The sequence below is a fragment of the Theropithecus gelada genome, chromosome 13 (assembly GCF_003255815.1).
Source record: "Theropithecus gelada isolate Dixy chromosome 13, Tgel_1.0, whole genome shotgun sequence".
Classification (NCBI taxonomy): domain Eukaryota; kingdom Metazoa; phylum Chordata; class Mammalia; order Primates; family Cercopithecidae; genus Theropithecus; species Theropithecus gelada.
The window spans coordinates 76536376-76658271 of record NC_037681.1 but is presented as its reverse complement, the minus strand read 5'-3'; the positions used below and the strand labels follow the sequence as shown (position 1 = coordinate 76658271).

Here is a 121896-nt window from a genome sequence, read left to right as displayed (position 1 = left end):
GTACATGTATGTTATTTATATAGTCTTTTTTTTTTTTTTTTTTTTTTTTTTTTTTTTTTTTTTTTTTTTTTTGAGACGGAGTCTTTCTCTGTAGCCCGGGCTGGAGTGCAGCGGCCGGATCTCAGCTCACTGCAAGCTCCGCCTCCCGGGTTTACGCCATTCTCCTGCCTCAGCCTCCTGAGTAGCTGGGACTACAGGCGCCCGCCACCTCGCCCGGCTAGTTTTTTGTATTTTTAGTAGAGACGGGGTTTCACGGTGTTAGCCAGGATGGTCTCGATCTCCTGACCTCGTGATCCGCCCGTCTCGGCCTCCCAAAGTGCTGGGATTACAGGCTTGAGCCACCGCGCCCGGCCTATATAGTCTTTTGTATAATTTATATATTTAATTTTAAGGTAAATGTTAAAATTTTAAGCTGTATATAAAAATATTACAAACATTAAGACTAATGAAAAACTGAAAAATTTTTGTATAATGTCTAATAAACAAAGAGTTGTTACTTTTTAAAATTCTACAAATAGATTCCATAGAAAAATAGGCTAAACACTGAAAAAGATAATCCTTCACAATTACAGATATACAAATAAATATATGAAAAGGCATTCAACCTTGTGACTAATAGAAATCAGAGCAACCATGTATATGAGTGAGTATGAGTGATGAGTATGAGTGAAAATGACTCTTGCCATTTTCAACTGTGAGAATATCTTAAAAAGAAGAGTATGGAATGAATGATCACTCATACTCAGGAGGAGGGATTATCCATGGGTGCAGTATTTCTGGGGAACAATTTGGTGAGAGAGCTAACCTCCTGCCTTGGCCTCCCAAAGTGCCGAAATTACAAACGTGAGCCACCATGCCTGGCGTCCACTTTAAAAATGTATATATTTATATGGATAAATAGAAAGATATTAAAGGATGTATTTCAGAATGTTCACACTTGTTACCTTTGGATGGTGAGATTTGAGATGATTTTAACTTATATCTTTTGGCTTGTCATCATCTTCGGCATAATCACGTATAAAGAATAACTTTTATGATGTTAAATGTAGTACTTAGGAAAATAATATTGTGTGTAAAAAGCACCAGAAAATACAACTTTTTAAAACTTCACACTTGTCTTTATGGTGAATCTGGCACTTTTCAAAGGGAAGACCTTCAGGCTCAAGAAGGATTGTGGAATTTCAGAATAACTACAAAACATAACGAAAGTTACCAATGAAATGATTTTTAAATGCCGTAGCATCATATGGCCACAGATTGAATATAAAGGAGCCAAGAAGTCATAAAAATTAAAATTCACTATCAGGGAAACAATTAGAAACTCTGCAGAAATTTAGCAAATTAAGAAAAAGTTATCTAGAGTTCAATGATAGCATGTATTAAATATGAGCACCCTAAATATAGAATGAGGAATAATTCTAAGTTATAAACTGGTTATGCCTCGTGCTTCCATAATGGGAGTCTGATGTATCCCTTGATAAGACACTGTTAATAGTGTAATGAGAAGAAAAACAGAAGGAACCTAAGAGGCTAGGGAGATTAGTAATAAGACCTATGGACTTTCACTACCAGTTTATTGTTTGGAATTTAGCCTAGATCAACAATGACTTAGAATTATAGCCTGCACTTCATTCCCAGCAGTTGCATGGCCCCCTGCTCAGAGAAAAAATATTCAATCCAAAGAGCTACCTACCAAGGTGGTTCTTCTACCAGTACCCCACAAACACTGTAGAAATAAAAAGGTCAATCCTGATTTTGCCCATTCTCTAAATAACTACACATATGCGAAAAGAGGAAATAAGGACATGAAAAGTTTGGTGTGGGTAGCATAAATTCCAAGCAATACAATCATCCAGTTTTAACTTTTCACACAAGTGTTGGTAACTTTTCATAAAACCATTCAATGAAAATGAAACAATTTTCATTCTAAACCACGCTGTAATTAGAAGACAAGCCTGGTCAGTTCAAATTCCTTTTTTAGATGTCATTTCAAATTTGATGCCCTATTATAAAATGTCCAAGATTTATATTGCATTTAAAGCATGGTATAAACTCCCCAATCATTAACTCCCAATAAGTATTCCCACTCACATATTTTATATTTTCATAGCAAACATTTTCCCAATGGAATTAAAAGTTTTTTTAATCAGATAATGAACAATCATACTGCAACTTGCTAAAAAACATTCCTTAAAGTAAAAACCCAATTAGTTGAGTCCATTTGACTCATGCTGGTTTTTTATTCAGAGACTGAATTTATGTGGTTGACACCTGTTCTTTCCTACAGATATGACTTTGAATGGTGATTGAATAATGCAAAGTACATATGGCTAGAATCCCAAAATCTGACAAATTGAGATTATTGCTTATAGAAATTTAAATTCCAGCTGAGAGCATCTCACAGTTCCCAAGGGCCATCACAAACTGTTATTTATCCATGACTAACTAACGCAAAATTAGAAGGTAGGGGGTAAGGGGGCAGGGATGGGAGGTTATTGGAGGGATAAATCTGTCAGCTATTTAGGGTACATATAACATTCAGAAGCCATTCTTTCAGCTATAAAATGATTTGGTAAATTTCTAACAGAAGACTTTTTTTTCTGGTTATTTACGAAATACAAAGACCTAAAAAAGTATCATAGAATAACATTATAGAGTGCCCTCAAAAATTCACTGGTTTCAAACCAATATCCTACCAAACTTCTCAGGAAAACTGTATAATCAGAAAAGAAAAGCAAAAAAAGACAAAATCAACTAAACCTACTTAAGAGAAAGATGTTACTAAAACTAAGTAGATTTTGCCTGACCGCAAATGTTGACTTTTTATTTTTTTCCAAAAATCAGACCTCAAATTTGAAATGTAAAAATGAACTATGCTTGGAGTATGGAGTGCTCTTTAAAAATAAAGTATTGCTGGGAGAAATTGGGAGTGGGGAGTTTAACAGTCTTGAAAAGGCCTGTAACAAACAACTAAACCCCTTCCAGGCTTCTAGAAAGCATTCTGAAGACCAGGGACCAGCCTGAAAATTAAATCACCACACAAGGATTCAATTAAATATACCCTTGGTTCTGTAGAATAACATGACTCCATTTGGGCAATATAAATATTTTGATGGCTAGGCAAAAAATGGGATGAGCTGTTCTTCGGGTACTCATGGATGGCTTTAGAATAAATGAGATTCTTACTCTGGTTATGTCTATCACAAGCCCTCCTCACACTGAGTATTCCAGTGACAAAATCAGTCTTACGCTGTTTGTGTGACAACAGGTATCTGGGTCATATAAAAAACTACTCAAGGGGATTTTTATTGAACGTTTTGTGTTTCTTTTTTCCCATTACCGTAGGTAATTTGGCCCCATTTCTTTCATTTTATTTTCCCTGTACCCTTCCTTTCTTAAAAAGTTCATTTCTTGGTAATCATTCAAATCTACTAACGCGATTCTGATTATGGACAACCAGTGGATTTTGGGGTTGTCTGATGCCCTCTTGGGTAGAAAACAAAACCCCTCTGGTATAAAAAAGTAATCTAAAATGTGCCAATGTAATAAGTTGTCTTTCATATATGCCAATAATGCCACAGATGGCTCACTCTTAAAGAGAAGTATGCCTGGAGTCCCTTTTCCTGTGTGGTCCTGGATACGCCCTGAGTCAGCCATGGCCTCTAATAGTTCCCTCTGACCAGAGGCACTTGACTTTAGGTCCATTCTCTGTGAAGTTAAGTTTCTTCAGGTATCAAACAGACAACGCTGACCATTTTAACAGTGTATATTGACCATTTGAATAATATTGTACACAGCAAAGTTAAACACATTCTTAATAGGCAGGCTCAGAGTCTCAGTCTACAGGCCTCAGCTTCCTTGCCTGTATAATGCAGATAGTAGAAGGCCCCACCTCATAGCATTGCTGTGATTAACTGATGCCTAGTGAACAGTGAGCCTCAAAAATTGTGGGCTCTTCCCAGATAACAAAGCTATGCAACAATAAAATAAATTAGTTGTAGGAATTTCTTCCTTTGTTGGTTTTCAAGAATATTCTCTACTGATTAGCACCTGTTGAAAACTTAAATATGTTTCTCTCTTCAGCAGTCTACATCTGTTTTCTTAATAAAGTTCAAAGTAGAAGCATTAAATAATTACATAAGATTCTCTATCCAGGCATTGTCTGTTATAAAGAAATCAGGGCAGACCTAGATATTTATGGGTTTGAAGCATATGCAATTTGGAGGCCCTCTTTACAAAAAAGAATAAGAGATTAGAAATACAAAATTAGGTACAAGGCCTTAGAAATTAGAAATACAGAATTAGGTACATACAAGTAAGGGGCCCTGAAGTTTCATTAACTTCATGGTAAATCTACCCCAAAAGCAGTTTTCACATTAGAAGCATCATCTATTAGTTGCATTTTTTTAATGCTTATAACTTGAAAAAAAGATAATTTGTATTGAAAGGTAGGCAACATAGAACCTGCAGCACAGGTAGGCTGCTTTGCATAATATTGTGAAAGTGGAATCGTTGTTAATCAAATAATTTTACATGTATAAAAGAGCCAAAGAAATTCTACAGCCAGTATCTTTTATAATGTCAAAAATTCTTCCATGAAATGAGTTGTCTACTTTCAACAATTAGATTTCTATGACTTGTTTTGTTTATTCCTGTGACTATAATCTACTTTTGAGTTCTCTCAATTAGTCACTATGAGACAGAACTTCATGGAAACTTATTTAATCTCATATGCATCATAATTCTTAAATAAAAGACATTAGCCTTGATCATAAAAAGATACTTGATTTTGGAAGAAACATTTTTTATCACCTAATTTTTTTAATAATGGTCTTGGAAAATAAAAGTGGCATACATTAAGAGAGACATTTACATCTTCTTCAGAAGCGGTCCATAAACTCTGATTCTGAGCTTATTTATTTCAGGTCAGCATCCTCCATTCTCATGCAGTTAGAAAAATGATTAAAATTAACAAATGACAAGAAACTAATACAAACTATTGTGTATGATGGTAGACCTATCATTTGTCATTATAGTCAACCTGTAGTTCCATACCTAATTCTGAATATTTCATGACATACCAACCTTAAATATTTCATAAATCAAACAATTTCTGGACTTGACAACAACCACTGTCTTTACTCCATCAATTTTTATTCACTCTTCAACCTGATACAGTCTTGTTTCCACTCCCAGTCCTCCATACACACAAACTGTTCTCTTCAAGGTCAACAGTGACCACTGTTTCTAAATCTAGTCTACACTTTTCAACTGAAAAAAAAAAAATCTCCCTGAAACCCACAATATCACCCTTTCCTGGATGTTCAACTTCATCCTCCACTATTCCCCTTACCTTGCGCCTACATTTAAACAAAACCCAATACAGCACCTATACAGAACCATGCAGGCCAGCTTGCCTAGTTTAACAAACAAGGGCCTTCATGACCAACCCCAGTTTACTTCTCTGGCCTTATTCTTGTTTTCCCTTCTTCAATCTCTCTCCTCCTTTCATGATGAACTGCTTATGGATCTCCTGAAGGGTCTCTGCATCTTCATGAAGTCCCTTCCTCCCTTGGCCTTGTTGATGGTTAATATTGAGAGTCAACTTGATTGGATTGAAGGATGCAAAATACTGTCCCTGGGTGTGTTGGTGAGGGCGTTGCCAGAGGAGACTGACATTTGAGTTAGTGGACTAGGAGAGGCAGAGCCACACTCAATCAGCTGCCAGCACCATCTGATCAGCTGCCGTCATGGCTAGGATAAAAGCAGGCAGAGGAATGTGGAAGGATTATACTGGCTAAGTCTTCTGGTCTCCATCTTTCTACCATGCTAGATGCTTCCTGCCCTCAAACATTGGACTCCATGTTCCTCAGGTTTTGGACTCTTGGACCTACACCAGTGGTTTGCCAGGGGCTCTTGGGCCTTCAGCCACAGACTGAAGGCTGCACTGTCAGCTTCCATACTTTTGAGGTTTTGAGACTCAAACTGGCTTGCTTGCTCCTCAGCTTGCAGAAGGCCTATTGTGGAACTTCACCTTGTGATCGTGTGAGTCAGTGCTTCTTAATAAACTCCCTTTCATGTATACGTCAATCCTATTAGTCCTGTCCCTCTAGAGAAGTCTGACTAATACGCCTGGATAACTTGTCCCCAGGACTCCTCTTAGACGTTCCTCCTTATGGGAAGCAAGCATTCCCTGGACTCCCAACGTTGAGTTGATTGCCTCTTCCTTGCATTCTCTGTTTGCCCCATCAAATTGAGTTATAATTGCCTGCTCAGATGTTTGATAACTCCTCCAGACTGTAATATCATTAAGAACAAGGTGGTAAACCCTGTGTTTTCCAAATATCTGTAGGAAACTAAAGGCCCAAAAAATTTTTAAAAAACAATCGTAAGTATAAGTAAATAACACAAATCCACACACACAAATCATCCAGATGATTTTACACAGAAATTTGACTAAGTTTTAATTTCCTTTTTTTTTTTTTTTTTTTTTTTTTTTTGAGACAGAGCCTGGCTCTGTCGCCCAGGCTGGAGTGCAGTGGCGCGATCTCGGCTCACTGCAAGCTCCACCTCCCAGGTTCACGCCGTTCTCCTGCCTCAGCCTCCCGAGTAGCTGGGACTACAGGCACCCGCCACCATGCCCGGCTAACTTTTTTGTATTTTTTTATAGTAGAGATGGGGTTTCACCATGTTAGCCAGGATGGTGTCAATCTCCTGACCTCGTGATCCGCCCGCCTCAGCCTCCCAAAGTACTGAGATTACAGGCCTGAGCCACCGCACCCGGCCCTAAGTTTTAATTCCTACTCATAAAATTCAATTACAACAACCAAAATATATTTAACAATTTCAAATAAAATGCATTAGCAGTTAGCCAGCACATAATCACCTAATTAATTCTGATTATCAAATTAAAAAGTATCTCTGCATAGCAGTAAAACCAATAGTTTAATCTACATGACTGCCCATAAATAGTTTGACTATTAGGTTTTCTTTTTCACAGAATTTACTGACTTAATAAGCTACTTGAAGGTCATACAGTCATTGGCTTTATAATGATTTTATAATTTAGGAACAGCCTATTAATCAGTTTCAAATCTATAATTCAGAGCTTTCTCATGTAAACCTTATTTCCACAAATTGGAGGCTAGTCAGACTTAATGCATTACTGCTTACAAATAATATTGGAAATACGAGTTCATTTTAGTTTGCAAAGGACTTTTGCATATGGGTGTGTCTTAAACATTCTATGTGTTTTAAAATCTCACCATTGTCCGAATGAAATGGGGACTCAAAAGAATAAGGCACATTTGGAAATATGCACTTTAAGAAATCTAACTGGAAAGACTAGGCCGGGCATGGTGGCCCATGCCTACAATCCCAGCCCTTTGGGAGGCCAAGGTGGGCGAATCACCTGAGGTCAGGAGTTCAAGACCAGCCTGGCCAACATGGTGAAACCCCATCTCTACTAAAAATTCAAATATAAGCCAGGCATGGTGGCAGGCGCCTGTAGTCCCAGCTACTTGGGAGGCTGAGGCAGGAGAATCACTTGAACCGGGGAGGCGGAGGTTGCAGTGAGCCAAGATTGTGCCACTGCACTCCAGCCTGGGCAACAAGAGTGAAACTCCATCTCAAAAAAATTTTAAAAATCTAACTGGAAAGACCAAAACATATACAAACTGATGCTATCACACTTCCAAGATCCATTAAGCAAGCAGTCTCTTCAGGTTTTTCAATATTTCAAAGAAAATGGTAGCAAACTGGAGTCACAAAAGGAAGATGATAAACATTTGTTAAAGTTAATTAACAAAGGAATGGGATAAAGGAAGCAGTTTTCTTGACAATATCTTCATGTTGTGCATTCTGTGAGATTCTTCAATGAAACCACAGCTTCTTAGACAAACCTAACTAGTCACTCAATAATTCATCAAATAAATTTTTGTTGAGAACCTATTTCATGGCAATGACACAGAAGTAGACAGGACAGAAACAGCCCTTGCATTCACGGAGTTTAGATTTAGATGTAATGAATATCTGACAGCAGCTTATTACTGCAAAAATCAAACAATCTCTTCACTCTTAGTCCAATAATGTGCCTTTATCATTTTATTCTGTTACTATAAACAATTCCTCAGGGCTGGATAACTATCTTTCAAATGCATATTATGTGTCTTTTTTTTTTTTTTTTTTTTTTTTTTTTGAGACAGGGTGTCACTCTCTCACTCAGGCTAGAGTACAGTGTTGTAATCATGGCTCACTGCAGCCTTGACATCCGGGGCTCAAGCAATCCTCTTGCTTCAGCCTCCCTAGTCGCTGGGACTATAGATACACACCATCATGCTGGGCTATTTTTTTTTTTTTATAGAGACAGAATCTCACTATGTTACCCAGGCTGATCTCAAACTCCTGAGTTCAAGTAATCCTCCCACTTCAGCCTCCCAAAGTGCTCAGAGTACATTTGTGAGCCACCGCACCCAGCCTATGTGTCTTAAAGCCAGTATTTTAGACCCATTTTCAATTAGGAGAATAAACAGTCCTCAGTGCTCAGGAGACTTCAACGGCTTTTCTCTCCTTCTCTTTCATTCCCAACTCTTTTTCTTCTCTGGTTCTTCCTCTAGTCTACTGGCTAATAACACCATCATCCACCTGTTCTCCTGAGAAAGAAACCCAGGAGTCATCTGAACTTTCTTCCTCTAACTAGCATCATGTCCTGAACAGCCTGCTTCCTTAACATACCCCAGCTCTGATATCTTCTCTCCATCCATTATCTGAAAATTTCAGATAGGTTTCCAACTGCCTCTAACCTCACACCTCTTCTCAAGAATTCACCCACCACTCCCTCTACCAGCAATGTAATATTTATAACATTTAAGACTGAGTTATCAGTCCCCTTTCTAAACTCTTTAATGGTGCCCATCAACCACAGACAAAGTCCAAGCCATTCCTCAGGACCCACTAGTTCACGCTTTCCTGGATTTTCAACTTCATCTTCCACTATCCCCTCTACCTTGCACCTATATTGAAACAAAACCCAAGTGTTCATGGTTGCCATAAGAATGTTCCGATGTCTTTGTGCTTTTGCACATGCTGTTTCCTCTCTCTAAAACATGCAACCCTAGAGGGTTTGTGTGGTAAAACCCTATCTTCCTGTGAAATTGGTTTCTGAATGTGTTTGAAAGAAGACTAAGTGAGAGAAACTCCGCATCGAGCATCACTTGCTCTACTAGCCTTTGACTCCTCAAATAGAATTAAGCATTGTCCATCTCCCCTTCCATATTAGGATGGGCCAGAGACTGGGCCTTCTTCGTATCCCTCACACTCAGATGAGGGCCTGGAGCAATGCAGGTGCTCAAAAAGCCCTCAAGTATGAAGGGAGGGATGAATATTATATGAGATAAGAAGCAAGAAAATGGGATTCCTGACCCAGCTCCGCTATTACATGTGAGAGTGGGTATGTGTCTGCCTGTCTGCCTGTGTTTCAGAAATTCTATACAATGGAGGAGTGGTATTAAAGCCTTCAGATCTGAAGTCGAATCATAAAAAGAACACTAATGGCTTAGGAGGTCAAAGACTTAAAGATCTAGTGCCTGTTTAATGTCGCTGGGCCTTCGATAAATATGAGAACATTGGAATAAGAGGGGTCTGAAAAATGATCCTCAGGCTGAAATATAGGAGACAGAAAACCAGCACCTTTTACACAACTATGCAATGTTTTATTTCACTTAAACTAATTCTTAACTTCTTCAACTCTAGTTTCAAGGTTAATTTTAGAGAAAGAAGTAAGAAAAAAGGAACAAAGGTAAGCCTTATTTTCCATGACCCAGTTGTTACTTATGCCATGTAGGTGCAATGATGTTGGTTTAAGAAACCTGGCATTTAGGCCAGGTGCGTTGGCTCACGCCTGTAATCCCAACACTTTGGGAGCCTGAGGCAGGTGGATCACAAGGTCAGGAGGTTGAGACCAGCCTGTCCAACATAGTGAAACCCCTACTATTTTTTAGTCTCTACTAAAAAAATATAAAAATTAGCCGGGCATGGTGGCATCCGCCTGTAATCCCAGCTACTTGGGAGGCTGAGGCAGGAGAATTGCTTGAACCCAGGAGGTGGATGTTGCAGTGAGCCAAGGTTGAGCCACTACACTCCAGCCTGGATGACAGAGCAAGACACCATAAAAAAACAACAACAAAAAAAAAAACAAACAAAAACAAACAAACAAACAAAAAACCAGAAATCTGGCATTCCTCAACAGCTAGTAGAAAAATTAATGAGGGGATAAAAGATGTTAGGAAGGAAAGACACATAGAAGATGCTATGAAAAGGAGGAAGATATAGTGATTAGGCACGGCAAATAAGAGCCAGCATATAGCCAGAACAGCAAAACTTCTCAAAGATAATCTCAACAGAAGTCTGAAATTCACAAATATTCAAAAGATCTTCACTCTGTGATAAAAGTTCAAAATCCTATTTTTTATCACCAACTAATAGGTCACCTTGCAGATTCAAGTATAATTTGATAGAGATAGTTAAACCATGTTTTCCATTATAATTCAGACATATATGAGTTTGAATTGAACCAGTGGGGTGGGCCTGCTGCAAAGTTATTTGCATTAAGAAACTTGGAAACCTCTTAGGGAAAACCCACGCTTGATCCAATAACAGACACAGCTGTTGGGAAGGAGGAAAAGAAGGTAGCACCATGAACTGAGTGCAACCCAGGTTTGTTCCCCTGGCCAAAGCATCACACACTGGTTCTTAAGGAAAGGTGCTTATGAGCCGCTAGGTTCAAGAAGGTGTTTCTGCTATTGACTGTGTAAACAGTGACATCTAGTACAATGCCACTTTGGTGCCTATGTGACTTTGTACACAGAAATACATACATAGAATAAGTATGGAGAGAGAGAGGAGAAACCCAAAGGAAACACACAGAAACTCTGCAAAGAAATACAACAATGTTAACAGTGGTTAATAGTATTAAGCCATTTTTATTATGGATGATTTTAATTTACATCTTTACACTTTTGTATGTTTTATAAAATGTCTACATTGAACATCTGTTACTTTTATAATCAGGAAAAAACAAATATTGCTAATGAGTCAATAGGAAAAAGAAAGCTACAGAATATTTAGAAACATAAGTTCATTTTTAAATGTTGGCAAACCGTGGAAAATAAACTTTTAATCAAGGTGGTCATTTTTAAGTCTATTGTTATACTTGCTTAATATACTTCAGAAGAAAAAGAAGTACTATTTTGTCTAAAATATAGCTTATTCAAACATTATTTTTAATTTGGTAGTTATTAGTTATGAATTAGCTCTAGCCCAGGATTTCTGGAAGTGTTTGAAAGAAGACTAAGTGATAGAAATTTACCATATATGTATAGTATAAATTCATTTTTTTCACTGATTAGATAATTCCTTGGAGAGAAAAGAACTCCTTAATATAGCATAAATTTATATTCAACTAAGTCTTCACAACACACAGATGAGAAAAATACAGTTATTCATACAATTTTCCAGATATTTAAACCAGCTATCTGGAATTTTAAGACTCAGATTAAGTTTTATTTATGAATCTGAGTGTGACCAACTGAACCATAAGCTATTTTATATCACACGTGTGGTATGTAATATGGTCTCTCCTAGCTAAACATTCAATTTAAAAAAAAATGAAGAGGATGAGGACAAAGATGACATCATGAACTATCTTTATGATTTATTTTAATAAACATTTGTGGAGTATCCACCAAGCGCCAGGTCATGTGCTTTTGCTCAGCAATACAAAGATAAGACTATCAATTTCAGCTCCCAGACAGGTGAGGCATGGGCATTAGTATGGGCTGGGGCCAATGTCCTGGAAGTTTGCAGCAGGGGCAGACATAAGGGTCACTAGCCCAAGGTCTGCAGAGCAGAGCATTGAGCAACAATAATGTCAAAGGTCATCTCTAGGAGAGATGCCAGAATTAAAGCCAGGCTGGCCAAGTGAATTGTCTTACAGAGGGGGTATAAGCTGAGAAGAAGACTCCTAGTAGGAAGCAATGGGACAGAAATCAAACAGACAACAGGATTCATAGTAGAGGGTCAGGTGGAGAAATTTCCCAAGCAAAGCGCATTCTGCATGAAGCTTTGTCGAGCATATACTGCAATATGGGCTGCTAAGGAAGTAGACAAATATAGTCACTGCCTTCCAAAAGATCACAGCCTAGCAGAAGAGAGAGATAACACCCATTTCATTCATGTCTACTCCACCCAACAGCTCCCTAAGGGCTGGAAACATGCCTCAGTCAAATGTGAGTTGGATAGATGGATGATGATAAGGAAGATTAATTATGTCAAGTAAACAAAAGAGGCTGTAAATAAAGAGAGAGGGCAGGGAAGTGGGGAAGTGGAATGCTCCAAAAATGAGGAATTAAGACTTGTGGTCCTACTCTTGGTTCTGCCACTTACTAGAGTTAACTTGGATAAGTCGTCTAAGCTTTAAATTTCATGAGGGAGTTGGAGAAAATGGCTGCTAAGATCCCCTTTTTGTTCTTTTTTCTTTTTACCATAAAATGAAATTCACCAATTTTAAAATCTGATTGAAAAGTCCTTTCTGATCCCAGCATTTTTCCAACTGAATTGAACAAATTGAAGTGTTTTATAAATCTTGGCCCTTTTAAAAATTAACTATAATTGAAGCATCTACTTGAACAGAGTTCTTTACAAAACACACACACACACACACACACACACACACACTTAAATCCAAGCAATTTCCTTGCAGTATCTCTCTGTGGATATATAAACTTTTAACCTCTTACCTTGAATAGAGTTTCTACATTTGCCCTATTTAGTCAACAATAAAAGTCAAATATGCCATTTCTTATAAATTATCTGCTAGCAGCATATTATAAATTTCAAGCAGGAAGGTTTGTGGGTTATTTTTCAAGTCTTTCCACATTCTACAGTGAGACAGAAGTTAGAAGTTAATGCTAGTTTATCAAAATAATTTATGCTTTAAAGTTCCTTGAAGAGCAGACAGAAAATAATAACATCCATTCCATTTTTAGGCTTTGGTCTCAGCAGTTCCACTGGTATAGGATATGACATATTAAAAGGAAAAAAATCATAAATCAGTCTTACTAATGCTATATATTTTTTTAATTCTAAATATCAGCAAACACAAAATATCTATGATTTTGTTTAAACCATTGTTCTCTAAAAATTAATTTAAATATTTTCAAAGATATTTTAAAATCTGTTTTGTTATCTGAAATCAGCATCAAGATATAAGATTAACTATTCACAAAAAGACAGATGAAGAGCATTTCTGTGCTTCTCACCCACTAACTGAAGGAAAAAATAATTCAAGTAAGGTAAAATAAAGTTGGAAAGTAGAACAAAGAAAATTCTAAAAATCAACAAAATACTATGAAAAGGTTCCAAATTGGCAAAAGTGGAGTGATGATCCAGTTCTTTAAATTACATATTGAAATAAAATTACTTATTTTCATGGATATTATTTTTAATTTCATGCTCCATAATACAATCATCCTGAAACCCCATCAGCCTTGATTGGCCAAATGAAGTTTCCGGAATATCTAAGTTTGAAAAGAGAGAGAGAGGAACTTGTAGCTGAAAATAACAATTAAAAAAAAAAAAAGTTTCACATCTGTGTTCGCATCTGAAGTTGCTCTGTAAGATCTGATAACTTGTTAGAAAGCAATCTTTTTTGCAAGGCGTGGATTTACATCATACATTTTTATCTCTCCAAGGAAAATCTAATTACTGGTTCCAATCATTTCTGATTGATTTGCTTTTTATTCTTCCAAGGTATTCTCTGCTTTATGATGAAATCAAGGCTTCAATAAAATCCCAAAAATTTTAGAACAATTTACAAGCTCCAGATGACTGAAAGTTTTCTCATGTCCGTTTGGCATTCAGAAAGAGAGTTTCACCAAATATATTCTGAAGAAGAATACATCTGGCACTCACTAAAACAAAGAACTCACCAGTGACATACTTGAGGCAAATTAATGTTGCATAAATGCAAATTTGCCAATATTCTTTAAGGCCAAAGCTGCACTCCAACCTCCATGTATTTCAATGAGTTCTCTTCTAATGCACAGGCCACCAGTCACATGAGTGAATGTTGGGGGCATATTTTAGCAATCAATTTAATAACTACACATTATCTTCTATGTACAAATTTAAAATTGCTTATGTGTAATGTGGATTTTTTAAAGAAAAGACTTAGCATCTGTTGAAGGCTCACTTAAGTTCATCGCTTCTCTTGGCCTGATGCAAACTCCAAATCATTGACAAAAAGACAACATAGAAACAAAGAATTTTAGCCCTAAAAAAAAAATTAAAAACCATCTCTTTCAAAGACTTGTTTCAGTCATATACAGTATATCAGAATTTCAAAGACTTGTTTCAGTCATATGCAGTATATCAGAAATCCAAATGTGTATTCATCATGAGAATATTTTCATGGATAATAATGGTAAATTCTGCTATTCAAAAATACTGAATTTTTATACATCAATAAGAAAGCAGTCCAAGAAAATAAATAATTTTTTTTTTTTTTTTTTTTAGGCGGAGTTTCGCTCTTGTTTGCCCAGGCTGGAGTGCAATGGCATGATCACGGCTCACCACAACCTCCGCCTCCCAGGTTCAAGCGATTCTCCTGCCTCAGCCTCCCTAGTAGCTGGGATTATAGGCATGTGCCACCACGCCCAGCCAATTTTGTATTTTTAGTGGAGATGGGGTTTCTCCATGTTGGTCAGCCTGGTCTCGAGCTCCCAACCTCAGGTGATCCACCCGCCTCCGCCTCCCAAAGTGCTGGGATTACAGGCGTGAGCCACCGCGCCCGGTGAAAATAAATGATTTAATCAACATTATTCTTGCAAGAGTCCATTACAGGGCTATCAGCAGTCAATGATCCATTTTTATCAATTCAGTAAGAATACAGTGTTTTTAAATGAATTCTTTCTGTAAGAAGGAGAGGGTTTTTTCCATCAATTCTAGTTCCAGCCTTGGCTTCTTCTTCAGCAGTTTCCTAGGAGAATACACTTTTACAAATCAAGTGGACCCAAATGTTGCCTGGTTTGGATACATGGCCAGAAACTGCAGGCTAATTCTGTGATTCATATCTTGGTCTCTAGCATGCCAGAGATGCCCAATGTGGGTCCCTGTTGAATACGGTTATTCTACACCTTGATTAAGCACTCTTAAGACTCAGCCACACTGAGTGTGTGTGATTCAGACACACACTCCAAAGGATACAGAGACACAGAGCATAGTGCTCAGTGTGTGATCATCAACATCTGTGAATCTCTTCTAAAATTATGAATTTTTGTCACCAAATACATCTTCAAATCTTTCTCTCTCTCTCTCTCTCTTTTATTTTTTATTATTATTTATTTATTTATTTATTTTTGAGACGGAGTCTTGCTCTGTCACCCAGGCTGGAGTGCAGTAGCGCAATCTCGGCTCACTGCAACGTCCTGAGTAGCTGGAATTACAGGCGCACACCACCATGCCCAGCTAATTTTTGTATTTTTAGTAGAGACGGGGTTTCGCCATGTTGACCAGGCTGGTTTCGAACTCCTGGCCTTAAGTGAACCACCTGCCTCAGCCTCCCAAAATGCTGGGATTACAGGCGTGAACCACCGTGCCCAGCCCAAATCTTTAAAATCTCAGATTCCTCTGAGCTCAGAGCAATTTAGGAAGGTGAATTTGCTGCAATCTCCACTTGCATTCTGCTCAATCCATGCATCCAGTTTGAATCCATAAAGTTGGACTCCATTAAATAAATCATCCAGCAGGGTGCGGTGGCTCACTCTTATAATCCCAGCACTTTGGGATGCCGAGGCAGATGGATCACAAGGTCAGGAGATCGAGACCATCCTGACCAATATGGTGAAACCCTGTCTCTACTAAAAACACAAAAATTAGCCGGGCGTGGTGGTGTGCACCTGTATTCCCAGCTACTCAGGAGGCTGAGGCAGGAGAATTGCTTGAGCCTGGGAGACGGAGGTTGCAGTGAGCCAAGATCACGCCACTGCACTCCAGCCTGAGTGACAGAGCGAGACTCCAACTCAAAAAAAAAAAAAAATTCATCAAAATTTAAAATGTTTGCTCTCAAGAGACAGCATTAACAAATTGGAAAGACAAGACAAACACCAGAAAGAATGTTCAAAAAATATAAATCTGAAGAGGACTTGCAGGAAGACTATTTTTAAAAACTCTTACAACTAATAAGGCCAAAAAATAAAGAAATGAACAAAAATTTGAAAGAAAATATATTGATGGACAATAAGCACATGAAAAGCAAAATTCAACATCAGAGACATCTGGACATCAGAGAAATGTAAAATAAAACCACAATGAAATACCATTTATACACCCACCACATTGGCTAACATTGTAAATTACTGACAATACCAGGAGTTGGCAAGGATTTCGGGCAAATTGAATCTCACATATTGCTGGTAAGAACATAAAATAACACACTCACTTTATAAAACAGTTTGACACTTTCTTATAATGTTAAACTTACTCCTACCATATGACTTAGCAATTTCACTCCTAAGCGTTTATCTAAAAGAAAACATATCCCATCAAAGACTTATATGTGAATGTCCGTAACAGATTTATTCATAAACAATCCAAGTATCTATTAAGATGTAAACAAACAAATCAGAGTACATACACACAATGGAATACTACTCAGCAATAAAAAGGAATGTGCTTCTTATACACCTGATAACAAGGATGCATCTCAAACATGCTGAGTGAAGGAAGTCAGACCCAAAAGAGTATGTACTCTATGATTCCATTCATATGAACTCCCACTGCAAAAAGGCTGCAGGAGAACAAGGTTGTAAACAAGGAGACCAATTAGGAGGATGTTGCAATAATACAGGTGGAAAATGGTGGTAGTTTAGACTAGAGTGGTTGCAAAAGAGGTGATGAGAAGTGGTTCCATTCTGGATATATTTTGAAGGTGAAGCCAACAGAATTTTCTGAAGGATAACATGCAGGATATCTCAGAAAAAGAGAAAACAAGGATGACTCCATGGTCCTGAATATGAGCAAAAGCAATGATGAAATTGCTTTAACTGAGATGGTGAAGGTGGGTGGAGTAGGTTGGGGGATGATAATAGCAGTTGCGTTCAGTTTGAAACATCCATTAGATGCCCAAATGAAGATAGCAAGTTGGCAGTTGGATATATAGGAACAGTTCCAGGCTGGAGATATAAATTTGAGAGTTTTCACCCCATTTTTCTGGAAAAGTGGCTGAGAACAGGTAGAAAGGGTTTAAGAGAAACAGGAAAAACCATGTGCACAGATCTACTTACTGTACAAAAAGCAAAGATTCATTTAAAAAAATCTGGAGGTCATTAATGACTTGGGGAAAACACTTACTAGAATTTTCATAGTAAAAATATTCGATACCATTACCAAAACCCTGTATACTCAAGTAATGTTTACGGAGGGTTGTACACCTCCCCTCTGATCTCGTCCAACACTGTGTGGCTTGCTACCAAACTGGCAACATCTAGCTAACTCACACTGGATACCCTAGAGATAAAGAAAGCAGCTTCCACTTGATAACCTCCCTCTCCTGCAGTCTCTACCACCCTCCCACCTTTGGTCAGCAGGAAAGGAAAGGAGCTGTTCCTCTCCTCCTAAGCTCTGCCTCCTGCTCAAGGACAGAGTCAAAGTCTTTAACCCCTTCAGTTTGTAAGTTGTCTCATTCATTAAATTCTATTTGGCCATTTGCTTCCTAGAAGACAGACGCCTTAGAAGCAAGCTATTACTGTGACTTTAGAGTTGGAGCCTTCAGAGGTAACTGCAATTTGTGTGGTATGATTTGGTAAAGACAGAAAAAAAGACTTTTCTCTCCAGATTCCTGAAATTCCACTGAGTATGAAAGGTGAAAGTGAAATGCCCAACTTTGAAAAAGCAGTATTGAGATTTCACTAAGTCAACAAGTGAAGAAAAGAGAAGCTATAGATGAAAAAAGAAAGCCATACAAAGGGAGACTTTTTATTATATATTGACAAATTATAGTCATATATATTAAGAGGGTACAAGGTGTTATGATTTTTTAATACAATGTGGAATAATTAAACCAAGCTAATTAACATATCCATCACTTCAAATATTTGACATTTTTTGTGATAAGAACATTTGAAATTTACTCTCTTAGTGATAATGAAATATACAGTACTCAATTATTGGCTTTATTAACAACGCCGTGCAATTGATCTAAAAAAAAAAATCAAACTTATCCTGTCTTTTTTTTTGAGATGGAGTCTCACTCTGTCACCCAGAGGGACGATCTCAGCTCACTGCAACCTCTGCTTCGCAGGGTTCAAGCGATCATCCTACCTCATCCTCCTGAGTAGCTGGAATTACAGGCACGCGCCTAATTTTTGTATTTTTAGTAGAGATGGGGTTTCGCCATGTTGGCCAGGCTGGTCTTAAACTCCTGACCTCAGGTGATCTGCCCACCTTGGCCACCCAAAGTGCTGGGATTACAGGCGTGAGCCACCGCACCCAGCCCTTACTCTTCCTATCTAATTGAGGCTTACATTCTGTTATCTCTCCATTCCCTGCAACCCTAGCCTCTGGTAATCACCATTCTACTCTCTGCTTCTATGAGTTCAATTGTTTTAAGTTACATTCAGATACTTGAGAACATGTGGTATTTGTGTTCCTGTATTTGGCTTATTTCACTGGGCATAATGTTCTCCACTTCCATTCATGTTGTCACAAATGACAGAATTTCTTTTTTAAGGCTAAATAGTATTCCATTGTGTGTGTGTGCGTGTGTATACACACGCACACACACACAATGGAATACTATTCTCTTTTAAATTTTGTATGCCTAATAATTTGTGGTTAAAGGACAAGATAATAACTATTTTTGAGTACCCCACTGTGGAGACACGATTTCCTTTGATCCTTGCGGCAAAGTGTAAGGTAAGTGGCATCATGGTAGAACTGAAGATCAAAGAGACTGTCTAACTTGCTTAGGGCTACATAGCCAAGTGGTGAAGCTAAACTCAGTCTAGGCATACTTAATAGTACACTGACATTAAATGTCTAGAAGTAAATACCAAAAACAAACTGCAAGTCTTCTCTATTTACCATACAGAGTATTCAAGTGAACTGCCATTTTTGCCTGGCTTGAAAGATACTTTTCAAAAGAATGGGCTCATATACACACAGGCACACTCACACACACACAATGGAATACTATTTAGCCTTAAAAAGGCATATATATGTGTGTGTGTGTGTATAGATAATATATATAGATAATATACACACACACACACACATATGAGACACATTTTCTTTATCCATTTATCCCTTAATGGACACTTAGGTTGATTCCATATCTTGGTAATTGTGAATAGCGCTGCAATAAACATGAAAGTACAGACATCTCCTCAACATACTGATTTCAAATCTTCCTAGTAAATACCCAGAAATGAAATTGCTGGATCATATGATAATTCTACTTTCAGATTTTTGAGAAACCTCCATACAATTTTCCATCATGTGTGTACTAATTTGTGTTCCACCGACAGCGTACAAGCGTTCCCTTTTCTCCATTCTCGCCAACACTTGTTATCATAAAGGGAGGTTTGAGAGACCGTAAAACAAACCCCACCTCACAGTTTTGTTAGTGCAAGTTCTATTTGGCCTATACCCAACACTTAGCACACAGTAGGTGGCAAACATTTGTTGAATGGATGAATTCTCATTTTTCTCCATTTGTGGAAGCAGACACCTCAAAAAAAAAATCTGAAAGAAAAGGTAAGGAAACAGTTCTATGAATGGGGTTAATTTACTCTCCTAGCATTCACTTATTGGGAAAAAAAATTAACAGCAATTTCTAGAGACCCTCTGGTCTCTGAGGGAGACCCTCCTTGGAGAACAAGAAAACGCACTAGAGAGTGGGAGCATCCCCAGGCTGAAGCACACCCAGGACATCACATGTCAACGTGTCCTCTCTGGCCTGGGGTCCCCGCGAGTCTGGGAAACGAGGGGCTGGCAAAGGAGGGCAGGCTGGGGCGGCAGAGAAGGCCCCTGGCGCAGGGGGCGCAGACCTCGCTGCGCTGCGCGCTCTACCGCCGGGCTCGCAGCGCTTCGCTCAGCGCTTGCGCCTCCCTCAGCTCTGTCCTCCGCCCCCCTTCGCCCTCCCCCTTTCCCTCCCTTTCTCCTCCTCCTCCTGCTGCCGCGGCCGCTGCCAGACTTCGCCAGATCAGACCCACGGGGCTGCCCTCCCCTGCGCACTCCCCTCGCTGCCCGGGCCCGGAGCGCAGCGCGGCCGCGCAGGTAGGAGCCCCTGACGTGGTGTCGCCCCGAGCGAGCCCAGTGCTCACGGGGCCGCGCGCGGGAGAGTGAGTGAGGTGGGGTGACCTGAGGGGTGCTGAGTACTCGAGAACTGCCCTGGACTGTGCAGGGTGTCTCGGGCAGAGAGGGAGGTGGAGGTGTGCAGCCTCGGAATGCGATCTGTCAGCAAGTGCGAGCACTCGGGTGACATCTGTTGGGATGGGCATGTGTGTGCGCGCCCACAACCAGCCGGCAGGGCTTTGCCCATAAACGTGGTTTTGAAAGTTTAGGGGACCAGTGTGCGAGATTTAAGCCGCACCTGGATTCCACAGGAGCTGATCAGAAGCTGAGACGGTGAGCACCTCCAGGGGACCGCCGCGTTAGCTTGCTGTTAAGAAAGGGGATCTCATCTCCCTCCTGCGCCAGGCCGCCCGCCAGAAACTGGTACCTCGGGTGGCGGTGCGATCCCTGGTTCCGGTCCTAGGCAGCCTGATACCGAAGGTAGCATGTCGGGGACCCAGAGACTAATAAGACAAAAGAGAAGCACTCGCTTTGGGCTGCCCCTCCACACAACCTGGGACTTTTAAACAAAGCTGTGCGCAGAGAAAGGCGTGGAAATGCCACTTTGAGAGGTTGTGCTGGGGGATGTGAGAAGCTCTGAGAGATGTGAGAAGGTCTAGTGTTCTACTGGAACTGGGAGATCGCTCTCTGAATTTTGTATTGTTATTTTGTTTAAAAAATGAAAAGCCTGAGGCCAAGGCAATTCATATTGGCTCGCAGGTATTTTTGCTGATCTGTGCGAGGAACTTTGCTAGCTCAAGGTGAGCATACTGGGAAAGCCTTAACGTTCTAGAGAATAGAGTTTTGCAGCCCCACCTCCATCCCCGGGGGTGTGGGATTGGGGGGCAGGAAATGCACCGTCCCCTTTGAAATGTAGTGTTTTTTCCTTTCGACCCCCTCTTTCTGCAGCCTGGTTTGTAGGTGCAATATAAAATGCACGCTGAATGTCTTTTGTATGTAAACAGCGTAGCAGGATGGAGTAACGTGAAATGCAATTCTGCAGCAGTTTTTACGTCTTTGCTGCCTTGTTCGTTGGCTACCGAGAAGGTTCAGGAGGGGGAGGGGAGATGAGAAAGCAGATTGGAAGTTGAGTATGGTGGAGCCTCAGCCTCTCCCACCCTCCCTTCCTCGCTTGTGTTCACTGCTAAAGTTTTGTTACTTTCCCCGCAGCAGATACTAAACATCAGTTTGTCCTGTATTTTCTTTGAGATTCACAATGTTGAAAGCCCTTTTCCTAACTATGCTGACTCTGGCGCTCGTCAAGTCACAGGACACCGAAGAAACCATCACGTACACGGTAAGGGGTGATGGAATTTGAAATAAGTACGGTTCAGCGGGATTCTGTGACCAAAAAAAAAAAGATTTTACACACCCCTGCCAGTGTATTTGGCCTATACTGTGCGGAGGGTGATAAATTAAACAACACTTTATTCATGCTTCATATCTAAGATTCGTTGTAAATTGCCCCCTTGATCCTTTCAAAAGTTCACTGGGCTCACCACCTAAGATAGGGACCAACATGTAATCATTTGTGCAAGGCTAAAAATGGGATCCGTTTAAAAACTAAAACCAAAGAAAGTTACATATTTCCAAAACATTCAACAAATTAATGGGTGTAAGGAACTGGAAAACCTGGATTCCTACCACATGCAGATAAAACCAATACGTGCAGAATAAGACTCAAGTCAAGTAAGAACATTAAACACCATAAAGACACATGGCCTCCTTTGTGTACATGACAGACATTCTCATGTAAGTGGCCTTTATTGAATTTATAAAGGCTGTATATTCATTCTTTTTTGTATAACTGTAATTCTAATAAATAAAAGCAGACACACTTTATGTGTTACCAGGATGCATATTGGCTAAAGTGGTTTTCAAACATAATGTGTGCAACTCTGTTTTGCATTTTCTAATTAGCATCTCTGATATTTCCAAGTAATATTTGATTAGTTAATTGCATAGGTGTAACCAATGTTTAATAAAATATTAAAAAGATCATCTGACCCCTCCCACTGCTACAAACAGCTGTGGTGAGAACAGAGAAGGACAGTACTGACTTCACTTCTGGTGAGTTTGTTTGCACCTCTGTTTTGTGTTTTCTTGTCTTTAATCAGTGTGAGGCAAATGACATTTGTCCTGGATAGGAATATGAAAAACACATTTTTCTACTGCTCCCAGTTTAAAATTAAGTAATCCTACTGGAAAGAATGTGAAAAATTTCTGAAAAGAAAACTCTTAAAAATGAACTAATGTCAATTACTGATAATAAACATTATCTCACTTTTTGGTACCACATTATCCCTAGAATGTTAGTATTCATCTGGCAAATGTTCCTTTCTGTTGTTCAGATCCACTATAAATAAAATAGCTTAATACAAATATTTTGTTAACTTCATGTTAAATGCAGTTGCTTCCTCTGCTGAAGATAAATAAAGCAAGAAAAATGAAGGCATGTGCTGTTTATCTTAAAATGAAAATGTTTTGTTATTCAGACTAAACTTACTGCCTTCTCATGGAGCTAAAATTAAATTCACTACCCACTTTTATAATAATCTCATAAAAGATTTTACTTCTTTTCCAATTGCTTATCTTCTGTGCCCTTCCCGTTGCTAATCACCTAAATCTTACTCATTTTTCCCAGAGAAGGTTCCCTGTGGCTTAAACATGGTAGTTTTAAGACCACTAACTAAGGTTCATTATTATTGTAACAAATTTTCCAGATATGTTACCCTTTTGTGCTAAGATTGGGCCTATTCTCCTTTAAATTTTATATGCCTAATAAGTCATGGTTAAAGGACAAGATAATAACTATTTTTGAGTACCCCGCTGTGGAGACACGATCTCCTTTGATCCTTGCGGCAATGTGTAAGGTAAGTGGCATCTCTTCCTTCTACTAGTGGTAGAACTGAAGATCTGAGAGACTGTCTAACTTGCTTAGGGCTACATAGCCAAGTGGTGAAACTAAACTCAGTCTAGGCATACTTAATAGTACACTGACATTAAATGTCTAGAAGTAAATACTAAACAAACTGCAAGTCTTCTCTATTTACCATACAAATTATTCAAGTGAATTGCCATTTTTGCCTGGCTTGAAAGATACTCTTCAGAAGAATGGGCTCCACAAAATAGCCTCAAGTCCTCTTCCATATTAAAGATGGTGTCCATTCAGCTATTTACTCAACAAGTATCTGCATGAGCAATTCTCAACACTATTAAAATAATTTATTTGTTTACTAAGAAAATTCAGCCCCCTCTTGGAGAATTTACCCTGGGAAGACAGTGTTGAAAACTACAAAGTTCCTAAGCAAGTACAAATGATACTGTTATACAGATTATACAAATTGCCAAGGAAATAGAAAAGCAAGGAGGTGATTAATGTTGGTGCCGGCATATTAGAGGAGACAGAACTCTGTGCTGGTTCTTGAAGGAAGTGATGACCTCGGTTGGATTGATCTAGAAAGGCTAAAGAGGCACCTGAGTCAGAGAGTGGCATAATCAAAAGCTAGAGCCGAAAGCACCTGAGACCAATCCAGGTGGGGATAAGGTCAGATCAGCTGGAAGTGGGTAGTGGAAAGAACCCAGAGATGGTGATGATGAGAGACCTGGAGGTCACCGTGAGGTCTCAGAGAGAGGAGCAACATAACCAAGAGCACAAGAAAGACCATCATGGGGTCTGTATGCAGCATGTAGAGATACGGGGCCTTGCCTACTCACGGGCCAGCAGAAGACTTACATCTACATGGTAGATGTAGAAATGGACACAAAGTCAGCAGAGATGGAAGGAAAATAAGTGGAGATTCAGCACTGATGTTAAAATGGAATCCTGGGTTTCAAGAAAGGTGCTGGTACCTTGAACACTGTTTGGGAAACAAGAAAAAAATTATTCTGAGAGACAAAGTGAATTTAGTTCTCACTCCAGTAAGTTCCAGACATCAGTAAAATATCTAAATGGATCTCTGGACTTCCATTCAGCTATTTCCTTGTCAAGCATCCATTGTATACATAAGCAGCTCTCAGTTATATTAAAAGAATTTAAGTTTATTTGTTTGTTTACTCCACTTTTGCTCAGTCCTTCCTTAGGCTTCTTCCTCACAGTGACTTTCCCAAGTGAGCGTCTGATCAGATTGCTTTCTGAGCTTAAAAATTCTTCAGAGGCCTCTTATTGCCTATACCTACATTTCTCAAGAAGTAGTTCCTAGACAACCTGTATGGGAATCACCTGGGATACTTGCTAAGCATTTGGATTCCAGGCCCCCTACCCAGACCTACAGAATCAAATCCTTTGGGTGGGCCCAGGAATCTTCATTTTAACAAGCACCCTGAGTGATCCTTGGACACAATAAAGCTTGAGATTCATTGACCTTCAGGGTAGAATTCAGGCTTCCATTCCTAAAGAAAGGCTTTCTTGATCTGGCTCTGCCTACCTCTGTAACCTCGTCCTCCACCTACCCAGAACTCCTTGCAGCTCCTTCCCTTTTCAACAATTTTATGCCTTTGTCACAATAGCCTGTCTTCCTAGAATTCCCACATTCATCTGGAAAAATCCTGCTCATCTGTAAAGCCTGATTCACTGTCACCTCCTCTGTCAAGCCTTCCCTTCTGCCCTGCCATGCTCACCCATGCCCCGGAGCAGAGTCCATCACTCCTTCCCGTGTACACTTGTAGAAGGCACCTGCCACCTTGCTGCAACTTGTCTACCTATCTGTCTCCTCTTCTGGTCTTTGAGCTGGTTGAGGACAGGGACAAAGTCTGCATCATCTTTGCATCCCCAGGCCCTAAAACTGCCTGGTTTCAGAAGGTGCTCCATAGCCTGTTTGTTCAGTGGGTGAACTAGAGAGGAGACTGAAGCTGGGAACTGCTAGGAGGAACACATTTGTTCCCTAGGAACTGAAGCTAGGGAACAGGCCAGGGTGTGAGATGGAGGTAAGAATGGTAAAGAAAGCTAGGTGCTTGCATGCTGCAAGAGGATTTAGAGAGAGAGAGAGGAGCCCAGCACTGGTGGGGGCGGGGGTGGGGCGGGGGAGAGGGCGAGGAAAGAGAGAGAATTTGGTCTTTTTTTTTTTTTCACATTTACAAGGTGGGAAAAAGGCAAATTAATAAAGAGCAGTCAGAGAAGTTGGAGAAGATTAGTCTCAAAACAGAAAAGAAGATGGTACTGGGCAACTGTATCAAAAACAACAGAAGAGTTTAGGCAGCTGATGATTGAGAATGGACCCTTGAAGTTGTCCAATGCACAGAGTTGTCTTTTAAAAAAAAGCGATAGAATGTTAAACCACCCATCTCATCATATATCTAGGACTTTAGCGCAAGGATTGTTGCCGTAAGAATGAAGCTTTTAGAGTGATTTCTTAGGGAATGGACACACCAATTAACTGTCTCCTGGCCCCACCTTTGATGTTTTCTTTGCAGCAATGCACTGACGGATATGAGTGGGATCCTGTGAGACAGCAATGCAAAGGTGAGCCAGCTTCAAAACTTCCCATGTGATCATTGCCTTCTGTCTCCATCTCTTGTGTCACTCTTCCTATCCTGTCTGTGTTATACCAAAAAGGCATGAGCATTATATTTACATGTTCGATTTTTCCCTCTTAGAAGATTCCTGACTTATTTTATTACTGACCACAGATATTGATGAATGTGACATTGTCCCAGACGCTTGTAAAGGTGGAATGAAATGCGTCAACCACTATGGAGGATACCTCTGCCTTCCGAAAACAGCCCAGATTATTGTCAATAATGAACAGCCTCAGCAGGAAACACCACCAGCAGAAGGAACCTCAGGGGCAACCACCGGGGTTGTAGCTGCCAGCAGCATGGCAACCAGTGGAGTGTTGCCCGGGGGTGGTTTTGTGGCCAGTGCTGCTGCAGTCGCAGGCCCTGAAGTGCAGGCTGGCCGAAATAACTTTGTCATCCGGCGGAACCCAGCTGACCCTCAGCGCATTCCCTCCAACCCTTCCCACCGTATCCAATGTGCAGCAGGCTACGAGCAAAGCGAACACAACGTGTGCCAAGGTAGGAATAACTTATTTTCCTAACCATCGAAAGCTTTTGCCCAAGTGCACCTCGTGGTGAGGATGATAATAATTCACATTTTTTAAAATTTATTATTATTATTATTATACTTTAAGTTCTAGGGTACATGTGCATAACGTGCAGGTTTGTTACATATGTATACTTGTGCCATGTTGGTGTGCTGCACCCATCAACTCGTCAGCACCCATCAACTCATCATTTACATCAGGTATAACTCCCAATGCAATCCCTCCCCACTCCCCCCTCCAATAATTCACATTTATTAAGGACTTCCCGCATGCCAGACATCATGCTAAGTGCTTTGTCTGCATTATCATATTTAATCATCACGATATTCCTAAAGGGTAGTTGCTGTAGATGTCATCGTTTTACAAACGGGAAACTGTGGCTTAGAAAGTTCATCAGTGGTTCCCAACCCTAGCTGCCCATACTTAGAGTTACTTGGGAACCTTTAAAACTTCTCGATGGCCAAGCTACACCCCAGCCCAGTTAAATCACAGCCTCTGAGGGTGGGTTCCAGGCATTGGCTTTTTTTTCAGTTCCTCATGTGCGGCCAAGTTTGAGAACCAGACGTCACACAGGTGCTAAGTGCAGAGCTGACCTTCCAACCCAGGAAGGCAGGTGCCAAAGTCATAGCTGGCAAAAGTTGCTGTCAGGTTATTCATTGGGAATTTGAAATTATGCTGTCAAGCTACTCCACAGATGTACCCCTTTGGTTTCTCAAGTTTCTTTTCATCGAACTTGCCACAGACTTACTTTCCTCATTCAGGAATAAAGAAATGGGGCTCCTGCTTCTCATTACCTTGGAGAGACTCTCCCCCACTCACATTTATATCTCTTTTAAAGCTCTCATTTGACCACATTTCACTTATATCACTTGCACCATGGCATCATCTGCCTAGGTTTTTCTGTTTATTTTCACAGAGCATACACATCACTGTGTATTCCAGAAACAGCTGTAAGCTCATACTAGCAAAGTGATAAGAATCTGGGGCTTTGAAGACATGTAGGATATTAGCTAACTGAACTGTGCTAAGAGATTGTTACCCTTTCCTTCTTAGCAAACCATTTCAGAGCAGCCTGGTGTGGAGATTGTGTTCCTGAAATGGGGCCATAGGAGCCTCCAGACAGAGGCTGACTAGGTAGACCCCATAGTGCAGAACTCCATGTCACCACCACATACGTGTATGGCACACGTGAGCCAATGGAAAGGGTCCAGGAGTTCTCACTTTCTAACTGGTCATATGTGAGGAAGAGAGCACCTTCCTCCCTTAACACCGAGGGTTTCAATAGAGACCACTGAGCTGCTACATTAAATGAAAGATGCATTTTCTTGTGCCCTGGGTTGGGGTTGTTGCGCCTTATTCACCTGTGTTTAGTTTTATCTTCTGTATAAAAGATACTCGAATTTAAATGGCTTTAAAATGAAGCAAGGGGCTGGGCATGGTGGCTCACACCTGTAATCCCAGCACGTTGGGAGGTTGAAGCGGGCTGTTCACCTGAGGTCAGGAGTTCGAGATCAGCCTGGCCAACATGGCAAAACCCCATCTCTACTAAAAATACAAAAATTCTCTATGAATGGTGGCACATGCCTGTAGTCTCAGCTACTGGAGAGGCTGAAGCAGGAGAATCGCTTGAACCTGGGAGGTGGAGGTTGCAGTGAGCCGAGATCATGCCACTGCACTCCCGCCTGGACAACAGAGTGAGACTCTGTCTCAAAAAACAAAAAAAATGAAGTAAGGAAACTTGTCATGCTCTAACTTATTTATTTCATATTTTGTTTGTAAGTTTTAAGTACCCCACATCAAGACCTAACCCATGTTGTGATGGTGTCACTTTTCAGAGGGTGCATGGTATTAGCATCTGTTTTGTGTTACTGTCATGAGTCAGAATTCCAGTATTGATGATGAATGCTTCAGCATCTGCTTGATATTCTGATATTGAATTTAAGGATTATGTCAAGGAGATAAAACGATGAGGTTATTCTTATACATGTATTTGGGTTAATACTGATAAAAAAAAATCTTGAGTTTATTTAAGATACACCAGCTTTTAATTGTGTTATTTAGTTATATAACTAGACTGGAAAGTTTGGTGGTATTTTTCCCAAAATCAAAAAATTTTGCTGAAAAATTCTTAAGTATCAACTTTTATATACTGAATTATTTTGAATACTTTAGATGTATATTTTAATGGTACTTGGGAGAAAAAAAAAACAGATAAATGAATGAGTCATTTCCCAAAGTAGTTTGTAGACCGTCATTGATATTTATGGTTGAATTCAAGAACAATGCCCAGAACTAAATGAAGAGGTCCTAGAATAAAATATATTCAAGACTTACAACATGCATTGGTTATGGCAGACACTGTACTGTGATTAATGAGAATAAAATCCTATTTAACTTTTCTCAAAAATATTTAGACTACCTAACCAAGTTACGTTTCACATAGTAAAACATTTATAGTTCTTACTTCTTTGGGCATTTTTTTTAGTTATAAGCAGACTATTAAGTGCCTTGCTTATGGAATATGCTAAATACATACCTGTTGACTGTGCGCACACAGGTTATTTCCAACCCAAATTGTTCTGTGTAATGCAGCCAGTTTCTAAAATTTGGGATTGGTGTCTATACCATTGAAAGCAGGGTTAAAAGTTTTTTGGAAGGCCTAAGGCTTAAGTTGGATTTCTTCCCACCTCACAATTTTGCAAAGTGCCCATAAATGTGGATTTACTTAATTGTTGATAAAAGGGGGTTATTTCATATGATAACAACAGGATAATCTGTCTAGGGAATTTGACTAACATAAGTCGAGTCACACTTGTGCCCGTTTCTTATTGAGCTAATCAAACATGCAGTCCAGCTTCTTCTAATTGCCTGCAGATGTATGACATTCTCATTCCAGGCCAGCAGCACAAAATAATGTTTTATAACCAATGTGGAAGTATGGGGACCTCTGTTTAGAATAATAATGTGCTCCAAGGACCTATATTATTGACATCATCATGGAGTTTGAGGAGTCTTCTGTTTTAATAAAGATCTCCACTCCCTTTTAAATGTTGCATATTTATGCCCAGTAATCCAGACACATTTCCTATGGTCCACTGGATAGAATAAATGAATCTTACAGATGAGTCTTATTTGCATAAAAATTATTTCTGTTTTCTGTGTATATTTTTCAGCAGGTATAGTTTATCATTATATAACCTAAAACTGAGGACATTTTAAATGTAAGAACTGAAATCTGTACTGTGCTTCAGTCTTCAAATCAATTGTGCCTTTGAATGCACTATACCAGTCACAGATGGCTTCTAACTAATTTAAATAATACCACTAGATATTTTAAATGTACACTATTTTATAAATATATATTTTAAATAGCTGTCCATTTAACTGTTGAGTGAAAACATGCTATTTTTACTCCTCGTCATGTATTTTTTGGGGGGTTTTCAGTTCTGTGCAAAAACAAGGAGTTCGAAATGCAACGTAACATTCAAAGATCAGGTCATAGTGAGCAGGTGTTTTTCAGGTTTTTTGCTAAATGAGGATCATGCTGTGGGAGCCAGTAACACTGAGAGTTTCCCATGACTGACATTATTCTTGGCATCTATAAAATGAAGATCATTTCAGTGTTACATACCTGGAGCCACGTATAGATAGAGTTTTCGAAATTAATTGTTTCCATGAGAGACCATCTGCCTCAAAGACAACAGATACTCATCTACACCAAAAAGAAGTTGAATGAATGGGGAATATATTATAACCTGTTGATGGCTTGCCTTTAGTTTTCTACACCTTTACTGCATAGTCTCTATACAATCTTTCTCTTTTTTTTGAGACAGAGTCTCACACTGTTACCCAGGCTGGAGTGCAGTGGTGCTATCTTGGCTCACTGCAACTTCCGCCTTCTGGGTTTAAGCAATTCTTGTGCCTCAGTCTCCCGAGTAGCTGTGACTACAGGTGTGTACCATCACACCCTGTTAATTTTTATATTTTTAATAGAGACAGGGTTTCACCATGTTGGCCAGGCTAGTCTCCAGCTCCTGACCTCAGGTGATCTACCCACCTCAGCCTCCCAAAGTGCTGGGGTTACAGGCCTGAGCCACTGTGTCTGGTAATAGTCTCTATTTAATCTTTCTAAAGGAGATGGAGTTAGAAATTACTAGACAACGTTGAGAAAGGATTTTTTTAAATCATATATAACTTTCTAAGACTTCCATTCCTGTATTTAAAAAAAAGGAAAAAAAAAAGTCATTTGGGAACTGACAAGAAAGAGAAAGCATTGATTGCCCTAATTGAAGAAACTTGTTTGTTTAATTGAACTTTAAAAAAATTAAAACACCGGGCATTTTGCATAGCTGGTAATTAAGCCACTACTAAACTCTGTTAGGACTTACAGGCATGACTACTAACTTGGTAAAGAAACTGTGCCATCAAGAAGTGAACTCAGTACGAATGCCCAATAAAGTTGATTGTAAAACCAAATCGAGTACAGTACCTGACTTATATTGTATAAAGTATCACTGAGAAATATGAAAAAAACATACCCTAGGGTTTCCACCATCTCTGTCTACCAGGACTTTCCGGTTTCAAAACCAAAAGCTCCATGTTCCTGGAAATGCCTTCGTCCCAGGCAAATAGGATGGTTGAGCCCCTAGCATACCCACATAGCCAAATCGCCTGCACCTCACAGACAAGAGTGAAGAAGTCCTAACATTAGAGCCATTTTTTCAGGTTGAGGCATTGCTTGTCCAGTGAGACTATTTTTACAATTTGTTTTGTACTTTCAAAAGACAAACTGCATTGATTTTTAAGTAGTTGGACAGAGTCTTTCTTTGCAGTTGTCGGGATCCCATTTGCCAGTTTGCCAATGAGCAGGTTTCTACATTGTTTTAGATGTTTTAAGTGTAGGATAACTGGACATTAGAACCTGCACACTTAGTTATGTGTCAATTGTGTCATACCATGGGAAAGTTAGCAATCTTTTCACATTCCCACATGGAAAAAATTTCACCACACAGCCAAATTAAATACTATGTTTCACCTATAAATTTTTCAGTTTGCTGAAATGTTTTTTTTCTCAACTTTCAGCTATATTTTCAATCATTTTATTTTATCATTATTACATGTGATACAGGACTGATTAGAACACTAAAAATATTTGCCTCCTGTAAAGTCTAAAGGAACAAATTACAGTGTACCGAGGGTTAAAATTTAAAATTTAAAAACCTCTATAGTCTTAGGGATCATCCATTATATTCTACACATTTCTTTATAAACATAAGGGTAACTAAACTACTCTTTTGAAAAGGAAAGAAGTTATTATCTGTACATCTACATTTGCAAAGAGGAACTTGAAGTAACATATACAGCTTCTCAGATGCTAGGGATATCTTTCTTTGACTTCTTTCATTTTAAACTTAAATGATCTCATATCCAGAAGAGAATTAAAAAATCATAATGTAACCAAGTGGCTTAGATACCTGACATTGTCATTACCAAACAGCTTTCAAACACTGCCCCTTTTGTTGATTCTCATTAATGTCATTAGGGTTGCTGGCTGCATGGGTTAGTTTTGTGAGGAAATGCCTAATTATTCTTCCATATAATTATACAGCCCAGTGAAGACCTGTGATCTCAGAAAATAGATATGTTGCAAAAGGAAGACTATAATTGAGTAAATCATGATGTTAACCTTAAAAAAAGTATGTCAAGCAGTAAGAAAAATGGGCATTTAGCCTGCTTACAGTTCTTCATTGTTTTTGGTTGTTAATTACCTCAAGTACCTGAAAATTCTCTAAAGTTATATAAATGGATAAGAGTTGAGTTTACAGGGGAGACTTAATTATTTTTCAAATAAGCCGATGCAGTGTATAGAAGTGATTGATTTATTCCTAAAAAAAAAAAAAAATCTAGCATTGTTTCATAATTTACTTTTCAATATACTGCAGCCATTGAATTTCTAGTCAATTTATGTCATTTTACTATGCATTCGTGAACAGTATTTATAAGTATCTGATTCATACACAGTCAGAAACTGTCCTTAAAATTCCTTCATAAAAATTGAATGACAACCGTTTGAGGTGGAAGGATACAAGAGGTCAGTATGATCACTCTCCTGCAGCAAGACTGTGCTACGCACCTCCCTAATTCAATGGTTCTCAAAGTGTAGTCCCTAGACCAGATGCATCAAGCATCATCGGGTAACTTATTAGAAATGCAAATTTCCCAGGTCCCATCCCAGATCGACTGAATCAGAAACTCTGGGGCCAGGCCCAGCAATCTGGTTCTGGGATTATATTGTCTTAACAATATATTATATAACATATGTTGTTATGATAAGACAATTAAATATATTGTTATAACAATATAACTACATATAGTTATATAACATATAACTATATATGGTTTTAACAATCCCATAATATTGATGCCTCCTCAAGTCTGAGAACCAATGCCTTAACTTAATCTTAACTTCTGCTATATTAATCAGAGGGCAGGGTCAGAATACTTCACATGGAATATGGGAAGCAGTGAAAAAAAACATCAAAAATATACATTCTGCCTCTAGGGTAACTTAGTATTTCTGTTTTACTTTTCTCACTCTTATTACTGTCATCGTCAGTACTCTGATTCCTAAACATGGGTGGCCATGAGTCCTGATTAAGACTGTATCCCCGAACCAAGGATATGATGTATGCAATCTAAAGGAAAAGGGGACATATTAACAAGAAAACAGGATACACATCTCTATAAAACCTACAAATATGCAATCATATAACTATTCTTAAATTGTCAGTAGGTGAGACTCTTAATTTTTGTTCTGGCTATGGCAATGACTGGTGCTAAGTGATACCTGTATCTTTTATAAGGCTCCTCCTTAAGTTCACGGCACAAACTTGCGAGATGAGGCAATGCTGTTTGGCGGTTCAGTTTGTGTAGAACCACAAAAGAGAAGGAGATTGACTCTGACTTTGACTGTAAAGCATCCTTCAGTCACCAAAGTGATATGAGATCCTTTCAATATCAGATGCACAGCTAACCATCTCTTTCCATTTAGACTCTGTGAATACCAGATATTTGAAGACTATTCACATAAGCATCTTCTTTCAATTTAAACTTTATCAGAAATTTACTTCCTATCAAAGACGAGGAGATTCTTTTTAAGACTAGTTAACACTTAATCTGTGGAATGAATTTCCTCCTCCCTATTGAAGCAAGAAGAAGTAGATTAGAGTAGAATTGCAAGCCCGGGTAACTTCAGGAAAGTGCACTGGTACTGGCTCATTATTTATTTCTCCAGCAGGAAGTCTCAAGCTATATTCCCTGAAATCAACAAGTTGCCCCGTTTTGTAAGGATTGCCTTTTCATGTGTTGAATTGCTGGCACAATTTTATTCTTTGAAACCAAAGAATAAACAAAAATTTTCCCAATGTGTTAGATTTTGCACAAATGTACAAATAAGTAATTCACACTGCATCTGAAATTCATTAGCATGTTGCTTTTTCCAGGAGGTAATTGCAAATTGCACACTCAAAATAAAACTGATCAAGAAAACTGCATTTCAAATATTGGCAAAAGAAAATGCTGTCATTGCAGAAATTTTTTTTTTTTTTTTTTTTTTTTTTTTTTTGAGACGGAGTCTCGCGCTGTGTCACCCAGGCTGGAGTGCAGTGGCGCGATCTCGGCTCACTGCAAGCTCCGCCTCCCAGGTTCACGCCATTCTCCTGCCTCAGCCTCCGAGTAGCTGGGACTACAGGCGCCCGCCACCACGCCCGGCTAGTTTTTTGTATTTTTAGTAGAGACGAGGTTTCACCATGTTAGCCAGGATGGTCTCGATCTCCTGACCTCGTGATCCACCCGCCTCGGCCTCCCAAAGTGCTGGGATTACAGGCTTGAGCCACCGCGCCCGGCTCATTGCAGAAATTTAAAAAGAATTGCAGGTTTGTAGTTTAAACTGAAATGATTTGTAAACATTTAATAAAAATGAAGTGAATAAATGACATGAAAGGAAGGCCGAATGCCAAGCTATTAGCATAACTACAGTTTAAAAGAAGAAACAGTTAATCAATGCATATAAACGTATACTAAATAGACTAAAAAGCTTGAGATTTGCACTAAGTCAAATTTTAAAACTTCAACTACCTTTCAAATGATTGCACATCTATCCCAGTCCAAGGTAACTAGGCAGTATTGCAAGTGAAATTGATAAAATGGAACACAAAACCATTCCATTCCATTAGAGTTCAGTGAATTCAGTCAAGTTTGAGAACCACTTTCTGTTGTAGCTTAATAGAGTCAAAGTAGAAGGAAGGAATGCTCATAGTCCTTAGGGAATTTGTCATAACTGTCCCATGAGTTATCAAATAACAATAAAAGAAACAAACAACAGTTCAATAAAGTAAAATGGGACATCACTAGAAGTACATGATGAATTGCCAAAAGAAGATGTAAAACTAGTATGTGACACAGGTAGCACCACAAGTTACTAAAATACATATTTGGACAGAAGAAAACGTGTTCTCAGAAATGTGGTTAAGGACAAAAGTCCGTTTCCTCCCTGGAATGGGGCATTTGGGAGAGAATGATGAGGAGACATTGGGAAATTTGACAAGGAAATTAACATCCAAACATCAGAAGAAGTAATCATACCGTAGCTGCACAGAACAAAAGAGAAGCATTGTATCATGTCCACATTCCATCTGTCCTAGAATGATTTCCCAGGAGAGGTCCCCAGAAACAGTGTGCTTCTGACTGGAATGCTAGCAAGATAAGGTGGGGAAGAAAACCAAGTCAGAAAGAACAATCAGTGAACCACTCTGCAGAGCAAACATCTATGACTGATTCCATCTTCAGTAACTCCACCAAAATGCTGATGAGTTCATCTTGCTCTGTCTAAACATATTCCAGAACTGCATTCTGTTTTACTTATTATTGAGTAAGCAATCAGTAGATGTTGTTCGTATAAATGAATAGATTTTAATCATAGGAGAACTCAGACTTAAACCATCCTTGAAAATAAGTTATCGAGTACCATGTGTGTATAAGGTATATTTCCCAGCTATAAATGTTATACAGTATTAGTGTGGTCCATGAGTAATTTTCGAAAGAGACTGTTCTGTCCCTTTAACACGGAGGTCTCAGATACCTTGTCTCCGTTTTAAGCTTATGCTACTTGAAAGAAGGATTCATAAAACCTATTCTTTATATCCTGGATTACTAGGTTTTCCATAAATATTAGTGACTAAACAGGTTGATGTTATTCCTAGAGCAAGACTAGTAATTGGGAACACTAGAATTATTTTTTATTTCCCAATAAGCCATTTAAGCAAGGAATGCATTTCTGTATCAAATATATCCTTCCTCAGAAATCTCATGGTGAATAAAATGAAAATACACTTTGTTTGGGAAAGTGTTAATATTTATGATACTTGAGGTCAGATAATCATAAGGCTGAAAAATAGTTTTGTTTTTATAATTTTATTTTTAATTGAAAAATATATATGGGGTGCAATGTGATGTTTTGATATATGTATACACCATGGGATGATTAAATCAAGCTAATTAACATAACCATTACTTCACTTGTTTTTTGCAGTGTGAATATTTAAAATCTACTTGCTTAGCAGTTTTGAAATATACACATTATTATTAACTATAGTCACCATGCTGTGCAACAGATTTACAAATCTTCCTGTTTCACTGAAACTTTGTACCCTTTGACTAACATCTCCCCATCTCCCTCCATTCCCACCCTCAGCCTCTGGTAACCACATTTTTCCCTCTACTTCTATGAGTTTGAGTTTTTCAGATTTCACATTTAAGTGAGATCATGCTGTATTTGTCTTTCTGTAAGGCTAGAAAACATTGATGTGAGCTCTCTGATACTGTGAAGAAACCCAAGGCTTTTGATGAACTTCTGTAAAATAACATGAAGGAAGAAGGACTCTGAGCAATCCATCTTATCTTGGACATTTGCCTGGCTAGAAATTATCCTTCTCAAATCTGTTTTTAGAATCCAAGAAAGTCACTTAGTTGGGTACAGGTGATTTAAAAGAAGAGTTTTCTGATCTTGTCGCAAAGTAGAGAAGCTCGAGGGAGCTAGATAAGTGAGAAGGAAAAGTCATAGTTCTCAGGAACCCAGGAAGAAAGAACAGAGTTTACTGAGAGCCCATTGAGAACTGATAACTAGCTGAGACTTGAACTGTTGGTGAAATAAGAGTGAAGTAGGGAAGGGAATCCAAGACAGCCATAAAAATTGCATGTGCTTTTACATGTGCCTAGTTAAAATGAGAATCATGACAGGAGCTGGAACTGCATATAGTTAAATCGTTGTGGGGAAAGTGGTGAAATAAGTTTTCACTCTGAACAGCTTTGTGTGTTGTGAGGAATCTAATCCTATTCCCTTGAGTGAAGCCACAGAACACAATCCAAAGTGGGAAACAACTCTTGGGGTCCAACTCACTGCCCACCTTGCAGACCAAGTCTGTCACAACCCGGGTTACGGAAGAATTTTTACTCAATGATGACGTTAGATTTCCCTTGTGAAATATTTTGCAGCAAAGCCCTCCTCTTGTACATACATTCACACCAGCATCCCATTAAATGAACATCTATACTATTTTCTGAAAACTTATGTATCCCAGTATTTTCTAATATACCAAAATTACAAAGGGCAGTATAAGTCTGTTTTTCAGAGTTTGCTGTTGAATCCTCAGAACTGTATTTTTACAATTTGTAAATGTGTGATATCAAAAGATCCCACTTCTAACAAAGAAAAGAATATCCCAAGAGAAATAACTAAAAGACACTTTAGAAACCTGCCTATGCAGGCTAAATACCCCTTTTCTTGCCTAGTTTATTCTAGCTATTTATGCAACACACGTGCACACATACAGATACCTATTCAAGTACATGCCTATACACATGCATCTGTACAAACATGTGCACACACCATTATTTTCAGTAGGAAGGTACCATGTACCAAAATGAAACTGATCAAAGTTGATGATGCTTCTGAAATAACTGAATGCAGAGAGAGGTTTCCTCTCATTTTTCTGGTAACATTAACACTGGAAACTGCTTTCTGAATACATGTGTCTACCTATCACAAGAGAACAGGACACCTTCAACACTTCCTACACTTTTTGCTGAACAGAGAATTGTGTTCGATGGATTAAATAGAAAGGGTTGACAAAAAAGAAGTGAAGATGCTGAGGTATAACCTCTGAGGCTTTGTCATCATATACTTCTGCAGCATGATGATCACTTCATTACTAATCTTTCTCAGAGATGAGCCTGGATTTCATCCTGACCCATTATTTTATATTGAACAACTTAATTTTTGGCAAAATTGACATTTTTAATGAACTGTCGTTTAAGATGGATTCAAAAATGACTTATCTGGGACTGACACTGAATCTCCAAGCTTTTTCATTCTTCAGACTTTGGTAAATTGTATAGTCAGGAAGTAGTCTGGAATACAACTCCACTCAACAAGCAAGGCAGAAAATTCCAGTCATTCATGATGAATTCAACTTTGCAGTAAAAGCTGTGGGCACCTTTTGTTAAAACAGTTCATGACCTGGAATATCAGAAGAATCTTAATCCAGGGAGGGAGCCAGAGAAAAAGTCCTCCCATACAAGCTGGTGAGAATGACGGGTTTTGGCCGGGCATGGTGGCTCACGCTTGTAATCCCAGCACTTAGGGAGGCTGAGGCAGGCAGATCACTTGAGGTCAGGAGTTTAAGACCAGTCTGGCCAACATGGTGAAACCCCGTCCCTACTAAAAATACAAAAATTAGCCGGGGGTGATGGCACATGCCTGTAATCCCACCTACTCAGGAGGCTGAGGCAGGAGAATCGTTTGAACCCGGGAAGCAGAGGTTGCAGTGAGCCAAGATCGCACACTGCACTCCAGCCTGGGCAACAAGAGCAAAACTCTGTCACACACACACGAAAAAGAATTATTGGAAAATCTGTTTATAGTTTCCAAGTCAGAAACAGGCAGACTTTATACATTACCAAAAGTATTATGAACTTATTATGAAATTTTCTTAGTAAAATACATGGTTTCTGGTTTCAGATTAAGAGAAAAGTTTATAGTGACGAGAAAAGCAGGCAGATCTTAATAAAGAAGATTACAGTAAATACTTAATTAAAATGTGAATGGTATTTTGCATTTTCTCCATAGCTTAAAAAAATTGAGTAAAAGTCCTGAGAAGTAGATAAAACTAACTGCAAGCAACAGACCTGTTTATTTTTCAGTGTAAATCTTGACAGGCTAAGAAGACAGGAAAAGAAGAATCAGTGCAGATTCAAATTCATACCAAGCCTTTGCAATTGGAGATCCTAAATTTTGTAATTATTCTAATAGGTAACATATTATTGTTATGGCAAAGCTGTTGCTCAGCAGAAAAAAAAAATGCCACTATCCCTTAGAAGAGAAGACATAATTTCTCTGTCACAGTTAGGTGAACCTCTGTATTTAGTCAAGGTACTCCAGGAAAAAGACCCAATAGGATACATGGAGAGAAAAAGAGGAAGAGAGATTTATTGTGAGAATTTCTTATGTGATTATGGAAGCCGAAAGTCTCATCATCTGCCGTCTACAAGCTGGAAAACAAGGAAAGCCAGTGGTGTAATTTGCTCTAAGTCTAAAGGGCTAAAAAGGGGGTGGGAGATGGGACCTGCTAATGTAAGTCCCAGAGTCCAAAAATCTGAGAACCAGGAGTAGCTCCAGTGCTCCTTTCTTAAGGGCAGGAGAAGATGGATGTCCCCTCTCAAGAAGAGAAAAAGAAAATTAATCCTTCCTCTGACTCTTTGTTCTATTTGGGCTTTCAATGGACTGGATTACATCTACCCACTTTGGTGAGGGCCATCTGCTTTACTCAGTCTGTCAATTCAAATGCTATATATTCTGGAAACACCATCACAGACACACCCAGAAATAATATTTTAACAGCTATCTGGGCATCCCTTAGCCCAGTCAGGTTGACACATAAAATTAACCATCACAAATTCTTAACCACAAAGATCACAACCAGGTAACAGCAATTGCTGAAAATTCATGACTTGGTGTTGCTTGCCCTTTGGTCAATTTAAAAAATATATACTGCATGTTATGATGATGAAAAACTCAAGCTATTGATGGTACTTCCTGGATCTTCTGCGAATCTCAAGTAACAGTGATACCCTCTAGCACCACCTACCACCACCCACACAGCACTCAGGTATGAAAATCAGTCTTCTAAGGAAAAAGCAAAAATTCAGGGAGTACCTGCTAGCGTAGGGGCCAGGACTATATTCAAACATACATTTGTGGAGAAAAGGCAAAAACGGAGCAAACAACTGAGCCATACTTTTATCTTCCAGGAGCCTCCTCTTACCCTGAAAGATAGGACCACCTGTAAGAGGAATGACAGGTGGAAAAAAAGATGTGGAATGGAACTGGGAGGGAGATTAAAAGAGAGCAAGACAAGGGAGTAGAGGACAATGAGCAGTCACAAGACTATACCAATCAAAAGTAGATTCTCCTAAAGTATCTCATAAGATATTGTAATTACCAGCTGTCCACTTATATATGTGTATATGTATACATATATATGTATAAATGCATATATATTTGTATGAATGCATATGTTCCTCAAAAGACTGATGAAGGAAAGTAGAAAAGGTGACACCTAATAAAATCAATTTTGCTGTTTTTATAAAATTGGCTAAAGAAGTCTTTAAATTTGGGATTCAATTGTTTAATATTTTTTTAGAATCTCCTATATGCTATGCATTATAGATCAGTGCTTCTCAAACGTTAATGAACATATCAGTTCCCTGGGGATCCTGTTAAAATGAAAATTCTGATTCTGGGTAGGTCTGGGTTAAGGCATGACATTATACATTTCTAACAAGCTCCCTGGTTTTGTTGATGTATGTAGAACCTGTCTTCCAGTAGCTGACAATATCCTTCCTACCAAGAAACTGATATGTCTAATGATTCTTCATCCTCCACTTTCTGCAGCACCAAAATGGGGTATAAATTGGATATTGTCAAATTTGCATGTGGTTACTTTTCAAAAATACATTTTTCTCCTTTGGTTAGATACTCAGTTTCTCCAATACAAATTACATTGTAACAGCTATAGCTATAATTCACAGATATTTCCCTCTCTTACTAATTAATAGAATTTTCTCCAGTAGTGGAATGTTTTTATGCTTGAATGCTCAAGAGATTTCCAGAAAGTAGTCTTTGGCAGCAAAGAGTGGTGGAACCCCCATGAAACTAAGCAAGAGACAAAAGTTCCCATTTGGGTCTTCATTTAATAAAGCTGACTTTATTAAATGAGTTCATCTTGCTGGATCTCAGTTTTCTCAGCTATTAAAATTAAGAGTTGTCCTTTCAGCTCTTACTTGAAATTATTTACAAAGAACAAGAGAAAGAGACAGAGAGAAAATGAGTGCACCTTGTCTAGGCGGTAAGCCTTGTGAATGTATGGTAATGATATGGTTCTTGATTGACATATGCCTGGCATTTAAGCTGTTTCCATTGATAGGAGTTCATCTTTGCCTTTTGGATGGCATTTTTATCAGGAAGACATACTGAGGCAAGTTAAAATCCACCTTGGGAAGAATGCAGGTGCATTCTGTGATTATAATAGCATTAATGACTCAGAAGCAAAAAGCCAGCCGGTTCTAATCACCTGAAGCTTTACTGACAAAACAGTTCACACCTACTATTAGTTTTTTGCTAAAAGTCTGGACCAAATCACTGAAGCTTTAAAAGCTAGATCACTGCAGTGTTTTCCCCAGGCACTGACATGGGTAATTACGGTATTGTGGTTCATGCCACAGCCCCAGACTTAATTACGGTATTGTGGTTCATGCCACAGCCCCAGACTTCTTTTTCTTTCTTTCTTTCTTTTTCTTTTTGAAATGGAGTCTGGCTCTGTCGCCCAGGCTGGAGTGCAGTGGCCAGATCTCAGCTCACTGCAAGCTCCGCCTCCCGGGTTTACGCCATTCTCCTGCCTCAGCCTCCCGAGTAGCTGGGACTACAGGGGCCCGCCACCTCGCCCGGCTAGTTTTTTGTATTTTTTAGTAGAGACGGGGTTTCACCGTGTTAGCCAGGATGGTCTCGATCCTCTGACCTTGTGATCCGCCCGTCTCAGCCTCCCAAAGTGCTGGGATTACAGGCTTGAGCCACCACGCCCGGCCAGTCTTCATTTTAATCCTAGGTTGGAAAGGCGTTATTTTCATTTTGGTGCACAGTAAATAAACTTTTTGCATAAATTAATATAAACCCATTTAAAATGAAAAGGTGCCAGCAAATGTGACCAGCCCTTTATTATGTTCTTGATTCTTGAATTAAGGTTTCCCATCTTCATTGGAGACAAGAGTGCTTTTCAGCAAAGAACTATCTGTTTAAAGTCTATGAATTAGTTCTTTTCACCTTTTGGAATTTCTTTCAGCCTCCAACTCAAACCATGCTCACAACCAAAGCAATGACTCTTGCCTGAGTTTATGTATTATTTTCCATCACATATGAACCATAAGGAAGTCTATATGCTAGTTAATCTGTTGCTGCATAACAAATTACTCCAATGCTTAGTGACTTAAAACAACAAACATTTATTACCTCACCTTTTCTCTGGGTCAGGAATCAAGTTGTGGCTTAGCTGCGTCCTCTGACTTTGGGTCTCTGACAAGGCTGCAGCTCATTCAAAGCTTGACTGGAAAGGATCCACTCCCTTGCTCAAATACTAGTGGTTGCTGGCAGGATTGACTTCCTGCCTCCGTTTCTCATAAATTCTTCCACCTTCAATTCCTTGCCACGTACACTTCTCCATAGAGCATCTCACAACATGGAAGCTTTCTTAGCAAGTGAGGGAGCAAGAGAAGGTTCCGGCAAGAGAGAGGATGCTAATAAGACCAAAGTCAGAGTCTTTAGTAACCTAATCATAGAAGTGACAGCCCATCAATTTTGCAGTATACTGTTCGTTGGAAACAAGCCCCTGGTGTGAATGCCAAGATGCTGGCATCATTGAGAGCCATGTCAGAAGCTGCCTACCACAATCTAGAATTAAAATTCTCCCTGAGTTGACTCCAACCATTTAGAGTTAAACCTAGAATTTTAAATGATTTCAAAACGCAGAATAGGAATTCAGAGCAAAATATGCCCCCTCCCCAGCAGTGCAAGAGGCTGTGTGACTCAGGCAGATAGGCAGCCTAATGGGTGTGGTCAGTAGCACAGGCAAAGAAGAACCTGGCTGTTTCTAGAAGCTACTTTGGAGTAAACGTAGCCTTTTCTTCACTGACCTGAGTCTTATAAAATGCTATCAATCCTCCCCAAAAATACTCATAAATGATTCCATCTCCTTTGATTTTAAAACTTGTTTAAAATCTTTTACTCCACTCTACAAGTAATATTGATGGAACAAAAACTTTAAGGGCAAGCATAAAAACTCTCTTTATGGCTGATTAACATGTACTCACATGCTTCTTACATAAAAGACATTTAATAAACACTGCTCTTGCTTTATGTTACCTTTTGTCCTAGACATTCCGATATTTGTGTTTGTTAGGAAATCATGGATATCATGTTCTTCATCTCTCCCCTACAAATCCCTGTTCTGTTCTGCTCACATTTTTCTTCCCACAGTCTATTCAAAAACCTGCTCCTAGAATCATCACCTTTATGTTTAAATATGTTTACATCGTTTCTTTTGCCTCAAAAGTCTACTAGGAGACACGCACTGAAGATATCCTAAGATTACAACAAATAGGTTGTGTAAGAGTTAAAACTTCAGAAGCAACGAAATCCAACATGAATTTTCTTGGGGTCCCAAGGAATAGGTATCTCAATAAGAGGCAGGATAGTGGCTTATTTTTCAACAAAGGGGCACTAATGAAGTAGGATAGCACTCTGAGGAAAAGAGGAAAGATATATGACTAAAAATCAGTGAAGGTAGAAACCAATTTAACAATAATACCAGGACCTATAATATGAGATGGAGACATGAAGGGACAGCTGCCAGCCACATCCACTCTCCCCATGAAGAATACTCTAGTAGCCAGATTGTCAATTAAGCAGAGAGAAAAAAATGGAGAAAAGGCTAATGCAGCTATTAGAAAGTATAACTTAAATCCAAAGGAAAGTTTTTGGTTTTTTTGGTAAAGAACATAGAAATAGACCAAACATTCTTAAATTGCTTTTTAAAGTGCATAACACAGCTCTGTATGGAGCACAGTACATTTTCTCCTTAGTTTACTGTCCCCCAGATTAGTTTCCAGGTTTCTCCAGGAGTTTTTCATGCCAATAATAAAAACCACTGTGAGCCAGTTGCGGTGCCTCGCAGCCAGGTAGAGGCCAACCCGGAGCATCCCGGGAAGGCTGGTCTAGTCCACGAAGAAGGCAGTGGGGGTGCTCGTGGGGGCAGTCAGATCTGATTCCCTTTACGGTGAAGCCCAGAGGGAAAAAAAGCATTCTGCTCATAAGATTTCCTCATATTCAGCCATCCATTTGCTAATATATTCTCTTGACATAAGTAGCACCACTAAATTCCTCTGTCCTCATCACTAACTCTAAAATGACAGTTTAAGGATTATCCTTTCTGCCACTTACCATGAAACTCAGCTCCAAGCCAGTTTGTTGTAGGTTTCTGAACTTAACCACATAGCTCACAACTGAGTGGCTAATCAATCATTCTATGACTGAATCCATCTGGAACAAATTTCAAGAAGTGGCCATGTAGGTTTCTTTAGAGGGGGGAAAAAACTAAACTGAAACCAGAGTTGATTTTTTCAAAAGTTCAGAAGAAAAAAAAATTACAAAACTTAGCAATGACGTTCCCCCCAGAAGTTGTTCATGCTCTCTGAATAAGACTTATTCTGTCCTGCCCCATTCTGCATTGCACTTAATCCTTCAGAGAGGTGACCTGTGAATGTGTTGCAGCAGAGTCCACTTTTCTGAGAATGAGCTCATGGTCATTCCTTGCGTAGAAGGGAAGAGGGATATGGTGTGGCCAGGTGGTCACCATAACCTCACGTTGCTCTTAAATTCCCAAACACACAGGGCTCAACTGAGAGATTATGGAACCAAAAGAGCCTGTTTCTGGTCATTTCTTGCTAGATTACTGGGTTTTGCCCCATAGGCATTAAAGGATAATTTAAATAATGCAGCCAGGTAGATTTAAGTACTAGATGGTTTTCAGAACTCCATCTTTCCTTTCCTTGCTAGACCCAAATTGTTAATGCAAGTTTAGGATATATTTCTCCATATATACCCTTAAGTCTGCACCATTCATGCATTTGTTTAATTTTTAGTGATTTATTCACCAGTTCATGCATCAATGCATTCAATTAACATGTGTTCAAACTGTACAAGAAGCCTAGGCACACCACCTTTCTTGCAAGGACTTTCCAGTGTGTCTGAAGATGTAACATAAGGTCAGACTTTTAAAAATTAAATGATACAAATAATTCAGCTCAATGATTCAAGTCAACAGAACCTAGTTAAGAGCCTCCGTCCCCACATCATCAATGGTAAGTGGTGATTACTGAAAAATTCTGGAGAAGTCAGAGGAGGGATTGGTGCTGCCACCAGGTAGCCAGTTTAGGACTTTTCTGAGAGAATGGATGTGATCTAGTTCATGAAGGATGAACCAGAGGTGAACAAACCTGAGAAGAACAGGACAGGCTTGGTGGGTGGACACCCTAGATGCAGCATAATGTTGACAGTATTGTCCTTGTGTATCAAACTCTCCTTTTATGCCTCTTACTAGCATAGTTACCGTATGTACAGTACTTGAAAGTAATGCAGTTGTTTTTTGAGAAACTCACTCCCTTTTCCATAAATCAGACTGATGTAAGCTCTCACACCACTGTTCCCCACCCCAGTCCCAGTGTCACTGTTTGGGTTGAGGCAAGGCGGGTACTGCGGGTGCAGCAGGAAACAAGATTGGAAAATTCCATTGGAAGACAGTTTAGGTAGGACCCAGAATTCTTGGTTAAGCCATTTAAATTTATTACTGTCACAACTAGTGACAGATTTTGAGCAAAGAGTGACATAATGAAAACCCTATCTCCTGACAGATGTAGGATGAGAAGGAAAAAAATACATATACACATATGGTTAAATGTGTTAAGTCATCCTAATGGGACTGAGGTGGGGAGCATTGGTGGTGAGGGCCTATGTCAATCTGATTTATGGAAAAGCGAGTGAGTTTTTAAAGAAAGAATTGCATTACTTTCAAGTACTGTACAAAAAGTACGCTAGTAAGAGGCAAAAAAAGAGAGTGTGATACATAAGGACTATTTTCTGGATCATAATAATTAGTTTAAAATTATTTCTAATAGATAATTCATCATTTTGCCACAGAGCAGCTTCTCCTGTGTGAAACAGTGATTCTAAACAAGTTTAACTCTAAGAGTGAACAGTTTGTTTCTAATATTCTTGAGCAATATATTTATTCATAGGTATTACAAAGATAAGCATCAATTACAAGTTAACAAGTTGATGTAATTTCACCTCCCACACTTCATGAAATAACCAATTTGGAGTTAAATAGGCCCTTCAATGATCTACTGAACAATCAGCCTTTCTGCCTCTGCCCACATTCATTAAACTGTAGAATGTTCATTAATCGTAATGTATGACTGAAGGAATATGGAGCAAGTCTCCAACTATAAACTATGTCTAAACAGGCTGTTAACAGCAGTTACTCATATTTTAGCATGTATAAGGCAGTCACCCTGCAAAATACAATGAATTCAACGTAAGCAGAGTCATTGTAACAAGGTTTTTGCAATATTGGAAATTATGGCAGGAGGCAATTATCCATAGGCCCATTCTACCCCACAACCCCCCTACCATCCATTCTGCAAATAAGCATGAACTAAAAAGTAATCTGATTGCAGACAGAGGAAAGCAACAAGTTTTCCTGATATATCTAGGGGAAACATTTTCCAGTTAAAAGTTATTTTTATTTAAAAGTAAGAATTTAAAAAGGGTACAGAAAGAGGTTTGGGAGTAGGAGTGAGGCTGGACTGCCAAGCTAATAAAGCAAGAATTTAAGAACATAAGAATAGATAGTTTCGTTTATGGATTGATCCAAAAGAATTTTAACTGGATTTAGATCTCACTTTTTTCTTGGGAGACCCCACAGCTAGTTTGCAAAGGTAAAACACCTGGTTTATCCATTTATTGACCTATTTAAGTTTCCATTCTGAAACACTTCATTAACAATAGTCATACCTGTACTTTTCCTTCTCAGTGGTGGGGGTCTGCTGGAGATGATTTGTTTGTTATCTGGAATTTACTTTTTTTTATTTTCTAACAGATTTAGGAATAATAAGATCGGGGAAAAGTTAATATTGCTTTGTTAGTTACAGTTTGGGAGATAGCACAAAACCCAGTCTAGGTATCCTGTAGCTGAATCCCTACACATCATTTCAAAGTGTGAGACTATTCAATAAGCCTGAATTAAGTAACTAGTATGTGCAACACATAGGGGGTGCTGAGAATACAAAGATAACAGCTTATGGGGCCTACCCTCAAAGAGCTCTCAGTCTTTGAGGAAGCAGACAGTAATTACAATGTGACATTTTAAGTCCCATTTTAGTGACTTCCTAGAGTCGGTGACACCAGGCTTCAGTCTTGGGAAGTTGTGGCAATTAGACTTTAGAGAAGTGGGGAAAGGAGAAAGAATGTTCCTGGCAGAGGGAGCAGCATTTGCTAAGGTCATGAGAAGATGGGAAAAGGGAAGAGCAAGTTGTTCTGCATAACTTCAGTGTGCAGTACATGACGATCAACAAGAGTCAAATCATGAAGGGCCTTGCCAGTCATGTTTTAAAGTTTGGGTTTGATCCTCAAGATGGCAGGGAGTGATGTAATCAGCTGCCCTTTATACAAAATGAAAGATGCCCTGTATCAGTCTGAAACTTGTGTATGCAAATCCACATGAAATCTGCCCTTTTTGCTCACAAAGGAATTAAATGCATCATTTACTTTTAAAATGTATTTCTGAGTTCTCATTTGTTAACCTGTCTGGATAATTTTATTGTAACTAATTACAACTGGTTTTATTCTCTTTTTATAATAGTTCTGCAGTGGCAAAATAAATATGCATTTCATTCAAGAAATAGCACAGGTCTGTCTGTATGCTTAAATTTTTATCAAACATAAGGAGTAGGGAAAACATTTTAGCTCAAGGAAAAGCTACAGAAGTCAAACCAGCCTTAAAAATTGAGTCAACATTTAGTGCATCGTTTTGGGCCATTTCTGGTTTTTCTCCACAAAGAATATGACTGCAACTCTTAAAGGATTTTTACTGTTTGAGGTTTGCTCCATTTTAGAGTTTGTGATACCACTTATTGGAAGACTGGTTTGAAAACAAAATTGTAATTCAACCTTTGCAGAAGTTGCAAGAAAGTTTTACACATTCACGTGTTTTGTCAGAACATCTCCTAATCTTGTAAGACAAAATGTTGTAACGATGATATAATTGTGTAAATACTATGGAAGCGTCAAGTGTTATTTATCTTAACTGTTTGCCAGTTTATAACATAAACATGCTAGAATTTATACATCCAGCCTAATGGATAGCTCAATTGCCACCTTCAACAAGTTGAGGCTATAAAAATTATATAGGCCACAGATATGTGCCTGGGGTTATCCAGCTGTTAGTTTCCCAGCGGAGAATGCCAGACTTTGCTGGTCAGAGCAAAACTCATTTAGGACGCTGAGCCAGCCAGACAAGGTGCTTCATCCTTAAAGGGGCTTTAATTGAGGATGAGGTGGGGAGCAGCCATTGCCCCAAGTCAGTAGAGATTCCAGAGATAGTGAGTTTGCTGCAATTCTCTTTCTTAAAAAAGATAATTTGTGGACACAGCTGTCCCAAAGGTCACCTGAACAAGCTACTTTCTGTGGTGACCTGGAGTTGAGCTGGACCCCCAAGGGGAGTCTTTACTGGTAAAATAGAGAATATAGAGGGAGGCTTACAGACAAAGGCAGACAAGTGGCAAGAATCTGTTGCACATGGCAGTAGGTGGCCTGGCAGATGTAGAGGGCCATGTAAGAAGGCACTGATGAGATGGAGTCCAAGGAAAAGACAGTTTTATGTATGGAACCTCCTGTTATGTGGCACTGAAGGTTCAGACCAATTATACAGGACCGTCTGCATTTTGTTAACACTTGTGTGCACAGTCACAGGCAGGTCTTGGAGCCCTGGGAGCCTGGCAGCAGCCCAGCATCACCAGAAAGGTGAAGATGGCAGGGACAGCCCTGCCAATCCTGCAAGGAGTGCACTGGAGAGCCTCAGCACTGGGCCAGGGAAGCAGCCCAAGAAGCAGTGTCCAGGGCCTACAGACCAGTAGGAGGCAGTCCTCACACCACTTTAGAGATAGCAGCAATCAGAGTTCTCAAGTTGGAAGAATGGTCTCCAGGGCAAATACAAAATTCGGTATTTAAGTAGGAAGGGGTCAGAAATGTAGGATGATGATTGATAGGCTAGGATGACAACAGAGAAGGAGTCAGCCTAGCCACGTGATTCATCACCCTATTACCATAAGCATGGTGCTTTTCCTTGGGCCTTAATTTCTTTCATTTTTCCTGTTTGTTAATACTCTCTCTTACAAGAGTAACAAGAAACAGTCATGTATGCACATATAATTTACCTTCAGCTATAATGAAGGCATTTGAAGAAGGTCATTTTATGTTCAAAGAAACTAAAATTAACTTTCCAAAAGAATACTTTTCTAATATGCCATGGTTTTACTATATTACTAGCACAGCATTTAAAAAACAAATATTGGCCCAAAATTAAACTCTCCTATCTGATATGACTGAATGAATGTTTCATTAAATACAAGTGGTGTAGATCACCATTCTGCTTAGTGAAGATTCTCCCAACCTGCTCATTTGAAAAGTCAGGCATACAACATTTTCATCTTAAAGTCTAACTCTAAGCTTTGTCCTTAAGAACAAATGACCAGAAATCCTTGTCCTGGCTTTATATGCATTTAACTCTATGACATTTGAAAATATTCCCTGTTTTTTCATAGTTCCGATTGATAATTTTATTACTGTCCTGAAAGAGGGTGACCACAATGTCCTTAACATTCTCAAAAAAATAAATAAATAAAAGTTGCTGCTGAAATTTACATTTTTCATATCTTTCTCATAGCTAGAAATTGTTCACACAATAGTTCTCTCTCAGAGTTACATGTAGGTTCTAATGAGAGCTCTAGTTAATGTTATGTGTGCTAGGTAGTCTTTATAAATATTAATACTTTGTTGCCATGAAGCTGTCCTGTAGCCATCAACAGTCCTTTCCTCTGACAGGACTGATTTTATGAATCAAATATTATGAAATGCAGAAGATGCTAGATTTGTTTTATTTTGACAGATTTTTTTTTTGTTTGAATGTTTGCAATTTTCCTAGTGAGAAATAACTTTTAGCAAGAAAGGCTGTGTTTGCCTGTTCTTGTATCCATTCATCTGGAATATGCCAAAGGAAGGGAAGGTCATACTATGATGCTCCTGCTGATTGGGTGTTAGTCATAAAGACCATATTGAAAACATGACACTAAGCAACAAAACAAAGGTGGGATATTTAATAATGTGAAAGTATATAGAAAATTATATTAAAATCCCCAACTTCCTGCAGTTTTCTTGCTTCCTTCCATCTGTGTATAGCAGAAGTACCACCCTGATTCCACTACCAGTTTAAATCTTCACACTGTTAAGTATAATTTATTGAACACTTACTGTGGACCAGGTACATCCATTTTGAGTGTGTATTGTTTCAATTAGTCCTCACAGTATCATTATGAACTGAACATTCCCCTGCTTGATAGATGTGGAGTGAGATGTGGAAGAGTAGAAAAGTTAAATAACTTTCCCAGGACACATAACTAAAACGTGATGTTGCTTGGATTTGAACTGAGACCTATTTGACTCTAAAACCTGTGATCTTACCCACTCTTCTGTCTCAAGCATATTTCTGTCAGTGAGTTGTATAAGAAAAAGAGTAATTCCGTGATTCTCAGACTTTCTATAATGATCAACAAGTCCTCCCTTGAACTCTAATTCTTGGTATAATAAATTATATATAAACATTAATTCTTGGTATAAGGCGGCTAGTAAAAAGCTAGCATAAGCAACTACAGAAAGATACAATCTCGAATAAAATAACTTAGAACTTAAAAATACTAGCTGTTAGAGAATAATATGATTCCTCTAATTCTGAAAATCATGAAAAGAGATTCGTAATTGAAGGTCACTGACAGGGTACCTCCTTACACCTATCTGGCAGCCTCAACAGTCATCCACAATAACCGCATATGTGCCTGAAGTCAAAGGTTTTCACTTAAAAGTTTCTCTAAACAAATTGTTACATTTCTAGGGGAAAAATAATCCTAGGCTAATTTTAAAATTAACAATCTGAATTGCTCAATTTTTCCATTTTCTTTCAAATTGAAAACTTGGAATATGATAGACTCCATGGATGTGCTCCATACAGTAACCATTTTAAGTATATATAACAGATCTAAGAACGTAGAGTTTGGTTTTTTCATCTGTTTATTCATGCCAAGAAATTATCTCTAAGATTGACTTAGTTTGGCATCAACCTTTAACACACCGACTGCATAACTGGCTTGGGTCCACCTGCCTTTGTACTCTGCAGACACACGAACCATGTATAGGGCATGTTTCTCCACCAGATTTTTTTTCAGAATTTGCACTGCCAAACAGACATTAAGCTACTCTAAATTCTTGACAAGTATGTAACTTTATAGGTACACAGTAGTGTATTTAAACATTGAAGAGAACTTTCTATTCATCCCACTCTGCTAATAGAGCCATTTAATCCTATCCAGAAAGATGAGTCCATTTTCAGACTCTCCTTTGATCCTACAGATTAGAGGGAGAGAAAAGTCACCACTGAAAATGAAAAAGGAGGGAAAAAGAAATGGAGATCCATGACCATGGCCCCAAGAAAGCAACAGCATATTACTCAGGTTTCCCAGGATCCAAGTTAGAGAGGAGAGAAGAGATTAGAGCTAGAAAACAAATACTTTTAAAAACAGCATTTTGGAATTTATCAAAGTAGGCTTTAATTTCAGATTCATAAAACTGAAACAGATCTCAGAGAATGTGTTTTCTGAGAAACTTATTTCTGTCCCCAGTGGAAATGTAAAGTAAAATGCCCCAGACTCATTTTAAAGTCCAAAGTCTATTTTATATGCTAGCTTTGAGAAGCCTTTAGAATTGCAACACTGACAGGGTCAGAAGTTTTTTTGAACAGATTTTCTTTTGTCCCTTATGGCCTTTAGGCACTCCTTGAGCTAATATTCAGGAGTTATTTGAATGCTGTTGCTTCACAACACTGAAAGTGTTCTAACATAGAGTGAGGAAAATCCCACAGCCTATGTCAACATAATTTATCAACAAATTAAGTCCAAGAATGCATGATAATTTATGGATAACTTGGAGGAAATGGTAACTGTGGTATCAATTTGGAACAAAACCAAGAAGTCAAATCTCACTTGGTTTAATGTTATCTGATGGATTTGGGCACAAGTTTAACATTTTGATCACCGAATAATCTTATGCCTTAACATGATGAAGACTGAGTCTGCCTTCCTGAAAAATCCTTAATACAGGACAAGGAATAATGAGTCTAAAATTTTGTAACTGTTTTCCTGCTCAAGGAAGAGGGAAGGAATAAATAACCACTTACAATGAAACCTTTTCTTGCTACACTTTATCATGAGGCAAGTTTTTCAGATGTTGGGAGATAGATTGTAAAGGTGTAAAAGTTAACTTCACAGCTATACAAAGCTGTAAGTATGTGCACCATGTGTCAAATGAGAGAAAGTATAGACATTCAATGTTGTTGAATCCTCACAATTTTCTGTATTAGAGTGGATGCAGCATCTGTTTTTCAATTTTCAATCATCAACATTATCAAGCTTAGAGAAAAGTTAACCGTACAGTACAATTTAAATGGAACACCCACCATTCAGATTCAAAAATTATTAAAACTCTGTCATATTTGCATGTAGCATGTTAACACTGTTTTTAAACACAGATGACTAGCCAAATCCCCCACCTCCTGCTGGGATCCACATTGAATCGTTTGTGTATTTCCAGTGATAGGAAGCTCATTATCTCCTATCAAAACATACATCAAAACAAATAATAACCACATTTTCTCTTACACTGAGCAAAAATCTGCCTTTCATGCATTTCTAGCAATTTATTCTATTTCTGCTTTTTGGAAATACATGGTCAAGATCTTTTCCTCTTCCCAGGGAGAAGAGCAGAAAAAATAACTCTTGAGTACTAGGCTTAGTACCTGAGTGACAAAATAATCTGTACAACAACCCCCCGTGACACAAATTTACCTATATAACAAACTTGCACATGTACCCCCGAACCTAAAATGAAAATTAAGATAAAAACATCTTTTCCTCCTTCCCTAGGCTCCCTTTCATAACACTGAAGACTATCTCAGATGTAGATCTCATCTGCATCTTCTTCTCTCCTAAACTGAGTACAAAGAAAAAGATAAGGATGATGTGAGGAGGTAGGGTGGGGCTATGGGCCTTCTTATGGGCTGGCATTTTTTTCCACAAATTTTGATCTGTAGTATTTTCATTTTCATTCAGTTTCAGATTTCTCAAATTTCAATTTTGCTATCTTTAAACCATGGGTTGTTGTGAAATATGTCCAATTTTCCAAAAGAAGGGCTTTTTCTGGTTTTGTTGTTGTTGTTGTTTCTATCTTATTTGCATTGTAATTGGAGAACATAATCTGTATACTGCAAATCTTTGAAATTTATTTAGACTTACTTTAATGCCAGCATATAGCCATTTTCTTTTAATGTTCCCTCAATACTTAAAAAGGCTATGTATTCTGTACTGTGCTCTATACGTGTCAATTAGTTCAAAGGCTTTAATCACATTTTCTATTCATTTCTGAAAACGTGCTTATTCTTTCAATTACTAGGAGAAGTGTGTTAAAATCTTACTGTAACTGTGCTTGTCAATTTTTCCTTTTAGTTTCATTCATTTTTTTATTTGTCTCTACTGAGGCTATATTATTAAGTGCATTTAAATTTAGAATTTCTACATATTCCTAGTAAACTGAAACTTTTATCATTAAGTAGTATTTTTTTATTCTCTAATAATCTTTTTTTTCCTTAAAGTCAACCTCTTCTAATATTGGAAAGCCAACTTTCTTTTGGTTAGTGTTTGCATAAATATTTTCCATCTTTTTCCTTTTAATCTCTGTGTCCTTGTATTTAAATTATGTCTCTTGAAACAGTATATTTGGGTTTTGTTTTTTAATCAATTTGACAATTTTTGGTTTTTAGTGAGGGCATTTAGTCCATTTACATTTACTATAACCAGTGATATGTTTAGGTTTAAAACTACCTACCATTCTATTTGCTTTACATTTGTCCTGCACATTTTAGTTTCCTTTTCTTTTCTTTCTTGCCTTCTTTCTAAATTGATGGAGTATTTTGTATTATTCCATTTTCCCCTCTGTTAGCTTTGTAGTTTTGTTTTTTTTTTTTTTTTTTTTACCATTCCTTCATTGTTTTTCCTAGGGATCATTTGAACATGCATCCATGACTTATCAAAATATAAGATAAATTAGTACTTTTAACTCTTCCTGCGTGATTCAAGGACCTTAAAATATTTAAACTCTATTCCTCTTCCTGCCAAACTATATATGCTATTATTCTCATGTATTTTAATTCTAAATATTTTGTAAATCCCAAAATACTTTACTATTATTGCTTTAGGCAGTCAGTATTTATTTAGATTTATCCACATCTTTATTCTTTTCATTGCTTTTCATTGTGCTGGAATTTTGAATCAAAAGGAGAACAGAAAAAAGAATTTAGTGCAAATAAGGGCCGGGGGAATATGGAGAAACACTGCGCAGAAAGATCATAAGTAAGATATAATGAAATGGGCAGGAAAATACACACAAGAAAGTAACATTCTCTGAAGGCAAGAGGCACAAAGATATTCTTTATTGAAAAGCTTTAGGCAGTTAATGAGTTGGAAAAGTATTGCCAAGTTACACTCACCAGATTTAGTAGTATGCCTCAATTTAGTGGGCACAAAAGCTGCTTATTGTTGAATGAACAACAAGCATAATGTAATTGGTTTCATACAATTAGGAGGTCAGCAAGCCATGCTTGTTATAATTGGCACTGCCATAGCCAGGGGCTTATGCGACCTTAAGTGATGATTTGCCTGAAGGAATAAGCCAGGAATGTGTGTGCTTTGGGCTCCAGAGACTTGACTAATCTGGCTGCAAGGCCTCAGGGAGGGAGGCCAAGAATCAAATCACAGTGCTCAGGCAGGGTTTGGTAGACTCAGTTGAATGTAGTCAGTCTCCATTCAGTTCATCACTCACCAGTGTTTGATCCGGAGCCGGGGAAGTGGGAGATAGAGGAGAGGAGAGATGAAGTGGCCAGGAACCAGGAAAACACAACTGAAATGTCAGTGCAGAGGCATCCCATAATAGGATGGGATCTTAATTCCTCCCAAGGCCATCCACTTTGAAACAGGCCTCCAGCCTGTATGGAATGGGCTTAAACCTTCACACAAAGGGTCTTTAATTCCTAGTACTGAGCCACTGTGGAGCAAAGACTGATGGTGCTGTTTGTTTCAAAATATAGGTTTACCTCCACAAGCTAGCAGATTGATGATAGGTTGTTAATATCCCAAATATCAGGGTTATCTTTTCCCAAACATTTTCTAAATTAATAATTAAGTTTAAGAAGGCCTGTAATCCCAGAACTTTGGGAGGCCAAAACGGGTGGATCACAAGGTCAGGTGTTCGAGACCAGCCTGGCCAACAGAGTGAAACTCCGTCTCTACTAAAAATACAAAAAATTAGCCAGGCATGGTGGTGGGTGCCTGTAATCCCAGCTACTCAGGAGGCTGAGGCAGGAGAATTGCTGGAACCTGGGAGGCGGAGGTTTCAGTGAGCCGAGATCGCGCCACTAAATGCCAGCCCAGGCGACCGTGCGAGGCTCCATCTCAAAAAAGAAAAAAAGTTTAAGAAGGAAAAAAAGAGAGTTTAACTGGGTATGACATATTCACAAAAATGCCAGAAAATACTCCTAACAATTAACAATCATTTATCAGTAGACAATGTAGTTTCCTTGAGATTCTGAAAGCATAAGGTTCACGTTGCCAGTGAGCAAAAACAGCTGAAGAATGAGAAGTAAAGCCTTTATTTCTTTGCTCTTCTTCTGTTTCAGCCTATGACCCATTGGTTCATCTGGTTTGAGTGTAGTACAGATGAGTCACAGATTGGTCGTTCACATGTATTAGTTGGTTTTCTTCCCCATGTTCATGAACTATATGCCTAACCTCATCCAATCATCTGGCAAATAAACACTATTGTCCACAGAGGAAGCTATGTGGGGGGGTCCATTTGCAATGCAAATCCATCATCATTGCTAGAAAAGCAATTCGAAGTAGCATGATTTTTTTCCTACGAGAACAGCATATTGTAAAGTTCTGATAGAACATAATGCAATGCCAAGGACTTCTAGGACACTTGATTCGCCACACTCTAAAACAAAGAAATGAACTATCAGGGAGGCTGATAATTTGTTGATTTTGGTGATATTTTTGTTTATCATTTAAAGCACACCAAATTATCAACAATCTGTTTTGCCAGAACTGATAAGAATCTAGAACTATAAATCTACTGCTGGCCATCGATTAAGACAGTTCTCTCTTGTTACTTAATATTAGTATTTATTTTCTTCACTAGAACTGCTTAGCTTGAGTGAATTCTAGCTGATAATTTCAGAAGGGTGAAAAGCTAACTAGAACTGGGCATTTGGCCCAGATAAATCTGATTCCAGTACTATGAAAGAAACAGCAAGGGAACTAGAAAGTGTTTGACAAAAAATTGTTGATAATTGGCTAAAAACTGGGGAGGGAAACAGAAAACTTGGAGAGCTATGAATGTTATTCTAAGTAGAAGAAAGACACAAGGGAGGAATCAAGGTGCTGTGACATTAACAACCCTACCTTTAAGGCTAAAAGAAATTAAAAACACCTATGATTTCACTTAAAACTAGTCTCCAGAACTCTTAGGAAACAAGTCTTCCTCAAGACCTAAATTGCAGAAACAAAATGGAAATCTTGGGTTTGAATCTCTGCTCTGTGTGACCCTGGGCAAGTTCCCTCAACAGAGTCTACATTTCAGTGACATCCTTCTTCCTCATCTGTAAATTGTGGATGAAGTAACCACCTCTTCCACAAGGCTGTTATTAGGACTAAATCAGAAGCTTTGTAATTCTGCTTTCCCAATCAAATAACAGATCTTTTTATATTGCTAAGAATTTACCTATTTTTATACCAATTAATTTTAGAATGTTACCAAGTTTGTATATGAAGCTGTATAAAATATTATACACTTTCTTCTAAATCAGATTTCAGTCTACATAATTTATTTTATTAATTACTTAGGTTATCATTATCAATAGCAATTATTGGATGAGTAAAACAGTAGTAAACTGCAGTGCCCTCAGCTCTTGCTGAAGTAGTTCTTACCTTCCAGGATTATATTGAAAAACAAAATACTCCAAATACCTCTAAGACCTTCACTCAATGAGTCCCTTTTATTTAAAAAGTTCACAGAGTAAGTAAAAAGAGTACTTTGGTAGGAACTAGTTTATCACCCTGTCCCTAGAAAGGATTGGGAGCAATCATTTTGAGCAGGTGGGTATCTAAATGATTAAGAATGTTGGGAGGAAGGAGGTCAACGGTAAAGAAGCTCCTCCTTCTAACAAACATGAATCCTTGACCGTGACCTTTTTTCTACTTTACTCCATTTAGGAGATTAAATCAGTTTAATTGAAGAAGCTAGGTATAATAAGGTTTTAAATCCACACAGATCAAGAAGTATCACCGACTTGAATATAACCACTATCTTTTCTTTAACCACAAGAGTTCACAGGATAGCACCATTAAATAATATTTGCAAAGCATGCACCGTGTCCCACACAGAACTAGTAAAGATACGGTTATTTTACTACAGGAATTTACAGTCTGGAAACAAAAAAAAAGTATGTTGTGAAGAATCTGAATACTTTTAAAAATCTGTGTGTTATTGTTAAGGATAGACTGTCTATTTCAGAGATGGAGAAATAAAGAGAAAAAAATGGATGCCATGATCCTAGATCACATAGGGAGTGACAGATTCAAAATAATTTCAGTCTTCTTTGTCCTATTACTAGTGCATTCTCATCTCTAGTCTACAGTGGCTTATTCAAAAGTAGTTCTAAATTATTTCTTAAACCAGAAGCAGCACAAATTATAAAAGTCTAAATGGTCCTCAACACCATTCAAGGTGCAGATAATTTTTGCCCATGAAAACATGCTGAAGGGACTCCATGTCGTGGTAAGTTATCAAATTATGGAAAGAACATTGCAGAGATTAAAATGTTGCATAAGAGAGAGAAAGCAGCATGAGTCAGGGGTTTGGGAAATATGAGTCAGACTGAAGGGAAGGAGCCAAAAACATAGAGAATGAGGGCCTAACCAGGGACTTAATGGACACCACAGAGATGTGGACATAGTTGCCTCCATTAACTTTGAGAGAAAATCAAATGTGCGGTTCCCTAGACTTGGGGGTCAGTGTGACAAAGAGGCTAGAAGTGAGAGCTGAGCAAAGATTAGCCTGCGTTATTTAAAGCAACTAATGGTGCCAAAGTCAGCAAGAGAGGGACCTACAATAGTATAAATCACTAGGAGGGAGTGCGTGGGCACATTTTTGAAAAATGAGGGCATCACCAAATATTGCCATTAGCTATTCTTAATGTATTAGAATGATGAAATGTGTTGTGATATTTTAGGAAGCACATTCTATTATTTTGTTCTTTGGTAATGTTAACATTAGGCTCTGTCTACATAGTTCAGAGAGACTCCTTATGTTGTTCAATCCAGACTCTCTAATCTTGCCTTTAAGGCCTTGAATTTTGCTCATGACAGAGCTAGCATTTCATGATCCTCTTCAACCAGGCACTGTACCAGGCTCCTCACACAGAGCCCCTGCAGCTGTGCTGGCTCCATCTGTCTGCCATTCTTCTCATGGAAACCAGTTTTGTCTTATCAGCATTTTCTAATGTGAGCCGCTTTCTGCCTAGAAACAGCTTCCTTTTCCTGGCAACCCATGTATCTCGTGTTCTTCAAAATGCAGTGGAGAATCCACCTCTTCTGGCAAATCTGCTTTATACCTCATAGCTTCTGCACTCCTGAAGTCAACTGCTCAACATTATTTTTCTTTTACTGACATCTTACTGATTTTGCTGTGTTTCTCAGATATTACCTGTTACTCTGCTTTATACATTTTTAGCTCCATTAGGTAAAACACTGATCCTACTTTTCCTGAAACTTTAGGTACCAATTCTCAGCAAACGGTAATAACTCATTTATCCATTTATTGAACAAATATTTACTGAAAATCCACCATGTTTCATGCATGATCCTAGGCACTGGGAATATGGGGGGGGCAAATAAGACAGATCCCCCACCCCCACCCAAAGAGCTTGGGTCCAGGGCCCAGGAAATTTATTAACTGACTGCCTGAAAAACCAAGTGAGCTTAACTGTCAAGGATAAATTATAGTCATGCAAAAACAACAAAAGATTTCTCCCCATAGTAATTTGTCTTAGATTATCAGGAAAATCATGGCTGACCTGAGTAGTTTCCCTTATAAATAAAGCATTGCTTTTGCTAATGCAGACATTCTCCCATACAAATGTAGGAAACTGATTTTTCTTACACACCATCGAGATACCTACAAAAGGCTGTGTTTGCACTATGGGAAGTCAGGAGCAAGTAGAGGGCAGTGGACTGTCATCAACGCTCCTGGGACAGCCAGCTTTTCCAGAGCATCTGCACAGGGATGGGTATTCTGCTTTGAGTTTCTGACATCATTGTCCATTTTAGTAATTTTTGTATCATAGTGAGCTTTCTGGTATTTATGACAAATGGAAATGCACAGAAGTAGAAAAGCCAAACATAGTAGAATTTAACAATGTATAATAATTTTATATGACTTTGTATAGATGTGTAAATAAGTAATTCCAGGATCTCAAAGTACAATTTTCAAAATAAAATTGTGTTATTTAAATAAACTAATAAATTGACATTAATATCATTGAAAATAGGTCAAAGAAATTGAGTCTGTTTATAGCCTTTAGCATTAGATAAACCGCCAACAGCAAGAGAGAGGATAAATATTCTAAACCACAGTCAGAGAAGCCATAAATGGAAATGTAGTTAGTAGCTGCTTCCTGGTCACAAAGGTCACTTTTTTGACGATTTTATGAGTCCCGGTAAGTAAAATGTGTAATCACCAGTCAGTCCTAGGTGAGGCAAGTCTTGTTGCAGCTTTGTTTGGGTTTTGATGGAGAAAGGGAAGGAAAGTAGTGGCATTGAGCACAGTGGTATTTTATTTGTTTTTGTTGTTGTTGTTTTTATTAAATTAATTTAACTCACCTAATATTTTTATTAAATAACCCACTCAGAAGGTAAACAGACCTCATTCTTAAGAAGGAGTAGCACAGGTTTTTGTGTTTAAAATCTATTTAATGATATATTAATTCCACTGGAAATGTTAGCCTATTTATGAGACACTAAGAAATGAGCGACAAGAAAGTAGGAAGGAAGTCATAGGGCATCAGTTGTAGGAATGCAGCGGGGTGGAGGCAGTTTACAGAGAGATGTCAAAAAGAAAAACCTCAGTCACTGCTGAGGCCTCCCTTAGAAAATGCAGCAGCCAGCCCAGGGCCTTGATCTTCTGCCAGAGGAAACTTGCCACATCTGAATCTAACATTGCCATATCTCTCAGGACTGTTATCACTGCAAATGCTGGCAAATGTTCTTGACATAAAACAATAGAAATTCTGCTGTCATTTCTGCATTAACGAGTCATAAAGCTCTGAAGAAACCCCAGTAGAAAGGTTTTCATCAAGTGCATCTGAGAAAATAATAAAAGACACAAGGAACAGCAGATAATTTCAAAGCAAGATTGTTGCACCATCGCATAGTACCTAAAAAGGACAGTTTGTAATCACTGACTTGAAAATAATACTAGTAGTAATTATAATAAATTTCAAAACAAAGTAACAAAAACCTTAGCCAAAACTTTAAAACCAAGTTCAAAGAATTACGTAAGTGGATGCTTTATAGATTATTATTCAATAAATAGCCATACATCACTCAAGTATTTTTCATCTCCCCTCCCTCTTTCTTATGGAAAGAATCTCTCTTATCATTTCCACACCCAGCTAAGTGAAGCCGATTTCTGAGGACAACCCTTTTACAATCTCAACTTCATGTATTATTATACTGCATAGTGTAAATGCGGCAATCCTCCTTGAAAATACAGAAAAGTGAAAGGCAAACCAACCTCAGGGGCTACTCTCTGAGATTCTTAGAGGGAAGACAGAAATTGGGTCAATTTTTTATTATTGATTCTTTCCCTACTTTTTCTTCCAAAATATACTACCCTGGGTCTGCCACAGTGATTATCTAAGACCCCTGAAATCTGCCTCAGGGATCTTAGATCATCACTGTGGTAGACCCAGGGTAGTATTTTGGTTTTTATGCAAAAATTGTCATCTAGGAATCACAAGTTTTATGACATTTTTTAATGAAGCTTAGAGTGGTTGTTGAAGAATGATGAAATTATATGATCCTTTCTTGTGTGCTACTTAACTTCATGATATAGGAGAGCTGAATGAATATAAAGGTGATACAGATAAGGTAAAATTAGATTTTACTTATAAATGACTGAAAATATGAATGTACACACACAATTTTATATCACCATTTGATCCCAAAGAAATTTTTTGTAACTGGTTTATTATGCTATCACTGGGCATTTTTTACTTTTCTAGAACTGTAACCTGCATACTCCGTAAGGCACATTTAGCAAATTATTCCCAGAAGTGCACTGCTTTGAGAAAATATGGATTTTTAAACTACACAGGCTAGAGAAACACGATCAAATTGAATCCTCTGCATTCTGAAATTTGCAAATAAAAATGTATACGTACATGTTACCCTGCTGTTTATAAAAACAAACAACTACAGGGAACGTATAATATTAAAGGTTGATTACACTGTTATTGCTTAGATTTTTAGAAATTTGTCAATGAAAATTATCTCAAATACAATATATTGGATGGAAAAAGCAAGTATCATACAATCTATTTAAATGTTTTAACATACAAAACAATATCATATGTTCTAATGGATGCATCCCTGTCTAATGAAAGTACAAAAACATCTCAGGGAAGGATTCCTTCCTACTGAGACAGTGGTAGGTGACGGGTCAAGGGATGAGGATGGTGTGAGGCTTTAGCTGTATCTGAAATGCTTCTTAACAAAACAGAGTGAGCCAAGACCAACATGGCAAAATGTTAGCATTTGTTAAATCTGAGCAGTACTCATTGGTATTTGCAAAATTATTTTCTGAACACTTGAAATAATTTATAATTTTAAACATTTCCAACGTAAGAACATTATAAGCTTTTAAGAATAAAATAAAAATTTAGCTTAAGAAGTGGCAAAATGGAGGCAATATCAACATCTTCACAACTGACAATTCTTTCTGTGTTGCGTGTCTCTGACAGACATAGACGAGTGCACTGCAGGGACGCACAACTGTAGAGCAGACCAAGTGTGCATCAATTTACGGGGATCCTTTGCATGTCAGTGCCCTCCTGGATATCAGAAGCGAGGGGAGCAGTGCGTAGGTAAGTACCACAGTGCAGTGAGCACGGTCCTGTCTTGAGTACCTTAACTGTTTCAACCTCAAGCATTCCAATGAAAGCATTCATATTTCTTTGGAGAGTGGTAGCCAATAACTCTTTATTCTTTCACAGACTACGAATCCATTTTCCACAATAACAAGAAACAACCTTAAATGTTGAGCCTATTCTGGATAACAAACTGTTGGCTAAATGTTAGACGGAGCAAGAGCAGAAATTTGGGGTATGAATGGGAACATAAAAACGGCCACAAAAAAATTTAAATTTGCTGTTTTGGGGGCCATTGTGCTAGCACACTGGTACTGTGGGCTTCATTCACCATCCACTGCTGCAGAGCATAGCATAGCACAGCACATAAAGCAAATGGTGGAGTTGCATTCCAAGCACTAACCCCAGTTCACTTTGAGACCTTGAGTAAGTTACTTAAATCCTGTGTCTCACTATGTTCACTTGTACTGTGGACATAGTACTGGTCCCTACCTCCAGAGCTCATGTAGGGAATGCTTAGAACAGTCCCTGTCCCTGTTCTAAGTCAACAGATGGGTATTAAAGGCTCTTTATGCTGCAAGCCTTTGTAGGATACCAGGAGTACAAAGCCAACTTCACCATGTGCCTGTGTTGGAGGGCCTAAGAGCATGAGCTCCCTGACAGCAAGACCAGGTCAGCTTGTGTCACTGTGGTCTCCCCAGTCCCTGAAGCATGCCCACCATGTGATGGAGGCTCTATGCATGTGTTTTGAGTGAATGGAAGAACAAAGTGTGAGGAAGCCAACTGGCAGATAGTGAAGTAAAATACAGTACTCTGGGTTCAATCATGAGGCCCAGCACTAGGCATGAAACTCTAACCGACTGTCCATTTATTTACATACCCCCTCTTATCACAGACCAGTGATATTTCCTCTTAGGAACAGAGAGTGAGGATGTGGGGACAGACAACCAGCGTCAGTTTTTGCCTGAGAATGTGAGCTGTTGATGTTCACATGTCAACACTGAGTTCCATGTGGGCCCCCGCCCAGTTCTGCCTGCCATAGGGCTGTGCCTAGATGCTGGGGTTAGTGCCCAGCCTCTGAGGAAGGCCCAGGGTTGGCTGTAAATGAAGCTGTGATTTAAAAGAAGAGTGCGTAGAAAACTCCAGCGATACCAAAATTTTGTCATTGTATTAGACAGGAAAATAAACATTTGAGGGCATAAAAAGTATAGAAAAAAAGAACTAATCCAACTTAGTGTGGGGTGAATCAAAGATAATGGAACATATGGTCACAGCCCTTTTAATGTGGTAGGAGGAAATATTCCTAAACTCAGATCTAATCATGTGTCTTCCCTCCTGCTTCCCTCACTGAGAGAATCAAGTCTACATTCCTCGACAGAGCATGAAAGGTCTTGCTCAGTCTGATCATTGTCCATTTCTGTTGCATAAACACCTCTCCCCCACCACAAAATAATATTATACCCCAGCTTTATTCCACCAGTTCCCCACACACATCACACAGTGTTACTTACACTTCGGTGCCTCTACACAAGCTCTTTACAGCACCAAGAACATTCCCTCATGGCAAACTCTTATTTCACTACCAAATCCTAGCTTAGGATCACTTCCTCTGGGAAGCCCGCTATGATCTACCCAAATATAATTAGTTGCTCCCTCCCTTGTGCCAGTGCTTCTCAAATTTAGGATGAAGGATACTTTTTTGTAAATTTCCAATCTGTGGCAGGCCAATACTTCTGTAAAGTACAATAAAAATAATGTTGCAGTAATGTCAAATTGCTATTTATAAACATGTACTCTCAGTTTCTGTATTTAATCATTGCAGACTGGTCCAAATAGCCCATGAACCAGCAGCAGTCAGCAGGCCACATTTCAAGTAGCATGGTGCTCCCTGGGTCCCTTACACTCCTTTCTACTGCTGATCTTCTCATTCCATGGAATAATTTGTTCTATGCCTGTCTTTCATACCAGACAGGGCAGAACATAAGTATAGTGATTATCATTATAAACTTGCGGTACCAAACACAATGCTAGCAAATAACAATGGTTCAATGAATGTTTATTAGTTAAGAAGACATGCATCATTTATTCACCAAATAGTTATTGAGGGCTTAATGTGTAACAAGCATTGTTCTAGACACTGGGATAGTAGTAAACAAATTTTACAAATTCATAGTCCTCGTGGAGCTATTAGAAAGTATAATACCACTCATACAAATTAGCTATCAATACTAGCACCTGATGACAGTACTGAGGACTAGGAAGCACTATGCTAAAATTGCTCTTAATTAGTGTGAAGTTTCGATTCATTCAAATAGTATTTATTGAGCACCTACTATGCGAGGCCCTATTCCAGATCTAACAATGAACGGACAAAAAACCCTCTATCTCAAGGGGAGAAGACAGTTGAGGGGAGAAGACAGTTCTTATTTGCCATGCACTATAGTGAAGGAACACACAAGAAGCAAATAAACACATAACACAATGTTGAGTACTGTTAAGGACTACAAAGAAGTCTAAAGCAAGGTAAGGAAATAGATAGGGCAGAAGAACCTATTTTATATTGGTGGGAAGGGTGGCCACCCTGAGGAGGTGACATTTGAATGGACACCTGAACAAAGTAAGGGGAAAGCCATGTGAATATCTTCTTACTATTTATTTCAATATTCAAGTTAAATTAAATATATCTTGCAGCTTATTAGTTCCCATTTATGTTTACCTGCTTTGTGCCAGGAACTTTGCCTACATTATGTCATATAACTTTCCCAATAATTCTACTTACAGAAGAGGAAATGGAAGTTCAAGAGGTTAAGACCAAGCTAGTAATTGCCAGAACAAAGATTCAAACTCACGTTATCCTGAGGCCACTTGAGCACACTACTTCCCATAATTTTAGTTATTAAAGTACCAAAAGAGCCCAGCATAAAGGTTTGTTTTGTTTGGGTTTACCACAAGGCAGTGTCACTATATAGCGTTACATTGTATATGCATAATGGTTGTTTTAAATTACACATGCCATGTTGAAGTTGTCACAAAGTGTAGAATCATGAATTAACGAAATTTTATTACACTTCTAAGATGTTAATCCTCCTTTGCAAGTTCTCAGTTGAGCATTTTATAGTTGAAAATATTTATAGGAGAAGGACACAGGCTGGAACACTTCATCAAAGTGTCAAAAGAGCACTCTCAAGAGGTAACTTATTTAGCATCCTATTCTTCCACAGTGTTCTTTTATTTGATATACAAAAACGTCCTAAGATACACATGGCAAGCTGTGCTATCCACATCTTGCAGAACAAAAAAACAAGATACTGAAGGCATAAGTGACTTAGCCAAGGTCACCAGTTGAGCACAGCCCACAACTCTTTCTTCTTTGTTTCGTGCTGCACAATGTGCTTCAGAAGTTCTTTTTCACTTCTGTAATTATACATAAGCTTTTAGCTCCCCAAACTGACATCTTATATATATGTACAATAGTCTCAATTATTTTTTTTTCTTTAAATCTCAATCCACCCACCAAGTTTATTTACCACTGAATGGCATGAACATTGAGTCTCTGTTCTTAACATCTTAACTGCAGAATATGAAGTATATTTAAAATATATATATATATATACCCTAATTTTAACAAAATAGAGAGGAAAGTATTCCTTTTAAAAAGAGATTTTCTCTAGATAGGTTTTCTAGATAATGCTTTACAGAGAATTTGAAAGCAAACAGCAATGCTAATTCAATCATTTTGTTCTCTTTGTGTATGTGCCTGATAACCTAGACATAGATGAATGTACCATCCCTCCATATTGCCACCAAAGATGTGTGAATACACCAGGCTCATTTTATTGCCAGTGCAGTCCTGGGTTTCAGTTGGCAGCAAACAACTATACCTGCGTAGGTAAGCCTTTTGAGAACTTGCTGATTTCTGTCTTCACAAAAGGAAACCCCATGCCATGTTGCAGTATTTCCAGTTTTCTATGTTCTTGAGTAAATAGTTTCCATCGACTTCCCTTCAGCAATCATAAAGCTTAAAAGATAATAACCAATCTGTGTCTTAAAACACATCAAGATGTGAATGGAAAACTTTTTAACTTTGGTTTTAGTTCTCCTTTGTGGCTATATCAACAAATTTAAAACTACAAATCAATTGATATACATACACCAATTAGTCAAAAGTGTGTGATATAATACTGAAAGTGCCAAAGAGGTTACTACCAGTTCAAGTATATAAACTTTCCACTGCAAGTGCATCTGATTTTTACATGCTTCTTCTCCCCTTTCAGAATGCAATGTCACGGCACACAATTAAAAAGATTGGCATGACTTGGAAAAAATCTAGTGTAGGAAAAATGCCTTTTCACAATATTTTCAGTGCTTTAGAGCATTGCAAAACTCTGTATGGGTCTCAAAGGCTTATGTTATAATTGTAATGGAATTTAACAGAACCCATTTAAAAAGTAATAAATAGCACAGATAAATCTTCAGTACAGCATGCTGAGAGACCATATCAGTGTAAGTGTCTTATATCAATTATTTATAGAACTGGCATTTTGTATCTGCACAACAACAAAAGAAAATAGATACTGGAATGTATATTTATTAGAAGCATTAAATTCCTTTGGAAAGATTCATCAAACATCAAACTAACTGTCATTCCTAGAAAAAATATTTTGGTATTTCCAAAAGAAATATATGACAGACGTTTGAAGTTGTTCCAACAAATATGAAACCTAAATGGATGTTCTCCAGTGAGCTTCTGCAGGGCAAATAATTCAGCTAGGGAATTATTTATCAGCAGATGACATAGGTACAAAAGAGCAAGCATGTGTTTAAAGTCTCTCTCTCTCTCTCTCTATATATATATATATACATATTAAAAACTTTTTTTCAGATATAAATGAATGTGATGCCAGCAATCAATGTGCTCAGCAGTGCTACAACATTCTTGGTTCATTCATCTGTCAGTGCAATCAAGGATATGAACTAAGCAGTGACAGGCTCAACTGTGAAGGTAAAACTCTTCCCAGATAGTATGGAATAAAGTCCAATCCCTGTGACTGCTGTTGTTTTATCTGATTATGTACCCATTTATGAAAACAAATGTTTACCCATGGGAATTCTGTTCTGAAATCCAGTTAATGTAGTTCAGTTGTTACATTGCCTTTTTAGTGTGTTACCAAGAAAAAGGAAAGGAAGTAAAATAACTGAAATATTAGGTGCAGGCTGGCCCTAATAATTAGAAAGGGTGCTCTAGCATGTTGCTTCTCAGTGTATTATCCAGTGACCAGGTGTGTCAGCACCTCCTGGGAGCTTATGAGAAATGCAGAATCTCAGGCTCCAACTCAGACCTTCTAAGTCTGAATCTACATTCAACAAAAACTCCAGGTGACTGGTGTGCACATTTAAGTTTCAGAATAGCCAAGTGCATGTCAAAATATTAAAATAAAAATCAAGAGATCTGGCTTCTGGTTCTGTGCCTGCTACTGTGTGACTTGGGCACATTTCTTAAGTCGCCTGGGTTTCACTTTCCACATGAACAAGAGGAGGGTCATTTAACTAGAATGATGACCTTCAGAGTCCATTGCATGTGCACATTTTGTTGTATAATTCAAAAGGTATTAGACATCCTGAGGGGGATGCCACGGACACTTGATGTCCCTGACCTCCTCACAGTTCACTCAGCTTTACACAAAGCTCGAACCCTAACGAGAGAAGCCTCACATCATGCCATTACGCTCAAAACTGAAAGAGGCTACCTCAGGACAGCTGCCTCTGCCCTTCTGAGTAAACTGTAGGGACATCACTATTCAGAAATGCAAAGCATTCTTCCCCTGAAGGCCAGCGCCTGCCAAGTTGTCATTCTGGAAGCTTGCACAGGTTAGGGGACTTGGAGTTCAAAGCTCAGATGAACTTGGTGTCAAAGTCACCCAATTTCTGAGAAGAAAAACATGAACTCTACATCCTGGATGGGTCTGCAGAGTCCAAAATGAAGACCATCAACCACAAGCCAATTCATTCAGTAGTGTAGTTAGGTCCAGGATTAGCCAAATTGTGAGTAACAATTCAGTAAAAGTCATGATAAGAAAAACTCTTTGTGCTGTGAAGTCATAGAGGGAAATAAGCTGATATTGTTAGAATTTACCTTTCAGCTGCTTATAAAGTTTTGTATTTCTATTTCAGAATTTGCAATATTTTTACTCTCTTTAGCTCACCTCAAAAGTATATTACTTCCCTGGGACTGTTGAGCAGGAAAAAATATATATATATATGTGTGTGTGTGTGTGTGTGTGTGTGTGTGTGTGTATACGAAACCCAGGCAACTTAAGAAATGTGCCCAAGTCACACAGTAGCAGGAATAGGATCAGAAGCCAGATCTCTTTATATATACAGATATAATTTTTCTCCTTAAAATATAATTTTAATTATATATAATTATTTTAATATAAATATTTTTAATCTTTATATATATATGTGTGTGTGTGTGTGTGTGTGTGTGTATATATATCCAAAGTAGTGGTGCATAAGCTTTTCAACTCTGTGTCCTTGCTCTTGTCTGATTCGACAGACATTGATGAATGCAGAACCTCAAGCTACCTGTGTCAATATCAGTGTGTCAATGAACCTGGGAAATTCTCATGTATGTGCCCCCAGGGATACCAAGTGGTGAGAAGTAGAACATGTCAAGGTAAGTTTATTTTTTTTTCATATGTTAGGTATTTAGTTTTAACCAGGAAGAGACGAGAAGTTGTTACAGGATTCTCCCATAGACTTTCATTTTTCCCACTTTGAATATACAATTTAAGCTCTTTTTTCCCCTGTTCATCATAAAATATATACATCTCATAAAGAGGCAATTCTATGCTTATGCCGACTTTCCTTGAAATTCAGAGTAATCATTTTTCATCCTTCAAAGATAAATAATTTTAATAAAATATTGATATTTCTTCTATGTAACCTACATAATCTCTTTGAGATACATCTTCAAATCCTCCACTGGAAAAGATTCAGTTATTAAAATGTTTCACCTGTGAGTTTGAGTATAGAGCATAAGCTCAATATGTGAGTTAAACATATCTCCATCCAGTCTCAGTTCTCTAAAACACGAGAATTATGAATTGGGTAAGAATGTAGGTGCTGAGAAAAGTCAGCCTAATATGTCGTAAAATATATTTGAATATTTTAGAGAAAAACTACTAACCCCAAAGTAGCTAATGACCTTGGGTCTAGTTTCAAAATAAGCATTCAGATGATCTTCACAACTATACAAAAGTGGAAGAGGCCACTCCCTATAATGGTATGATTTCAGAGTCTCAGAAAAATCTAAAAAAAAAGGACCCTACCTCCAATGTTGCATGTAGTTGAAAATTTTCTTTACAGGGAAAGGACTGTCAGATAAAATCAAAAATGTAGAAAATCCTGGAAAAGTTAGTACAAACACTTAAATTTACACAAAGCAACAAAAGAATGAAGAAAATGACCGAACTTGAGGACAAAAAACTTGTTTGAATCCCAGCTCCACTGTATTCGGTCTGCACAATCTTGAACAAATTATCAAACTGCTTTGAGCCTCAGCTTCCTCATTTGGAAAAGGGAGTTGTGGGAATTTAGTGGAATGACATACATAAAAATAATTTGCAAACTATAAAGGCTGTACAAGTCAAGGTGTTTTTATGAAATTTACTTACCAATGTAACTGGCCAGTAGTAAATCTTCTGTAGAGAGTCCTTTTTAATCAGAGTTGGAGTAAAGGCACACAAGGACAATAAAGATCCTGTTAAGAAAAGAAAAGATCAAGGAAAGTAGACACTGGGGATTCTCAGTCTATATCATGATTTTACAGGAAAGTATTAACTCAGAGGAAATCTATGACCTGGGATTTTATAATAGGCACACAATTATTCAACTGGACTCCTACCAATGAGTATGAGCATAATCAGAATGTAGTTCATTGCACAATGAACATCTTTATAACCCGTTCCAGGTTACTACACACTTTATAAATGTTAATTGTGGGAAAACATTGCATTCCAATGGTTTTACTTACTGAACACTAATTGCGACTTTCAACATGCATATTATATGCAAGAAAATGTTAGCTAGTGGAATGTCTTAACAAATTTCTCTGGAGTCCTTCAAACAAATATCTATGTGTTTCTAATCAAAAATTGATTTGATGCTCAGCAAAAGATAGAAGCAGATTAATGCACAGTGGGCTCCTACCTGCTTAGCCTATCTATCTGGAAACATTTATATTTATTGTAATTAAAGGTGGAAAATGCACTAAAGTTGCAAGTGGGGGATTCATAAATGTTGTATGTTGAAGATATGCAGCTTCAGAATGTTTGGTTAAGCCAAAACATTTTTTGTGAAAAAGAGTTAGCATTCTTCTAAAGTATAAAGCAATTGCTTTCCCCTACTGAAATCATTCCTTTTGAGCCTTGTCCACAGGAATAAAATGAAATTGAAAAGGTTTGGATTCTTAACTTTCTCCAAAGACTTATTTTGGGGATGAAATAACTGTTCTCATTTCACAGGCCTATACAAATGAAAACTGTGTGTGTGTGTGTGCGTGTGTGTGTGTGTGTGGAGAGAGAGACAGAGAGACAAAGAATACACATACACATAGACACACACTCATCAAATATTTTGAGAGTATTAATTTCTGAAAATTTTTCCAGAATGATTAAGGTGATGATTATGCTAGGCTCTACATTACTGGAAGTAATAAATGAAATTATAAAGTTGTCTTTTGCTTCTGTTGGACTCCATATAACAAATCAGTATTAGTTTTCCCTGTACCTAAACAGCATCTTTATTTTTCAAAAAAGTGGAAAATACTGAAAGGATAAGTCAATTGTGATTTCATCCGAAGAATCTAAGTTTTCTTTCTTTAGCCATAGCCAGCCCAAGAAGACACTTTTTGTAACTGTCTCCTGGAGACTACCTGGCTTTTCCAGTCTCCTCTTGAGTTCCAGATAACTTTAGCCAGTTTAGAAGCTAAAATACTTTTTTTTCCCTCCAAAGTCAAGGCATGAATTATTTAGAGTATGTGAACTAGAATGAGCCACTAAACCCTTATTTGTTTTTCATCCATATCAAGTGAAAATATCTTTCTCACCTACCTCCACAGAGTTTGCGTGAAGAGCAACTTAGTTCAATTTATTATTTCTTAAAAGCCAGGTGCTCTATTGCATTAATGCTAGGTGATTAAAGGATTAAAAGATGGGTACAATAACCGTTGCCCTCAAGGAGTTTACAAGCTAATAGAAGGGTTAAGCTAGACATGCAGATTTCAATAATGCAAAGCAGAAAGCAATAAAGGCCCTTAAAAAAGAACACCAGATATGAAATTCAAAAGAGACCATATCCCAGCACCTAGCCCACGCTTGGCTTAAAGTAAGGATTCAGTAAATTACTCACGGAATTAGTAAATTCATGAATGAAAATATCTCATTGTGGAGAAGGAATGATTCAGAAAAAGTTTACATTGAATAAAATATAAATCACTATTCAAATGTAAAGGGAGACAGACATAGAGATGTAGATATTAATTTTGTTTGTATTGTTGTTATAAATGTAATGGCTCTCTAGTAAAACTGTTCTCTCAGATGTCATCTGGAGGCTTCTGATTCACAAATCTAAAGTCAATCTTTGTCCAGCCTGAGGTAAACACAGCCCTTCTTCCCAGGACTCTCTCTCCCTCTGACTTCTTTGGCACTGCCTTTTCCTGGGTTGTCTCCCTCCACTGACAGCCTCTTCCTTAACTTCCTCTTTTTCCTTACAGTCCTAAAATTGCTATGCTCTACGAGGTGGAACACTTCATAGTTTCACTTCTTGTGCTGTGCTTCCTCCGGACAGTAATAATCCACTCCCAGCATGCTTCAGCTTACTGAAACCACATTTCTAGCTTTCTCCTTTCTCCCGAGTTCCTGAAAGAGATGGTAAGCTGCCCTCCATAGTTTATGCTTGCTGATTTCTCAGCTTGGAAAGGCTTCCCTGCCCCAGCCATGAAAACTCCATCTAACCATCACCCTTTAAGACCACGTTGAGATGCCTCTTCCTTCCTTCAGCCTTCCCTAATCCCTCTGGCAAAATGACCCAACTCTGCTCCACATCCCCCAGTATACTTATCTGTCTCTTACTTAATTCCATTTTACTTTCTAAGTAACCATATACATATTCCCTTAATTATAATGTCCCTGAGGACAGGAACTGGTGTTTATTTAACTTTTATATAGGCAGAGTCAATGGTTAACATTGGGCTTTGAATTCAACAGATGAACAAGAGGTGCTGGATAAAATATCACGAAATGACACATATTAATCTGCCTAGAATGTCTCAGCTCTATCTGTCCTGAATTCAATGCAATGAACACCCAGGCTTGTGTCTAAAAGCAGGTTGAACACAGTCCAGATGCCCTCACACCTCCTTCCTTGCAAACAGAATCTGCCAGTAATATGATTTAATTAGATCAGTTCATTAGTTTAGTTAGTAAACTCTTTGACCCTACATCTCTACAGATATAAATGAGTGTGAGACCACAAATGAATGCCGGGAGGATGAAATGTGTTGGAATTATCATGGCGGCTTCCGTTGTTATCCACGAAATCCTTGTCAAGATCCCTACATTCTAACACCAGAGAAGTAAGAAAAATCAGAACTTTTGAAAGTGAGGATTTTCTGGTCTTACCAAGCCAAACTGCTAACTACTTTTGTTTGTCTCTGCAGCCGATGTGTTTGCCCAGTCTCAAATGCCATGTGCCGAGAACTGCCCCAGTCAATAGTCTACAAATACATGAGCATCCGATCTGATAGGTCTGTGCCATCGGACATCTTCCAGATACAGGCCACAACTATTTATGCCAACACTATCAATACTTTTCGGATTAAATCTGGAAATGAAAATGGAGAGTTCTACCTACGAGTAAGTATCCTGAAGGCAGCCTTAACTATTGAGAAAGATGGGAGTTTGTTGTTGTTGTTGTTGTTGCTGTGTGGTATCCACATGTGGAAGGAAAGCAAACATTTGAAGAGTCTTATGTGTAGGCGTTGTGTAACCCTTCCAGGTACATTATTTCATTTATTCCTCTTGGTAACACTGCTAGATAGATATTAATATTCATCTCCATTTTTTACGGAAGAGAAAAGTGAGATGCAGAAAGTTTAAGTAGCATCCCTGAAGTCACTCAAATATTAAGTTTGGCAGACTCTGATAGTGTTGTGTGTGACTACCAAAATACAAGCCTCCCATCCCCCCGCCCCAAACACCCCCTAAGTAGGTATCACTAATCATTGATGGTTAATTAATTATATATAGGCATACATATAATTCAAATCCAAAATAATTACTGGAGCTCCTAAAGAGTTTTCCAGAAATCATGAATTCATCATTGTTACATTCACAAGTCAGTTTACATTCACACTGAAACTGAAACCTGTAAGTATGTGAGAAGTGACCCCACCTCCCCGCACAGTATGTGTCAGTAGTTGTACCATTCTTGCAAACTTCTGGGCTGACAGTATGACGTCACCTTCCTATCTTTCATTGCCTGTGTGAAATCTACTTTCTGAATTCTGCCATTTCCCTCTTCACACTGTCTCCTGGGTTATCTTTGCTTCCTCACATCCCTATGTCTCTTCCCATAAACTGGCTCCTGTCATTTCCATGATCCCTTCAGTGGCTTCTGAGCTGGTCTCCCTGACCCCAAAGCCTCAGCCTTCCAGTCTCCCTACAAAATCTCAGCAAGTTCATTTTAGGTTAAAATTTGGACATATTTTAAATACGGCTCACCACTTCATGTGAAAATGATGGCACCCTACCAAGTAGTTTGCAGAGTTACGGTAACTGTTTCATGCTAATGATGTTATTCATCCAGTTACAATTTTCTCAAAACTCCTTTGGGCACTCTTTATTTTTAATCAAATTTTAAAGCCAATATTTCATTTTGAGAATATGAATTAAATTGGGAAATTCGTCCTTGTGGCACAGTTTACAGATTTTTAATGTTTACCCATTTATCCTGTTTTTTGATATATTAATTTCCCATATAGCTCCAGAGTTATGTGATACTATTTCTTTGCCAGTATATTAGAAAATGATTAATTTCTCATGACCAACTTCTGAAAAGAAAGACCCAATGCAAAATGCAATCTATTACAATTATTTTTTCTAACAAAAAAGAATATAGTTCTTTAACATTTGATATTTTAAATTTGACATATTCTTGCTATTTATAAGAAATTTCCACTGAGTGAATTTTACACAGTTCAGATACTGCCAATTAACTAATTCTAGCCTAAACAAATAACATTATTTTTAAATAACAAAATCTTTAAAAATAATTTTCTATTTTGAACTTTTAGCCATAATATAAGAAAATAAAATTTTCTAGCAGAATAACCAAAGAGTGAAACAAAGTTCCAACGTGTTTTTCCTTTGCAATTAAACATGGCACTTTTACAGTTACTTACTATTCATATCAGTGCATTTACTGACTTGATACTTTCAAATAAAAATACAGTGTTTTTCTCCAGTGAAATCCTTCTTCTCATGACTGATATAAAACATTGCCAATTTTGATAGTTCCAGAGTTAAATAATGTTAAATTATTTGAAAAAAAAAATTATTTAAAATAATAAAAATAGACATTTCAAGACTATTTCTTGTCACATAATTCAAAAAGTACTTGGATCAAACCCTACAGTTTCTCCACTAAAATTCTACTTGTGCAGAGGGCATTGAAATGCATCAACAGCAGGTTAAATAAGTTAATTAGGTTAATTAATTAGCTTAATTAAGCACCTACTACATGCTCAGCTCCATGCTAGGTGTCATGAGGAATTCAAAGGACATGTAATGCACATTTTCTGATTTCAAGGAACTTTAAATATTACTGTGTAGAAAAAATTAACATCTATGAAAATAGAAAGGGGGCAATTTTGTGCTCGATTCCAGGGTCCAAATAAAACGTGGGCTGTCAAAGAAGGTTTCTTGATAGTCATGAGCAGCCTGATTCCTGAAAGGATAAATATAAAATTTGATTTATATTCCTTTTGAGAAAATGCTGAGAAAACCATCTTCCCTGGAAAAGAGAACATATTGTAAAGAAAGTACATGAAATTGAAGGTTGAATATCCAACATACCCCCCAGTACCCCAGTGTCTCTTCTCCCTTACTGAGCCTTACTGTTATTATTCATAGCCCTATCACTGCCTAGTCTAGTGTTCACTGAACTATGTCATCCACTAGAATATGAGCATAATGAGAGCAGAGACTACACCTGTCTGTTCACTCTTCTATCCTCAGCACATGGAATGGTAGCTGGCACATAGCAGATGCTAAAAAAATATTTTAAATGAATAAATTAATTCAATCAACACCTTCAAGGTGTCATTATTACCTACAACTATTGTTTACAAGAGGTATGCACCATGGAAGATCCTGGAGACATAAAAATGAATAAACCCAAGCCAGTTCCTGCCCCCATGGAGCTTGTAGTCAAGACACTGAACAAGTGATCAGAAAGATGCTGACTGCTGCAGCAGAGGGTCGCAAGCTGCTCATGAGTATATAGCAAGTAGACCTAACCAAAGCATTCTCTCCCTTGGTTTAATGTCCAACCATTGAGGTAATTGCTAAATCCTAATCCATGACTCTATCCCTTGGCATTCAAACTCACACATACACTTACCTGCCTCTCCAACCTCATCCCCCTCCACTCACAAGAACCCATCACATTCTTCATCAAAATGAAACTGCACCCAGTTCTTCTGAACATATTACTTTACAAAACTTTCAGCTGTCCCTGGTGACTCTCCTCAGGCATTCAAAAGCTTTCTGTCAGTGCTTCAGGGCTCTTCTTTGTCTTCCCTGTATAAATACACATTTATGTATCTTCATACGTGCCCTGGGTAACCCATATATCTTAGCATTTACCACATTCTGTTGAAAAACTGTTTCCATTTCTCTTTACTTACTAGAATGTAAACAGATGCACAATGTTGAGAAAATGAAAAGTGACAACTTTGTTTACAAGTTCAGAAATTATCAGATTCTCACTTAAGCTCTAGTCTCTGTAAAGTCCATAACTTCTCAATAAAAGTGAAGAAAAATGTTAACAGAGAGGGAGGAATCAAAAACAAAGAACTTTTTTTTTTAAAAAAAAAAAAAAAAAAAAGCAAGTCCTTGGAAGTTGGAACTAATGACTGTATTAGACAAGGGATAAGAGCCAAGAAGAGTTGAAACCAAGAAGGGACCAAGTAGTGGCTCTTGTATACCACCCTCAAAATTCTCCCCCTAATTCTTATAGGAGGTATACTAACAAAGCATAGAAACTCCAATGCAAGGAAAATTATTCTTTCCTTTCTCTTTTTTCTTTTATTTTAGCAAACAAGTCCTGTAAGTGCAATGCTTGTGCTCGTGAAGTCATTATCAGGACCAAGAGAACATATCGTGGACCTGGAGATGCTGACAGTCAGCAGTATAGGGACCTTCCGCACAAGCTCTGTGTTAAGATTGACAATAATAGTGGGGCCATTTTCATTTTAGTCTTTTATAAGAGTCAACCACAGGCATTTAAGTCAGCCAAAGAATATTGTTACCTTAAAGCACTATTTTATTTATAGATATATCTAGTGCATCTACATCTCTATACTGTACACTCACCCATAATTCAAACAATTACACCATGGTATAAAGTGGGCATTTAATCTGTAAAGATTCAAAGTTTGTCTTTATTACTGTATGTAAATTAGACATTAATCCACTAAACTGGTCTTCTTCAAGAGAGCTAAGTATACACTGTCTGGTGAAACTTGGATTCTTTCCTGTAAAAGTGGGACCAAGCAATGATGATCTTCTGTGGTGCTTAAGGAAACTTACTAGAGCTCCACTAACAGTCTCATAAGGAGGCAGCCATCATAACCATTGAGTAGCATGCAAGGGTAAGAATGAGTTTTTAACTGCTTTGTAAGAAAATGGAAAAGGTCAATAAAGATATATTTCTTTAGAAAATGGGGATCTGCCATATTTGTGTTGGTTTTTATTTTCATGACCAGCCAAAAGGTGGTTGTTCATTACATAGTAATAAATCATTGTTGTACAATATGCTGGTTTCTGTAGGGTATTTTTAATTCTGTCAGAAATTTTAGATTGTGAATATTTGGTAAAAAACAGTAAGCAAAATTTTCCAGAATTCCCAAAATGAACCAGATATCCCCTAGAAAATTATACTATTGAGAAATCTATGGGGAGGATATGAGAAAATAAATTCCTTCTAAACCACATTGGAACTGACCTGAAGAAGCAAACTTGGAAAATATAATAACATCCCTGAATTCAGTACTTCCACAAGATGCAGAACAAAATGAATAAAAGGTATTTCACTGGAGAAGTCTTAATTTCTAAATAAAATTTAAATCCTAACACTTCACTAATTTATAACTAAAATATCTCATCTTCGTACTTGATGCTCACAAAGGAAGAAAGTGATGATGGTTTTTATTCCTGGCATCCAGAGTGACAGTGAACTTAAGCAAATTACCCTCCTACCCAATTCTCAGGAATGTTTGATACATCTCCTTGTTTAAAATGTCACTGCTTCACTTTGATGTGTCATATTTTTAAATAAAAATAAATATTCTTTTAGAAGATCACCCAATCTTTGGAGGTTTTTCAGTGTAGTCAACAGCCCCCAGTATAATTTTTATATCTGGGAAAAACATCAGCTGTAGGTGCCAGCGCAAGAACTACTATTAGATTTTTTTTAATAAATAAACTGGTAGATGAGGAAGCAAAAAGACAGTTAAAATCATGCCACAAAACAGGCAACTTTTTCTTACATCTAGTTTCACAGCATATATGAATAACCTCTGTCACCAGGTAATCTTGCCGCTAAAACAAATATCTCTCAAAGACTTGACTAGTGTGCAGAAATTGCCAAAAAGAAAGTTCACCAAGAGCCCAAGGAACAAAACACAAACTCCTTGTGTGAGAGTAGGGGATGGGCTCTTAAAGGTTAAAGGGGTACAGAAACAGGAGAGAGAACAGATCTGACCAAGGGACAGGACAGAAGCAGAATCAACAGCCACAACACAGCAAGACTGTTGAGTTCATTCCTCTTACCCTGTCTACATGATTGCTTACAGTCAAGATAAATTACAGCTTGATCTAAATGTTTCCATTTTTAATCAGTCTAGTGATTTTCCTACATACAAAAACAGTTCTCAAGTGAGAGCTGGGAATAGCAACAGTTAAAGAAAAAAAGCCTAAGACCTTCTTCCAACACATTTTTCCCTCTTAAACAAGACGACCGGTCTTGTCTATAGCTCCCGAGGGAATTGTAGAAGAAACAGGAATCTCTGAAATGTTTATGCTAAGCTCTGGCCCTCAATTTCTACCTCCAAATATATATATGTATATTCTGGGCCTACGGAAGCCATTAACTGCAGACAAGATGTTTGCCCGTTTATCCCAAAGCCTAGTCCTACCCACAAATCACAGACACATGGAAAGGGTTGATACTGAAGTTTCACTGAGGCAATTTCTTTGTTTTGTTGTGGTAAAATTTACCATTTTAGTCATTTTAAAGTGTACAGTTCAGTGGCATGGAGTACACTCAGAGTTTTGTGCAAATATCATCACTATCTGGTTCAGGGGTCCCCAACCACTCCTCCAACAACCGGACTGCAGACTGGTACCTGTCCATGGCCTGTTAGGAACCGGGCCGCACAGCAGGAGGTGAGCAGTGGGCGAGCATTACCACCTGAGCTCTGCCTCCTGGCAGATCATCCCAGCATTAGATTCTCATAGGAGCATGAACCCTATCGTGCATGCAAGGGATCTAGGTTGTGTGCTTCTTATGAGAATCTAATACCTGGTAATCTGAGGTCTGAGGTGGTACAGTTTCCCCCACCCCTCCCCACCCTCACCCCCCACTATCCCCACCCATGGAGAAATTGTCTTCCACCAAACCTGGTGCCAAAAGCTGGGGACCACTGATCTAGTTCCATAACATTTCATCACTCAAAAATAAATCCCATACCTGTTAACAGTCATGCCCATTTCCCCTTCCCATAAGCCCCTCTGGGAGTTAACATTAATCTACTTTCTATGGATTTGCCTATTCTGGATGTTTTATGTAAATAAGTTCATACAATAATATGTGGCCTTTTGTGTCTGGCTTCTTTCACTCAGCATGTTTTCAAGGTTTAGCCATGTTATAGCATGTGTCAGTACTTCATTTCTGTTTCCAACTGAATTATATTCCATTACATAGATCTGTCACATTTTGTTTATTCATCAGTTGATGAACATCAGCTGATAAGCTGTTTATACCTGTGATTATTCCTTTTCAATTTGGGGTGTCGAAAAGAAACTGTTTCCTAGACTATTCACCCACTAGTTTCACAGCCTAAATTCACCCACTTTTAGTTTGACTTTTGACTAAAAAGAATAGCAAGTTAAAAAAAAAAACTTTTTTTAATTCATGGAAGCAAAAACCTAGAAAAAGCTTTGAGAAGCTAACACATGAGTTCCTTTACAGGTGCAGTCATCCTCAGTAAATGTAAATATCTCATCCTCTCTTACTTTGAAATCGAAAATAAATATCATGTCTAAAAACAAATCAAAGCAGTAAGACAAAATTCTGCTGTTTTCAAACTACAGATGATTCTTTCCTTCCCTCCATGAAAATCACTGGTTTAAGCCTGCTCCCATAGATGAAAATTATGGAAATAATTTATTGTCATTTATTATTGTAATTTTTCTCAGCATTTATTGAGAAAATCCTAAAGTAATTCCTTCCAATGTCTAATAGTGGGATGGTATAGAAGAACCAAGAGTCTATTTAGTCTTGGGGAAGTCACTTAGCTTCTCAGTACCTTGATTTCATCTATAAAAGTGGGATATTGAAAGAACATGTTCTTCCAGCTTTGAAAACCAGGTGTGGTGGCTTCCACCTGTAATCCTATCACTTTGGGAGACCGATGCAGGTGGATCACTTGAGCCAGGAGTTCGAGACCAGCATGGACAACATAGTGAAACCCCATCTCTACAAAAACATACAAATATTACCAAGGTTTGGTGGCATGTTCCTGTAGTCCTAGCTACTTGGGAGGCTGAGGTGGGTGGATCGCTTAAGCCCAGGAGGTAGAGGTTGCAGTGAGCTGTGAGTGCACCACTGCACTCCAGCCTGGGCAACAGAACAACACCCTGTCTCAGGAAAAATAATTATACATATATATATATCCCAGGAATGCACCATTGAAAGAAGCTGTATTTGCCAAATCTTTGAAAGCATCTGAGTCTTCTTTGTACGCAATGACTATTGGAAGGCATTAGTCATTGGTGGAATAAAAAAATGAATAGTGCCCACCCAAAAAAATATATCTTCACTTTATGGGCTCATTATTAACGCTGAGGACATAATAAATAATCCAATTTAACTATGTTTTTTAAATTGCAATTCAAACAACAATTACTGTTAGTATTCATTCTTATGCATGTTTTTGCTCCTTTCCACTGAAACTAATTGCAATCTGCTTACTCATGTTAAATTGGAAGTCATTTTACCTTATTTCACCAGTGGAAAAAATGGCTAGTCATGAGTTCCCACACTTCCAAACATGCTTTCAGGGAATGTTTTTACTCAGTGAGCCTCAGTAATGAGGACTGACGTAGATGTTTCCAACACTTCACTGTTCTAATACCTGTGGCCTGGGCTCTGAGACTTCCATGCTCTCTGACTGCCATGCTCTCTGACTGGACACAGTTGTTTTTTGACAGTGGTTAGGAAAGACCTCTTGCTTGTTAAGCTCTCAAAAAGAGAATAATTTCCCTTCAGCTGCCAAATTTCCCTCTTAACTAGTTTCTTTAACAACTGGCAATCTCCATCTCCTCCAAACATAAAATATCTCCTATTTCATACCCTTATTTTTAATAATAATAGGATTCTAGAACTTAGGTATCATCCTGTAAAAATCTCTTATTTTTAAGACTTTCACAACATCACAGTTTGTTGAGCAAGAGTGCTATGCCTAGAATGCAGTTCTTATGACTTAGATTAGGGCTCTTTTCATTGGTCATACTCCAAATTTCAACACCAACGAGCAATGTCTTTCCTTTTAAACCCCTTCTTGAACAGTGTTCACTCCACATCATGGGCCAGCCTTGCTGGTTGCATGACTTTTTTCATCACTGCTTTCACATGCAATCACATGGAAATAACATAGATACCACCAACCTGATTCTTACTTACTTTCTTGAACTGTAGCTTATTGTTCTCTTTAACTCCAGAGAGGCAGAAGTAATCGTGTTACCCAAAATACTCCTGAATTCTGGAAACTGAAATGCACAAACACCAGTCACGTAGACCTCACTATACTTGAGAGGACAGCAGTTTCCAGAAGAAAAGAGGCTATTAGTAGAGATCCAAATGGATCTCTACTAATAATGGGGAGCTTTGAGAGCAATAGTGATTGATATGGTTTGGATGTTTCTCCCCTCCAAATCTGATGTTGCAATGTGACCTCCAATGTTGGAGGTGGGGGCCTGGTGGGAAGTGTTTGGGTCATGGGGTGGATCCCTCATAACTGGCTTGGTGCCCTCCCTGCAGTAACATGTTCACATGAGAGCTGATTATTTAAAGGAGTCTGGCTTCTCCTCCTGTCCTTTTCTCCTGCTCTGGCCATGTGATATACCTGCTTTACTTTCCACCATGATTGTAAGCTTTCAGAGGGCCTCATCAGATGGTGATGGTGGTATCACGTTACCTGTACAGCCTGCAGAATCATGAACCAATTAAAGCTCTTTTCTTTATAAATTACCCAGTTCAGGTATTTATTTATAGCAATGCAACAACAGCCTAATACAGTGGTGAAGATAGAATGAGTCTAACACTCCCCTGGTTCAAGAGCTGGACAAAAAAGCATACAGTGTCCTTCCTGCTGTAAGGATTATTATAAGGTCAAGGGTTAATATAAAGAACATTGCCATTCCTTGACACTGGTTAACATCATTAGGTGATTTTCGAAGGTGCAAATATGTACAAGGAACATCATCACCCAATGGCTTCTGTTTTAGAGGCCTACAGGAAGACAAGGTACCACACTATTAACAACTCAGTCCTCAATGGGGCTTTCGGTTCTTTCACATGTGAAAATGGCAAAAACACATAGGTATTTTTTAATCATAATTTTAAAATATAAGTATTGAAGAATAGAAATCAGCTAGAAACCAATCCCCATATCTAATACATGTAGTAATTTCTACCACTCTTCATTTACAAGGGAGATGCTTTAGTGAATTCAAATGATGGAAATGGAAAGATTGTTCACTACCCCAAGGCCACCTGAACACAGCCCAGTGGGATTATTATTTTTGGGGAAGCTTCACAAATAAAAGTTTATTGTTGAATCTTGTTTCCATGACTTCAAGCAGTTGCTTGTGTTTTGAATAGCTATGTATGCTTCTAACTTTCTCTCCTTTTAAAATCTAGAACAGCTGCTGGTCTGCTCATATGTTATGCATAAGAAGCCCACAAGGGACAAGGCCCTCTGTTAATATGTCGAATTATTTTTAACACAGTTATATTTCTATCCCAAATCATCATCTCTGAAAGATGGCAAGCTTCCATCTTCCCAGCTGGGGGGAGCACCTGCAAAATTCAAACCCAAATTGTGACACATCTGGTACCAAAAAACCAGTCTTGTTTCATCTGGCCAGCAGACTAAAATATCAAGATCGTTGAACAGAAACAAGGCAAAAAGTTAACTGCCTCTTATATGCAGTCAACGCAGATGTCTAGTTAAGCTGTTTATATAGTAAGCGCATGTGTATGTTAACGGAGCACAGACCCCTTTAATAAGCCAGAGGTGGAATATAAATGCAAGAGAATTTTAAAGACCTGAATGCAATAATTCAGTTCTTTTTTATCTTCCCATAGAAACTAGTTTCTGCAAAATCTCAGCATGATATTTAAACAGACGCATATAACACAAACAAATGATTTTGTTGAGTTGAGTATCTCCAAACTGTTTATTTCCTTTAAAAACTCCATTTTATGTTTTTGTATTTTAATATTTAGATTATGTTTCTTTAAGTGGTAAATTACTTGCATATGACTTAAACAAGGTGTCTTGGTTTGTGTTGCCCCAAATGCAGATTCTGACATAAAAACTGAGTTCTGACATAAAAACTGAGTTCTGGTAGGTTGAGAGGTTGGGGAAAGTGACCCAGGGAAGGGAAAGATGCCAATGAATTAGTGAGTAAATGAGTGGATCATCTCCATGAGCAACTGTAGCTCAATTCCTCTGACAAACCATATGGAACTCACCTGAGAACCATTCCACTAGAGGCCACATGGGCTGGAGCATTTATCCACCAACTCCCATCCCTGTGGTAAGTGTTTCCCATACACACTGCATGCAGGAGGGTGTGCTTCCTCATACTGGAGAAGGCCCTCAGGCAGAGGGTAAAAAAGACAGGGGTTTGACAGGGGATGCTGTTGGCAAACTAGAAACTTCTACTGCACCATGCAGTAAACTCATGTGGCTAGGGAGATCTGGGGCAGACATTAACATTCACTAATTGAGGCTAGTGCAATGCTTGATGATTCTGACAAATGGAGCTTCTGTTACTTACTGGCTTGATGGCTTTATATCACATAAATCTCTTCCTTGACCTTTTTCTGTTCATTCTCCCATCTTTTCTTCCTTTTCCTCTCTCATTCTCTTCTTCTACTCAGGCACTAACCATGTCCGAGACACATGATACCAAATTAGATTCAAGGACACATATAATACTATGCAAAGTGGTGTTGTTGAGCATATCTGATTCTAGAGCTCATCACAAGTCCAACTGCACAGTACTAAATAGAATGAGTAGTCCTTCAAAAGTGAATCTTCAGGGAAGCTAATGAAGCTAAAGTTTCAAGGCTCCTCCCTTGCACCAGCCCCTTCCAAGGTCCTGAAAGGGACCCTATGTTCACATAGTCATATATTTTTGTAAAATTTGTATAATACATTTTAGCCGAATTGGTTAGAATTGCTCTTTCATCTTGGGCTGCCCACATCACACTTCACATGTCGCATGGCTCTGAAGTGAGTCAAAAGTATGTTTGGGATCCAGCCTGGGAAAGTTGAGTTAGGAGAGTACATTTAGTTTGGATTTAGTAGGCTATATTTATATAGTTAACATTCATTTCTATGTATGGTTAATTTGAGCTCCTGTCTGGGGTAGGAATATTCTAGAAATATTCCCACCACCCTTTGTGTTGACCATAGCTGACAGCATGCTCAAAAGTTCAGGGCCAGGAGTCCCATCACACTATAACATTCTACAGCATCCAACAATGGATGTAAACAGCAGAGGAAAAACAAGTTTTGAAATATGCAGAGCTATAAATTAAGGAAAATTTTTCCATTCACCAGACATGTAAAATAATAAGCAGAAGATGTGGTTTTTAATCAATGCCTAGTCATGAATATACCTAATTATGCAGCATATAAAATTATAATGCACCATACCATGAAAATATTTTCATATATTTCTCTAGGAACTCACCAGAAATTATTCTGAGAATAAAAAGTGACTTGTAACCAAAAAGATGTTAAGATAATACCAAAAGTGATCATTTTTGAGAAGAAGAAATAAATTTCAAATGGAATTAATAAATAGACTCTTGAGTTGATTGATAAGTTAATGGAGAGGACTGTGAATCATATGAACACACTGGGGAAGAACATAAATGTCCTGCTACTTCAATCTAGAACACTAATATCAGTGAAGGTAACAGAAAACTGGTAATCATACACCACAACAGGACATCAACAACTCACTGGCTAATGAGTGAGACCATTTCAAAGGATATTTAAGATTAGTCCCTGAACAAGAACACTTGGAGTGATCTGAACTCGTATAGATCTGATATGACAGAAACCCGATAGAGGTTTCCCAAATCTAAGAGCAATATTAAAAATTTACATGATATTGTAATAATGACTTGTGAAGTCAAAGAAACTTTTATAAACTACCAATTAAAAAAAAATCTTAACCATGCTAGAGGAAAACCTGGATTATTTTACTGTTCTTTCTGTAGAAAATAATACAAAATTGCATTTATTGGCAACCAGAATATGCATCAAAAAATGTAGGGAAAAAACGTATTACAAAAGAATGTTAGGCAGCTAATTAACAAAAAAAGTTATTTTCCCAGACTTTGAGATTTTTGCTGTATTTGTCAGCTTTTAAAATTTATAATTTATTATAATTTCTTATGTCATTCTAAATAAAAATGTACTTTCGTGTCTAATTTTGTACTTACAATTTTATATTTTTTTCCTCTAAAGTGAGCCTTCAAATACATATAAGCTTCATTCAAAACCTGGATATATCCCTGGAATAAGAGCACAAAGCAGTTCTGCCACTAGCTTAAATGGTGCTTTTGTGCAAATTAAAAAGGACATATATTCTGGGCCTTACAATATTCGACGAGGCAGAAAAAAGGTACATATTGCAGGTACACGAAGTGGCCCTTTATTTCAAACTTTCCCCACTGCCTATAGCATCATTTACTCTTGTTAATAGCAATTGTAGATTTAAGAGTTACTGATGTCTGACTCAAGTTCAAGAGTTGAAAAATGTATTTCAACCCTTGGTCTCCACAGATGAGTTTTTCTCACAGTGCTTCAACATTCTGTTACCCCTGCTTGTCTCAGCAGTGATTATCTGCCTTGATTTCCCTTTAAGATCTATTGACCAGCCATTTAAAAAAGGCAAGCACCTCAAAGAGGTCAATCTGTGACTGTCTAAACCCCTGATCATACCCCAGCTCCTGGATCTTGCCTTATAATTCTAGTGTCATTCACTTCAATAAACATTTCACTGGGCATCTGCCATGTGCCAGGCACTGTGTTAAGTACTAAGGAAACAAAGATAAAAATGGCATGGTCTCCGACCTCAAAAAACTTACAATGTGGTGGGGAAAATAAACAATTTTGGGGGTTCAATGTTTTTTAAGTCACTATTTCTCGAGCATCTATTATTCATAAGCTGCTTTCAAACCATTATCTGACTCCTCACATTCACCCTACGAAGAAGGGATTATTAGTTTCATTTTACTGGTGAAGAAACGGATTCAGTGATTTGTTTAGGCCCAAATATCAAGCAGGGGCAGAACCAAGACTGGAAACAAGATCCATCTTTCCCCAAAGACTGAATATATTCTTAGGGGAGCATAGCTGAGGGCAGTTAACTCTGATCAGAGCAGGTCAGTGAAAGCACGACTGTGCTGATCTTAAAGGTAGAAGAGAGTTTCTTCAAGTAAGAAAAGGGTGTTTCAGCAGAAAGGAATTTATGCACAAAGGCAAGGAAGCAAAACACAACAAGCAACATGTCAAGAAGCCTCGTAAACCTTGTTGTTCCAAGCACTCAACCAAGATCCTGATTCCTAATAATGAATCATGTGGTGAAAAATCTCACTCCAGAGATCCATCAGTTTATTTCCCTAATCTTTTTTCTCTCTTTCCTTACTCCTCTTCATAGTTCATTCTTTCTACAAACAAGGATACAATGGCTGTTTAAACATCATATCTACTTTTAAGGAATAAACAGTTTATTGGAGAAACAAATTAATCAATCAAATAATCCCACCACAGACAAATGTAATTTTTGAAATTACATGTAAATATACTTTGCACATTCCAACCGTGACAGGTGCTACAAAAAAAGGAATGAGGTGCTACAGGAGACTATAAGGAGAAACTCAAATGACCTACTTATGCCTCCCTGGAAAAGTGTCTCTTGAACTGATATCTTAAAGATGAGTAGGCGTTAACTACATAAAATAGGTAGGGAAAAATATTCAGAAAGGGATCTGCTCATGCAAACACCCTTTGGAGGGAGGGAACATTTTCTGGGACCCAGTCCAATCAACCAAAATACCAGTGTAGCTGGAGCCACAGATAAGGCTGGAGAGATAAGTAGATACCATTGAAGAAGTTGTGTCTTCACTCTTATATCAATGGGAATGTATTTAAATATTTTAAGCAGGTAAGTAACAATCAGATTCACACTTTGGAAAAATTCCCTTTAGCCTGGAGATAGGCTGGAAGCAGGCTCAGATGGATGCAGGCTAGAAAGCTATTTCAGCAGCCAGGGGAAAGATGACATGTTAACTTGGGCAGGAGTGTTGCTAGAGAGCATGAGAAGTGAACAGATTATACTGTATACAGGAGATGAAAACTAGGACTTAACAATAGATTGGATGCGGAAAGTGAGGCAGAGGAACATGCTGAGAATGAGTAGAGGTTTCTGGCTCCCATAATCTGATAGGCAGGCAATTGTTTCCAAGTAGAGTTTCATGGATCCATCTGAGCTTCTCCCATGTTGGGGCTCTATCGCCTTCAACAGCTGACTTCCAAGGTCACTGTGCTCATCCTACATCAGGAGGTGGGTGGGAAAAAGCATGAAGGATAGAATCTGAGAACTTGTTAGGGGAAAGGTATGGAAGCTGTTTACATCACTCTGCTCTTCCTCCTTTGGCTGCAAGGAAGGCTAGGAAACAGAGTCTGGCTATCTGTCCAGGAAGAAGAGCAAACAGGTTTGGTCACTAGTTAGCAGTCTCTGCCTCAATGGGCAAGCTAGAAAATGAGCATATTCTTTTTATTCTGGTCATGGAAGTGTTCCATGGGGACAGAGAACAGTTTTCTACCTTTCAGATTTATGTTTACATTCACTTATTTCTCCTTATTCCTATAGCTCTTTTCTTTACAAAAGTAACTATAGAGTTCTACACTTGGATATATTCATTTTTAATGGAGGCAAATCACCTTTCCAATACTATATGTTCATTTAGTAGATATTTAGTTGTCTGCTATCTTAGACTAGTTGTTTACTTCATGTGTAAGGATGGCAGGAACAAAGACAACTAATCTTTTATCCTTAAAAAAGGGGGAGGGGAGGAGGAATTACAACTGGGTTTTTAATTTATAAGAAAAAAGTATGCACAAATATCATTTCTTTAGTGTTATTTCTAATGACCAAATAAACAAAAACAGTTTAAATGTACAATAATGAGAAACGGCTAAGTTAAAATTATGGTACACCCCTACGTAGAATATTACACAGTGATTAAAATCATATTTATAAAGAGATTTTTTAGAGTGGGGAACGTTTACAATATAGTGTTAAGTGGAAAATAGCAGGAAGTACTATCTCAATTACATAAATATATATGTAAAGAAGACAGCTAAAAGAAAAGATTTTGAATGTTCCCAACACAAAGAAATGATAAATGTTTGAGGTGTTTTATATGCTAATTAGCTTGATTTACTCATTACACATTGTACACATATAGGAAAATATCACTCTGTACCCCATAAATATGTACAAGTATTATGTGTTAATTAAAAATAATAATTTAATTTTTAAAAAAAGAAGAGCGCACAACCAAATGTTAACTGTAGTTATTAGGTTGGTGCAAAGTAATTGCAGTTTTTGCCATTAAAGGTAATGAGGTAAGATTATATTTCTGAGGTAGGATTAAAGGAACAGTATATTCCCCTCTGTACTTTCCTATGTCAGAAACTTTTTTGCAGTAAATTTCAGATCAGATTTAAAAGTTCTTTTTAAAAAAAGTCAAAGAAATTCAAGGAAGCCACAGCCTTGTCATATGTATGCTTCCCAGGCAAAATGGGCATTAAACTAAATTGGAGGTTCAGTCCCAAATCTTCCACACCAGAATCTTCCATATGAGTGCTTGTTCAATAGTGTTGTAGTATAGATTCCACCAGTCCCATTAACTGAGGACTTTAACATCATAGTATCATACATGGTGTCCATGGACAGATCCATCAATTCTGACCTGGCAGAGAGGGCAAAGTGAAAAACAGAACTCAGGCCAGAGGGTCAGGCTTGGTGATACGTTTTGGATCTGTGTCCCCACCCAAATCTCATGTTAAATTGTAATTCCCAATGTTGGAGGTGGGCCTGGTGGGAGGTGATTGGATCATGGGGGTAGTTTCTCTTAGTTTAACACCATCCCCCTTGGTGTTGTCATAAGAGTGAGTTATTTCAAGATTTAGTTGTTTAAAAGTGTGTGGCAGACAGGGGCGGAGCAAGATGGCCGAATAGGAACAGCTCCAGTCTCCAGCTACCAGCGCAAGCAACAGAGAAGACGGGTGATTTCTGCATTTTCAACTGAGGTACCGGGTTCATCTCACTAGGGAGTGCCGGACAATCAGTGCTGGTCAGCTGCTGCAGCCCGACCAGCGAGAGCTGAAGCAGGGCGAGGCATCGCCTCACCTGGGAAGCACAAGGGGGAAGGGAATCCCTTTTCCTAGCCAGGGGAACTGAGACACACAACACCTGGAAAATAGGGTAACTCCCACCCCAATACTGCGCTTTACCAACGGTCTTAGCAAACAGCACACCAGGAGATTATATCCTACACCTGACCAGGAGGATCCCACGCCCACGGAGCCTCCCTCATTGCTAGCACAGCAGTCTGCGATCTAAGGGCAAGGCAGCAGCGAGGCTGGGGGAGGGGTGCCCACCATAGCTGAGGCTTAAGTAGGTAAACAAAGCCGCTGGGAAGCTCGAACTGGGTGGAGCCCACAGTAGCTCAAGGAGGCCTGCTGTCTCTGTAGACTCCACCTCTGGGGACAGGGCACAGCTAAACAAAAAAAAAAGCAGCAGAAACCTCTGCAGACACAAACGACCCTGTCTGACAGCTTTGAAGAGAGCAGTGGATCTCCCAACACGGAGATTGAGATCTGAGAATGGACAGACTGCCTGCTGAAGCGGGTCCTGGACCCCTAAGTAGCCTAACTGGGAGACATCCCCGACTAGGGGCAGACGGACACCCCACACCTCACATGGTGGGGTACACCCCTGAGACGAAGTTTCCAAAGCAAGACCCAGACAGGAACACTCGCTGTTCAGGAATATTCTATCTTCTGCAGCCTCTGCTGCTGATACCCAAGCAAACAGGGTCTGGAGTGGACCTCAAGCAATCTCCAACAGACCTACAGCTGAGTGTCCTGACTGTTAGAAGGAAAACTAACAAACAGGAAGGACACCCACACCAAAACCCCATCAGTACGTCACCATCATCAAAGACCAGAGGCAGATAAAACCACAAACATGGGGAAAAAGCAGGGCAGAAAATCTGGAAATTCAAAAAATAAGAGTGCATCTCCCCCTCCAAAGGAACGCAGCTCATCGCCAGCAACAGATCAAAGCTGGATGGAGAATGACATTGACGAGATGAGAGAAGAAGGCTTCAGTCCATCAATCTTCTCAGAGCTAAAGAAGGAATTACGTACCCAGCGCAAAGAAACTAAAAATCTTGAAAGAAGAATGGAAAAATGGATAACTAGAATAATTAATGCAGAGAAGGCCATAAATGAACTGACAGAGATAAAAACCATGACACGAGAAATACATGACAAATGCACAAGCTTCAGTAACCGACTCGATCAACTGGAAGAAAGAGTAGAGTATCAGCGATTGAGGTTCAAATGAATGAAATGAAGCGAGACAAGAAGTCTAAAGAAAAAAGAGGAGAAAGAAATGAACAAAGCCTTCAAGAAGTATGGGATTATGTGAAAAGACCAAATCTCCGTCTGATTGGGGTGCCTGAAAGTGAGGGGGAAAATGGAACCAAGCTGGAAAACACTCTTCAGGATATCATCCAGGAGAACTTCCCCAACCTAGTAAGGCAGGCCAACATTCAAATTCAGGAAATACAGAGAACGCCACAAAGATACTCCTCGAGAAGGAGCAACTCGAAGATACGTGATTGTCAGATTCACCAAAGTTGAAATGAAGGAAAAACTGTTAAGGGCAGGCAGAGAGAAAGGTCAGGTTACCCATAAAGGGAAGCCCATCAGACTAACAGCAGATCTCTTGGCAGAAACTCTACAAGCCAAAAGAGAGTGGGGGCCAATATTCAACATTATTAAAGAAAAGAATTTTCAAGCCAGAATTTCATATCCAGCCAAACTAAGTTTCATAAGTAAGGGAGAAATAAAATCCTTTACAGATAAGCAATGCTTAGAGATTTTCTCACCACCAGGCAGGCCTTACAAGAGACCCTGAAGGATGCACTAAACATAGAAAGGAACAACCGGTACCAGCCATTGCAAAAACATGCCAAAATGTAAAGACCATCAATGCTAGGAAGAAACTGCATCAACTAACGAGCAAAATAACCAGTTAATATCATAATGACAGGATCAAGTGCACACATAAACAATATTAACCTTAAAAAATGTAAATGGACTAAATGGTCCAATTAAAAGACACAGACTGGCAAACTGGATAAAGAGTCAAGACCCATCAATTTGCTGTATTCAGCAGACCCATCTCACATGCAGAGACATACATAGGCTCAAAATAAAGGGATGGAGGAAGATCTACCAAGCAAATGGAGAACAAAAATAAGCAGGGGTTGCAATACTAGTCTCTGATAAAACAGACTTTAAACCATCAAAGATCAAAAGAAGCAAAGAAGGCCATTACATAATGGTAAAGGGATCAATTCAACAGGAAGAGCTAACTATCCTAAATATATATGCACCCAATACAGGAGCACCCAGATTCATAAAGCAAGTCCTTAGAGACTTACAAAGAGACTTAGACTGCCATACAATAATAATGGGAGACTTCAACACCCCACTGTCAACATAAGACAGATCAATGAGACAGAAGGTTAACAAGGATATCCAGGAATTGAACTCATCTCTGCACCAAGCGGACCTAATAGACATCTACAGAACTCTCCACCCCAAATCAACAGAATATACATTCTTCTCAGCACCACATCGCACTTATTCCAAAATTGACCACATAATCGGAAGTAAAGCACTCCTCAGCAAATGTATAAGAACAGAAATTATAACAAACTGTCTCTCAGACCACAGTGCAATCAAACTAGAACTCAGGACTAAGAAACTCAGTCAAAACCACTCAACTACATGGAAACTGAACAACCTGCTCCTGAATGACTACTGGGTACATAACGAAATGAAGGCAGAAATAAAGATGTTCTTTGAAACCAATGAGAACAAAGATACAACATACCAGAATCTCTCGGACACATTTAAAGCAGTCTGTAGAGGGAAATTTATAGCACTAAATGCCCACAAGAGAAAGCTGGAAAGATCTAAAATTGACACTCTAACATCACAATTAAAAGAACTAGAGAAGCAATAACAAACACATTCAAAAGCTAGCAGAAGGCAAGAAATAACTAAGATCAGAGCAGAACTGAAGGAGATAGAGATACAAAAAACCCTCCAAAAAATCAATGAATCCAGGAGTTGGTTTTTTGAAAAGATCAACAAAATTGATAGACTGCTAGCAAGACTAATAAAGAAGAAAAGAGAGAAGAATCAAATAGATGCAATAAAAAATGATAAAGGGGATATCACCACTGACCCCACAGAAATACAAACTACCATCAGAGAATACTATAAACACCTCTACGCAAATAAACTAGAAAATCTAGAAGAAATGGATAATTTCCTGGACACTTACACTCTCCCAAGACTAAACCAGGAAGAAGTTGAATCCCTGAATAGACCAATAGCAGGCTCTGAAATTGAGGCAATAATAAATAGCCTACCAACCAAAAAAAGTCCAGGACCAGATGGATTCACAGTCAAATTCTACAAGAGTTACAAGGAGGAGTTGGTACCATTCCTTCTGAAACTATTCCAATCAATAGAAAAAGAGGGAATCCTCCCTAACTCATGAGGCCAACATCATCCTGATGCCAAAGCCTGGCAGAGACACAATTTAAAAAGAGAATTTTAGACCAATATCCCTGATGAACATTGATGCAAAAATCCTCAGTAAAATACTGGCAAACCGAATCCAGCAGCACATCAAAAAGCTTATCCACCATGATCAAGTGGGCTTCATCCCTGTGATGCAAGGCTGGTTCAACATACGTAAATCATTAAATGTAATCCAGCATATAAACAGAACCAAAGACAAAAACCACATGATTAACTCAACAGATGCAGAAAAGGCCTTTGACAAAATTCAACAGCCCTTCATGCTAAAAACTGTCAATAAATTCCACATTGATGGAACGTATCTCAAAATAATAAGAGCTATTTATGACAAACCCACAGCCAATATCATACTGAAGACAGTGTGGCAATTCCTCAAAGATCTAGAACTAGAAATACCATTTGATGCAGCCATCCCATTACTGGGTCTATCCCCACAGGATTATAAATCATGTTGCTATAAAGACACATGCACACGTATGTTTACTGCGGCACTGTTCACAATAGCAAAGACTTGGAACCAATCCAAATGTCCATCAGTGACAGACTGGATTAAGAAAATGTGGCACATATACACCATGGAATACTATGCAGCCATAAAAAGGGATGAGTTCACGTCCTTTGCAGGGACATGGATGAAGCTGGAAACCATCATTCTCAGAAAACTATTGCAAGGACAAAAAACCAAACACCGCATGTTCTCACTCATAGGTGGGAATTGAACAATGAGAACACTTGGACACAGGATGGGGAACATCACACACTGGGGCCTGTTGTGGGGTGGCTGGAGGGGGTAGGGATAGCATTAGGAGACACACCTAATGTAAATGAAGAGTTAATGGGTGCAACCCACCAACATGGCACACGTATACATATATAACAAACCTGCACGTTGTGCACATGTACCCTAGAACTTAAAGTATAAAAAAAAAACCTCACTGTTTATGGCATTTCAGCAAAAAGAGAGAGGGAAACAAGTCTTAAATAGCTTTCAAACTAGTTACAAACTATTACAGCTCCATAGTAATCAACAACCCAGACCTAAGAGTTACCACTCCCTTTTTTTTTGAGACAGGGTATGTCTCTGTCACCGAGGCTAGAGTGCAGTGGCCAGATCATAGCTCACTGAAACCTCTAATTTCTGGACTAAAGGAATCCTCCTATCTGAGTCTCCTGAGTAGTTGGGACTACAAGTCCATGCCACTAATACTGGCTAACTTTTTTAATTATTTTTGGTGGAGACAAGGTCTCACTTTGTTGCCCAGGCTGGTCTTGAACTTCTGGGCTCAAGCAATCCTCCCAGCTCAGTCTGCCAAAGTGCTGGGATTACAGAAATGAGCCACTGCACCTGATCCTTCCCTTTTAATGTAAATTTAGATTTGCCTAGCTAACAATTTTTTAGGGGGATGGAAGAGTTAATTGAAGAATTGACAGTCTAAAAAAGAACTAGATAAATGCTTATACAAATTAAGCTCTTAGATAAAGCAAGTCAAAATCTTGAGCTCACAGCAATAATATAAGGTATCTCTGTCTAGCATAAAAATTGCTTTTGTTCACCATGCAGGGATCAAAAAGAAAATGGCAGAAAAAAAAAAAACAAAAACCCTTTTAAAGTACTTCTTTACCTGTATTGACTAGTCAAGAAAAACAGAGTAGCAAACAAAAAAATAGATTCAAGGCTACTTGAGAATTTTGGTTTTTTATACAATTCAGCCAGTCTCAGCTAAAATGTAAACATTGAAAATTTAACCCTAAACTCATCTGAAACTAAAAAACATGTTGGGGGGACAGCTTTTAAAACCAAACTGGTGTGGTAACTGCTTTAGTCAAGATTTTAGTCCATAGCTTTCATTACATTACCTATTTGGACAAAAAAAGTTTAGCCATGTGAACAAAGCTTCTTTTTTCAGAAATATAATTTAGATCCAACTATCTTTTATAAACCAGTGAATTTGTACATATTACTAATATTCTAAAATGAAACCGATAAGATCTTTATTTATGTGTGTGTGTATATATATGTTTATGTGTGTTTATACATATGTACATGAATTATATGTTGCGTCTACATGGTGAAATAGGGCATTGTTGGCCAAAAATTCCCTAAGGAATTCTATTCAGATTGGCTTAAATGAGCACTCATATAAAATACATACTGATTAACTTAAATGCATTTTAGTTAATGTGACTTAAGCAAATCTTTAATAAATAAGCTGGTTTTAAAATTATTGGCAAAATCAAAATAGAAATGTCTTCAGAATTGTCAGCACACATTTTTTTCCTGGGTTTACTGATCAGATGATTTTATACATTTGTCCTTGCTAGATGTTTTAAGGTATCAAAATTTGACACAAAGTTTATAAAATTATAAGCCCAGACTAAAACAGAATGATCTCTGCTTGTGCAATTTTTTGAGAAGACTAATTTAATATTGCTGGCTTAATAAAAATGACTGTAGCTTCTGAGTTGTCAACAAAATACCAATGTATTTAACTTTAAGGTTCTTACTTGGGTGAATATCTGATATTAACAGGCTATAAAAATGTTTAACAGGGATCATTTTAAATGACAACTAGCTTTGTCTAATATTTCAATTTGTGCACATAATTTAGGTAAATTTTTAAAAAACAAATAAATTAGATAATGTAAAAGAGATAAATGTTTATCAATAAACTTTTCATGTAATCTGAGATTTTAAAGTTACATTGAATTAAGCAATAGATATCCACTAAATGTCTTGGATGAAATTTCCAAATAAAACCAAAGCTAAAACATAAATTTCTCCAGCCTGGACAACATAGTGAGACTTCATCTCTACAAAAAAAAAAAAAAATTTAAGTACCTGAGCATGGTGGTACATGCCTATAGTTCCAGCTGCTTGGGAGATTGAGGCAAGAGAGGATTGTTTGAACCCAAGACTTTGAGGCTGCAGTGAGCTATGATCACGTCACTACCCTCCAGCCTCAGCAACAAGAGTGAGACTGTCTAAAAAAAATTTTTTAACCCTTAAATTGCTGAATATAAATATAAGGGTTTTTATAGAAAGACTAAATATATTTGCATTTATTAATATACATAAAAATTATGTTGTAATTATAAAATGGTTCTCATCTATAAAATATTGATATGTGACAAAGAGTTCAAAATTACTCAGGACCTTATTCAAGATTACTAAGAGCTAAAATTCTAATTAATATACATATAATTCTGTATACAAAGTGTACCAAAAAATATGGGATGAGAAAAGTTATACGAAAGTCATTAAAATATGTGTTCTTACTAGAAAGAAGTAATTTTGTCTAATTCAGAGGTTATTTAAAGGTTGTTTTAAAATATGGATTTAGGAAGAAATAGAAACAAGATATAAAGAAAACAGTAAGTAAGAGTGAGAGATATGAAGCAAGTTATGGATATTAAGATGTATTTTTAGCAAGGAAGTTTTTTAAGAAGAGAACAATTTTGTGTGAGGAAGAATCTTGTGTGATAACTTTTTGTCCTAAAGTAAAATGACTAACCAGTCATTTATGAAAGAGGAAATACAGGACAAAGCAGAAAGTCTAAACATGTCACATAAGCTTTCAGTAGGACATAATAAAGTTTATGAAGGATGAATTATGAATTTATGAAAGAATTTTATATATGATCTAATTGGCTATAATCAGAAAGGAATTATTTATGTCTTTCCAAAAATTGCATGTGATGTTAAAAATACACTAATACGAAACTAAAACTGTGGTCCTCTGTGTTAGAACAGCTTTTTTTTTTTGGACAGAGTCTTACTCTGTCATCCAGGCTGTAGTGCAGTGGTGTGATCTCGGCTCATTGCAACCTACGCCTCCTGGGTTCAAGGGATTCTCCCGCCTCAGCCTCCTGAAAACAAAAACTTTTTTTAAAGTATTGATTTGCTCATAGTAAAGTTGCAAGAGGTTTTGATTTTAAAATCTAAAATCTGTCTCTTTTATGGCCATCTTCTAAACTGCAGACAGTTTCCATGTCTGCCACATTTCTTTCCTGTGTTCAATGTTTAATTTCCCTAGTTTCAGGGTGGGAATGCTATTCTCTTCGTTTAGAGTGGTACTTTCATTTATTTAGGTAAAATTTTCCTCATAAGCTTCTCCAACTCATATCTCAGAAGTTCAACCTTTGCTGTGTCTCCAATCACGTGATTTACAGGTTATGCATCATTGCCTTCAGCTCTTTCTCCCCTTGAGAAGATCCAGAATGATAACTTTCTCCTCCAACCTTTCATTAGCTGGTGGAACATCTTTCTTCCCACTTCTAACTCTACTGTTATTGCCTGACACTAAAATGTTTATCTTGAAGGCCCAGAAAAGCAATGTTTTGCTCCAGTATAACTTGATTCTGGACTCTTCGCATTTGTTGATGTGTACGAATTTTCCATGTAACCAGTAAACTTCCTGTGTTGTTACTAAGAACCATATATTCCCCTGCTCAAAGTATTAGTTTTCTTGTTTACATTCCTCTATAGTAAAGTGTACACTTATGACCTTGGACATACTTCTTCCTGTGTCTGATTAAATTCAGATACTCTTTTTTTAAAATCAAGTTCATCTTCCAGTTTATCTAAATGAGCTTCCTATAAGAAAAAGCAATCACCTTCCTACAAGAAAAAGCAATCACATTGCAGGGGATTTTTCTTTCCCTTTTTTGTAACTGGACTAAAAAATAAGAATTTATATTTCATTAGGATAATTTCCTGTGTCCTCTTTGTTAGGTATTTTATTACTTAGAAAAACTGAGCTTTGAAATAGTTAAGGTTTTGCATACACCTAATTTTCTGTGCTGTTTTCAAAGACTTTTGATTATCACTTTAAATAAATGACTTATTTCAGCATGACCTGTGATCTTCTTTTGAGTGGGTACTTTTGACCTTTTAATATTTTTGTCAGGCTTACCCAGGATCACAATTACAAATAAGGTCTTTTTGATCTAGAATTCACTTTGAGATTTTCCAGTTGAGCCCCTGGAGAGCCTCAAAGAATATATCTCTTATCTTGTAGAGATATTAAGTGATTAGTATTATTTGGTAAATTATATAGGAAACACTGTCAAATAACAGGTGACTCTGTATCTTCTTTCAGTTACATTTATGGGTATATTATTGAAAAAAGTATTTGGGAAATTATATAAATTCATAGAAATATAATACGTTAGTGATAATTTTGGTTATGTTAAATTTTCTTAAACGTTATATTTGTGTTGATGTTGCTGATGTGAATATTCTAAAGATTATATGGAATTTATAAAAGTTTTAATGTAACTCAGTCATGATTCTGGTTGTTAATCTTAAAATATGTAATAGAAATAACTAAGTTGCCTTGCCAACTGTGAACTCTCACCAGTTTTAACCATGACTATTCTAAGCTTTTGTCATCCACAGGTATTGTTTTGATTTTTCTCTAAAAGCAGCTGTGATCAGCTATAATTGCTTTTTCTTTTTTTTTTTTTTTTTTTTTTGAGACAGAGTCTCACTCTGTCACCCAAGCTGCAGTGATCTGCAGAGCCACAATTTTGGCTCACTGCAAACTCCACCTCCCAGGTTCAAGTGATTCTCCTACCTCAGCCTCCCAAGTAGCTGGGATTACAGGCACCCGCCACCATCCCCAGCTAATTTTTGTATTGTTCATAGGGACAGGGTTTCACCATGTTAGCCAGGCTGGTCTAGAACTCCTGACTTCAGGTGATCCACCCACCAATACCTCCTCAAAGTGCTGGGATTACAGAAATGAGCCACCACACCTGGCCTATAATTGCTTTTCATGAAAAAGATTCTAACAGTATGTTTAAGATAACATAGGTTTCCAATAACTTTAAGATGAATAGACTAAATAAAATTTTCAGAACTATAATAAAGAAACTGCAGAATCATGAAACTGCTAATCGAGATCAAACAGAACAAAAATTAATTACACAAGATTAAGTAACTAATGAAAATAATGTTTTTATTACTGTTACTAGAAACATTACTGCTTCTATACATAAATGTGTTGTTTTCCAGATTTAAGGAAATTTTCTCTCTTGAGCTATCTATAGTTTACAGCAATTTGGTAAAATATACTTTTGCAAACAAGAATGAAAGCATTTGCTTTTGCTCCCTACTTGATTTCTCCAAAATTCAGAAACTACTTGTAAGTATTCTGATGGCAATATGGTTACTTGCGTAAGTCTAATAAAAAGCTGCTCTCTCTTTATAGCAGGATGCAACTGGAAACATTGGTTATATTGCCAAGACTTTAGTGTCATATTTGAGAATGTGCACAGAATACCTGACTTCCCAGCTTTACAGTGAGTACATTTAAAATGTCACTCTCTGACAGGCCCAGGAACCTGAAGACTGTAGATAAAAATCTAAAGTCTGCCTTGGCTTGGCTGCCTAGCCTCAAGAGGCTCATAAATCTGAAGTTTCTATGTGATCAACATAGAGAGAAAAAGTTACGTTTCTAAAGAAAAGCTGCAGTACACTTGTTATTAGATTGTAGCCCTGTGCATTGTTTTTGAGTTCTTGCTATCTGTCTATAGGCTAGACTATTTTCTCTTTTTAAACTTTGTGTCTGGTACTTTGTTAAATTTTTGCAGAAATATAACTCCTAAATGCTGTCCCAGTACTTTGAGATGATGGGAAAAGACTACAGAACAAATTTAAACTTAATAATGAACTCCAAGTAGGTTTAGCCTGAGAGCCTCTCCCTTCAAATCTCCTTTGTTGCTCAAATGTGGCTAAAAGAGTTTTAACACTGACTGCTAGCTGAAATTCACTCTCTCCAATATGGGACCAGACAAGATACCCAGGACAGGCCCATCCTGGCACAAAGGGTCATCAAAATCTAACTACAGGATGATTGATCAACAATGTGTTCAGAGAGAGATCTTGATCAAAAGGGGGAAATCGGCCAGGTGCAGTGCTCATGCTTAAAATCCCAACACTTTGGAAGGCCAAGGCGGGAGGCGTGCTTTAGGCCAGGAGTTCAAGACCAGCTTGGGCAACATAGAAAGATCCCATCTCTACAAAAAAGTAGAAAAATTAGCTAGGTGTGTTCACACACACCTGTAGTCCTAGTGACTCAAGAGGCAGAGCTGGGAGAACCACTTGAGCCCAAGAGTTCAAGGCTACAGTGAGCTATGACTTTTCAGCCCAGATGACAGAGCAAGACTTTGTCTCAAAAAAAAAAAAAAAAAAAGGCAGCAGTGGGTGAAAATCTGAAAGTTGTTACAATCAAAATATAGTCACCCATGTTAAAAAAAAAAAAAAGCCCTAACAAATAACGCCAGGAATAAATATGAAGAGGGCAGTTCTTACTCATAAATGAATGATAAAAACTATCACAAAAGATTTTGCAAAAACTGCAAACTTGCACACACAAACATACTTCTTCAAGGACATTTCCCCAGCAAGTGCCTGTCTAACTTTGGGCTGCTGTCATCATTGTTGTTGATCCTTGTAGCCAAGGATAATTATCTCAAAACAATTATGTAATTCTCATTTTTCCTTTAAAAACTTTTGTCTTCCTTTACCTGCCTGAGTATGCACATGGTTTACTATGGCACATGTAAAGCAAAGATTGCCTCATGAAAGTTAAACAAAGACTGTGCAATTCCCACTGCAATGCTATATTCCCAAACAAATATATCATTTTCTTTTAGAGGGCCTCTCTCTGTGATTTAGACTAACAGCAATAAACCAAAAGTAGGGCTGGCAGACATCATGAGTAAATAAACTGCATTAAGGTCTTTGGTCTCTGGCAAAGTAATTGTTTCTAATAGAAACAAAGTAATCTATTAATAGAAAACTATTTATGAAAGTTAACTTAGGAAATACAGAAGTCTTTTCAGCACCCCTAACATCACATGATGGGGACTGGAAATGACTCTTCTTCCCCATCTCTAGACAAGGCAAATAGGGAAAAAAACTAACTTTACACTAGGAAGTGCATGCCTCTAGTCCCAGCTACTTGAAAGGCTGAGGCAGGAGGATCGCTTGATCCCATGGTTCAAGGCTGCAGTGAGCTATGATCGTATCAGTGCACTCTAGCCTGGGCAACAGAGTGAGACCCTATCGAGGAAGAAGAAGAAGGAGAAGGAGAAGGAGGGGGAGGAGGAAGAGGAGGTGGTGGAGGAGAGGAAGAAAGAGGAGGAGGAGAGGAAGGAGGAGGAGGAGAGGAAGGAGGAGGAGGGACAGAAAGAAAGAAAAAGAAAAGACAAGAAGGAAGGGAGGGAGGGAGGGAGGAAGGAAGGAAGGAGAAGGAAGAGAAAGGAAAAGAAAGGAAAAGGAAAAAGGAAGGAAGGAAATATCTAGGCAGCTACGAAAATTAGTCTGTTTTCAGGAAGGATCTAAATGGAATAGGTAAGGCATTAAGCAGTTACAATGTCTAATTTAAACTGAAAACACAATACACATACCTTTGAGATTCTTTTTTAGATCACTGAAATGCACTTCCTTTAGACCAAACATCTAAAGGACACTGTTAAATATAAAGTTTAAACATAAAAAGCCCTTATAATGCAGTAAACATTTATGTGGGCTGAAGAATATATTCAATTGTGTAGGACTGAAGAATTGATAAAACAGTAAATGCTCCTTTGTATGCTACTTAGAGATTAATATAGAGCTGCTGAGTATCAGTTGCAACTTAATAACATGCTCAGATTTTTGCGTTTATTTTTTAGTTGCTCAAGATTTGGCACATTTTTTTCTGTTGCGTGAAAGCCCATGCATGCAATTACCTGTGAGGAAAGCTACAGACAAGGTAGGGCTATTTTGCCTTAACAGAAGTAGCTGTACATTTTAAATTGCATATTCTCCATCTCTGGTCCTAAATCTAGCAGGCCATCCCAAAAGCTTCCATGGGGGCTTCAGCATGTATCATTTACTTCCTGTTCAAAAAAATAGTTCCTTAAACAGCAATGCTCTTCCTGTTGCCAAAAACTGTTTCAAACACTCTATGATGAAATTATGCAAAAGAAACACAACAAGTGATCCTGTGGATGTTATAAAATGGCAGTCAGGAAGTCTAATAGCAGCCTAAGACCACTTGGAAGGAGGATAAAATTAAACATCTGCTCAAAGACACAAAAGAAATTTTGTTGACAATGTTTTTTTAATGGTCCAAGTGTTGATCTGAAGATTCCATTTTGAAGTCACTGAAGTTATATCAAGATATATTTTTTATTCAATGAGAGTGCTCAGAGGTGGGTGGGGCAAGTTTCCATGTCAAACAAATAAAAGTAGATGATAAATAAAAAGAAGAAATGAAAAATGATGTAATACAAAGCAATTTAGCTCTGCCAGATGCTTCTGTAGCAAACAAGGAATCCCAGCAAGTCAAATGCATGTCCTGTTATCTTCCCAATAGCTTCAATAACGAATTATTTGGTGTGAAAGCAACTTGGGCCCCAGCTCTTGACAGTTTTACAGTCCTTGGTCAAAATTTTCAACAGCGTTTGGGGCAAGCGTGACTAGGCAGCTAGATTACACATACTGAATTTCCACTTACAGATACACAATATTTACTTTTCAGGGTGAGCCAGTAAACCAGATCACCAATTAGGCCACACATTCTTTGTGCCTCATGAAAGTTAAGCAAAGACTGTGGATGTAAAAGCCTCAGAAACACATGCAGCTGGAATTCCCTCCAATGTGCCTTCATACAATCTCCATGAAAAAGACTCTCAGTGACCAGTAGTCTTCTATATCAAAAGCACTTAAGTGTGAAAACACTGAGAGTGTCTCTCAAGTGGAGAGTTCTAGTTACGTAGGTTCTGAAGACCCACATCCAGGCAGCTGAAAGGATCAAACTTCAGAAACAGAGGCAAAGTTTTACCAAAAAATTACCTAAACTCTTTATGCTCCCTATCACTTAGCCTGTCATTCAAGTTTCTCCGCAATCAATTCAACTTTTTAAACCAAAATTTCCTTAAATGAATCCTATGTTCCGATCAAACTGATCTTCTCATGATCTTCTAAATATGTAGTATGTATTTCTACCTCTCTGACTCTGCTCAAATCATTGGCTCCACTCAGAATGTCATCATCCTGCCCTCCCTATCTCTTCTTCCTCATCATAAATCTAACACCTGCATTTAGACCCCGTTCAAATGCAACCTCCTCCATGAACACTTCTTGGCTACAGTGATTTCTGTCTTCTCTGGCCTCTTGTAGCATTAACTGCTTTTATACAAATTTGATGCTAATACTGCTACATGAACATCTTCATATCATTATAGTACTTTGTGTGTGTGTGTGTGTTTTGCCCTCCCAAAAAACTGCCCAGCCACCTGTAAGCCAATTCTACTTGGGTGGCTGTCATACTGCAAATTCAACAAATCTACACCAAACCTATATCCTTCTTAAATATCTACCGCCAGAACCATTATTCATACATTTCAGCTAGGCTCAAAACCATGAAATCACCTTTGATTTTTCCATATTTCCCATATTCAATTAGTCACCAGGGCCTGGGAATTTTAGCATTGTCGTATCTCTTGCAACCACTGCTTTTTCTATTTCTGCTGCCAACACCCCTGTTTAGGCCTTTATTTCCTCATCTGGACTATTTCAATAGTCTCCCAATGGCCTCTCTATCTGCAGTTTATCTACCACCTCCAATCCAATCTGAGCATACAACTAGACTAATCTTCTCAAATACAGCTCTGACTCACATTATTTCTCTGTGTAAACATCTCCAACGGCATCCCAAGGCCTACCAAAGAAAGCAAAAATTCCTCAATTTGGCCTGAACTAGGCCCAGTGTAGTGGATGTGGTCATGCCACCCAGATCCTCCTCTACCAGGATGATCATGCCACTAGATACCAGCAATGTTGGCTTCTGCCAGGTCATAGTTGAATCCCTTGCCAGAAATCGCCCTTAGCAAAAGGAGTAGTTTGTCCTGAGTTTGCCCCCTCCCCAGAGGTAGCCCACATTCAATGACTGATTGCTGTGAAGATACACAGCCCCAGCCCCCTTGCCTCAATTGAGAACTTTATAAGGTTATGCCAGTTTCTAATTACCACATGGGATCAGCTAAGAGCCCTGTTGCAATTTCATTTCAGTTCAACTTCACCCTCTGCCATATCCTGCCCCCATCATTCCCTCAGTCTCTCCCAGGAGTTAATCCCAAGAGCATTCCCCAATAAACTGCCTGCACTGGAATCTTCATCTCACAGTTTGTGCTCAGGAAACACAGTCTAAGACACCCAACCACCTTTCTTTCATATCTTCCACTCTTGTCTTTTGTATATCCTCCATTCCAGTCAGTCTGGGTGATCTGCCATTCCTTTAAGCCATCTCATGCATTACCACTCATTCATCCAAAAAGTGTCTACCGATTATTTAGAATGTTCCAGACTCTATAAGGAGTATTGGCCTAAATGAATATAGACAAACAGGTCAGTGGGCTACAGTAGAAGCAGTGATTTCCCAGTTGAGACCAGAGAAAGAGCAAAGGAAAAGAGTGTGCTAGATAGGGAAGAGTGTGCATGGAGTCTGAGAGACAGGAAAACCTGCCTGGTATGTGAGTAAACTGCAGGTTCACTTCAAAATGTCTGAAGCTCAGGGAGCTTGAGGAGTGGTGGCAAGAGATGAGGCCAGAGAGGTCAGCAGGTCCAGAATGAGAAAGACAAAGAAGCCTTATTGGGGACCTGGACACTATCCTTAGAACAAAGGGGAGATACTAGAGGGCTGTAAGGAAAGAAAACACAATGATTATATTTGTGCCCTAGAAAGATTCCTTTGGCTACAATGTAGAGAAAGAATTATCTGGAGGAAAAGTTGAAGGGAAATGGCTACTGCAGTCATCCAAGCAAAAGATGATGGTGACCTGACCCAAAAAGGTAGCAATAGAGATGGAAAGACCTGGACAGATACAGAGATATAAAATACAATAAAATATAAAAGATCTAGTGGTTTCTTATATGGAAGGTGTTGGGGAGGGAGGAGTCAAGGTTATACCATGGTTCTGAATTGAATAGCTGCGTGTACATTATTCACTAAGATAGGAAACTGGGGAAGATGCAGATTTGAAGAGAAAGATAATGAGTTTCGTTTTGGACATGCAGAACTTAAGGCATTTAAGTAAGAGTTATATATATGAATGTGCACAGCAGAAAGTTAGCTATATAGGTCTGAACTTCAAGAGGGCAGCTTGGCTAGAGACATAGGCAAGGCATCATCAGTACATATATACAATCATAGAAACCTGGAGATGAGATTGAAAACAGCCATCAGAAAAGCAGACGTAAACACAGCAGAATGTGGTGTCCGAAGCCAAGAGAATACTTCAAGATGAAGCAAGTGGTCAACAGCATCAAATATTGCTCAGGCCAAATAGAATAAGGACTAAAAAGAGAGTCCACTGATTAGAAAAACCTCTGTGCCTTTGCTCAAACTGTTCCCCTGGTTTGGAATGTCCTTTCCCACAACCAGAGACCAAAGAAACATTTTCCATCTTTCAAGGATCTGCTCAAGTTACCTCACATTTGCATATGGCAGTTTAGTGAACATCATTACATGTTACCTCATTTACTGACAGTAAGATCTTGAGGGTTAAGACCATCTCGTAGGCATCTTGGCATCCCCTTCAGCTCATTAAAATGTAGATGCTGTAGGTTCAGAAAAGGAGTCAAATGTGCAGGAAAAAGTTCATGAAAGAACAGAATCTAAGAGTTGGAAGAGCTTATCCACAGGGCAGAACCATTGTCTGTCCCTGTCAGCAAGAGTGCACACATAGGACAAGCCCCTGCCCATGTGGGAAGAGTGATGAAGAAATTCCCTTTACTGTTCAGAAAGGAACTCTAGACAGTCTTTATCCTTATATGCAAACTTAGTAAATGAAATGGTAAACAAGACTTTCCTGGCTTTTCATTGTGACATTAATGTTGTGGACCAGTTTAGTGCTAGATCTGGAACAAAATACCCACATCTTCCAAAGCCTGGCTGACATCTCTTACCCAAAAGGGAGGCCATGAATAGCCACTGATAACAGGCATTCATCTTCTAAGAGTTTTTTGTTTTCTTTTTTTTTTCTGGAGCATAAACATCTAAAAAGGAAAGCCTTTTTGAACTAGGTACAACTGCCAACTTCATTTACCCCCTCATATTTAATGAGCCTATTTTGTTTTATGGGTACTTCAAAAGAGCTGACAGAGAAGAGGCGGCTATGAATAGAAAACATGAAGCAACTTGCTGAGCCCTCATTGTGAGATCGACAGCTTGCTTTGTCACACCCTCACAGACCTATGTTTTCATGATTCCTTTTTCAAACACTTATCGAAATCCGAACCAGAAGAGAATTCTTGATCTCCTCCAACGTGTCAACATGAAAGAGAATATTTTAAGGCAGCCTGAGGGAGATGCGGTCACCAACACACTAACAACAATCAAGGCGGTAGTAATGTGGTACATTTTTTTGGAGGCATTCAGCCCAGTCCTCCAAAATTTGCTGCACAGCTGCAGGGATAGGAATTATTCTGTCCTTCCCCCATTCCTGCCTAAGCAACATTCCTGTTGAGTTGTCAAGAGGCCCTGGCATTTAGAACATTGGCAAATATTTACTCAACACCAGTAGAGTACTTTAAATACGGTGAGTCCTCAATGGTGGAGACACTCAGCACTGCTAACAAATAGCCCTTTGAGCAGTAGCTTTTTATAAATGTAGGGAGGATAGAGTAGAGGAGATAAAAATTAATAAGGGCAGAAATTCCCAGCAGCTTCAATCTGGAATATGATGCCTAAAGGAATTTCAAGTTAGTAAGTTTGTATATATCTATTAACACTAAGTACTGCAGGATTCTGGGTGGCCGCCTCTTTTCATCACCTCATTTTGCCATTTTGGCACTGCTTTCATATTAATATTGTGTATAATATTGCACACTTCAATTCTGGGTGTCTTTACCCCTTATAGTGTGGTTTCCACTGACAACCTGAGCAGGTTAAAAACAAATGATCCACTTCACACTGATCTATCCTACAAGTGCTCAAGGATGAATAGCATCATAAAAGTGGAACAAGCTGTATAAGGAGAGTATTTCAGGCAGGAGAAAAAGTCTGCTAAATCTGACACCCAGGAAGGAAATTAGGATTTAGTCCAATGCCAGTATTTTACATGATGTTTTTTTAACTTAACAAGCTGAGACATGAGTTTTACCAAGATCATATAATTACAAGCATCTTCTCAGAATTAGTTTTACTCTCTGTGTTTCCTCTGTTTTTAATACCTATAATATTAGAACTCAATCACAATATAATTGCATGCTACACTTCACAATCTTGTTTTTAAAAACTTTATTTTAGGTTCAGGGGTAAATATGCAGGTTTGTTATATAGGTAAATTGTGTGTCACTGGGGTTTGGTGTACAGATTATTTCATTATCCAGGTAATAAGCATAGTGCCCGATAGGTAGTTTTTATATCCTCTCCCTCCTTCCACCCTCCCTCCTCAAGTAGACCCCAGTTTCTGTAACATGCAGTATTTGACATTCTGCTTCTGCATTAGTTTGCTTAGGATAATAGCCCCCAGTTCCATCCATGTTGCTGCAAAGACATGATCTCATTCCTTTTTATGGCTGCACAGTATTCCACGGTGTACCACATTTTCTTTATCCAGTCTACCATTTGATGGACGTTTAGGTTGATTTCATGTCTTTGCTATTGTAAATAGTGCTGCCATGAACATACGTGTGCATGTATCTTTATAGTAGAATAATTTACATTCCCTTGGGTATACACCCACTAATGGGATTGCTGGGATGAATGGTAATTCTGTTTTAAGTTCTTTGAAAAATCACCACATTGCTTTCCACAATGGCTGAACTAGTTTACATTTCCACCAGCAGAGTATAAGCATTCTTTCTCTGCAATCTCATTACCATATTATTGTTTTACTTTTTAATAGTATCCATTCTAGGCCAAGCATGGTAGCTCACACCTGTAATCCCAACATTTTGGAAGGCTGATGTGGGTGGATCGCTTGAGCCCAGGAGTTCAAGAGCAGTCTAGGCAACATGGCAAAACCCTGTTTCTATAAGAAATACTAAAATTAGCCAGGTGTGATGGCATGCACCTGTAGTCCCAGCTACTTGGGAGACTGAGGTGAGAGGATTACTCAAGCCCAGGAGGAGGAGGTTACAGTGAGCCAAGATTGTACTGCTGGAGTGCAGTGGTACAATAAAAAAACAATAATAACGGCCGGGCGCGGTGGCTCAAGCCTGTAATCCCAGCACTTTGGGAGGCCGAGACGGGCGGATCACGAGGTCAGGAGATCGAGACCATCCTGGCTGACACGGTGAAACCCCATCTCTACTAAAAAAAATACAAAAAACTAGCCGGGCGAGGTGGCGGGCGCCTGTAGTCCCAGCTACTTGGGAGGCTGAGGCAGGAGAATGGCGTGAACCCGGGAGGCGGAGCTTGCAGTGAGCTGAGATCCGGCCACTGCACTCCAGCCTGGGCGACAGAGCGAGACTCCGTCTGAAAAAAAAAAAAAAAAAAAAAAAAAAAAAAAAAAACAATAATAATAATGGCCAAGTCCATTCCAAGATGGTCAAATAGGAACAGCTCTGGTCTTCAGCTCCCAGCGTGATCGACACAGAAGATGGGTGATTTCTGCATTACTAACTGATGTACCTGGTTCATCCCATTGGGGCTAGTTGGACAGTGGGTACAGCCCATAGAGGGCTAGCCAAAGCAGGGCAGGGCATCGCCTCACCCTGGAAGTGCAAAGGGTTGGGGAATGTCTCTTTCCTAGCCAAGGGAAACTGCGACAGACTGTACCTGGAAAAATGGGACACTCCCACCCAAACACTATGTTTTTCCCATGGTCTTAGCAACTGGCACACCAGGAGATTCTCTCCTGTGCCTGGCTTGGTGGGTCCCATGCCCAAAGAGCCTTGCTCACTGCTAGTGCAGCAGTCTGAGATCGACCTGCAAGGCTGCAGCCTGGCAGGGGGAGGCGCGTCTGCCATTGCTAAGGCTTGAGTAGGTAAACAAAGTGGCCAGGAAGCTCAAACTGGGAGAAGCCCACCACAGCTCAGCAAGGCCTACTCCACTACAGACTCCACCTCTATGGGCAGGGTATAACTGAACAAAAGGCAGCAGAAACTTCTGCAGACATAAACGTCCCTGTCTGACAGCTCTGAAGAGAGCAGTGGTCTCCCAGCATGGCATTTGATCTCTGAGAATGGACAGACTGCCTCCTCAAGTTGGTCCCTGACCCCTGTGTAGCCTAACTGGGAGACACCTCCCAGTAGGGACCCAAAAACACCTCATACAGCTGGGTGCCCCTCTGGGACGAAGCTTCCAGGGGAAGGATCAGGCAGCAATATTTGCTGTTCTGTAATACTTGCCGTTCTGCAGCCTCCGCTGATGATACCCAGGAAAACAGGGTCTGGAGTGGACCTCCAGCAAACTCCAACAGATCTGCAGCTGAGGGACCTAACTGTTAGAAGGAAAATGAACAAACAGAAAGGAAAGCAACAACATCAACCAAAAGGACATCCACAACAAAACCCCATCTGTAGGTCACCAACATCAAAGACCAAAGGTAGATAAAACCACAAACATGGGGAGAAACCAGAGCAGAAAAGCTGAAAATTCTAAAAACCAGAGCGCTTCTTCTCCTCCAAAGGATTACAACTCCTCACCAACAATAGAACAAAGCTGGACAGAGAATGACTTTGAGGAGTTGACAGAAGTAAGGTCAGTAATAACAAACTTCTCCAAGCTAAAGGAGCATGTTTTAATCCATCACAAGGAAGCTAAAAACCTTGAAAAAAGGTTACACAAATGGCTAACTAGAATAAACAGTGTAGAGAATACCTTAAATGGCCTGATGGAGCTGAAAACCATGGCACAAGAACTTCGTGATGCATGCATAAGCTTCAATAGCCAATTTGATCAAGTGAAAGAAAGGATATCAGTGATTGAAGATAAAATTAATGAAATAAAGCAGGAAGACAAGATTGGAGAAAAAAGAGTTAAAAAAAACGAACAATGCCTCCAAGAAATATGGGACTGTGTGAAGAGACCAAATCTACATTTGATTGGTGTACCTGAAAGTGATGGGGAGAATGGAAACAAGTTGGAAAACACTCTTCAGGATATTATCCAGAACTTCCCCAACTTAGCAAGGCAGGCCAACATTCAAATTTGGGAAATACAGAAAACACCACAAAGATATTCCTTGAGAAGAGCCACCTAAAGACACATAATTGTAAGATTCACCAATGTTGAAATGAAGTAAAAAATGTTAAGGGCAGCCAGAGAGAAAGGTTGGGTTACCCACAAAGGGAAGCCCATCAGACTAACAGGAGATCTCTCGGCAGAAACTCTACAAGCCAGAAGAGGGTGGGGGCCAATATTCAACATTCTTAAAGAAAAGAATTTTCAACCCAGAATTTCATATCCAGCCAAACTAAGCTACGTAACTGAAGGAGAAATAAAATCCTTTACAGACAAGCAAACGCTGAGAGATTTTTGTCACCACCACGCCTGCCTCACAAGAGCTCCCAAAGGAAGACTAAACATGGAAAGGAACAACCGGTACCAGCCACTGCAATAACATGCCAAATTGTAAAGACCATCAATGCTATGAAGAAACTGCATCAATTAATGGGAAAAACAACCAGCTAACATCATGATGACAGAATCAAATTCACACATAACAATATTAACTTTAAATGTAAATGGGCTAAACACCCCAATTAAGAGACACAGAATGGAAAATTGGTTAAAGAGTCAAGACCTATCAGTGTGCTGTATTCAGGAGACCAATTTCATGTGCAGAGATACACATAGGCTCAAAATAAAGGGACGGAAGAAGATCTACCAAGCAAATGGAAAGCAAAAAAAAGCAGGGATTGCAATCCTAGTCTCTGATAAAACAGACTTTAAACCATCAAAGATCAAAAGAGACAAAGAAGGCCATTACATAATGGTAAAGGGATCAATTCAACAGGAAGAGCTAACTATCCTAAATACATACGTACCTAATACAGGAGCACCCAGATTCATAAAGCAAGTCCTTAGAGACCTACAAAGAGACTTGACTCCCACACAATAATAATGGGAGACTTTAACACCTTACTGTCAATATTAGACAGATCAATGAGACAGAAGGTTAACAAGGATATCCAGGACTTCAACTCAGCTCTGCACGAAGTGGACCTAATAGACATCTACAGAACTCTCCACCCAAAATCAACAGAATATACATTCTTCTTAGCACCGCATCGCACTTGTTCTAAAATTGACCACATAAATGGAAGTAAAGCACTCCTCAGCAAATATAAAAGAACAGAAATCACAACACACTATCTCTCAGACCACAGTGCAATCAAGTTAGAACTCAGGATTAAGAAACTCATTCAAAACTACCTAACTACATGGAAACTGAACAAACTGTTCCTGAATGACTACTGGGTAAATAACGAAATGAAGGCAGAAATAAAGATGTTTGAAACAAATGAGAACAAAGACAGAACACACCAGAATCTCTGGGACACATTTAAAGCAATGTGTAGAGGGAAATTCATAGCACTCAATGCCCATAAGAGAAAGCAGGAAAGATCCAAAATCGACACCCTAACATCACAATTGAAAGAATTAGAGAAGCAAGAGCAAACAAAATCAAAAGCTAGCAAAAGGCAAGAAGTAACTAAGATCAGAGCAGAACTGAAGAAGATAGAGACCAAAAAAAAAAAAAAAAAAAAACTTCATAAAATCACTGAATCCAGGAGCTGGTTTTTTGAAATGATCAACAAAATTGATAGCCCACTAGCAAGACTGATAAAGAAGAAAATAGAGAAGAACCAAATAGACACAATAAAAAATGATAACAGGGATATCACCACCAATCTGACAGAAATACAAACTACCATCAGAGAATACTTTAAATATCTCTATGCAAATAAACTAGAAAATCTAGAAGAAATGGATAAATTCTAGTACACATACACCGTCCCAAGACTAAACCAGGAAGAAGTTGAATCTCTGAATAGACCAATAACAGGCTCTGAAATTGAGGCAATAATTAATAGCCTACCAACCAAAAAAGTCCAGGACCAGATGGATTCACAGCCAAATTCTACCAGAGGTACAAAGAGGAGCTGGTACCATTCCTTCTGAAACTATTCCAATCAATAGAAAAAGAGGGAATCCTCCCTAACTCATTTTATGAGGCCAGCATCATCCTGATTACAAAGCCTGGCAGAGACACAATAAAAAAAGAGAATTTTAGACCAATATCCCTGATGAACATCAATGCGACAATCCTCAATAAAATACTGGCAAACCAAATCCAGCAGCACATCAGAAAGCTTATCCACCATGATCAAATTGGCTTCATCCCTGGGATGCAAAGCCAGTTCAATATATGCAAATCAATAAATGTAATCCACCACATAAACAGAACCAATGACAAAAACCACATGATTATCTCAGTAGATGCAGAAAAGGCCTTCAACAAAATTCAACAGCCCTTCATGCTAAAAACTCTCAATAAATTAGGTATTGATGGAACATATCTCAAAATAGTAAGAGCTATTCATTACAAACCCACAGCCAATGTCATACTGAATGGGCAAAAACTGGAAGCATTCCCTTTGAAAACCAGCACAAGACAAGGATACCCTCTCTCACCACTCCTATTCAACACAGTATTGGAAGTTCTGGCCAGGGCAAGACAAAGAAATAAAGCGGGCCGGGCGCGGTGGCTCAAGCCTGTAATCCCAGCACTTTGGGAGGCCGAGGCGGGTGGATCACGTGGTCAGGAGATCGAGACCATCCTGGCTAACACGGTGAAACCCTGTCTCTACTAAAAAAATACAAAAAACTAGCCAGGCGAGGTGGCGGGCGCCTGTAGTCCCAGCTACTCGGGAGGCTGAGGCAGGAGAATGGCGTGAACCCAGGAGGTGGAGCTTGCAGTGAGCTGAGATCCGGCCACTGCACTCAAGCCTGGGCAACAGAGCGAGACTCCGTCTCAAAAAAAAAAAAAAAGAAATAAAGCGTATTCGATTAGGAAAAGTGGAAGTCAAATTGTCCCTGTTTGCAGACGACATGATTGTATATTCAGAAAACCCCATCGTCTCAGCCCAAAATCTCTTTAAGCTGATAAGCAACTTCAGCAAAGTCTCAGGACACAAAATCAATCTGCAAAAATCACTAGCATTCCTATACACCAATAACAGATAAACAGCCAAATCATGAGTGAACTCCCATTCACAATTGCTTCAAAGAGAATAAAATACCTAGGAATCCAACTTACAAGGGATGTGAAGGACCTCTTCAAGGAGAACTACAAACCACTGCTCAACAAAATAAAAGAGGACACAAACAAATGGAAGAACATTCCATGCTCATGGATAGGAAGAATCAATATTGTGAAAATGGCCATACTACTCAAGGTAATTTATAATTCAATGCCATCCCCATCAAGCTACCAATGACTTTCTTCACAGAATTGGAAAAATCTACTTTAAAGTTAATATGGAACCAAAAAAGAGCCCGCATAGCCAAGACAATCCTAAGCAAAAAAACAAAGCTGGAAGCAATCACGCTACCTGGCTTCAAACTATACTACAAGGCTACAGTAACCAAAACAGCATGGCACTGGTACCAAAACAGATATATGGACCAATGGAACAGAACAGAGGCTTCAGAAATAATACCACACATCTACAACCATATAATCTTTGACAAACCTGACAAAAACAAGAAATGAGGAAAGGATTCCCTATTTAATAAATGGTGCTGGGAAAACTGGCTAGCCATATGTAGAAAGATGAAACTGGATCCCTTCCTTACACTTTATAGAAAAATTAATTCAAGATGGATTAAAGACCTAAATGTTAGAACTAAAACCATAAAAACCCTAGAAGAAAACCTAGGCAATATCATTCAGGACATAGGCATGGGCAAAGACTTCATGACTAAAACACCAAAAGCAATGGCAACAAAAGCCAAAATAGACAAATGGGATCTAATTAAACTAAGGAGTCTCTGAACAGCAAAAGAAACTACCATCAGAGTAAACAGGCAACCTACAGAATAGGAGAAAATTTTTGCAATCTACTCATCTGACAACGGCTAATATCCAGAATCTACAAAGAACTTAAAGAAATTTACAATAAAAAAGAGCAACTCCATCAAAAACTGGGCAAAGGATATGAACAGACACTTTCAGAAGAAGACATTTATGCAGCCAACAGACATATGAAAAAATGCTCATCATCTCTGGACATCAGAGAAATGCAAATCAAAACCACAATGAGATACCATCTCACACCAGTTAGAATGGCAATCATTAAAAAGTCAGGAAACAACAGATGCTGGAGAGGATGTGGAGAAATGGGAACGCTTTTACACTGTTGGTGGGAGTATAAATTAGTTTAACCATTGTGAAAGACAGTGTGGCAATTCCTCAAGGATCTAGAACTAGAAATACCATTTGACCCAGCTATCCCATTACCGGGTCTATACCCAAAGGATTGTAAATCATGCTACTATAAAGACACATGCACACGTATGTTTATTGCAGCACTATTCACAATAGCAAAGACTTGGAACCAATCCAAATGTCCATCAATGACAGACTGGATTAAGAAAATGTGGCGCATATACACCATGGAATACTATGCAATCATAAAAAAGGATGAGTTTGTGTCCTTTGCAGGGACATGTATGAAGCTGGAAACCATCATTTTCAGCAAACTATCACAAGGACAGAAAACCAAACACCGCATGTTCTCACTCATAGGTGGGAATTGAACAATGAGAACACTTGGACAGGGGGTGGGGAACATCACACTGGGGCCTGTCGGGGGATGGGAGTTGGGGGAGGGATAGCATTAGGAGAGATACCAAATGTAAATGATGAGTTAATGGGTGCAGCAAACCAATATGGCACATACCTATGTAATAAACCTGCACGTTGTACACATGTACCCTAGAACTTAAAGTATAATAATAAAAAATAATAATAATAGCCATTCTGACTGGTATGAGATGGTATCTCATCGTGGTTTTGATTTGCAATTCTTTAATGATTAATAATGTTATGTTTCCATGAGCTTGTTGGTTGCAAGCATGTCTTCTTTTGAAAAGTATCTGTTCACATTCTTTGCCCACTTTTTAATGAGGTTGTTTGTTTTGCTTGTTGATTTGTTGTTAAGTTTCTTATAAATGCTTGTTACTAGATCATTGTCAGATGCAGAGTTTGCAAATATTTTCTCCCATTCTGTAGGCTGTCTGTTTACTCTGTTGATAGTTTCTTTTGCTGTGCAGAAGCTCTTTGATTTAATTAGGTCTCAGCTGTCAATTTTTATTTTGTTGCTATTGCTTTTGCCATCTTCATCATGAAATCTTTGCCAGGGCCTATGTCCAGAATAGTATTTCCAACATTATCATCCGGAGTTTTTATATTTTCAGGTTTTACATTTAAGTCTTTAATCCATCTTGAATTGATTTTTGTATATAGTTTAAGGACAGCATCTAGTTTCAATTTTCTGCCTATGATTAGCCAGTAATCCCAGCACCATTTATTGAACAGGAAGTCCTGTCCCCATTGCTTGTTTTTGTCAACTTTATCAAAGATCAGATGGTTGTAGGACTGCGGCATTATTTCTGGACTTTCTATGTTGTTCCATTGGTCTATGTGTCTGTTTTTGTACCAGTATCATGCAGCTTTGGTTACTGAAGCCTTTATTGTTTCGAGTCAGGTAACAAGGTAACAAAATGCCTCCAGCTTTGTTCTGTTTTTTTTTAGGACTGCTCTGGCTATTCAGGCTCTTTTGTGGTTCTCAATGAATTTTAAAATAGATTTTGTAATTCTGTGAGGAATATCATTGATAGTCTGATAGGAATAGCATTGAATCTGTAAATTGTTTTGGGCAGTATGGCCATTTTAACAACATGGATTCTTCCTATCCATGAGCATAGAATGTTTCCCCATTTGTTTGTGTCATCTCTGATTTCTTTGAGTAGTGTTTTGTAATTCTCATTGTAGAGATTTTGTACCTCCCTGCTTAGCTATATTCCTAGGTATTTTATTCTTCTTGTGGTTATTGTGAATGGAACTGCATTCTGGATTTGGCTCTCAGCTTAGATGTTGTTGGTGTATAGAAATGCTATTGACTTTTGTACGTTAATTTTGTATCCTGAAACTTTGCTAAAGTTGTTTATGGGATCTAGGAGTTCTGGGGCAGAGATTTTGGGGGTTTCTAGGTAAGAATAATGTCATCTGCAAGGAAATCGGCCTGAAGTTTTATTGTTTGTTGTTGTGTCTCTGCCAGGTTCTGGTGTAAGGGTGATGCTGGACTCATAGAATGAGCTGGGGAGGAGTCTCTCCTCCTCAATTTTTTGAAATAGTTTCAGTGGGAACAGTACCAGCTCTTCTTTATACATCTGCTAGAATTCAGCTGTGAATCCATCTGGCCCTAGGCTTTTTCTGGTTGGTGGACTTTTTAATACTGATTCAATTTCAGAACTCATTATTGGTCTGTTCAGGGATTCTATTTCTTCCTTGTTCAATCTTGGAAGGTTATAGGTTTCCAGGAATTTATCCATTTCTTTTAGTTTGTGTTCATAGAGGTGTTCCCAGTAGTCTCTGAGAGTTCTTTGTATTTCTGTGGGGTCAGTGGTAAAGTCCCCTTTGTCATTTCTGATTATGTTTACTTAGATCTCCTCAATTTTTTCCTTTATTCATCTAGCCAGCAGCCTATCAATCTTATTTATTCCTTCAAAGAACAAACTACTACATTTGCTAATCTTTTGTATGGTTTTTCATTTCTCAATGTCCTTCAGTTCAGCTCTAATTTTGATTATTTCTTGTCTTCTGCTAGTTTTGGGGTTAGTTTGCTCTTGTTTCTCTAGTTCCTCTAGATGTGATGTTAGGTTGTTAGTTTGAGATCTTTCCAACTTTTTAAAGTGAGCCTTTAGCACTATAAACTTGCCTTCTAGTACTCCCTTAGCTGTGTCCCAGAGATTCTGGTATCTAATATCTTTGTTGCATTAGTTTCAGAGAATTTCTTGATTTCTGCCTTAACTTCTTTTTTTACCCAAAAGTCATTCAGGAGCAGGTTAATTTTAATGTACTTGTATAGTTTTGAGTGATTTCTTACTATTGATTTATATTTTAATTTTTCAATGATCTGAGAATATATTTCATATTTCAGTTTTTTTGAATTTGCTGAGGACTGTTTTATGGCCAATCGTATGGTTAATTTTAGAGTATGTGCCATGTGCACATAAGAAGAAGAATGTATAGTCTGTTGTTTTTGGGTGAAGACTTCTGTAGATAACTGTTAGGCCCATTTGATCAAGTGTCGAGGTCAGGTCCCAAATATCTTCATTAGTTTTCTGCCTCAATTATCTAATGCTGTCAGTGGGGTGTTGAAGTCTCCCACTATTATTGTGTGGTTATCTAAGTCTCTTTGTAGGTCTCTAAAAACTTGCTTCATGAATCTGGATCCTCCTGTATAGGGGGAAAATATATTTAGGATAGTTACATCTTCTTGTTCAATTGAACATTTTACCACTACATAATACTCTTCTTTGTCTTTTTAAATCATTATTGGCTTAAAGTCTGATTTGTCTGAAATTAGAATAAGCAACCCCCGATTTTTTGTTTTCCATTTGCTTGATAGATTTTTCTCCATCCCTTTACTTTGAGCCTATGGGTATCATTGCATGTGAAATGGGTCTCTTGAAGACATCATATAGCCAGGACTTGCTTCTTTATCCAACTTGCAACTCTGTGCCTTTTAATTGGAGTACTTAGCCTGTTTACACTAAAGGTTAATATTGATATGTGCAGACTCGATCCTGTCATCACATTGTTAGCTGGTTACTATGCAGACTTGATTGTGTGGTTGCTTTATAGTGTTAATGGTCTATATACTTAAGTGCGTTTTTGTGGTGGCCAGTAATAGTCTCGTTTCCATATTTAGCATTCCCTTAAGTACCTTTTGTAAGGCAGGCAGATCTGGTGGTAACGAATTCCCTTAGCATTTGACTTTCTGAAAAGGATCTTATTTTTTATTCACTTATGAAGCTTAGTTTGGCTGGATGTGAAATTCTTGGTTGAAGTTTCTTAAGAATGTTGAATACAGGTCCACAATCTCTTCTGGCTTATAGAGCTTCTAGTGAAAATTCTGCTGCTATCTTAATGGGTTTCCCTTTGTATTAATAGGAGACCTGCCCCTTCTCTCCAGCTGCCTTTAATATTTTTTCATTCATGTCAACCTTAGAGAATCTGATTATATGTCTTGGGAATGATCATCTTGTATAATTATCTCACAGGCTTTCTCTGCATTTCCTGAATTTAAATGTTGGTCTTTCTAGCAAGGTTGAAAACATTTTTGTAAACAATATCCTCAAATATGTTTTCAGAGTTGCATATTTTTTTCTTCCTCTCTTTCAGGGACACCAGTAAGTCATAAGTTTGAAACTGTCATTGCAAAATTATAACTGAGACAGTGAAAGAGATCTGACCTAACCGAATCCATCTAGGCTCTAACCTCCAAGCTGTCTTTGTTCATTCCTAGGCAAAGGCCAAACTAACTTTGGGAGGAACTTAGTTTATAGTTCAGCTTTGAAACAAAGATGATAATGCCCTTTCCCCAACCCCCCTCCTACCTGGCGAATAGACTGTCTTTGCAGGACTAGCAAGTTAGCCATGAGATTAGAAATTATGGTTTAGGAGTCATGCAGCTGGAGGCTGCAAGATTCTAAACCTCCCCAAATTGCTCCTGTGGATAACACCACTATTACAAAACCTAAGATCAGTGCTTGAGATCTTTTGCAGACCCTGTACTCAATAGATCAGCTGGTTCCACCTAGATCAATAAACTGGCCCATCTGGTCTGACTCAGGAACTGACTCAGCACAAGAAGACAGCTTCACCTCCCTATGATTTCATCTCCAACCTGATCAATCAGAACTCCCAATTCACTGCCCCACACCCACCCACCCACCAAATTATCCTTAAAAACGCCAATCCCCAAATTCTCAGGGATACTGATTCGAGTAATAATAAAACTCTGGTCTCCCACATAGCTGGCTCTGCATGAATTACTCTTTATTGCAATTCCCTTGTCTTCATAAATCAGCTCTGTTTAGGCAGCAGGAAAAGTGTAACTGTTGGGTGGTTACAGGTTTGGTCTCTTTACATAATTCCATATTTCTTGGAGGTTTTGTTCATTCTTTTTTCTTTATTTCTGAGTTAATTTGAAGACCCAGTCTTTGAGCACCGAGATTCTTTCCTCAGCTTGGTCTATTCTGCTGTGAATACCTGTGATTGCATTATGAAATTCTTGTAGTGTGTTTCTCACCTCTATCAGATCAGTTCTTTCTTATAATGGCCATTTTGTCTTTCAGCTTCTGTATCATTTTATTCTAATCCTTAGATTCCTTGGATTAAGTTTTGACTTTCTCCTGAATTTCAATGATTTTCATTTCTATCCATATTCTGAATTCCATGTCCATCATTCTAGCCATTTCAGCCTGGTTAAGAACCCTTGCTAGGGAACCAGTGCAGTCATCTGAAGGAAAAAAGACACTTGGTTTTTTGAGTTTCCAGAGTTCTTGCACTCTTTCTTTCTCATCTGTGTGGGCTGATGTTCCTTAACTGTAGTGTAATTTGAAAATATGATCAGTTGACTTCATTTCTGAATGTTTTCAGCATTCCAAAGCTTTGTGCAGGGTCTTTATTTTAAGCTGAATTCTTGTCCTTGGTTTCATGAGGGGTTGTATTAGCAAAGTATTTTTGGTGTTGAACTTTGGACTGCGATCCGGTAGATGGCGGTAAACTTAATGGCCAGTAGGTAGGCGCTTACTCAGTCACATGGCTCCTCTGCATCTCATGTTTGCAGCTGTACTCTCTCTCAGTTCTCTTAAGAGTGTGGGCTCCTCTTCCACTCAAGTGCTGACTGCAGATCTTGGCTTGGCACTCCTGGGCTGCATACTGCAGCACTCGAGTCAGCTCAGGTTTGACTTTCCCTCCCCAGCTTGGAGGCAGCAGGGGAAGTGATCTTGGCAGTGATGTGGCAGAGGGCCTTTCATTTATCTCCTAGGGATCCATCCCAAAGAAATGCAGAGCCACTACCAATTGGTGCAATCAGTCCAGGGTGGGGCTGCTATGTTGTGGGCCCAAGCCAGGAGGCCCTACCTAGTGATGAGCAGGAGGGTGCAGGGGGCTCATAAGGGAGATGGACTGGCTTCTCCTTAGGGCAGCTGTGGCTTGCTGGAAGTGTAGGTAAAGCACTTAAGGTCTTTGTTCCTTCCTCAGTCCAAGGTCAGCAGGAGCAGTACCAGTGCAGTCAGTGGCAGTGGCAGAGGGGCTTTCAATTGCCCCTGGGAGCTCCACTTCAAAGAAATGCAGAGCCGCTGCCACTGGGAATGTTCAGTCAGCGCGGTGGGGCGGCTATGCTGCTGGCCCAAGGTGGGGGGCAACTGGTGAGGACCAGGCAGTTGGGGGCTCACAGGGAGCGCAGACTGGGCTCCCCTCCATATGGCGACTTCGGCATGCTGATGCCACAAGTAAATCCCTCAGGCTCTTTGTTCCTTCCCCAGTCCTAGGACAGCGAGGGCAGAACCGCTGCGGTGGCAATGGGGCTGTCGGTTGCCTTGGGGAGCTCCACCCCAGGGAAACACAGAGCCACTACCAGTGGGAAAGCTGAGCTGGGAGTGGGGTGGCTGCTCTGTGGTCCCGAACTGGGGGGCCCTGCCTGGTGAAGGGTGGGAGGTAGGGGCTCACAGAGAAGAGAGACTGGGCTCCTCTCTTTATGGTGGCTGCAGCATGCTGGGGGTTCCAGCAAAGCAACCAGGTCCTTTGTTTCTTCCCCAGCCTGAGGACAATAAGGGCAGTGCCACAGCAGCTGCAGGACCCAGGGACTGTGGATCATCTCTGGGATTTCCTCCCCAGAGAAACGCAGAGCTGCTACCAACGGAAGTGTTCAGCAGAGGCAAGGTGGCTGTGCTGGGGGCCCAAGTCAAGAGATCCTGCCCAGTGAGGAGTAGCAGCGACAGGGACCCGCATGGAAAACAGTCTCTGCTTTTCTGTAAGCCAGCTGCACTGTGCTGGAGCCCTGCGTGAGTCCCTAATCACTGCACTCCTCAGCCTGAGGGCAACAGGAGTAAGGGCTGTGGAGCAGCGAAAATGGCGACCCACCTGCTACCTCTGGGAGCTCCATCCCAGGTAAGTGCAGAACTGCCACCAGCCCAGTGGTCCAACCAAGGGGTGGCTGGGATCCCAGGTCAAGAGTCCCTGCCCAGTGGGAGGGAGCAGGGCTGGGGACCCATGTGTAAAACAATCTGGCCGCTTTACTGTAAGGCAGCTGTGCTGCACTGGGGGGTCCCTGTGAGTCCCTGATCACTGTGCTCCTTCCGGGGCCTGAGGGCAACAGGAGGGACTGCTGTGGAGTAGCGAAAATGGTGGCCTGCCTGCTGAGGTCCGTCCCAGGGAAGCGCAGAGCAGCTAGTGGCCTGAGAGATCAGCAGGCGCTGGCTTGGCCACGCTAAGGTCCCAGGCCAGTGGACCTTGTCTGAGGAGGTGCAGTGCAGGGGAGGCCTGCAGTTTGTCCACTGCACAGCCCCATGGGTTTGGTCTCTATCCTGGTGATGTGGGAAGGAGCCTAGCCTTCCCTGTTGCCGGAACTGCAGCCGCTGCTGTCTGGGTGCCCGGGGATCCAAGGCCACCAGGACTCGGCATGTGCCTGAGTGGCGGCTCCACCCAGACTCCACCTAGCTCTCGGCGTCAGTCTGCAGGCCCCGGTTGGGAGAGGTCATGGGTGTTCTCCTGAGCCCAGTGTTGCAAAAGCCCCCTGGCAGAAGTGTGGGTCCCCAGGCACTCTCACTCACCATTTCCCCAT

At 38.8% G+C, this 121896-nt stretch overlaps 1 protein-coding gene across 3 annotated transcripts; it reads left to right on the top strand.

Moving 5' to 3' along the window:
- The first annotated feature begins 19891 nt into the window (after positions 1-19891).
- On the top strand, positions 19892-77331 carry EFEMP1 (EGF containing fibulin extracellular matrix protein 1). 3 transcript variants are annotated; one of them, XM_025405677.1, is made up of 12 exons: positions 19892-20331; positions 21109-21149; positions 21598-21685; positions 25801-25849; positions 26017-26403; positions 62108-62230; positions 66003-66122; positions 67116-67235; positions 68790-68909; positions 72746-72869; positions 72954-73149; positions 76612-77331. In XM_025405677.1, exons 1-12 carry the CDS (start codon positions 19990-19992, stop codon positions 76771-76773), a joined length of 1872 nt encoding a protein of 623 aa, XP_025261462.1. In that variant the 5' UTR covers positions 19892-19989; the 3' UTR covers positions 76774-77331. The 3 variants fall into 3 exon arrangements, with proteins under 3 accessions (XP_025261462.1, XP_025261463.1, XP_025261464.1); XM_025405678.1 differs by lacking the exon at positions 21109-21149 and having other exon boundaries at positions 19895-20331; XM_025405679.1 differs by lacking the exon at positions 21109-21149 and having other exon boundaries at positions 20326-20682.
- The last annotated feature ends 44565 nt before the right edge of the window (positions 77332-121896 follow it).

What these genes read in the sequence shown, in the direction of transcription:
- EFEMP1 (XM_025405677.1), top strand. Translation starts at nt 19,990, where the DNA reads ATGTCAACGTGTCCTCTCTGGCCTGGGGTCCCCGCGAGTCTGGGAAAC. An exon ending in AGGAACTTTGCTAGCTCAAG is followed by an intron (nt 21,150 to 21,597) that starts GTGAGCATACTG and finishes ATTTTCTTTGAG; the next exon opens with ATTCACAATGTTGAAAGCCC. An exon ending in CGAACACAACGTGTGCCAAG is followed by an intron (nt 26,404 to 62,107) that starts GTAGGAATAACT and finishes TGTCTCTGACAG; the next exon opens with ACATAGACGAGTGCACTGCA.